Here is a 144,179-nt window from a genome sequence, read left to right on the forward strand (position 1 = left end):
ATTCTTAAGGACCGTCTTAGAACAGTAGGCAGTGACAATTTTATAATTCGGAGAATAAATAACATTTTTTACGTCACACATTCTAAGGTAAGAACCATCTTAGAATGTAACTTGGTGGCAATCTCATAATTATCATAAATGAGACAACGACGGGTATAGGCTAAGCTCGTCTTCGTATACACTATACTAATTTGCGTCCCCAGCCCTGGCCCACGTAGCTACGTCAACTTTCAAAACACTCTAGTTGCAGTTCCACTGTGTTGTGCCCTAGGTTACGCCGTTAGCTATCTTCTCCCTCAAACTCTGCTCTCGTCGTGAAGCACTATAGTCCCGAGGCCTCTGTCCCTGAAACCCCTCTCTCTCATTGAAACTCGTTAGCACTGTCTCCGTCAAAGTGAGGTCGTGTCGTGAGCCACTGGGCCCATTTATGTGGTTCTCAATCACTGCCCTAGGTGTGCTTCTCTTTCTCCCCTCTTAGCTAATTAGATTTTGGATTCATTTAAAAGGAAAAAAAATGGTCATGGCCATTCCGTTGTGGAATTTGGAATGGCTTAATGAGGTTGTTTACCAGTATTTGGTACATGAGTTGTCAGATTTCTTATATTGAGATTTTGTTTTGATTTTGTATTTAGTTTCTTTAGTTTTTCCACTGATTTCTCACGATATAGTTAGACCCTAAATAATCTCAAATGTCAAGTATAATGTGCAATGCATAATGTAACATGTTATAGTTATGTGAAATGTAAATGTGATTGCCTACATGATAACTTGGTTGTATAGTGTGCAACAAGTATGATTGCGTACATTGCCAAGTGAATTGTGAAGCCACAAAACTTAGCTATATATTTTGTAATTAAAATTAACTTTTTACTTCACTAATTTACTCCAATTATTAATATTAAACTTTTATTTTTTGAATCATCCTTAAAGTTATAATATATTGACCAAAATATATAGCTATGAGAAGTTTTATCATTTTTAATTCATTTAGTCCTAGTTTTAGTGGTTTATACGTGATTTAATTTATAATATTTGTTTAAACTCTCAACTAGCAGATATATTAAAATATATAGCTATGATTTAATTTATAATAAATTGTACATTAAGTCTCGTGAGAACTAAGAAGATTAATGCAGACAGACAGCCAAAGACCTTGTTACCCTTGGATAATGGTGTATGTTTTTAAAAATAATTTACATAACTAAATATGAAGAGCAGTACGTATTATATGTCGACATTGACATATTTGCCAATTCCAGTTATAAAGAAAGCATTTGCGCATCCTCCTTTCCATGCTGTTGCACTCAGAAAAATATTTAGTTATCTGAAATCAGAATTATACACACCTCTAATTTCAAGCTAAACTTCTATTAATATTTTTTTTTATTTTCAATGTTTTTATCTATTTTTCTAGTAGAGATCACATAGAAACACAATCTTAATTATTTGAGTATGATAAGATTGTTATGAACTATCAAAACTCTATTCCTAAATATTTAACATATGCTACTCTCCTTAACACTCTATTTGTCATTTACTAATTTATTGAATCTCATATCTAAGTAGATTTCATTAATTAATGATTTTCAATAAATTTAAATCAATAACAAAAAATATATTAAAGAAAATATGTTAACATTTCTCTATTTAACATACTATATACTAATATCATACTCGAACTCGATACCCACGTCAATTATGTTAATTAGTTCTTTCTCTACTTACCCACGATAACCATCGTCCTCATCTATAGTAGTCACCTTTGCAGGAGATGACGGTGACTTTGTTTTGAGTTGTGACTCATGTCACCAACTAATAACCATGTGTTTTTACACTTTGATTCACGTATAGGAAATTTCTTACAAAAATTTTTAAAACAATTTATTATTATTTTTTAATAAAAAAAGCTAATATTATTCTACATTTATTTATAAAATGGAGAGAATCTGAAAATTGCTATGAGATAATCTTACAAAGGCCATAAATACAAAGAAAGAATTAATGTTGACAAAATACTATTTGACATATATTGTATAAAGTAACGTTATATCTTTCTATTAATTCTTCTAATACTTTATAAATATAGTATTAAATAAAAAAATATTTGGATTTAATATTTTAAAAGTACAAAAAAATATTTGTTTCTCATCTCATAAATAAGGAGATTATTTTTTTATAAGACATTATATAAGAATGCTTATTTTTTTCAATATATATATATATATATATATATATATATTATTTACGTGAATGAATTTTGTGTAAAACTTATTAAACTAGACAAGTTTTATTTCTTATAAAAAATTTACCAAATTGAATATTAATAAAAATATATTAAAAAAATGAAGCTTTAGACAACAGTTACACCCAATTTATGTGATGTGGGTTCCTTTCTTAGGAAATGTTGTTCTTTTCTCACACTGAAAGTATTTACACATTCACATGGCACTAACCATTAAATTAAATAGGTAAAATTATAAATTTGATTCCTTAGTTATCTTCAATTTTGATTTTGATTCCTCTTTAAAATTATTTATGCATTTAGTTCTCCTTTTATATTCAATCATGTAATTTTAGTTTCCCAGTTCATATTTAGACGTTGACCGTTACAAACAAATGTTGATTGTCATGTGTCACGTTCTAATTTGTTCGTTAATGGGTGCACCATTTTAACTAAGCGTGGCAATTTTTTTTACCCTAACCCTGAAAAGAGAAACAAATAAACAAAAGTCCATCAATGGTGAAACTCTTGCAAGAGATGAGAACCAAGACTTAGATGTTCTTAAACGATTTGGCGATGAGTTTTAAGCATTCGTTGGAGATAACCATCCTCTTGAGCTTGATCTCCTAAATCCAGGGGTAGGCAACAACCATGGCCTTGATCTAAGGGCCCACATAAATGCCCCAACCCTCAGGGACCAAATTGAAGTCAGCGAAGTGCAGCTTCCCCTTGATGGTGATGGATCTAACCTTGGGGAAGCGGTTGACAATGGTGGCCGAAGAGATTATGTAACAGTTTTCAACAAAGACTCTCCGGCGACACCAACGCTCGATCTCGTACCAGGACTTGCAGACGAGGGAGATCAAACTTCGATCCTTGTCACAATCGATAAAGGAGAACATGTGCTCCAGCACCTCCTCAGGGAACAAGTAATTTACTCTCGACCGCATGTCCAATGGAATACAACAACCCTACCCAAAACGTTATTGTTTTCTGAATGAAGCAGTAGTGAAACTTGGCAGTATAGTAGTAACGCTTAGATAATTTGATATGAGAAGACGACATTAGAAGAGCGACGAGGTTGTGTTTGTGTTGTGAAGTAGTTGTTGTTGTAAAAAAAAAAAAATACCACACTCGGTTAAAATGGCACGCCCATTAATGGACGAATCAAAACGTAATATGTGACCGTCAACGTTCATTTGTAATAGTCAACGTCTAAATCTGAACTGGGGGATCCAAATTGTGGGATTGGATATAAAAGGAGAACTAAATGCGCGAATAATTTTAAAGAGAAATCAAAATCAAAATTAAAAAAAATTAAGAAGACCAAATTTATAATTTTATCAATTAAATATATCTTGTGAGGTTCACTAGAGACGAATCATGCTAAAAAAAAAAGCCGTAAGCCTTTTTGAATTATTCACAGCAAAATCTGATGTTGACATCAACCAAAGTATAACATATATATATATATATATATATATATATATATATATATATATATATATATATATATAATTAACATACATATACAACTTCGCCTTAAAATTCAATTCCACGGACCACATTCAACAAAAATTATTAGCCATCTCTGTTCTCTACCCTGTAGGCCTGTACGAAGTGAGGCTGCGGAGAGAAAAATCTAGAAAGTATACAGCATTCAACTAAATTTTGTCAACCAGGGCGAGCCAATAAATACGATTAATGACAGCTACAAGAGATGCATATTTTCTTCTTCACAAACTATATAAAATGGAAACAAATAAAAAAAAAGCAAGATACCAAACCGCAGATAGAGGAAAGATTCAAGAGAATTATAAAGTAGAAACTGGCTAAACTAAACACAGCTCTGCATTAAAATAAAAATAAAAAGTAAACACGGCTCAATTATTAGACGAATTTTATAATATACCGCATGAATGAATTGATTCGAAATTATTCTAGATTAATCAGTGGTTCTAATCTCAAGTTAGAATGGATACTCAATTGCGACAGAAAATTTTGTGACTCGGATCTTATTCAATTTGAGCAAATTTATTTCTGGTAAAAAAAATACTTATGCTCTAAAACAAAAACAAAAACAAATTTTATATGAGACTCTATAAGCCCTAGTTGATCTTATCTATGTTGTGGGAGAAATTTGGGTCTAAATTCTCCGGGCATCTCTAACACTAACCTCCACCATAACTGCCAGTGCCAACTATATATGATTCGCAATTGTTTATAATAAGATAGTGAGAACAGTTTTAACTTGAAACAATTTTCTGTGCCCATCTCCACCGACAATCTAACTTGCTTCTTCTCCCTTGTATAGTTTGCAGAAAAGATAAAACGCTTACTTAACATGAAAGAACTTCACTCCATGCAAACGTGCCATTTTCATTATAATTGGCCCAACAAACAAATAAAAGTGCCGCAAACTTGAATAGAGACCATGTGAGCGGTTGGAGAATTTGATGTCTACATTTATTAGTTCAGTATGATAGTCCTTAGAGTTATTATCATAATGACACCTCCCTCTATATATTTTACCCATTGACTATGCTTAATAATTAAATTTAATACAGCAAAGGAATGCCAGATAACGAGACCAATAAATTTATCATTTTAGATTCATCCATCATCTCTATATATACGCATATACAAGTTTGGCTCAAGGCAGCTTCAATTTCCATCATCTCTATATTCACACACAGAATTGTAATTTAGAAGAATGGAGTTAAAGGGTGCTTCATTGAGGAGAGGGTATGAGTTGTTGAAAGGTCAGAAGCAAAAGAAGAATAGATTAGCAAAGGAAAGCAATATTGTTCCAAAGGGAAAGGGAAATGGAGTAGTTTCATGCACAGAGGAAGTTGGAGGGGTTGTGAGGATGAAGATTGTGGTGAGAAAGAGCGAGTTAAAGCAGCTGGTGGAAGTGATGAATGGTGGTGTCAAGTCAACTATGCATGTGTCTTCAGTGGAACAACGATTGAATCTGTTGTGGAAGAAAAAATATTTGTCCAGAGCCAAAGGAAACCCCCAAAAGTGCTGGAGTCCTGTCCTACAAAGCATCCCTGAAGAGAAATTAGTGTAACTGTGTGTGTGTGGATTTTTCATTATTATTCATTCTAGTTTTGATTTGATTGGCTAATGTATAAACTCCAGTCCTTTTCGCAACTCCAAGCAAAATAAGCAAGTTTAGGTTATGCATTTTTTTTTCTTTTTTGGTGGTCATGCAATGTTACCAAAAGAGTTTGATTTTGATAGTAAAGGTCTTCATAGTGTGATTAAGTTATATGTGTATCTATAGTCGGATTTTTTTTTTTTTTATCAGCATTGATCTACAATTGAATGATAGTTCTATCATTTTTTTTAATGAGATAGTACTATCATTTGGAACATAGACTGTAATTATTATAAAAATAATAATTATATGTGTATCTATAATCGAATGATACTATCAATTATATTATAAGTACTTTTTAATTAAATTTTTAAGGGGAAAAATTGCCTAACTTTAACATAATGTACATATGCGAGGAAGTGGATCGACATTGAACATTTGCACTTAATTCTTAGTGTAGACAGTCGAGACCCGTATGTATTTGATTACATTTACAGGGGAACTTGATTTTTATCCCCCGAGTTTTTACATATTTACTTACAAGAAGTACAAAAAGGCGTCACAACAAGTACAAAAAGGGTTATGGGATTAAGACGAACAAGGAACAACATAATGATGATTGTAACCAAAGAATCATTTTCTAACGACTCTATATGAACTTGTGCAGCTCATTTGAAGGAAAATTAATTATAAAAAGCCAGGTCATATATAAAGTCACAAATAATGAATTTAGTTGAGTTGTATTATACCAATAATATACTTTTATAGCTATTTTTTAAGGCGATGGGTTTGGTTGATTCGATTACCTAATTAATTTGAATCAAATTAAAGAGAGAAATTTGAATTAGTGTGGAATCTCGTTTGTACATGCAGAGACTCACTTTATATGTGCAGAAATTCACTTTCCTTTTTACAAGTTAATTTGTATATTGTTAGATGATAAATAAAAAAAAAAAAGGCTTAGAGGGTGTCTATAGTGTGTAACATATAACAACAGAAAAGTAAGTGTGTGTTTGAATTACAGTTTAAAAAGTAATTTTTTTTAGAGTTAAAAAGTGGAGTTTAATTGAACTTAAATTTAGTTAAAAGTATGTTTAATGTAACTCTCTACGTTTTGAATTTTCTATGTTCTTCAATAGAAAAATAAGAGAATAGATTTGGACTCAATCTCAGTTTAGATGTAAATCACATTTAACTCAATCAGAAAAAATATTTGTCAAACATACAGGTAGAACTTTTAATGAATGTCAAACCTTAGTTTCAATGTCCAAATATCAAACCAAACACACCCAATGGTTAGTTTAGTTGAGTTGGGAGAGAACCTGTATTCAAGTAATCAAACAAGTTTTCCTTTTGTGTGTTGTGTACTACTACTTGATCAATAAAAGAGGTTTTCTGCCTATCAGGAAAAAAAAAAAAAAGTTGCTGTAGTTTTCTTTTGTTTTCTGTTTTTTTTTTCTTGCGGTAAATATTATACTAATACATTAATGTGTTTGATAAAAGATGGAAGAAAAACTCAAATTCAGTTCAATAGGGGCCAAATTATTTTTAGGATTTGAATTTGAACTATAAGGAACAGTTGAATAGAAGTAATAAGTAAAATTATTTGCAATTTGTACAATAATCTTATAGGTCTGACAGTCTCAACATAGTTATGTTTGAAAACTCATCCCCATATCTCTAAAAATACCTTCAATCTAAAAGTTACAAAAGAGTTGCTTCGATAAATATTGGTTGAACATCCCATGAATGGAGACCCAAACATATGAAGCATAAATGTCATTGATGCCTTTTGTCTCGTAATACCCTTTTACAAACAAAAAATCTACTTAAATTTAATTTTAAAATTATGGCCAGGTTTTATTTTTCTCAGATTAATCATTGTTGAAGATAAATTATATACTAGCTCACTCTCAGATTACTTAATCGACTGATCAGCAGAATCGTACAGAGTTGATATTGAAAAACAAAACCAAAAAACCTTTAAAGTCTTTGAATATTTATCTTCTAAATAAATTAATCTTCATGTTACAGATGATGAGGACTAATTTCACTAAACTTAGTCATAAAGTAAAGAACCATCATAAATTCAAAGATTGATGATATGAGCTAATTAACTTGCATATATGCTTCTGAATTAATTTGACTGTTTATGTAAAAAGAATGTATTTACAATTTACAACAGATTGAATAAAGTAAAAACTGAACTCATGATCTGGTATATACTGGTCAGACCAAGCAAAAGTGTGTTTTCTTGTTGTCAGTCAAACTAATCTTCTTCTTGTTTCTGTTGCTGATGAGTGGATTTTGTTAGAGAAAAGAAGGCAAGAAAAGCGTGGAAAAGGGTGGCAGCGTTGAGGCAGAAGCAGTTTTGTTGATGTTTGAGAAGGGGATTCTTGATGTTCCACATCTCATTATCACTGTTAGCTTCCAATCCCATGATGTCCCTCAGACTCGTGTACGACACCCTCACACTTCCCATCTCCAATTCTTTTAATTTGGATTTCTATTCTATTTAATTCACCACCTAATCTCTAATATTCAGTTGATGTGGATAGTTATGCTCGTGTCTTATCTCACACTCTCTAATCCAATCTTTCTTGGTAGGTAGATAAAAATCAATCCAAATAACTAACTTTATAAGATTCAGAATCAGAATCAAGAGGGTACAAAGATTCTGGTGGCTAACGATTCTCGGTTGAAGTAGAAATTTTAGAGGGGGGCATGTGAGTGTTTGGTGGTATTTTGAGAGGTGTGTGGATTGCCTGCAGCAGTGATTTTGACCATTGGATTTGAATCTAATGATTATTAAAAATAAGAGTATAAAAATATATTTATATGTTTAATTGTGAAAGGTTAATATGCTGCTGTAGGACCTGCAGGAGGTTGTTGTGCTGTAGAGAATCTAAGTCCATTTTGAAGTAACCATATTTTTATTGTTTTTTCTACTGATCTTTTTCAATAGCAGAAGAATAACTTTAGTTAATTATCGAGAATGATGGCTTAACTTATATCAAGTTTAAGCCAAGTTAATTTTACTAATTAAAATTAAGTTAAGTTTTTTTTCCCTTTAAAGGATACCATTCTACGAAAAGTTGTCTATGACTTATAAGTCATTTTATTGTAAATAGAAAAGGATAATTAGTGAATTAAAAAAAATTACTAGAAGATAATTTCTAAAATTATTAGGAAACTTTCATTTTTATTAATCTAAATTTTTTAAAAATATTTTTAATATATTTATCACAATTAAAATTATTAATAAATAAGTAATTTTAACTTATAAATCATATTTTCGACTTAAGATAAATAATTTATTTTTTGTTATTGTTAATTTCTTGAAAAAAAATATTAAAATTCAATTAAAAAAATAAAGAAATAATTAAAGACGTCTTACTTTCATTCTTTTATTTATTTATTTTTTCTTAAATTTAAATGGCTTGAGATATGGGCATTCCACAAGTGGTGGTAGTAGAAGTTGGTAACAAGCAAAAGAGAAGAATTGATGAGAAAATGAACAAAAGTGAAAGAGCGTGTACAAGTACAACCTCAACGCCACGCTAATCAAACGCGACAAAAGTTGGTAATAAGATATAATTAATTTAAATTTATTTATATTTGAGAGAAAAAATACGACATTTTGTTGTTTATATTCACAACTGAAGGAAGTATTGTTATATTTTCTCTAATCAATTCAAAGTATGACTTTATCATGTTATAAGGTTCGATCTAAATGTTTCATGCTTTAATTATTTTTACAAAAATATATTTAATTAAAAGTCAGTTTTAGAATGATATTGCAATGAGACTCATTAATTAATTATTTTGCTAGAGTATCAAGATCCATTTGATTCCACATTATATGAGACACTTTTTGTGTTTATGTCTTGCGGGAAGTTAATGAAGTAGCCAATAGAATCATTAATTATGATTTGTCGTTAGATGGTCAGCTTAGAGTTTTTTTTTTTTTTTTTATGTTATTCCATCTTGTATTTCCTATGTTATTATTTTGACATGTTTATTCAACGTGTTTTCTGGCAGGTCTCAAAAAAAAAAAAACTATTGAGACACTTCTTATTAATGAAATGATATAAATATTTTTTCTAAAAAAAAATAGTTTTGTTTACCGGAATAATTTTAAAGTAACATTAATCAATTTTCTTAATGTTAATGAATTAATTAATTAAACCTTTAAGAAATAGAGGAAGTCATAATTTTTTTTTACCAAACTCCACGATTTTATAATATAATTTTAATCTAAACTTGCTCTTACAAACTTCAATCAATCCAAGTATTATAATTAAGATAGAACTCACTTTGGTGGATTGAGGAAAAAGACAGAAAAGTTGTTCTGATCTTCAAAGCAAAGCAGAAACGTGTTTGGCTTACTCAGACACACTCTAGTGCACATTTTGACACGTAATTAGTTAGTTTAGTCATTAGTCACTACACTAACCTCTATACAATCGCTTCTTATTCTCCCTTTCTTCTTTCACTCTTTCTGATACACATTGTTGCTACTAATTCCTCAGACAGGTAAAATGCATTCACTCTTATTTTCTTTTTTATTTCATACAATGTTCTTCGTTACACGCTTTCAAGTTTCAACATTTTATGTTCTGGCTTTGGCTCTCCTTAGATGCTCATATTGTTCTGTTTCATTCAATTGTATCACATGAAGCTATTAAAGGTTTTCTTTTCTTTTTTTTCAAATGAAATTTGCGTGAGGAATTTAAAGTGGTGAATAAGCTTGTTTAAAGATTGAAGGAGCTGAGCTAGCTTGAATTCAATGGGCATTGAGGTGGCAATGATTTTTGGGTTGATTGATGCCGTGGTGCTCTGTCCTGAGAATGGACGAACGATTAGGACATAGGAAAGGAAGGAAGAAAATTCAATTTATTGGAAAATGAAAATGTGAGGAAGACTTTTATTTTAAAAAATAAAGAGGATATGCTTGGTCATAATTTCAACATTAATTAAGTATAAACTGAATACATTTTCGCTGAAAGCCTTTTTTCTAAAAAAAATTAAAGTCTTATTTGTTCGTTGTTTTAAAAACAGTTTTTGTTATATTTCTGATTTTTAAAAAGTTGTTCTCCGAACGCTTGAACATACTGTGACACTAATAAAAATTCAAAACTTAATAGATTGTGGAAAATGAATTAATTGATGAGTTGTGTAAAATTACTTTCAGAAAAAGTGAGAAAAAATCTAACTGCTATAATTTGTTTTTCATTATTACGATTTGTGGTGATGTGACTTCACTTATACAGATAGCACCCATACGCAAACGTATGAATTCTAAACCAAATTTGAATCAACATCGTGGTTAAGAGATGTTTTGTTTAAAAACACTACTCCTTTTTTTAGAATTGGGTTTGGTAAATAGCACAAAAATATACACTTTAAAGTCTAAAGCAGTAGACAAAATACACAGACATAAAGATAAACTGATAAACACCTAAAAGAATCATAAAATATAAAAATATCAACAGGCTTTTTAGTTGTTTGAGGGCGGTGCGGTTAAATTTGGATTTGTTGCACTTTTGTCTTCTTCAGTTTATTTTCTTCATACTTGTGTTAGTTGATATGTTTGTTACTTGTTTCATTTAATCTTTTGAATATTTTAATTAATTAACTTCAATTTTATATAATAAAAAAAGTGACTTAACTTGCACGGGATAAGAACGTGAATTTAAGTGATCAATAATTTGCATGATTAAAAGTAACCAATTTAAAAATAGATGTATCAGGGTGCAGTAGGTTAAGTTTATATCATTCTATATTCATAATTGGAATCTCAAACCAGTTTTTTAAAAGTTTTCTAATTTTAAAAAATTAATAGCAATTCCATGATAATGGTCTTTTGGCAAATTTCTCTGTGAAGTTGTAAGCTGACAAATCTCCATACTTGATGAATTGAAGTTGAAATGCAGAGTCACTGAGAATTATATAGCAAATGCCAAGTGAAATGGAGTCCAATAATGCTGAATATGTGACACTGGGAGGAGAAGGTTCAACTCCAAAGTTAGAGAAGATGAGCAAGGTTTCAATTATGCCTCTGATGTTCTTGATCTTTTATGAGGTCTCGGGAGGACCTTTTGGTGTGGAAGACACTGTGAGAGCAGCTGGTCCATTGTTGGCTCTCCTTGGTTTCTTGCTTTTCCCATTCATTTGGAGTGTTCCAGAGGCACTCCTAACTGCAGAAATGGGTACTATGTTCCCTGAGAATGGTGGCTATGTGGTTTGGGTTTCATCTGCACTGGGTCCTAACTGGGGTTTCCAACTAGGTTGGATGAAATGGCTCAGTGGAGTCATTGACAATGCTTTATATCCAGTTCTATTTTTGGATTACCTTAAGTCAGCTATTCCAGCTTTAGGAGGTGGTTTTCCAAGGATAATAGCAGTGATAGTTTTAGTTTTAGCTCTCACTTACATGAACTATAGGGGGCTAACCATAGTGGGGTGGGCTGCAATATTGTTGGGAATCTTTTCATTACTTCCTTTCATGGTTATGGGAGTTATAGCAATACCTAGAATAAAACCAACTAGGTGGATCATGGTTGATTTGAAGAAAGTGAACTGGGGTTTATACTTGAACACTCTCTTCTGGAATTTGAACTACTGGGACTCAATTAGTACCCTTGCTGGAGAAGTGGATAATCCTGGTAAAACCCTCCCAAAAGCTCTTTTATATGCTGTTATGTTGGTTGTTTTGGGGTACTTTTTGCCTCTTCTGATAGGAACTGGAGCTATGCCGGTTAACCGTGAGCTATGGTATGATGGTTACTTCTCAGAAGTTGCTAGAGTGATTGGAGGGGTTTGGTTAAGGAGTTGGGTTCAAGCAGCATCTGCTTTGTCAAATATGGGGATGTTTATGGCTGAGATGAGCAGTGACTCCTTCCAACTTTTGGGGATGGCAGAAAGAGGCATGGTTCCTGAGTTCTTTGCGAAAAGGTCACGTTATGGGACCCCTCTTGTTGGCATTTTGTTCTCTGCATCTGGGGTGGTCTTGCTTTCATGGTTGAGCTTTCAAGAGATAGTTGCTGCTGAGAACTTCTTGTACTGTTTTGGGATGCTTATGGAGTTCGTGGCATTTGTCAAGTTAAGGAGGAAACTCCCATATGCCGAGAGGCCTTATAAAGTGCCTGTTGGGAAAACGGGAGCTATATTGATGTGTGTGCTTCCAACACTGCTGATATTTGTGGTCTTAGCTCTTGCTTCTTTCAAGGTCTTCATTGTAAGCTTCTCAGCTGTGATCATAGGGCTTGTATTAAGGCCTTGTTTGAAATATATGGAGCAGAGAAGATGGCTTAGATTCTCTGTTAATCCTGATCTTCCAGATATTCGTGCTACTTAGAACTTGTAGTTGTATTTATCATAAAGCTTTTGTAAGAACTGAATGCAAGCTAACCTTTCTCTTTACCTCCCCCTCATGCATCTTTCCTGTTTTTCTGTTCAATTGTATCTCTGATGCTGCTATGTCTATGCCCCTAATACGAGTAGTTTAATTTCTAGACACCGTGTAAGAAATTTTATATTGTCAAAATTCCTAATTTTTTTTTTGTTATCACTTTTAATCCTTGATGTCAAGTATCAATGTTAGTTGATGACTTAACAAGGACATTAACAATTTAAGGACTTGTCGAATTTGACAAAATAACTAGGTGTAATTTTTTTTGTAATTTTTTTTTTTAATTTTTTATCAACTAATCTAACATCATTTACTACTCATAGAGTTAATTTTGATTAGCAACTTTTTACATTATTAAAGAATTTCGCAGGATATTCAAATGTAATTTTTTTATAAACTTTTTTAATTATTCATGAATTAGTGATAACAACTCTTAATAGTTAGTTTTGATTAATACGTGAATCCTGATAAATATTTATGCTACCTAGAACTAGTGGTTTTGTATTTATCATAAAGCTTATCATTATTTTTTCTTTATAAAATTAGCAAGAAAGACAAACAAGTACGATTTGTGGGCATAACTCTGGAAATGGAAAGGATCATGGTTCCAATACAAGATTTGTTTTTTGTCCTTTGCCATCCAAACACAACATTATCATGTGTTCAAGGAAAAAAATTTTACTCAAATCAAATCTCTTTATTCTCAAACATAATCCATACTGGTGGCCGGTGAGGCACATGCAAGACACATAAAATAATAGAACTAAAAAAAAGTGTTCCTAACTACAAATGAATATGCCGAACATTGCAAGTGGCAAAATCCAAATGGAAATATCAGAAACAATGAGGATAGATACCTTCATAACACAAGAATGTGACAGTTCTAATGATTTTGACAACAGATCGGCATTCCAACGCTTCTTGTGCAAAGGCATCGCCGCTTTTGGCTTTTGTATGAACCAAAACAGACGTGTTACTTACTATAGAACAACATTTCCATATTTTCTCCATCACCATAGCTTTATGGTGGAAAAGATATAACCAGAACAACGTTGTGAAACAACCCTACGAGAGAAAGCAGCAGGTTTGGTTCGTCGGTAACAGCGAAATTTCTTGTAGTGAAAAAAAAAATGGTCAGCCAGAAAGTGTCACCAACACCATCAACAAGCAGCCCAAAGAAAAACCCAAAAACACTCCATGAAATGTTTTTGCAGGAGAGTCCTCATTTCACAATCCCATCTTCTCCTTCAGGAAATGAAGAACTTCTCTCCACCATTTCTTACTGCACCTTTGTTTTCACCTTCACTGACCCTTCAGAATCTCCTGCACAAAGAGACTCAAAGAGGCTTCAACTCACAAGATTAGTGTCTATATTGAAGTCCTCCAAGAAGCCAGTGCATGAAAAAGTTTTGGGGGCCTCTAGTGGCCATGATCTCAGCCAACCTCTTCAGGCCACTCCCTCCACCTTCCAACCCTTCTTCTTCCCTCACAGAATTGCCAGAAAAAGAAGACCCCATCTCTATATTCTCATCCCTATGGTCACATCTCCAAATAGTTTATGAGATACTTCTCAAGCTTGTTAACAGCACCACAGGAGACATAACAACTACAGACCAATAAGAAACCACACTAAGCCCACTTACCGGAATGACTATGCATTAGAGGGGACAGCATTTGTGCTCACCATTCTGTTAGGGGACAGCCATAGTGCTCCCTCAATTCTGTTACAACATAATTGTTATAGTTTGTTAAATACCAATAGCAATGTAAGCCTATAAATATCAAGCAATGAATGAGAAGAAGGCAGATAAGAATTATCAAATATATGTTAGTGTAGTTAGCATAGTATAATTAGTCCTCTGTTCTTAACAAAAGGATACTAAGAGAGGGAATTGATCATTCTTTCCTCTGCAACCTCCAAGCACTTTTCCAGCCTGAGGATCCAATGGAACGCGAGAGTTTGAAAAACGTGTACCACAAGATATACTCCGAGTTCATTTCTGATCGTTCCTTCATGAGGAAATCGATGACCAAGGTGCTCTTGAACTATGTGTTTGAGACAGAGAAGCATCTGGGGATTGTGGACTTGCTTGAGATATAGGGAACCATAATCAATGGCTTTACCGTGCCACTCAAGGAAGAGCACAAGCTGTTTCTCATGAGAGTGCTCATTCCTCTACACAAGACCAAAGGGATGCAAGTGTACAATAGGCAATTGGCTTATTGCGTGTCATAGTTTGTGCAGAAGGAGCCTATGCTTGGAGGGGTTGTTGTTAGAGGAATTTTGAGGTACTGGCCTGTCATAAACTGTCAAAAAGAAATCTTACTAATTGGGGAATTGGAAGATCTGGTCGAGAATTTAGACCCTGACCAGTATCATAAGTAGGCCTTGTCCTTATCTACCCAGATCACAAAATGCATAAACAGCTGGAATTCCCAGGTATAATAACTCTTAATAATGTCCATAATTTTACTCTACTGAAAATTATATATGTTCATCATGCTTTGTGCTCTTTATTCAACTGCTAGGTATTTGTATTTTACTAGTTAAGCTCACAATTTACTTGAATGTATATACCATCATGTCTTTATTATTCCATTGTCAGTTTTCTGAATTTTGGATTTGATAAACAGAGATTTCATTTTATGATACATAAATTTGGTTTAGGTAGCCGAGCGTGCACTCTATGTGTGGAACAATGAGCAGTTCGTGAAAATGGCATTAATAGGAACGGTAGAAGTATTTACTGTGATTGTAGAAGGCATGGAAAAGAACCTGAAGTCGCATTGGAGCAAGAGTGTGAGGCAACTAACAGAGAGTGTGAAAGTGATGCTGGAAGACATTGATCCAGATATGTATTCAAAGGGTCTCATGGACATGGAAGCTAAAGAATCAATGGCACATCAAGAAGATATCAAGAGAAAAAAGAGATGGGAAAGAATAGAATTGGAAGCTGCCAAGAATCAGTTTCTCAATCCACAACGTTATATACGTGTCTCCTACTAAACACTTATGTTAGCAAATTTGTGCTGGCAATACCAACTTTCCCACCTACGAACAATAATAACTGCAAGGTCAATTGTTTAAAACTTGCTTAGTTGTTAACAATGACAAACATCAATATATCAAACCAGAAAATGGAAGCTGGTGTTCCTGATATATTCAATAGAAGACCAAAATATAAAGAAACATAGAATCCTAATAAACCCATGTGAACAACTGCTGTGAATTAGCCTCTATTTTATGACTAGATTATATTAATACAAAAATATGATCATATTATACTAAATACTATCAATTAAAAGTGTATGTCGAATAATTTTGAATGAGTAAATTTGTAAAATCATTAGGGGATAAAAAGAATCCCCCTTGCTGCTCAACAGAAGTAAGGAACTAAACACCTTTCTAACCTTTAACTTGGTCAATTGGTGGACGTGCTCACGTATTTTATATATCAATTTTAGGTCTCAAAAATGACGTATTGCCAGCACAAATTTGCATACATAATTCACTATCATTATATCACTAAACAATTTGTGTCATGGTTTTTTTTAAATATGAACTACATGATAAAACAAAGTACTTATCTTATAGTAAAAACAACCATATCAATCGCATAACCGTAAAATTTTAGACCTACAGTAAATCAAAATTACACTGAAAACTATATATCACAGATTTTTATTTTATTCATTTTTCTAATGAAAGCCACTGTAGATATGAGCTATTGTTAAGGGGCACCGACAGCATAAAACATTTTTTACTCTGGGCCGAAAGTAAAAAAAAAAAAAAAAAGTCAATAAGCATACATAAGTTTAACTAATTATTGTCTCAATCAAAATTTAAATGATGCGCTGCCTGAGGCAACACAGTTGAAATTGATTTTCAAGTTACGGCTCACACAATTTAACAACTAAATACGCTGGAAAATACAAGTCAGATCATACCCCCCCCCCCCCCCCCCCTCCTCTCTCTCTCTCTCTCTCTGGTGGTACAAAACTGTGTAACCAAGACACAACCTATCAACTTAAAAAAGTAAAAATATTGGAAAACTGTGACGACGAACACAAGGGTCGAATAAAACTCCTAGCTTTTAATTAAGGCTTCAACTATTAAGACAAAAAAGAATCAAGCATTTCTAAAGGCTGAAAGTCATTCCCCTGTACATTTCTCATGGGAAACTCCATCAAGTGAGATCTTCAAGGCTTGTGGAACTTCCTGTAATCATCAAGCTCAAACGAATTGTTTAAGTACTGGTACCCTGTCTGAAAACTTGGACCGAGACTCAGCTCCCACTTAATATGAATCGTGACTCCAATATTGCTTGACAACACACAAAATGATTAACAAGATCAATGCAGATACAATGCTCACACAATTGAATTATACTTGATATTTCGAAAGCTTTTCTTTTACTGGAGGCTCCAAAGCAGACATACACTGGTCCCACGCTCCATTGCGCAGCATCTAAAGCAAAAACATGGGATTATAGTTTCATTTCCATGAGGAACGTATTACAGCTATAACATAAACATGTAATTCCCTAGGCAGATGCACACCCGAAAGTGAAGCAACACTAACCTGCTTATACCCATGTAAGACCTGGCAGACTTCATTGTGTAAATCTTCACTCCTTATTTCCTATAGACGTTAATAAAAGCAGTTATATTACAGAAACCTTAAAGCACTTCTAACTTTTAAGATGGACAATGATGATTGCAAAACATACATGCCAACTTGCAATGGCTTTGCACATGTAAACAAGCGAGCTTAGAGCTCCAGAAGGATTAGCCTTAACCTGAAAACAAATGTAAAATACAAATTACTTTACAAGTCTACATGTAAAAAAAATTACAGAGTGAATAGGAGCATACCATAGCACATAGACCTCTAAAAGCATCCTCTTTCTCAACATCATCTCGTATCCTGCAAAAAATCATCAAAGAGAAATTAATATACAAGATAACCAGCAATGAAACAGTGGACATCTAATATTATGATCAATTTGTAAAGTGAAGAGGTTGAGATATTGCTTTACTCTCCTTTATGTGTTACTATGCATGAATTCCAAATATTTAAATAAATACAGAATTACAGGCACTACTATTGACTATTCTAAGTTCTCAGAAGGCATTATCTAAGATTTTATTACAAGGCAGAGGACTCTCAGCTTCTTAAGAGAGTAAATGCCTTGAACACAAAACACATTTTTTGTGTGATTAATACCATTTAGACTCCCAAGGAGATCTCAACTGCTAACATCTAATGTAAAAATGTCAATATTAAGATATTAAATGGGGATCCTCAATGTACGAATTTCAAAGTAAAAAATTACCACAATACGTCTTGAATTGAGCCTAACCTTAAACTAAACCCAAAAAGCTATTGCCTAAAACTTTATAAGCTCTACTTTAGTCATATCTATAATGGATATGGGATTTCAACAGCAATTAATGGTTGCAGTATATTGCACTGTTTTATTGTAAAGTCTGTTCAACATGACCCAAAGTCAAGTTTCAGAGAAACAGAACACAAAACCAACCATATTTTCATTTCCTAAAAGCAAAGCAATGTCATTATGAATCTAAAATGCTTTTTAGGCCACTCAATCTAATATTCTCCATCTTTTTTTCGAAAGAAAAACATCCATCTCTTATCTCAGCCACCACCATTGAAACTGAACTGATTACACTCCCAAGGAAACAACACTAAAACCAATTTCTCATCTTATGTTGAAGACAAACTTCTATAATGATGAGTAATTTATTCACAAAATTTATCATGCACCAAAAATTGCAAAATCATCTATGAATTTCAAAACATTTTCTTATAGCAGCAAACTAAAGAGAACCAAATATATTTGTTATGTGCTCATTGTGGAAGTCATTACTATATAAAACACATAAGTGGTACAACTTACATTGACAAAGCAGTGCACCAAGATTGCATGAAATGCTCCATATGTGGTGATACAAGCTCCGGACAGACCCATGCAAGCCTCCCCAATGTTATTGCACTATTTTCTATAAGTGACTTGTTGAGTCCCTATAAACAGCAAGACAATCAGCAACTGAACATGACCAAAATTATAATTCAAGAATGTGACGTGATAATGACCTCTGCATGCTGAAGAATTGGGACCAGGCATGAAATTACAGTTAAAACAATGGGAGAAATTTCTTGACGAACCTGAAATTCAAAATTCATAATTCACAGTGACTGATTTTATATAAAAATGAATAAAATGTGACATGGAATAGTTAATGTCAGAAGATATTCACACTAATAACACATCCAATACTCAGTCAGAGGTGGAGAAAAAATGAATTGTGCTAGAACATCCAAAGCCTTAATTTAGATTTCTCCATTTCAACTCTGGTGTTGGTGAAATTAAGACTGAAAAACATGTATTCAAAATTTAATGTGGAAGCCATCAAACAAAAGCATCAATGAATCAATATATAAAGCTGTAATAATATATTATTAGCATATCCAAAAAATTATCTGTCAACAACCTATCCTAAGTATTTCAACTAGGAGTGTTTTTGGGACAGTTTTATCTGCCCCTACTGTAAAAGTTAAAACATTATTTTAGTATTTTACAACTTTTTAGCATTTTTTTTACATGATTGGAGGGAAAGTGACACAATGAAAATAGAAACCAAACAGAACCCGGCATGGCAAGCTAGAGTTACAGTGCTGAATCTTTAAGATGAAGGGCGTGGTTGTCAACAACAGTATACCATCCCAGGACCCAATATAAAGCATCTAGCTTAAAACAAAAGATCAATAAATGTCAAAAACCTGAACCATACAATACATCTGTCACTACACAAACAAAACAAGCACTTGTAGTGGTAAGCATGCTTGAAGGAAGACAAGAGTGCACTATAATGACCCATGATTTACAGTGTGTTTGGACACACGTCTATGATCCATGTCTTGCTCATTTTCACGTCAGTTTTAAAGAAATGTAGAAGCTCATGAGTGTTGCTTCTGCATCAGACGTGGTGAGAGAGAATTATACATGCATTATAAAATCTTTTCCAAACATGCACTTGAATTGATTGGACCAGCCAGATGCACTTGGGCCAAACATTGAGTATGGTAGTTAAAGATTTATAATCAAAAAGAGGATTTAATACTAATGATTATTATAATATTTTATAAAAAAATATTTAGGCATTTAATATTTTTAAAATAATAAACAAATTAATTTGAAGACTTTTTATATTTTTAAGTAGTTATACAGTTGAATTTGAGCAGTCACTTTTTGTTATTGTCATTGATATGAGCTGTATATTGGTCTATTTGAAGTTTATCTTTCAATTCAATAGCCATACAGAGCTATTCACAGAATTGTTAAATTCACAATTCAGAAAATATGCCTTTTGATTCACAATTCAAATCAGGATTTGATAACCAAGGTTGTTACATGTTAGTTATAGCCTGATTTCATTTGTGTCTCAGCTAGGCATAGTTAGTTGCGGTTAGTTTCCGTCACTAATAACAGAATCAAATCAGTCTAACTCTGTAACGGAGTTCAATTGGGACAGTTGTCTCGGCTTGAGTCTGTAAATAGTAAAATCTATTAACAGAGTTCTTTCAGTAATGAAAATATATAGATTAACAGATTCACTCTGATATCTTCCTACTCTCATTTTCTCTTCCAATCAAAGATTACAATATGGTATCTAGAGCTTGAATTTGACCTGAACTATTGCCTCACCATTCAGTCCTTTCCAAATTCCGGGTGATTCTCACCTTCCAACTTCATCTGTTCAAACATCAATCCCAGTTTCCAGAATGCCACTCAGTTTCCGTTTCTTTGGATGAAAAAGTTTCTCATCTGAAACAGCAAGTTGAAGCTGATACCGAGGGACGTTATCTTCATCACTTTGTGGTCAATCCAGAGATTCAAAACCAGTTTCTCACTAAAGATGACCGAGACAGCAGGCAAAATTAGTGATGACTACCTTCATTATGAGCAGAAAGACTAACTGATCTTTCCGTGGCTTCTCTACCACATATACATCATTTTTAGCATATGGATGGCTATCATTTAACCATCACAGTATTCATTACTGTCTAACACAGCTTTTGAAATTGAAAGTATCCTAATTATTAATTATGACAGTATCCATCAATGCATATTAGCTTCTAGCTTCCATACATTTCTATCATTTTATCAGAAAGCATCATTAAAAATTGCATACCTTAACTGCTAATTCTCCAATTGCCCAGCATGCATTATTTGCTACTGAAATAGCCTCCTTTACCTTAGAAATCTCCTGTACACCAGACACAGTATAAGAATAAAATGACCAAATAAATGCAACCCTTATGGATAAGTTTATATCAGGCACACACATACCAGTTGCTTGGCTGCAGCCTCAAGAAACTCAGACAAACGAGGGTGCAAATGAACCGGGCACACCTAGCCAAATTACCATTGTTAGAATCCCATCAACTAAGATACAGTCCACAGAACAATCCCTGCTCCTCTACAAAAGATGTAAAAATAACATGTTTGGGTAGACCCAAACTTATTTTCACCCAGTCCCCACCCTCGCCAACCCCAAATAAATAAATTTTTGCTTTCAAAAGGTGGATTTACTTTCAAAAGACACCAGGGGCAAGGAACAACTAATGGCTACATGGTCTTAGGTATAATGTATGCAGTATTACATGCAACTTACTCGCGCAAGGTCTCCAAGTAAGGCAAAGGCACTTTGTCTAACATCAGGAGCATCATCCACACAACAATGCAGAAGTAGGTCCCTCAAAGAACATTGTGCAACCTACCAAATAGTGTATATCAAGATCAATCACAAGAAATCATACAATTTCTGGTTTAATTAATCTCAAGCAGATATCAAGATCTCAAATAACAAAGGGAAGTTCAGAAGATGCAGAATTGCTGTCCATTTCAAGTTTTAAGTACACAAAAAAGAATTGAAGGTTTGGAGACAAGGTAAAAATAAAAGGGAAATATGCCTTTTAGGAATAGCATTAGATACAATAATTTTTTAAAACTAAAGAAATTAAAATAAAATCCAAATTAAGGACTTGTCTGCCATTAAAAAAATTTAGAACAGCTTTAGTCATGGTTGATTTTAGAAAGAATTCACTGACCTCTCTTACAAGGTTTGAAAAATTAGTTTATCAATGATTTCTCCACTAAAGAAGTAAATCTTGTAGAGAAAAAGGATAATATCATGTTGGAACCTAAGAAATAATCTAGGGTTGATGCCTCCAATCTTGCAGATGAAACCACCAACATGAATTCACAAATATGCTAATTACTGAAAGGCAAACATTATGGTCACATTTAATATTATAGATAATCCACAAAACCAACTTCTATCCCCAAAATATATTAACTCTTTAATTTTAGAAAACTGAGCATAATGTTGACAAATATGCATCATTATAAAAATAGATCTTTCTAATGTTGACAAGCATATGCCTGAATACAAGCCAACATATTTACGCAAAACAAGAAGGAAAAAGGTGGAATAACAGTCAACCACAAGACTATTTCAGTATTAAAATTTACAGAAACAGTTCAACAAATACTGCACTTATCTCTTGATGTAAATAAGAATATCAGACAGATTTGCACAATGATCTATGCTTAAAAAAACTCCCATTTTGTAAATGAACACATATTTCAGGGAAAATAACATCAGAGATGTCAAATAATTTGCTAACAGAGAAGCATGATCTCATATCTAAAAAATACAAATTTTGGATGAGTACCAAACTCTCTATTCCACTGCCAAGACCCTCTGCTAGTCCAGAAAGCAAATCAAGAGAGCATACAATAAACTCCTTGTCATACTGAACCCCTGTGGTGGCGGCAGGATCAGCCTGAAATAGAATGACACTCAACTTGTTGGAAGATAAAATAAAATCTCAAAAACAGCCCCTATTGGTAAGTGGAAAGCGGTAATACAGTAGTCTGTTAGACAAATCATAAATGATGCTAACATAGTGGTCATGGAAATGAACCTTTTAATTCCAAATAGGATGTGCGGACATTAATAATTCGATAGACAGATAGTAATAAAAACAAGCACATACAAAGCATAATAACACTTGATATTTTTTTAGGCTTTTACGTATTTCAGAGATCCACTTACAGATATAGCATGACTGTAGCACTTAGTGATCAATAAAAGATAAATATACAGAAGAGATGACAGTACATTCTAGCAGTATTCATTTGATTAGTTCACACTGTTAGAATATCATGTAATATTAATATCATATCCTAGAATAATTTAGAGTATCTTGGAAATTATTTTAGGACTAGTTTCTCCCTATTTTGTCAGTTTCCATGTTTCTTGATATCTAATGATTTGTTGCCTTATTTAGTTAGGATTATTAGTGTAATTAAGGTGTAACACTTTAGGCTTTATCATCGTACTGTACTACAACACCTCGTAACAAGTCTATCAATTCTCTAATATTCAGTCTCTATTCTCTCCATACTAAGTATGTATACTAATAGTCTAAGACTAATCAGAAAACACATAGTAGACAGTCGTTTGAATGTAAGATAAAAGGAGAAAACTTGTAGCACTAACAAGCTGAGTGATGCTACAAAGGTACATTCTAAACCCTTAATGATTCTTGTGTAATGTGTGGTCCATGGGATGGGGTTTTTTCTGCTCATGGTCTCTTAGAAAATTCTAAAATTATAGACCATGAAACCCCAAAATGAAATATTAGGCAATACCTAGGAAACAACCAAAAATTCGAGTTTTCTAAGAGGATATAGTGCAAACTAAATTTTGAAAGATCATTGAGTAAAAGTAACCAGAACCTTAGCAAATTGTTGGGTCTGGATTATATTTATGCACCTCCTAAATACAGGTTCAGCAAATTGAGCAAAACCAGTACCCAGAGCCTGTATCAAATGGAACACCATCAGGAGCAAGAAAATAGATATGATGTACAGTTACAGTCCATACAAAAATTTCAAATTATATAGATCATTGCCCCCAAATTCCATGCATATATTAACATATAGTCTGTTGGAAAAACAGATATCCGTACATGTGCTATAGATGTAAAGCATTCCAGGAGCGGAAAAAGATCTTTGTCTGAATTTGAAAGTTGCTGCCACTTCTCAATTAATGGTGGCATGAGAATGTCAAGATAAACAGGCTGCAAAACAAAGAGAGATACAGTAGGTGAAGAAAATAAAATTTTATTTCGAGGATATTGATAATAAATCATGAAAAATAACTTGGGAAAAAAATAAAAGTTTAGTTTGAGGAAGAAGGATGATTGTTCTACCATGCAATGGATTAGTAATAAAAATAGCATACCTGATTCAGCTCTCCTCCAACAGCTTCAGCTAGAGTTCCAATAGCATCATATACAATTCTGAGGTTTCGCCTCTGAAATTAAGAACAAAAGACTACAATTAAAGATGTCTGAGCATACAAGTAATGACAGGAAATGAAGCACAATATCATAACAATAGAGGTCATCCAAACATGATTCATTTTACAGGAAACAAAAAAACATATATTATGTATTAACTATTAAGGTCAGAAAATCACCTGATATTTCCCAAATGCAGTCATCAGGTGCTTCAGTATAATTTCCAAGCGTGGAGCCAACTCTTCAGCAGCCTCCTATAATAAAAGTTTAGTAAACCAAAATTGAGATTTATATAAATTTAAAATAAATCGAGTAATTGAATCAATTCACTAAGGGTAAATGAACAAAAATTGTAGTCAGAACCTCTTCCAGAGTTGCAAAGGCTGAACAAGCAGCCTCTTGGACCCGCTTATTATCATCCAAAATTCTTCGTAGAAGACCCATAAGAACATTATCAAATTGTTCATAGCCTTTAGGATGCCCAATACCCTAAGACACACAAATTCAAAGAAGACAGCCTTGAAATGACAATTATACAGCAAGTTCTCTTTATTTAACTATGAATTACTAAACTTAGATATCAGTCCATATAGGTGTTGTATATAATATTTGCTCCAGGTTGTCATTTTCCAATAATCTGGACAACATACAATATTCCAATAGATCAAGATCCTTTGAGACTGATGCAAGATTTGGCAACTATCTATGAACTCCTCATATAAAGTGATTTTGATCAATCAACTATTTAATTATAACTAATTATCAAGTGGATCATCCATGCCAAATTTTATAAGCACAGTATGCATTAGGGAGGCAAGGCAAGCCTACAACCCATTCATGATTTCAGTGAAATATTCACCCTGTGAAGCTTTTATTGGTAAAAGATTATTTTCTATTTTCACCTAGGTTAACAGATTGTCAGTCTGATGCATATGCATTCTTTAGTTATATTATAATTTATAACATCTATAAGCTCAAACTTGAGTGTTAAATACACTAATATAAAAGTGATGGAGAATATTAAAATAATTAGTTAAAATAATATCAATTATCAGGAATAGAGAATATAACGTATTTATATACATTAAGAATATATATTAAATATTAATAAGATATTATTAAATTTAATAATTTGGAATTTCAAAATAATTGAGATTTAATATTGCCATAACTTTGCAGGGATCAAAATCTTATAGAACTGTAAAACAATCGGTAGTGCCAAAATAAACACCCGTGCAATAGCAGATGAGGGGACAAAATACATTCATACCTGAACAATAAATTTGCTAAATCGTGATAGTGTCCAGCATGAAATACTTCGTATCAGAGGAAACTTATCATCAAGAAGAGGGATAAGAAATGCCACAATCTATAAATGCAAAACAATGAATTGTTTAATATTCTGAATTAGTAAGAAGCAAGGGCCACATAATGTAGATCACAAAACCAGACTCAGTAAAATAAGAATGACAGTGACTAAGGTTAACAAAATGTTGTCAAAGAAACATTTTCCTTTTTTTAATATGAACAATGTTGTCAAGATCAAGATCCTACTTGAGATTGGTAGGGGAGTCCAAGATCGTAAAACGTAGGATTGTAACAATGTTCATAAGATCCTACCAAAATGTAAAATTATACTAATATATACATGCAGTCAAGCACATAGAAAATAGGAGCAAAAACCTATAATTAACAATATTAAAGCAAACTCAAAACTGAAGTTTCATCACCATAACATCCAAAACAACTCATAATTAGCGCATAAATAACCACCAGCCCCTGCCTCACTATCACGTTGCCCAGCAGAAATCATTTTTCAGTGATTACAAAGCAAACTAAAACATTAAACCGAAACCAGAGATAGGGAAGATGTGTGAAGATGTACAGGGAATCAGCAAGGCAGCAAAAGAGAAGGTCAAGAGAGATGGGGAAGGAGGCTTCAAGACAGCAAAGGCAGATGTGCAAGAGAGATAGCATAGATGAACAGAGGTTCAGAAGAGATGCTGTCACCTGCAACAGGCTTGGGCACAGATGTGAAGGGCTTGATTGAGAGATGGAGTCTGTTATGGAGGGGGAAGTCACAATTTTGGGCACAAATATGGGTTTGTGTGAATCAGGTTGTGCAACCTTACCCAAAAATCTCTAATTTCAGGATTGACAAACTCAAACAATCTCACTATGATCCTACCTGCTTGCGATTTCAGGTGCAGTCCAGATCAGGACAGGGCAGAAGGATTGTAAGATCATGCAATCTTGCAATCTAGATCACAATTTTAACAACATATAGCATGAATTTCAAATTTCAACTCGTCCAGAAAGAATCATATGTAACAGTGATCGACTAACTGAACATAAGCAAGAATAGATCAGTACAAAAAGAGATGTGTGTGTGTGTGTGTTGTGTGGTGGGGGTGGGGGGTTGAGCAACATTTACAAAGTATAAATGGATGATTCTAGAAGTAATCATATATAAATGAAATTAACAAGAAATTGTGTAGCCAGAGAAGAAAGACACAAACATGCACAAATCTATAGGGGTTTAGGTATAAAGGGAGTGAATGCAGAGAAAATATACTTTGGATAACATTTATTTGTGTACTATGATGTATGCCAAACTTAGAACACTAACCCTAATTTTGGTCCTAACTATAATAAGGAAAAAATAATGAGATATAATGTGGAAAAAAATAGAGAAACTGGTCATAAGTGATAAATATTCTAGGATACAATTTAGATATATTGGATAATCTAATTATTTCTACAATACAATATCGATAATTACGAGATATAGCAACACTACGTTATAAAATCATTCAAGCGCACTTTAATCAAATTTTAAAACAAATTAAACTATTTTTCCCACAATTAGGCCATTTGCTTTTGGATTAAATTCACCAGAACCAAAGAACAGAAAATACCTCCAACAGATGCGGATAAAGACCATTGATGCAACCTTCGCCTATAGCACCAAGAGCCAAGACAGCAGCTTCCCTATCTTTCCAAGCATCATCCCCACCAGCAGATAACTTAGCCTGCAGAAATTTTAGAATGGCCTCATAAAAAGAAAGGCTTGCAGAGAAATTAGCGTCATAATATAGTTTTCATAGATGTCTTACATATATACACCTATGTTAGATCCACTATCATTATGCATGGTCTGCCTTTAATAAACAGAGTACCATTTCAGCATGTACTCATCCTTAGCCACTATGATAATTAAAACGGAACATCATCACAAAATGACCACAAGAATCTTAAGTTAAATCACCTCAACAATAGGCATAAGAGTTGGAAGGATCTCATCTCCAAACACATTTGAAAGAATATCAAGAGCAGCTGCACTGCATTTCCGTAAATTCCATGTGTTGACAACATCATCATCCTGTAAATATGAAAAATAAAATTTGACTTCAAATTAGCAAAGCATATTTTTATCATTTCATCTTTCAAAAGCTACACAAACCCTATTAAATAAGGGCAGGAAAATTAATCAAATAATTAGAATAAGCAATCAATAGAGTAAGTACAACATACATCGTCTTCTACTTCATCTGATCCATGAAACCTTGATACGTGAAATCGAGGTTTAAGATCCTGTGGTGCAAAACACACAAAATTAGAAATATGATGGTCTCAAATTAAAGAAAACCCATTAAGTCAACTTAAAAACAATCAGACCTGATCTCGATCAGGCTGAGAACCATCTTCCTGGGAAAAAAAACATTGCGCAAACAAATGAAATCATATAAACAAGAAGTAATTGAAATCCAACTATAACTACTAATCAATCCAAAAGACAACCTCAGCTTCAATAACTGATTCATCATCATCTGCATAAGCCATGTTTGACAGCAATACCTACATAGATGCAACAAATAAACCTCAAATTCCAAATCATAAATGGTAAAACAATTATAGAAGAAAAATCATATAATTTGATTTACTGGAATAAGACGGGGCAAGAATTCTCTTAAGTTTTCAGGTGGCAGTTGAGCATCACAATAAGCAGACCTGCAATAGAAATTATTAAAAAAGAGAAAGATGCTAAATAGCCAGGATATAAGAAAGACAAAGTTTAAGTACAGTATAAACTTTAAATACACTTAACAAGAAATATGTCATCACTGTGTAATAGAAATATCAAACTCCTATTTGCATCAGCATGATAATTGTAGAAATGGGAAATTGATTATGCTTATACCATCCTAGTAACTAACGACAAACAAAATGAACCCCATTATCAATCTCAGTCAGAAGTATAAAATTAATATACATAGCTGGACAATAGTATGGCTTGGAACTTGGGTGTTAGAATAATTCATCAGGCAGGCTATACCAGAGCAAATTTGGGGGCAAAGGTGATTTGAAACAAGTACCTGATCAAGTTCAAAACTAAATGAACTTGACACGATGGTCTAAAATTCTATACATCCTGGGGAGAGATATTTCTCGAATTAGAATATATTACAACAACCTAAAACCCCCCTCCTTAACAGAAAGTGACACAATAAAACAAAATACACATAACTAAGTTTATTATTTTCCTTGTGATTCAATAACAATATCTAGAAGCTAAATGATGCACTCCAGCTACTAGTTGTAACATTAAAAAAATAACATCCCAAACAAATAGTACCAAAATTCACAAGCTTCAAGGGCTACTTCATCATCTGTATCCTTGTTGACTTGTAACATGTATTCAATAACATTCCGTAAATGTGGCTGCAGCGTGTTAACAATTACAATAGATAAGAAAGAGAAGATAGAAATAACATGAATTTTTAAGAAAGCACGTCAGCAAGAGATTTAGTGCTTGCTGATATAAGTAGTTGGAAAATTAGAAATGCAGATAGATATAATAAAATGCAAGATATTCTGATTTTAATGTTTCCAAATGAATTTTACTTACTCAAATAAGTAAGCGCCTATAGTGTGATGGAAAGAATAAAATAGATCAACCACCTCAATGTGCAACATTCCAAAAACAATAAGCATATTCAATTAACTTAAAAAACTCCAAAGAACCAGAACAAGGCGCGCACCTCCAAGAAAGATGGGCGAACTTCAATTAGCTGAACAAATGCTGCACAAACCTGGTCATCAATAGCAACTAGGATGGTATCAATTGATTCCAACATTAATAAGAAATAGTAATAACTAATTTCAGTAAAAAGCAGTTAATAAAATTCCTTGTTGTGAAATATCAGAAATTAAAAGATAAAATACACAGCGAGCAGAGGGCAGGGTCAAAAGACCAAAGCCTTCAACTACTAGCAATTCAAACCAGCAAAAATAAGCTTGATTTGGAAAAGAAGCATTAAGTAATTCAGCAATAAAGCAATATTGGGAAACATTCCATTGGAGTTATACATCAAATACATGCACATAGTTCATTAAGAACTCACCAACTTCCGCACTTCAGCAGCAGCGTCATTAGCGAGAATAAACAGACCTTGAAGATATTGATCCATGGATACGTATAAGGCCTGTACAAAACCAATGAGACTATTACTATCAATTCCAAAACTTCAGTAATACTTTAATAACCAGACAACTGAGATGATAGAGTCCCATGATACACTTACAGAAGGCATTAACATAATGTATTGATTTACAGAACCCAGTGATAATTTTCTCAATGAAGCATGAGGAGATTGGAAAAACTGAAACAAAAATAAAAGAGGAAAAATAAACAGTTGAGGATACAGTTACAAGAAATGAAAGAAAACAATTATAAAAAGAAAATACTGATGTTACCCGAAATAATCTGGGAAGAAATATGTTAATAGGGCGTTCTGCTAACCCTGGTACATCAGAGTCAAGATATTGGGGAATATCCTCACAGATCTGCATGCACAGTCAAACATGAAGTGTTAAAAAGGTATTACTGGAAACAAATGTATGAAATATTAAGTATCAGTTGCTGAGACTAATGTTTCCAGCCAGTTAAAATAATAGTACATATATGACTTTAACTTTTCAATTGTATGTGTTATATATCAGACTTAACCAAATCAGAGACCAAAGTCATGAAATTATTTGCATGAAAAAATCAACAAAGGAGATTTAGCATCATGGGAAGAAGGAAGAGAGATGATCAGCAAAAGGAGATCGGGAATGAAATATATGTCACTTTTTTTAATTTTTTGGCTTAATTACACTTTTGATCTCATTAATTTTAGTAGAGTTCACTTTTGGTCCCCCCTTAGTTTCAATTGCAACAATGTCATTCTTATAGTTTCCAAAATACAATTTAAGTCCCCTATCCCTATCAGATTGATATTGATGTGGCACACTCTTCGGCCAAGGTGGCATTGGGTGGGCCACATCACTCTCAATTTAGCGAAATCATAAAGAAGAGGTGTCACATCTTCACATTTTATGTCTTGCAAGCATCAGATTGACAAGGAATTTCATTGAATCAATTCGAGAAGTATGAGGATAACATTGCTGCAAAAGAAACAAGGGATACCAAAATCAAATTTCAGTAAAAACTAAGACAACCAAAAGTATAATTAAGCCTTTTTATTTTTCGGCACCCCTGATGACAATGTTTTCTGGAATTCCATAAAAGATAGTATACATGCTAAATCCACTGTACCAAAGCTCCCATCAAACCCGAAAAAAAGAATGGATTTGGTACAGAAACACAGACAAAGGATTCCCACAAAAGCACCCAAAAAATTTCACTTTCAGTATCATATATTTTTCTTCCTCATAGATGTGTGCTCATTTTCTCATAACATGTAGACAAGAGATGTTTTGGGAAATGGGGAGATACACCAAAATGGATCAAACAGAAGCTGAAAAGAGGGAGGGGATGTTGAAAACGTCAACCGTTCTACTACCAAACAGTACATGAGAGTTGCAGCGTTAATGACCCAACCATTCGGTCACTCTTTGAGAAAAATCTAAATCACTGCATTTGGTATTTTGTGTGGGTCCATGTTGATGTGTAATTTGTGTTGATTTGAATAGTTCTGTTGCCATCATCTAATCCCCCTTAGTCCTTGCCTCTTTCTATTCTTTCATTTCTACTAAAAAAAATCTTCTTTATCAAATAATAATAAACTTCTCTTCTTTCTCTACAAGGGTTCTGAGTAGCACCAATCCATATAATGAAAGTACTTTCATTTTCTTTGAAGATTTGATTTTAGCCAGAACTACAATTTAAAAACATTATTGACTCTAAAATGGAGAACATACCTTAGATAACGCATCCATTGCACCTTCCATGTGATTTAGATCATTACTATCCAAGCAATTTACAAGGGCTTGCAACAATTCAGGCCACCCAACAACTCCTCCTATTTGAACAACAACACTAATAATAGTTCCTGCCGTAGACCTTATGTGCTTATCTGTTGCACCAAGACAAGGCAGCAACTCTGATTTCACATACTGTTGGTATGCAGGCTGCATAGATTTGAACGTGTTTCTGAGGTTATTCTTCAGATATAACCCTGCAGCCTGCCGAACCTCCACCGACTTTCCCTGTTCAATATAAATCACCACAGCAGCATTAGTATCAATGCAACATCAGTATCACTTGAACCATAACCGCCACAACTGATGCACTTTTGAAAATAAATAAACAAATAGAAGTCTCAAAATGTTATTCCAGGCAAAACCATCCAGGTTAAACTTATTTCCATGGACCACTAGAATAATTCAAGACATCTGAGAGACACTAAACTTTTTAGATGTTATTCCAAACACTAAATATTATGTTTGGTTTCGCATTGAAAACACAACTCGCGAAAAACACGTTGATAAGTGAAAGCTACATGAAGTTGCTTAGCTATGAACGTGATGCGATTTTCCTAAAACTTGACACGAAACCAAACACACTATATAACCTATCTCAAAACAAGTTAGAGGAAACTAAAAACAAATCAAAACAATAGAGTTGACTAGTGCCATATTATCATTAACCTGTTGGTGCAAATTGATGAAGTAACAGTAACAGACAAAATACCAGAATCAAAAACAGAGAATAATAAAACATAGTCGCTTTCTCGCTTGAGCAGCATTACCTTCATCAAGTTGATTAGATTTCATTCAGAACAACAAATCAAGCACAAATACACTACGACAAGTGTTCCGCATCATACAGACTTAAATCAAACCAAAAAAACGCAAGGCGATCGTCACTATTCTAGATAGAAGTAGCAGTAGCAGAAGAAAGTGGGAATTGGCGAATGAATACCTCGGCGCGGGAGAAGATGAAGGCGAGGTAATTGTTGAAGTCAGGGAGATGCGAGTAGCGCTGAAGGTGTTGCCAAATCTGAGCCTTATCGGCGGAAGAAGAATGCGAAATCTGCTGCTCAAGTAGGCCGCAGATCTCCTTGAACCCTTGCTCCTGAGGCTGCCACGATGGAGTAGTCGCCGCTGCCGCCGCCATCGTCACCGGATTCCAGCCACGCGAACTGGGTTTGTGCGGTGCTTGCGAGAGGGAGGGGGTTTTGGAATATTTGTGGGCGCAACACAGAAGAGAGAGAGAGAGAGAGAGAGAGAAACGACACCGCTTTTAAATGAAACGCGACGCAACGCAACGCAACAGGTTCAATCAAGGTTCCGCTCTCGAATACACTCGCAAGCAAAACAATACAAATAACTTTTTGTTCTGCCAGCAATGAAATGAAACAACCCTCGCCTCACTCACTCACTCTTCACAAACATCAATTATCTATCAAAACACTGTTCGCCGCTTGCGTTGCGTTTAGGTTAGGCCTTTGCTTCGTTGGGCTATAAAAGGAAACTAAAATAAAATAAGTTCAGAAATAATAATTCAAAAATCATATTCACCTTCTCATCATCGTTTTTTCACTTTAGTCCACCACTTATGGGACCGTCCAATTATAATTTTACGCCATGTTTTGAAAATATATATATATTATCATTAATGTTAATGCGCATTAGTGAAGCTTCGTAATACAAAAATAAGCCAATCCCTTGGGGCAGTGATTGACTCCACGATCTGGCTGTAATTGTAGATAGATAGTATGGTCATTACGTGAATAAGAAAAAGGCGTGTTTTGCAAAATATACTTTGGACCCATACAGATTGGGTCCTTGCTAGTTGCTGTGTTGGGGGAAGCAATAAATCAAATCTAATATGCCCTAATTGATGTTTTATGTATTTTTTTATCATAATATTACAAGACTTAAATATTAAATTTTACTTAAAAATTAAATTCTAGATCACCCATATTAACATTAACGAGGTTTGGTTGAAGTTTTATGTCCTTAAGCAAAGAGTCATGGAGGGCGGTAACTTTCATCCGTCAAAAACATACCGCTTAGGTTTCTTATGTTTGGGGAAATAAATAAAAAATTAATTTGCTGGTCCCCGTAAAATTTTCCTGTAAAATTAATGTATCGCCATCTTACCTTTTGGTTGGCAATACAAGATAATTAATTGTTAAGTCATACTTTTAAATTAATTATTGCATAATGGAAAACTGATTTTTTTTTTAATGTAGACTACATAAATATGGCAGGTTGAAAAAATCAATATGGCAGGATTACTCTTTTTTGACCAAAGTCTTTCGTATTTACCTTTTTTTTAAGAAGAATGGAATAATATATATAACCTGAACTAATCACCCGTGAATTGTGATTAGAAAAAATCGCATTTTTAATTAATAAATGGGGCATAAAGGCCGAAAAAAATAACAAATCGCCATATTCCATAGGAAAACATTAAATGCCATAGAATCCTCCCTCCCTCTGAAAGAGCTTCAATAGGTTTAGCATATACACCATATTATTGAGAAGATCCACGCATCTATTAGCCCTCTAAAATATGATTAACATTAATGAACATCCTATTTTGTAACATAACGCATGGTGAGAAGAATCACAATCTGAATTTGTAAGATGAATTTTAATATTTGAATCCAATTCAATAATCTACCTATGAAGCTTCATGTCCCTTAACTTATAAGACGCAAGCTGGCAAGAGAGCCCACAATTCTGCTTTTACAGATGAGCAATTTCCCAAATTACCTATAAAACATGCTATAAGAACATCTTAAGACTCATGGACAAGACCACCCACCACATGCATGCAGTAACATCACTAGGCTTGTAAGCAGGCCTAACTACAATAAGTTTAAGGTAGTTATCCCGTTTGAGACTTCAAGGCAATGAAAGCTTCATTCCAAGACGATTCTTTAGATGAGGACATAAAGTTATAGGTGATCATATTCCCGTAACGCAAAATGTGATGGGTAACAGTCTCTGGCATCTCTAATTTAGATTTATATTGCAAAATAAAGGAATTTCTATCTTTCAATAACATTCAGACAGTAACACAAAAAAAAAAAATTCTCCAATAAACAGAAGCTTGATCCACATTTTCAAAAACCATATTAGAAAAAAATTCTAAGTTCCACGTTAACCAGAAAAAATGCCAAAATATATCAAAATCTTAGTAAATATTTGACATTTAATTTCATCAATTTTTTTTATCAAGAAATATTAGTTGTTAATATTGTTAATTTTTATCAACCAAAAAATTTAAATCCATGATCTCTCCTCAGTTTTCTTCTCCCTTCACCACTAGATTAACTTTAAATTTCCTACTCATCAAGTTTTTTAGCCTCTACATTTTTACCATTGTTATGACATGAATTTCTCTTTTGAACGCACAATGACCAAACTCACGCTTTGTCTCTAGCTTCTACCTCAACTTGGATTAAATATTTGTAAACATTTAACCAGGCAATATTCTTATCAATGTGAGTAGCATAAGAATATTGCTTGTTTACTTTTTTTTTGTTGAAAAAAAAGATCGCATGCTTACTTTGGAGACATGAATTAGATAAGGACCAATATTATAAGTTACCTAAAAACCCAATGCATTACTTAGAAAGCTATGTCTGTCCTGATCCACATTTTCAAGAAAAAGAAATAAAGTTTGGATTTATTATTATTAACTTTTTGTCCAGATATAGAAGGAATGAAGCATATCCTTAAATTAATCACACCCACATGATGCTCAAAGCCTCTGCCACCAATATTTTAGCATCAACAAAAAAATAAAAGAGATCTTTGGTCCATTTCTACCCATAGATATCGGAATCCAATTACCTGTATTCCCCTTAGCCAACATGCAATGTGCAAATCTTTCAATACAAAGGTGAGAGAATCATATCGGCTAATATAGAGGGAAGGGGAAAATTGATTAACTCCCCGTTCCAGTTTATAAACCCAAAAGGCGAAGAAATGTAGTGACAAACATTTTCAATGCATTGTGATATCTGTCTATCCAATAAACTCAGTATTCCAAAAACTTTAGATAATAGTTTTCAACCAAAAATGTTTTCATCGTTTATCACTTTTAAGTCTTACAAAGCACTTGTTTAGTACACTTTTATCAAGTCCTGTAAGACTGCAAACCACTCTTTTAAAAATCAGATTGATCGTTGAATAATAGGTGAAATACTAATTTCCCTTACATTGGTTTAATTGCAATTCAACTCACAAAAATTAAACATTTTAAATATTAATTATATAATAGACTGGCATAAAAAAAAGATATAGGTGAAATCTTCAAATAATGATATTAAATTAATATTATTAATATACTATAATGTCATGTAAGTAACAAAAATAATCTAAATAACAAAAATTCATATGTGAGTATTTATAAATTATAAATTAGCATTAAGCATTATGTGATCTAAAAAAAATATTTCTAGGTTAAACATATAATTTAATCCCAATACATGCCGCAGATTTTCAATTTGGCCTCTGTACATAAAAATTGAAAATTTATGACACGTAAGAGAAATTATATTTTTAATCATATTTTATTAAATTAAAATTTATTGAAAAACCATGTCCAATTAATTATCTACTTGGACTAAAAAAGAACTAGTTTTCTCCAAATGAATTTATACATGTCTTACAAATTGAAATGAACTAATTACCTGATTTGTTCACCCGTTCGTTCACCAAATGCTTCAAACAAACATCGATACTTATCACTGGTTACTGGTCAATATCAACGCCTAAAGATCTAGACACGTACGTTTTTAGTAATTGATTGACTGAAGTGTAATTCCCTCCGTTATGTCCATTTTTGCTTTAGTTTCTTGGTTCCAATTCCAAAGGTTATTGATTTGGTATTGCACCTTTCAGGTTTGTCTTTCACTCGTCAATCCATGGATTATTTGATATGTAAACCAGAAAAAAAAATAATGATGATGATACAGAGTCATAATCACCAGTATAAATGGCACTTTTAGAAAGCCTCGCAGCCGACACAGATGATCGAACAAGAATGAGTAGTGACGATAATTCTACAACCATGATACTTGACACACGTTCTAAAGCTATATATACAACTATTTATTGTTCTTGCAAAATGCCAAATATTCCTGTGTCCAATTAATAGTTACTATCGTAATTGCACTATATAGCGCATCGTCCAGCACATTGAGTGAGCTTAGCCAAATGCGTGTTCTTAGAATTTGGGCTTAATCCGAGTTCCATTCCCATTTAAGTGCTGCATGCTGATAGCAGAACGAATTCCAAACTAATAAGCAAGCACACAGGACTTGACTGAGACTAAAATTTAAGCAATCGTGGGAATCAATGGTCTCTGACTTTCCATCTGCTTGCACAGTAGTATTGGTTTTCTCTGTTAATAACCCAACAGCATTTGGCATAGACCCCGGATGACATTAAAACCAAACAACTGATTCAATTTTCAGTTTATGGTTTTCATCAAAAGGAAATTTCCTTCAATTATATCACCAGAGGTTGTAGACTCCTGAGAATAAATCAAGTAGAACAAATCAGCTAAAGATCAGTTAGTACTAACATATATAATCCTTGTCAAACCTGTGACACCCTCACTAATACAGCGGATTATTAAATGACCATTTTATTGATTCCAAGGCATGCGTTTTTTAAGCAGTAGCATTCGTACATAGATTGTAATTAAATGGAGTTAATCTTTTGGTCATTAACTGTAATAACAATCATTATTTCCTAAAAGAGAATTGGTTAAAGTTTATTGGAAATTACAGAATTGTGGGTCACAGATCTTATTTAATGAATTACTTGCAATTTGTTAATTGTTAAATACAATGTGTTACTAGCACTCCTCAATCTAACCTATTCCTACAATTCAACTCTACCTCTCTCTCCTGCCTATTTGGAATTGAAAATGTTTTACAAGGCTTTTATACTTTTATTAGTCAGATTTGATTTATAGACCCCACCATTTGATTTCACATAGCAAGAGTTATAAACAGTCTCCTAAGCAGTCAAACCTGAGAATCATACCAATAAACACTACTAATCAATTGTCCTACTCCTAAGGTAACAGTACCACAATTGAAACCAGTGTTATGACTTAAAACATTACAAATGTTCATTCTTAACATCATGCAGAAACTTAATAAAAAATTTCTCATTCTTACAAGTTATGACTAGAGAAGGATTAAAATAATTCTAATAAATAGAAAGCTGAAATCCCGAATCCACAGGACTCAGTCTTCTAACCATTCTACATCATAGTTAAATCAAATTTCTATAAGCCCTACTTCTATTAGCATTCAATATAGCAGGAAACTCATATTTATGCTGCAATTTCATTCATATCCACATTGAGAAATTGGAACGAGAACTTTCCAAGACTTAGTTAAAATGGAGGACTAATCCAACTGTAATAACCTCAATTTTCAGCCAACTTAACTTTTTCATTGATCTTTAACAAGAACTTTCCCAAGACTTAGTTAAAATGATGGACTAATCTAACTATAATAACTCAATTTTCAGCCACCTTTTTCATTGATCTTTAACAGTCTAGCTAGAGAATTAAAAAAAGATACATTATAAACACCAATTCGTGCATATGAAACAAGACCACTCAAGAACATGTCAACCCTTTTCAACCAAGTTCACAACTTTATTACTATCATGATTTATGGCCAAACCAAGTTCCTTAGCTTAAAAAAAAAAACAATAACATTCATAAATATAGATTCTGCAGTACAAAAAATAATACTTTCTGTCAAACAACAAATTATTTCACCTACTGAGTAATGAATTTTGAAGCTCCAGCTATTCTATAGAGACACTTTAATATCTTTCTATTCATTCTCACACAGCATCATCAGATCTTCAATTAATTTTTTTCACCTTGAAAAACCATGCTTGCAGTGTAGCAAAAAAACATTTAATGCAGATCTTACTAAATTTCAAGTTTTCAACCAATTAACACAACAAAAAATACAGATAAGATCATATCAAACTTCAGCCTTAGGCCAGAGAATGTACAGTACTTGAAATTTTGGATTGTTTAGTAAACTTCTGCACCCATGAACCATTTACAGTTCTGCAAGAGAATCATAAAGTTTGTACCATAAAATATTATTTCATTGAGCAAGGTGGCCAAGAACAACTAAAAGATGACTTAAAAAATCCACAGTAAACATACATTCTCTAGTATACTACTCCTCAATTAGTATATCTGGATACAAAGACTCCGGTTGACAGATCACTAATGATGAATCATTAATGACAATGGTAATTTCAGTACCTAATAAATAGAACTGGGGATGACCATGCCAAACAATTGAATCTTATGATTATCATTCTGACAGCATCATCTTTGCTTTTCCGCAGCCTGCACAGAGAAATAAGTCAAGAAAACAGGTACGATATCAGTGACAGGTGTCAAAAAATGTTGGGAGGCATAGGAACACAGATTATACAGAGAACAGTTTATTCATCAAAACTAAAGGAAAAACATTCAGAACTGATCTCTGCCAAGTTCTTAAGCTTAGAGAATAACTCATTTTAAGTTGTTACTCTCCTTTGCACTTATCAGGGTCCAATTATGCCTTTCTTAGGTTCAATTGAACTTCATTACAAAAGAATGGCAACAACTAATAAAACTAAATTAGAAAAGTAGAGATATAGGATTTTATCCGTGAGTAGTTCCATCATCCAAACATCATAAGTACTAGTGTTTCAGATTTGGACTGATATAGGCTTCAGGTAATAAAATTGAAGACATGGCGTCCATTTCTGCAGTGGTCACAGATCCGAGGAATTTCGCAATGCAATAGCACTGTAGCGGCTATTTGACAGTATTGAATGAGTCAACAAGATAATTACCTAAAAGAGTTTAAATTTGATGCATTGTTAGTGTGAAAGAGTTTCAAAAATAAATTTAACTAAATGATGTGGCAACATTAAATGACAGCGTAAAACTGTCTTGCACTGACGGTGCATTAAATTGAACTTAAAAAAACTATTAGAAAATCACAACACAAGATACTTGGATAACCATTTCACTATACAAGTAACAGAAAAGACAAAAAAGTTATATAACAGGAAGCTGAAATCCAACTGCAGTAAAAAGATACCAAACCATACTTTTTCACATCATAAAACTATGTTGAAGCAATTAACTCAATAAAAGAAACAACGGAGCAACATCTTAAAACAATTAAAACCGTGAAAATGGAACAAGCAAACGACAAACCTTTTGCAGTTTCTTCAGAACAGAATCCTCAAAAGCTTGATACCCAGCACCAACCAGATTACTCATCCTGGTGGTTTCAGCAGATTTTGGAACGCTCGAAGAATCAGCCACAGATGCTGGTTTAAGAGGTACAACCAGCAACGGATTGGCAAGATGACCAATCACACTCCCAGTAGCAGCAACCTGGATAAGGACACAATTACAAATTAGTATGCCACAGATAATTGAATGAATCAACACAATTGGAATAAGCTCTGTTTTCAATTATTTCTCCTAAAAATTCCATCTCTAAAAAACAACGTTTAGATTGCGGTCGCGATTTAGCCACGATTTTTTACAATGTGGGAAACTACAGTACAGACAAATACAGCCCCAATTGTGGATGCAAACACCCTAGAAAACTTGATATTGCTATCCAAATTGTGGCCACGGACGGTTTTCTAAAACCTTATGAAATAAAGATTGAAAGATAGAAACTTACAGCTCCTTCTTTAATGGCCATAACAACGAGAGCAGAACCCTTCTTCTTACTCCCCTTGATGACAACATCTTCCACTTCACCAAACTTGGAGAACAATTCCCTCAACTTATCAGCCGAATAATCCTCACCCACCTTCTCCCACGAAACCTTCAGAACCTTCTCTTGATCCACTCCACTACTACCGCCACTATCCTTCTCCTTCGCCGGCGCCGCCGCCGGTGCCTCCTCCTTCTTCCCGTGCATAGCACGAATCCTCGCGATCTCCTCCTTGAGTTGCCTCGCAATCCTGGCCTCCTCTTCGCGCTCCTTCGCGGCGGGGTCGGGGGCGTTGGCGTCGCGCTCCCGGCGCTCGAGATCGGAGACCATCTTGCGGCGCTTTCCGTCGCGCTGCAAATTGCGGAGCTCGCGCTCTCGCTTGACGCGCAAGAGGTCGTCGAACAACTTGCGGGCCTTGTCGTCCCTGAGGATGTCGTACGAGGTGCGGAGCTGTTGGAAGTTGGCGGCGGCGTTGGGGTCGTCGGGCCTCTTGTCGGGGTGCAATTCGAGAGCTTTCCATCGGTAGGCCTTGTTGATTTCTTTCTCCGTTAGTTTCGCGCCTTCTTCGCCGGACGGTAACCCTAGCACCGCGTAGTGATCCATCTCTGCCTCCATTTTGACCACAATCGATGCGTCAAAACCCTAACCCTAACCCTAACCCTATGTTGCTGGTGCTACGACGCCCCTTTTTAAATTAAACACCAGCGTGGCAATCGTAGCCGGAATGGGATTTTGGGTTTTGGAACACAGAGAGAGGGAGAGACACGACACCGTTTTCTAAATCAAATGAGTCATATCATCTCTTCTTGGGATCGGGAAAACAATTTTTAAAAACAATTTCAGGAATGCATAGATTTTTATATGTGTTGTTTTTTTGTTAGTTCAAGTTCAGACCGAGTTTGATTTGGATAAATTTGTGCTATATAGTATTTGAGGTTTGATGTTTTGTTATTGGGTTTGAATTGAGAAGCACACGAGTTTGATTTCTGTTGTGTTTCAATTCTTTGCTGCTTTTAACTCTCATAAAATGATTTTTATAGGGTGTGATTCACGTTTTTATTAGACAAAAATTAAATTGATTTTGAAAGAAATTAACTTTTTACTTTCTCCATCATCTATTATTATATTTGTCAATCTTCGTTCCCAATATCCTAAAGGAAGCCTTAGTTTTGTTTTTATCTTGTTATACCGTAACTCTGAGTTTTTATATATTGAATAATATTTTCAAAATCGGATTAATTATTGAACCGAATACGACACGGGTTCTAAGTTTAATGATTCAAGTGATATCGATATTAATTAAATAGTAATTTATTAATTTTATATAATATATTAAATAAGATTTATAAAAAGAATAATATTTATATAAAAAACAAGAGATCATTTTAAATTATCGCCTCATTCAATTTATATGTAACATTTTCAAATGAAATGCCAATATAATTGATAATTTATTTCTCAAAAAGCATTAAGTGCATGTTTGGATTAGTGGTCATAAAATTAAATTGATTTTGAATGAAATTAATTACATAATTGATTGATTATATGGTAATGTGATTTTTGTTTAGGTAACAAATATTATAAAATTGATTTTTTTTTAAATGTTGTTTGGATACTTTGAATCAAAATTGATTTTAAGTATGTAATTATTAAAATGGATTTTAGTTATTTGTACATGCTTGGTATATTCTTATTTATTATTTATTGTTATATTGACATGTTGCTTATTAATTTAAAATAAATAGGTAGGTTTATAATAAGTTTTTATAATAAAATTAATAATTAAAATATTAGCTTGTGAAATAAAATGCATCTCCTAAATAAAAACTTACAATCTAAATTAACATAACAATAAAAAAATATAAAAAATATCAATAATTCTTATTATAATATAATTTTGTTTGACCACAATAATACTAATTTTGATTTAAGATTGTATAATTTTATCTCGTATTGAATCTCAAACACAACCATCTGAGCTGAAGAAATGGTGTTTACAACTTGGGTTTGGTCCAAGTTAATTGCACTCTAGTAATTATCACCTTAGTCAAGACTTATGCCTTCATCTTCATAACTGTAAAATCAATATTACTCTCAACATTCCTTCTAATAAATTTATGTATAGTCATCGTTGCACAAACTATTTGCACTTTTGTTTCAAATTTGTACTTAAGCATGCATTACAAGATTGCAAATATGTTCTTCCATGCTCAAAAAGTTCTTTCAATTGTGCACCTTAAATTGGAGTGATAATAATTGAAAAATTCATTATTATTTACAAACCTAGATCTACGTCTAAAATCAGGAAGGTGGTAGCATTCACATCCGTAAGGACCAACAGATCCCATTGGTGTTGGATAGCCAACATCTACCAAATAATATTTACATGTTGAGAAAGATAAAAATATGTATAAAAAAATTTAAATGAGAATAAAATTCAATTACAGTGATACAAAAAATAATACCTTGAGGAGGATGTAGAATATTCATGTTAAAAGTCGTGAGAGCATGATCAAAGAATCAAGCATCGTGGGCAGTACCTTCCCATCCAGCTAATACAAAAGTAAAACACATGTTTCAATCACATACAACCATTATATTTTGTGTTGGAATACCATTTTTTCCAATAAATCTAGCTTGACATTCATAAAAAATAGTCAATATCATGTATCATTTTCTATTTTGGCATGACTGTCACGAAACAAAGGATATAGTGGCCTAATATATTCCATAAACAACTTAAGGAAAGCAGGTAATACCTTATGGAGATGTCTGCTTACAGTTTCTCCAGAGTATCGAAACCTATCTTGAAGGTTCCTATTTCCTTCCGCATGGCCAACCATGTGTTAAAAACATTGCATGTAATTAGTTGGCTTTAAACCATGATCAACCAATTTTGAGGAAAGCTTGTAAAAAAGATGTTTTTCCATATGAAACATCTCATAACAACAAATATGATGACTTTGTAATACTTCTTTCCCCCATGCTTGGCATGTTTGTTTACTGGTTCTACATGGCTATTTACATAGATGTTTTATTGCATATTCACCAATAAACATAGCCACATAAGATGCTTGCTCCATAAGTTTATCATCTTCATTGGTATTTGATTCAAATTGTTCAAGCAAGTCAATCATTTTTTACTTGTATAGAAACAATATTACAAAATATATAATATATCAAGATACACATGATAAAACATAAGTTCATTACCAAACATTATGTGGTTTGTTACAAGCCAACTAAGAAACATAACCAAATTTGATAGAAAAACATAACATGAGTTCAATAGAACATGACTCATACCACCACAAGCAAACATCCAAGCACTAGTACATAATAGTAAGGGGGTTTTAATTGCATCCCTAATACACACATCTAGTTAGTAATCTTGAACGGTAAATGATTTTTAACTGCAATCCTAAGTCAATGCATCCTTTGCCCATCTAAACCTCGCATGACAATAAACATTTTTCTTGATGACTTTAACATCATCAGGTTGCAACATTGTGTATGAAGTAGTAAATCCTTTTGTAATTCAGGTAGTGTCTTAAGCTCATTCATCACTTCCCGAATAGATGCATTTGCCCCAACTTCATTGCGTGACTTACATGGTTCGACAATCACACTAACTGCATTTGGTATTCTTAAAGAGGTAATTTCCTTCTTCTTGTTTAACTTTGCAGTGTGATTAATTATCTTTCTTTTTGCCCTACTCATTTGGCTACCAATTCCTTGGCTAACAGTTCTTTGTGAATCATTCAAATGAATTCCCCCAAAAGCATATGTTGCACCAACACATGCATTTTCACTATCACATGAGTCTTTCTCTAAATCTAGGCCAATGCCCTTAAGACTTGATGATACCCATCATCCATATCAACCTTAACACTAGCAGGCAATATCCCAAATGAGAGAGCCCATTGGAACTTTCCATTAGCAACTACATCCTTAAAAAGTTTAGTCAACTTGTGAGCAAATGGAAGTCCTTTGATATTAAATTTTCCATATAAAGGATTTTCCTACACATTCAGAATTTATCATAGGATAAATACACTAAACAAAAAACTTAGACTTACAACAATACACATTTATGTAACACATACCAATTGTTTTTTCTCCCTTTATTCATCACTTTCATCAACAATATTTTTGGCATTATCCCCTCCAAGACTAGTTTCTTTACCAAATAGTTTATATCATCCGCATGATTCTCTTCTAAGGTTATCAAACATGTTCCTAAACTTTGGTTTGCATAATTTTTTCCAGTCAACTCCTTAAACCTGGATGCAATTCCATTCCACCCATTCTTGGTAAAACTTGTACCGAGTGGTTCTCCTTTGGACACTTATTCCTAGCATGCTATGATAAAGCCTTCAAGTGTTTTAAGGTCCCAAGAAGATTTTTATTTCTCAGAACTTATAATTCTACATTAAAGAATTTTCTTGATGCATGTTTAACAAAACTTTAACATGCAGAATTAATAAGAGATAAATGTCAATGCAACAATACTATTTGGTATATTCTTAGTATGATCACCCCTCCAAAACCATAAAGATTGTTAATAACAAGCCAATCATCACACTAACCAAATGAAGCTACTCCATTATTAATTGTTAATAATATGGGTATATTCTTTATTAGTGGAACAAGTATGAAATCCATTCATCAATAAAAAAGGCAGAATTGATAATATCATTTTCGTGACTTTAAGGTTGCTAGTGAAGCATTCACCGACCACCATAATGCCTGAACTGAATGAAATGCAATGCATCATTTTTCATCTGTTTAGGATTTGAAACTATAATTTGCTAAAAGTATCAATATACAAACCTAGCTTGTTTATTATGAAAAGCGTTAGCGATGTTGGTATTTAATTGTGTTTGTGTCTTTAGTGATTAATTTATTTAAAAAAAAATGAAAATGATTACTATTAATTTATTTGAGGTTAACATGTATGGCCTTCGAGACAATACAATCTCAGAACACTGGAATGCTATTAATTTATATAGTCCACTAAACTTTAGCCAAAATGATTGCATTGTTTCAAATGCATGAGTGCTAGTATACTAATAAAAAAGTCATATCCAATTCTATATTATCTCTTTCTCCTATAGCACTATACAAAATACCAAATGATATTCTTTATACACTAATAAAAAACCACATCTTTAAAATTCACATCTACATTAAAGAATATATAACAAAAGCCATATCTTTAAATGTCACCGCTTCATGTTTAAAAGCCATTGAATCTTCTTGGAGGCTAAATGCACGGTAGCACTTTTGGTTCATAATAAAAAAAAAAACCATTTCTATAAAAGTGATGTCTTTTTATACATAAAATCATCACCAATTTTTTTGGTTAAAAACAAAAACGGTCAGCCACACTATCAATGACAACAATAATTCAACATCATAGTATAACAACACAAACTAGTCAACTAAAACAAAAACCAAAGTTGCTAGTGTCATATATATAGTATCGATGATACTATCAGAGATATGGGTCAATGCTTGTGACAACACAAAATAGAAACCATGTATATATTTATCAAAATAAACTTACATTGTAATAGTTTTTAACTTACTTTTTTTTCTCAACCTCAACAACCTCTACACCAAGTTGAACCTAGGTAACAAGTTGAAACCAATGCAATAAAATGACACTCACAGAACCATAAAAATTTAGGAAACACTAGAAAATAACAAAAAATATCAAAGCAAAGAACTACCAAAGAGTCAAAAGAAAATGAGAGTCTTTTGTAGAGACAAATGAACATAAGCAAAGTTAAATAGACTCTAAGACAAATGGTAGTTGGTTACCTATAAATTGCAACATGAACAATCTGTTTTGATTCAAATCATTCGAACAAAAATATTTAACCATTTTTTCTCTCCCAAATGTAACAAAACACGTTGCAACAACTAAGATAGGTTGCAATCCATGCTACAAAAGGAATTATCAACATTAATTGAAACAAATTTTCTTAACACTGTCCAATACGAAAGGAACTAAACTAAAATTTAATGTCCATTAGATGCGCAAGTTTGCAATGGTGGCAAAACACAGACACACAACATCAAATGCCCATCAACATTAATCGGTGGGTGAAAAGTTTAATTTGAATGAATGATAGAGATTCGTTTAGACAAAGGTTAGGTGAAGAGCAAATAAGAGAAATTAGAGACCCAAATATAGAAATCGATTTTACCTTTATGTAGAAGCAACCATGACCCTACTTCGCTTCAAAATCGACGAGGTGAATCACGTACAACGGAGAAGCCAAACATCCCGATCAACTTACCTTCCCATGTTTGACCATAAAATACGTGCATCCAAGGGCCTTCAATGCATATCCAAACATGCTCTAAGATGGATACATCATAAAGGTTACATAAATTTTAAAAGAAAATCAATTTTTCAATTATAAAACATATCTTCCAACTTCCAAGGTGTGCTTGGTTGAATGCACATCCAAGAAAAAGGCAAAAGCAATGAAGTATAACATATTTCAAGGTGATGCATGACATGACATTTCAATCAATTCTCAAGCAATAAAGTATCCCATTTCAATTTATAATAATGAAAACCAATAAAAGTAACAAACTAACAGGGATTGAGACTCTTAATCTTTGAAGAGAAGCAATAGGTATCTTTGCAAATGACTAGAGAATTCTCAAGTAGTTGGTTGGCAAACACTTAAGTATCTGGACAACGACTTTGTGGTGGAGGCAAGACAAACCAATGAATAAAAGGAAAGATTTTGAGGGCAAAGATAATAATAATGAATAAAAGAAAGAGAGCATCATATTTGTCACATTTTTTTACGTGTTTGAGAGAATTTTTTCCCAATAATACAAAAAAATAAATCAAATAATACAAACTAAAAAATGTTTACACAAATGATATATTTTATTGTATTAGGAAATTGGTTTAATTTCATACCCAAGAACCGATTTCTTAATTCATTTTTTTAAATTCATAATTTTTTGTTTTGATTTTTTTTAATTATTTTTTATTTCCTTTATTAGTTATTCTTTGTATTTTTTTTCTTAACTCTTTTTTTTAAATTGATAATTGTTTTTGTTATTGTTTTGTAATTATTTTTTTATTTCATTTATTAGTTATTCCTTTGTATTTTTTGTCTTTCTAAAAAAGAAAAACTAATTTATTGTTAATAAAATTTGTATTTAATCCACAAATTTAGTAGAACTACAAAAGGATTTAAGTTAACATGAATTAGAATAGAATTACAAGCAATACAATAATTTGTTTTTAATTGATTTTGTTTTTTGTTTTGTAATTTTTTTTATGTCTTTTATTAGTTATTCCTTTGTATTTTTTGTGCCTTTATAAAAAAATTAATTTGTTGTTAATAAAATTTGTACTTACCCCAAAAATTTACTTGAACTAAAAAAGGATTTAAGTTAACATGAATTAGAATAGAATTACAAACAATACAATAATTTGTTTTTAACGTTGTTGGCTTGAGCTTCCAAACGATGAGGACATTTATTTTTTTAGTGACCTAGGTTGCGACACATAAAACATCTTTTTGCCTAACTAAGTTCTTTGATATCCATTTTGGTGTGTATATGAGAGGATACTGGACAACCTTTAGAATTTTTTAACATTGTTTGGTCGGGCTAGATTAGTGGTTTGTGACATTGTGGCCAATACGTTTCATTGCACAATTCGTCAAACAATGCTCTGTACACATTTGAGACACTTTCCAATGTGTACACAGGATCTATGTAAGTCATATGCTCATGGTGAGTATGCTTACAAGCAGCAACGACATGCGAGCAAAGTATGTGTATATTTTGGAATTTACTACAATCACAACACTTTTGATCTAGCCTAACCGTAAAATTTCTAGTTGGTTGCACCTTTCTTGTGTTAATTGCCTCTTACACTAAGAACCGTGTATGACATCGATCGAACTCAAGAACATGATGAGAGTTTGTCTTTCTTTGTGCATCTTCCCTAGCCATGTTTAGTATTGCAGTATAAACATGGTCAGATCTAATCATTGCTTCGACTTCTCTCCCACTTTGGTTGAATAGGTTATTACACCTTAGATAAGTCAATTGACCAATGCACTTATTGGAAGATTTCTTGTTTTCTTGAGTGCTGAGTTGATTGACTCAGCTAGATTGGTGGTCATGTGTCCCTATCCTCACCCTCCATCCCATGCAAGAGTCTATTTTTCTTGCAAAATCTAGGTAAGCCCATTAATGACTAATTCACTATTTACTTCTTCCTTCAAATTGTTATACTAGTAGTTGAAAGTAGGCTATGTCCTTGCATATGCTAAGTAGTTAAAAACATATAATTTTAATATTGTGAATAATACATAATTAAGTGATATTTACTATGAAGAGAAAAAGTTTGACATTCACCCATATTGATAATCAGTTTTTTATGTCACTATTTTTGTACTTTCTTATGTAATTTTATGCAATGTTATGCAGAATACATGCATAGAATTCTCCGATGTCCACCCACTAGCTCATCTTGAGTAAGCCTTTTTTATTGATTCATGTTTGTCTGAAATCAAACAAATACCATTTTGTGGTGTGACATGCCTCTTCAAATTGCTAAAGAAGAATAAGAACCAAGTTTCAATTGTTTCACCCTCGACAACGACGAATGCTATTGGTAGGATTTTGTTGTTTCCATCTTGTCCAATTGCCACAAGAAGAGTCCCTTTGTACTTTTTGTACAACTAAGTTCCATTAACTTGAACAAAGGACTTGTAATATTGAAACCTAACGAAACATGGTCTAAAAATCCAAAAAAGATGATGGAATTTGACAACACCCTCTACTATTTGACCTTGTTCAGAGGGCATTGACATTGTTTCCTTCTCTACGACTATACCAGGAAGATATGTCTACATAGCTTACAACAATCTTAGTAAATCGTGGTACGATTATTCCAAGTTGCCATAAATGTTTTCAATGGCCTTTTGCTTTGCCACTGATGCTTTCCTGTAAGTCATAGTGTATCCATCAGTACTTTTGATATGTGCTATCAAGACTAACATTGAAGTTGAGGAATCATTGTCGATCAATGTGTGAATATTTTTACTGATGAGCACGTAAGATAACTTTTTATGATCTTGTGATATGACAGGATTTGAACATGTATGAGGTTCATGGAGCTTTCTAATTTCTTATTTCTTACTTGTAGGGATGTATGTTGCTCTGCACCTTTAAACACATCCATTATCATTACATTTGAAAATTAGCTTTGTCAAATTTCAAAGTTTGGTATTGTAATTAGCTCCTTGATTCACATGATATTCTTACAAAGCATGTTAAACTTCTTCTTTGGTTTCAAAACACATCCTTTCAAAGACGGTTCCCATCGAATGTTAGACTTCTTTACAATCCAACATATGACCGTATTCAGAATATTGAAAATTAAATTCAAGGTCAACATTATGCATGTGTGCTGGCATGTGGCATGGTTATTGATGGAGGTATAGGATCTGCCTCTTCATCACGTTTTTTCATGGGTTGGTTGCATAAAATTTCATCTTTATCGTCGCTAAAGTGGCCAAATTCTTGTTAGGTAACCCAAAGTCTACAAATTTACTTGAGTTGATGGGATAGGCTCTGCTTTAAGGGTACTCAAATATGCATGAGGTTGATCCTCAGTAAGACCAAATGATTGTGAGGCTAACGAAATGGTGAAAATGGTGTGGAAAAAAGTTGTGTAAAAGATGTGGTTGGTTGCCATTCATATACTTGTGGTTAGGTTAAATCTAATGGCGGCTGGTAGAAATCATCATGAGTATATCATGGGGTTGCATCTGATACATGAGCAAAATTGGATTGAGGATATGAATAATAATGGAGTTCATGAGGTATTGTTAACTCGCTGGTAAGTGTACCAAATTTGTGAGAAGTAGTAAAGTACTCGGAAGTCCGAGTGTCGAATCCACATGGACTTTGTTTGTACTTAGATTAATGCAAACCCAAATTAAAAACAATAGATAAAGAATTTAAAATAAATATAAAGAAATATAGTAGATAAGATAAATATTTAAAGATAAAAATAGAAGATAAAAAATAAGATAAGAAGAGTAAAAGATTAAGATAAAAAGATAAATTCAAGATGTGATAATGTTGGGACCTAGCCTGCCTTGTTTACCTAGGATGTATGATTTTATGATTTTTCTTTATCAATTCAGGTGAATTTATCCTACCCACATCTATTAGAATAATTGCCCCTGATATCTCACGATAACAAGCCTATTTTACCTATCTATCTCCCAAATGTCTATGCAAAGAGTCAATAGATAAAATGCATGAAGTTCTAATTCTAAATGTTTGCTTTGATGCATGGGTATAATGCAATCACTCTATGTTTAACAATGATTTTATTAAGATACCCCTTCCTTTTAGTTATATTAGAAATTACCCTCTCTCGAGCGACTAATTCCTAAAACAGATGCATGCAAAACCTTCCTTATTTTTCTATTAACGATTACCCTCTCTCGAGCACCTAACCCTTAAAGATGATGCAAGGATGAATAATGCATGAAATTAAAAGGAAGAAAGGATAATAGGAAAGAAAACACTTGTTTGCATTGATAAATATAAAGTGTACAATACATCTTTTGGCTTTTTAGGCCAGTCAGACCCAAACTAAGGATTTAGCCTCTTATAGTCATAAGAGTCTTTTACACTTTAGGGGGTTGAGGTGGATGGAAGAAGGTGATAACAAGGAAAAAGGGTTTCCCCTAAGGAATAGACCCAGTGTGTGGGTTGTGAGACTCCCCTTTTCTGTTTGGCTTGACTCTCTTCTTATAATTGTTGGAGTGGACTTGGGCCTGATGCTGAAAATCTTCTTATTCATATTTTTGATATCTTCTTGATTTTTTTTCTCTTTTAATCCATCCTTTTCATATATACAAGTCAAAAATAATAAAAATATCAATTCTTATCATTTAAGCCAAAAATAACTGCTAAATAAATATTTTAAAGATATTTTCAATATATTTTTATTATAAAAAATAACTCATATTTACTAGTTATCAGGTATTGGCTGAGAAATCAGGGTAGGGAGCGTATTTAGTTCAGTATTTATATACAATTCAATAGATGAAAGAACCTTATGTTAGAAAATAACATCAACCATACCTTTAACGTCGTTGTCATCAACAATTTTGATTGTCATAAACTTGAGCATTTTGCGTCCAACTAGTTAGGGGTATCAAAAAGAGATATCACCGACTCAGTCATGTGGTTGAAGTTCAATCTTTTTGGTGGATTCTACTTCTTAAGGCTTTAAGTGTGATGTCTCGTTTTGACGTAAACACTATTGGATTGGGGCATTCAAATGTATCCCATTCATCTAATTTCATTATTTGACCATTTTAGTGCATTAACCAATGGGTAGATGAGGAAGACATGTTGTGTATTGTGTTTGCAAAGTTGAAAGTAATTAATTGAGAAAGAAAGTGTTGTGTCAATATGTAAATGAAAGTGAATGCACGTTATATATTTAGGAAAAATCTTAGACTTGATGTTAACCATTTATTTTTAAGATACAATCTGCATCGTTTGTTAGATTTTGAATTAAAGCAAAGGATTCCCTAACACTCTGATGCAAAGCATAGAATTTCCTGACACCTTGATGTAAAGCATTAGATTCCCTAACACCCTGACACAAAGAAAAGGATTCCTTGATGCACTCTCACAAAACATTTTTTAAATATCACAACTATTTTTATTACAAAACTAAGAAATTAACAACAACGAAATAACAAACTTGACATAACTCTCTGCAAACACATAGTAATACAAAATGAACAACACACATGAAGACTACAAATCATGAAATAATAAACATAACAATCAACTTATTTAGGAGGTTTTTTCTTCAAAAATCGATTCAAGGTTCATTGCTTCATCAAGGTATTCATCTGAACCCTCCAAATTCCAAAAGCTTGCAAAAATTAGTGGTGGTTGTGCATATGTCTGTATGGGTGTATCCTCAATGGTAACATATAACTCAATGCATGTAAGGTCATGGAGTTCCCAAATAAAGAAAACATAGTGATTATATCATCATTATCTTGCAACTTGCATGCCCTATAATAAAAACAATCACTAACAAATGATATTGGGTATCGATAATGGATGTGCTTGACCACTTTACCATATGGTAGACTAATCTTGTTTTGAATAACTTGTTTCAAGGAATCAAGTGTCATGTTTTTGTTAAGTGGAACTATCTTTGGTTCATTGCTTACTAATGTTGACCCATGTTGAGTTGTTGTGATAACACTATTGTAGTACACAATCGCAATGACTGGTAATGAAGTCATGGTTTGGATAACAGTAAGGTTGAGATCAATTATTTTTTATTGAGGTGATGTTTCAAGTTGTGTCAGGGCAGACTATACTTATAATGAGTAATAACTTGTCTCATACACTTTACAAAACTACAGTCAAGATCTCATCGACAAAATGAACACTTATGATAACATCGATTGGATCACACTAATAAAGAACGATTGAGATCAAACTAACAAAATTAAACGGTTACGATCATTTTGACATAAATTGTGTTACTATTCATGAATGATTTTTTATATAAATACAACACATGTAACGACCCGGACCCCATATGCATGCACACACTCAGTTAAATTTTTGTCATATATCCCTCTTTAACATCTTCTTTACGTTAGTAACAAACCCTAAACCATGAAACCTGCAAATGCACATTTTCTTTTGGAAACAACACCTTAATAGATTTGGACAAATATGTAATACGTTAAGTCTTATTTAATGTTAATTATGTTGCCACTTTAAAATATTCATACCATAATGTTAGTGTATATGTTGTTGTTATTTTCATTTCTGCAGGCAACAAATGATGTTATCCAGTCATATGCTCAAAGTATGTCTGCTTCAAATACTAGTATTCAATCTTTGTTGGTTCAAGTTGGGTTTTTTGATGTTGCAAAACTTGGACATTTTAAAATCAATGACGCTTTGGTAACTACTTTGATAGAAGGTAGAAACCTGAGTCACACAAGTTTCATCTTCCAATTGGTGAATGTACAATAACTTTGGAAGATGTTGTTCTTCAACTAGGTTTACGAGTTAATGGAAAAGCAATTACTGGCTTAACTTATTTTGATTAGGAACAAATATACGTAGAATATCTCGGCGTCATTCCCTCAAAGGCTGCATTAGTGGGATCAACGCTGAAACTTGAGGGGTTAAAAGAAAATGTTTCATCTCCCAGAAGAACCCAAACAAAAATAATCAGCATCCCATTGTAGAACATACATTTTAGGGTTGATCAAGGGGTCTTGATGCCGGACAAGTTAGAAAATAGAGTTCACTTAATGCATTTACTTTTATTAGTAGATCTGAAATAAGTTGAACGGTACAATTGGGGTTTTGCATGCTTAGCACATTTGTAGATAAAAATGTGTAAAGCAATATTTCCATAATCCAAACAATGGACAGATGTACATTGTTGTTGTAGTCTTAGGCATGGTATCGTATGTCATTCATTCAACCAAAGGTTGAGCGTCAACCATTATTACCACTTGTAAATAGGTAAATAAAGATTCCTCACTCGAAATAACTCATTATTGGTAAAGTATTTGACACTAATGTATTACATATTTTACTAGATGGAGTGGTAAAGGGCTATGATTTTCTAGAATCCCACATGGTGATGCTATAGGCTATAGGTTAAGATTGGAAAACATGCATAACGAGGATGTTAAAAATTATATTTTTATGTGATCTATTGAAACACCAATTATAGTGTTTTATAAATTAATAACCCATATTGTTTTTCCAGTTCTATTGGATGCCTTACAAAGAGTATGAGTTAATTTTGCCAAAACATTCAACGATTCCAAAATATGGAGTGCTTGTGTTGTTTTAATTTGTTTCCCAGTGGTAATATGACATCAAACGACAGGGTTAAACTTCAATTTGGATTTTGGCAAAACATGCCAAATCCACCACATAATCTTGACAAATTCCATCAAACTGACATGAGAGGACATTTGCCTAACAGAGCTTGCATGTAATCCACACGTTGTCAACACATCTCGATCAACTCTAGAGATGGCAACTGAACAACGTCCTTTTATCCATCTCAATACACATCTCCCACAAAACCCACCAGTTGTTGCCAATGTGAAAGATGAATGACTAGAACCACCTCTTTAATCATTTGAATTCACTCCACAGCAACCTCAACAACATTATGAGTACAATCCACACTTATCCGATGCTAGCAGAGAAGACTTTATAAGAAACCTCGTAGGTACAAATCTTTGAACACCAGAATCAGCTTATGCTTACATACAAAGTATGCTCATTCACTCATTTTCATCCTTTAACCTAGCTGTAGTCGGAAGTTCTTTAACATACGTTGTAAACGATCTTAATTCTCAATTAACAAATCAAACAAATTTTTATCCAAATTATAATGAGTTCGTCCAGGAAGAGAAACCTGTTGCTGGTGATGAACAACTTCAACCACATGAGCATGGACGAGTCGAAATCCGACAAGAAATAAGCCAACTCCTAGATGTGGAACTGGTGGACTAGACGACATTAAATAAGAAGCCTAGACTTTGTGACACTGGCTTTGGTGATTAATTGTGTATTAAGAAATTATTGTCAGTATTTTGTGTTTATGTAATTTACTTATATCGATATGTTAATTTGTTGTCATTAACAATTTATTATCGAACTTTTGCTACCTATATGGTTATGTGTATCGATTATTTTAGTTCAAATAATCATTCATTCCAATAGTTTTCATGTCGGGTAAGCCAATGATACAATTTTCATGATTCCAATCGGTCTAAAAATACATAAAAAATGCCCAAAAACAAGAAAAAAATCATTTTTACTTCAAAATCTGACGTAAATGGGGTTACTATTCACTCGTCAAGAATCTTATAGAGATTTATCTTTTGTGGCGGAAAAGCAGTGGTCGATAAAGCATCGACAAAAATAATGACCTAGAATGCATTGACGTAAACAAGGTTACTGTTCACCCGTCAGGAATCCTACAAAACTTCGTCTTTTGTGGCAGAAAAGCAGTGACCGAGATAAATCAACGACAATCAACAGTCCATAATGCATTCACGTAAATGAGGTTACTGTTCACCCGCCATGAATCTTGCAAAGCTTCATCGTTTGCGGCAAAAAAACAGTGGTCGAGATAGCACCGACGACAATCAACGACTCATAATGCATTGACGTAAACGAGGCTACTGTTCACCTGTTTGGAATTCTGAAGAGCTTCGTCTTTTGTGGTAGAAAAGTAGTGACCAAAATAACACTGATGACAATCAATGACCCATATTGTATTAACATAAACGAGGTTACTGTTCACCCATCAGGAATCTGCAAAGCTTCATTTTTTGTGCCAGAAAAGGAACGACCAAGATGACAATGAATGAAAAGACTCGACAACATATTTGTATAAATATGTGTAATGTATGGATGCTAACTTCAATATCTCATCATCTTCAAACCATTTATTTTTCTCACATACTCTCATTCATCATGGACAATACATCGTGAGAATTTTTTGACATTAACGACTTAGGGGCAAGTAGAAGAAGAGGGTTTGAGTTTTAATAATAATAATAAAATAAATAAAAATTAAAAAAATGGCTAAACTTGCATAATTGGTAAAGGAGTTTAAAAACTTGTGACGTGGACTAATAAGATGAGATGTGTTTAAAAGAGTATTGGAGGGTGTCACACTATCATCTCTCTTTCAACAAGTTTATTTGTATATATTTATCAAATTAAATCAAAATTGAATCTTATCCGGTGTAATCGAATCATATCAAATAAAGAATACTTTACAACACAAATCAAATCTTCCATTCCTGTCTTTGTTTGATCCGAATTAAATACCAACAATTAAAGGTGACCAAAAAATTCCCTCTTTATTTTTCTTTTTAACAAGTTGTTAGGATTTAATTGGAAGTTCAATTAAACAGGATTAAAACTAGGGAAGAAATTGGATCCCCGATTCTTGTTCTTGTGTGTGGACAGCAACAGCATCATTGAGTCAGCCAAAAGCAGGGAATAAAGCTGACCACGTGGATCATTCCAAATAGCCAGCCAGCCAGCCAGAAAAGTAGTATCATATCATCAATGACGAACAACTGGATTTACCAAGCACGATGGACATATATGGCTGATACCCAAAATAATTGTTTTGAGTTTGGGCCTACAACGATAGCGACTAGTGCAAATATTGCCAGACTATAAATGCTTGTTTGAATTATTCATAAACTCATGCAGATAAATACATCAAGGATGTGTCCAAAAGACAACTATCCTGATTATGAATATCCTAAAGTAAACAATCAAATTACAAGATAAATAAAAAAAATAAAATTATGAAACAAGCAACATACATTGGGAAGGCAGTGTCCACAAATTCAAACAGCAGGGAATATGAACATCCCACAATGCAATCGACGCCATCCCAAACTAACACAACTCATTTTCCCCCACCAAAAGAAAAAATGGCTCAGGAATCATATAGCATCTATGGGGTCTACTTTCCGACTACCGACCGACTCAAAATATGAGGCCCTCAAACAGACTCAATCCTTTTATTATATTTATGCTGCATAGAAGAAATGTGGATTTGGGTGGTGGGGGGGAGAAAGCAAAGAAACAAATAAATTGCTGATGACAGTAGGCATTGGTTGAGCAGGAGACCAAGGTATATGAACTTGCTTGCTTAATCATCAATTACCAGCATCTCTGCTGTAAAACTGGTCAAGAGTCTTGGCTGGTATACGATGAAGAAGTTCACGAGGGAAAATCCGGAGTAAAGTCCATGCAAGATCAAGTGACTGGAATATATTGCGGGTGTCATAGGCTCCCTGGGCAACAAACTTCCTCTCAAACTTCTCCAAAAATTCCAGATACAGCTGTTAATAAAAGGGGAGGGGGAGTTCCATTAGTACCACTTCAAGGGAAATTTCACTTGAAGAAACAAAATATAGTACTTATCAAGATAGAAAGTTATTAGAGACCAGGTCCTCAGATGAAAGTGCTTCTTCTCCAACCACTGCTTTCATTGCCTGGACATCCTTTCCAATAGCATAATTTGCATAGAGCTGAAAAAAATAAAAATAACATGAATGAGATAGTCTGTGTGATAAACAGAAAAATAACTGTGATGAACAAAACATGATCAGAGACCTGGTTGGACACATCAGAATGATCCCTTCTAGTCATTCCCTCACCAATAGCACTCTGCAGAAGTGACCAATGATGCACCATTAGAGCGTGAACCACTTTGCATTAATTAAGAATCAGAAAATATTTATCACTTTAAAGCACCTAGATATCAAACAAGCAAGATTATCCTTACCTTCATCAACCGAGATAGTGATGGGAGGACGTTGATTGGTGGGTATATCTGCCCAGTTAAAAATAATTAGAATGTTTAGTTTTGGCCTCAATATTAAATCTACATAGTTAATCAACAGTAAATGCAACTATTCAAGCAATTAACCACCAGGTCATTTTGACAGCTTTATAAACAAAAAACTCCAACAATCTAACTGGTAAAATATTTTTCACAGCATTCCACCTTGATTTGTAAAAGGAAAAATAAAACCTAAACAATTCAAACTTATATTCAAAGGCATGAAATGACAGAAAAATTAAAAGTTGGGAGAAACCGACAAACTTCTCACAGGGAGACAAATTTTCATTGAATAAGAAGCCAGTAATTGACTGTTCTTATAGTAATATGACATTAAATGTTAGGATGCGTTCTGTGCCAAATTCTCTCTTCTAATTAATCGAACTTGGTGTAAAATGTTCATTACAGCTGAAAGCTTCAACATAACCCACCTGTCTATTATACAGCTGCCTGTCGATGTATATCTGCCCCTCAGTGATATATCCTGTTAGATCAGGAGTTGGGTGCGTAATATCTGTACAGAAGTTCAAAATATAATCATTCAGTGTTAAAACCATTATGCAAGATAGCTGATTAACTTCTATATTTCATTACCATCATTGGGCATGGTTAGAATTGGAATTTGTGTAATAGAGCCTTTACGCCCCTCAATTCTCCCAGCTCGTTCATAAATTGTTGCAAGATCTGTATACATATATCCAGGATAACCACGTCTACCCGGCACTTCTTCTCGGGCAGCAGATACCTATGGGATCAAGTGTCATGCAAATTGTTTGAGAAATATGTTCAGTTATTTCTCATACTCCAAAAATAAGTCATATTGGAAAAAACCCAAGTCCCACATTGGTTAGGGATAAGACCAAGATATAATATATAAGTGAAGGACAACCCTCACCTTATGAGTTAATTTTTGGGATTGAGTTTAGTCTAAACCCATATTCTAAGATGATATTAGAGCCCATCCTAGATCCACTAAAAGGGTCACCCACCATGCTATCCACACACCAAGCACAAAAGTGTCTGGGTGTGAGGGGCAACCCTCACCCTGTAAGCTAACTTTTGGGGTTAAGCCTATCCTAAATCCACTTAAAGGATTATCCACCATGTTATCCACACACTAAGCCCAAAAGTGCCTGGGTGTGAGAGGGTGGATTGAGAAAAACCTAGGTCCCACATTGGCTAAAGATAAGATCAAGATAGAGTATATAAGTGAGGAGCAACCCTCATCCTATGATCTAGCTTTTGGAGTTAAGTTAGACTCAAACCCACAATCTAAGAAGCCAAAGGCATAAAAGAAAGTCAATTTCTAATTATCATTAAATCCATAAAATGTTTCAAGTCTCCTATCTTTTTGTTGCTTCTTTTCCAAACTAACAATAGTTAAAGGTAAATTACCTCACGAAGAGCATCAGCATAAGAACTCATGTCTGTGAGTATCACAAGAACGTGCTTGCCACATTCATAAGCCAAATATTCAGCAGTAGTAAGAGCAATACGAGGAGTGATAATACGCTCAATTGTAGGATCATTTGCCTGCAGTAAATCACATATTCACATTAGCAAGAGAACATTTTAGGGATTAGCTCCTTCATGCAAGTCAGGAAATCAAAAAGCCTCATTTAAATTTTGCTTTTAATGGGGGGGGGGGGGGGGTGGGGGAGGTCATTCTCAATGCATCACACTATCACCTTAAGTTCCACATATAGAATATGATGGTCGATTTTAAATATTTTAAGGTCATATATTCTTTTATAAGAAAAAAACCACCTTACAAAGCCATCATTTAAATATTCACCAGCTTGTACATCCTAGAAATTTTTACTTCTTTTCTTTTTCACTTAAAGTTTTAAAGGGTTTTACTATCTTTTTGGTCCCTAAACTTTTTCAGATCTCTGCTTTTAGTCCCTAATCTAAATTTTGACCGGTCAAAGTCCTAAACATTTTCTTCGTCACCGCTTTTAGTCTCTGCATTCAAATAACATTAATTGATGACGTAACGACGACGTTAACAGATTTTAATTTTTAAAGAATTACCAAATTAAGGAAAAGAGTCACTCTCTCCATTGATCCATTCTCCTCAAAGTCACGCTTGAAAAACTGTGCAGTCTCCATGTTAACTCCCATAGCTGCAAACACAATAGCAAAATTGTCCTCTTCTCCACCCTACATAGTATTTGTGAAAAATTACTTTCATCTTACAAGAAGTACAGAAGTAGAGAGTTTAAGTAAACGATTAAGCAAAAATAAATCTGAAGGAAATAAGAAGCAATAGATTTGTAAGAAATAAAACAAGTGAGATCATTTCAAATTAAACATGTCAGCTTGTTCAAAACAGTGAAAGAGATTAATAAGTCATTGGGAATTATTGGAGTTAAAGAATCACTGGAAAAGTTTTAGTCATAGGGAATAGTTTAATTTTATTATTGCACTGGTAAATGTTTTAATGTATATTCTTTCTATGATTATAAAATATCAAGGATGTTGAGTGCTCCCACTCAAGCAATTCACAGATCTTCTGTCTAATTTCTACAAATCTATTATAAAGTTTCCAAAATTTTGAGAAATCAAAAGCTATCCTTCCCATCTAATATTGAAATTTAATTTTCAAGGATACATAGATAATGGTAATGTTTTAACTTTTAATGGTATAAATTTCAAAGACCTGTACTCTAAACAACCAGAGATTAAACTGTTTTACAAGTCATATATTTCACAGTCAACTAGTAATACATATTTGACAAAAGGCACCATAAGCAATCCGCTATACCTCAAGAAGATTATCAGATTTCTCTAGTCGCTTGACTAAGCCAGCCTGACGACAGATCTGTGCAGCAATTTCATTATGGGGGAGACCAGCTGCTGAGAATAGAGGGATCTTTTGACCTCTAGCAATAGAATTCATGACATCAATTGTAGATATTCCTGTCTGTATCATCTCCTCAGGATAGGTTCTCTCACTAGGATTGATGGAACTTCCTGAAATATTGGGAAGATATTAGGGGGAAAAAACTCACACATCAACATACAATTGTAGAACACTGCAAAGGAATTTAAATACCAGAAATATCCAGGTAAGCCTCAGGTAAAATTGGTGGACCATTATCAATTGGTTTTCCAGAACCATTAAATATGCGTCCAAGCATGTCCAGTGAGACAGGAGTTTTTAACACCTGTGGACAAACAAAAAGAGAGGAAAAGAGGAAGTCAAAAGGTGGAATAAACTGATTCCAATACAATAAAAGTAACATGTAAAAGAAATTCAAAGAAAAAATTTAAAGGAAAAATTTTAGTTTCAATTCAATAATCAATACTCATGGCTAAATTGTAAGCAAACTTAGGACAGACTAAATCATGTGAAATTAATCACTTGAGGAATCATCCCTCAGCAGCCAAACCTTTTGCATACTACAGCTTCAATGTTTCACAGTTCTTCCTTTATTTTCTTATTAGAAGTTGGTTTATAACAAGTACATTTGACTGTATTATATCATAAAATTGAAGTCTCCACTTTCTGCTACAAATGTCAAGTAAACAGGTGAAAAACAAAAGCATAATGTAAAATAAGAAATTAATCAAGTCAATTGATACGTAGTGTAAATAATATTGATACTGGTGAAACTCAATTGTCCTTTTTTGAAGGAAGGAAAAGTTGCAGCTTCAACAAGCTCTTGGGATAGTTATAATTGGATTTGTCTTATGTATCCACTGGGATAATTTAGAAGAAAGCGCATTAAAAAAAAAGCCAATGATCAGCTCAATTATGTATTTTCTACTAGAAAAATAGGTCCTACAGAATTGAAATTTCAATGCTACTGAGACAAGTCACAGGCAGCAGATAATGATGGGAAAAAGCAATAAAATGTGAATGCATCATTATACATGAACTTTTCCATATAGAGAACAGTAATAACTGAATTTGTACCTCTCCAGTAAATTGCACAGTTGTAAACTTATTGTCGATCCCAGATGTGCCTTCAAATACCTGGTCAAAAGTTAAAAAAAAGGTGAATAAACTTTAAACCATTGATAATGGTACTAGCAGAATAGCTAAATTAAACAGTGACAAAGTTATTTGCTATTGAAGTTAATACAGCTACATCCCCACTCGGTGGGAGATTCCTGCACTGGGCAATCCTTTTAAAGTCACTGCAACTACATTAGTAAAGTAGACAACAGTGAAAGCATTTCTAACAAAGAAAACTGTTCACAAAGTAAACAACAGGGGAATTTATAATGTGTTGGTTATGCCTAAAAAATAAGCACATAAATCTCAAGTCATCAACTCAAAGACAAGAGGCAAGTACAAAAGAAGATTATGCATGCAATAGGCTATAACCTGAACAACAGCCTTTTCGCCATCAACCTCTAGAACTTGTCCACGCCGAGTAGTTCCATCTCCTAAACGAATATTAACAATCTCTTGAAATTTGGGTCCCTGATGCAGTTTATCAGTATAAAATATAAACTTTAGTCACAGCAGAACATTGAGAAAATAAAAAACCCAGAAAATTCAATAACAATATCAGCAAGCGGCACACCATCATTACCTTAACTTTGTCAAGAATGACCAATGGTCCAGCAACTCCAGATACAGTTCTGTATTCTGCAACATTAGTATGCAAACAAATAATTTAGGGAGAAACTGAATAATAATGGAATAAATACCACAAGTTATCAACGTTGATTGATCAAGTATTAACCAAGTAGTCAATTAGTCTTGCTTGCAAACTCTCTTTCATGCATAATGGCAAGCATTAAATATTATCAATGACTGGTGTATACACACTCACAGGGAATCCAATCACAGTAGAAAATTCTTAATTAAGAAAGGCAAACCAATACTAGTAAGATACATACCCATTCCAATCTCCAAGGTACCCTCCTCCATATCGGGAATGTTCTCAGCCACACCCATCTTGGAACTTCAAACAAGCACACAAAAGAAGAGTTGAACAAAAGTCAATTTATGCCAACACAAACGAGAAGCGATACTAAAAAGGCACTGCTCTGATCAAATAATCAATAATTAAAGACAAAGCAAACTCCGAAAATACAATCCAAAACAAAATCAATACAGACACCATAACAGTAAAAAAATTTGAAAGTAAATAAAAACTACTGTATTAAACTATTCCTTGAAAGCTTAGTGAGTTACCACCAAAACAGTCGAAAGATTTTAACCACTAAATCAGTGCTTCAAATATACTTAGTTCCTCGAATATATAATTAAAAACAAACCTAATTTTTTGAAAATCAATTTAGCGGTTCACTCTAACAAAAACTTCAGCGACAATAACAAGACTCCGATCCAAATTGCACTTCATTTGTATGTTTAAAAAATGGATTGATCCGAACCAATCGCTACTGAATTAAACGACAGAGCTAAATATGATGAACAAATAAAAAAACAAACAAACATATGTGCACAAACATAAAAAAACAACGGTAATATTCAAAATTAAAGTCACTGTAGTTTTTATTCGAGTAGATAAGTGATCGAACTGTGAGCTAGTTTGTTCATACTTTAATTATTCAAAAACCTTAGGAGCAGACAAATGAAGAAGTGATAGTAAGATTTGGGCGAAACAATGAGATCGAGAAACGCAGAATTGAATGGAGATTGAAAGATCGAAGCGAAAGGAGTGAGGAAATGGATCGGAAGAGAGAAAAACGCACCAGCGAGACGTTTACGATCTGAAGCGGGAGAGAGACGTGGGTGAAGAACACGGATCTATTGGACCAAAAATTTTAACAAAATATCAAATTATTAAATTCCAATTATTTCGAAAAATAAATGAGTAAAATCTCTTGGAATTTCAACCTTGGTTTGAAGACGGAGTGTGCGAACGTTAAAGAATGAAAGAGTAACTGTATTTTTCTCGGGTCAGGTGGAAAAGAAAAATGAAAGATGACCCCCAACACCACTCCAGTGTCAGGTGGCAAGGATGGCACACGTTGCAGTTAGTTTTGTCATTTTCCGCATTTAATTGATGGGAAAATTAACAATTATTGCAAAGACAATGCCTAATGCACAAAATTATTACAGGCATAAAGACCATTGTGGTCTCCATTAATTTTTACATAAAATATGATTTTTAGTTATAATGTTATTGATACAAATTATTTATGTAATAATAAGTAATCTTTACCAGAAAATTTAATTATTCATATTTAATGAAATCTTTGTTCCTAATTATTATATCATTATTTTCATTTACATGATTTAAATTGGATATTTTACTTAAAAGAGACTTAATCCTATATAATTCAAATCAATAACTAATTGATAGATAAATATAGTTTCCTTAATTCTTTTTCAAAAATTAAATTTTTTGGTTGTGTCACGTCAAAATTGATTATACCATGACATGTAATAATTTATCTTCTGATACATTTTTATTATTACATTTTATTTGGCTAAAATTTATTTATTTTGTCTGATTATTGACTAAACTTTATTAAAAATTACATAATGTTGTAAACCTCGTCTTTGTTTATCATTTCATGCACCACATTCAAAATTTTGTAGTGTTTAATAACTTTTAACACATAAAAAAAATGTGATGATGAAGTGTTTACTACTTGTCTATATTGCAATCATTCATTCATTTCATGATTTTTTAAAAATGAATAAACATAAAAAAAAAATAACTAGAAAAATAATAGTATTGATTTTGGGTCGATCCTCAAGGCCTTGGAACTATACACAAATCCAGTAATTTAAAGTCTAACAATCCAACTCCTCAAAGGAATCAACTAAACAATAGAACAAGAAGATGCAAATAATAATAATAATAATAATGTGAGAATTATCTTTAATGGAATATGAAAATCTCATGATACAAGTGCAAATTCAAACTACAAACACACACAAGGATTACGCAACCTAGGGAAAAAATATTAAAGATGAAAAGGTCAAAACGGAAGAAAAGAAAGCACACATTCATATACTATGCACCTATGTTGATTGTCAAAATCCATACTTTCTTTTATTCTTTAAAAGTTTTAATGAGGAAAACATAAGAACAAGATTATAATTTATTCCAGTTCATTGATTTATTTAATCAGTTTTATGCACTGACCATTTAAAATAATGCATATTTTTTTTTCTTATTTGATAACAGAATCCAAATTTTATTCGATTTCATTATAAATATTTAAATAAGGAAATAATATTTTTTATTTCATTTTGTATCAATCTATTTCTTTTCATTTACCATCAAGTGTGCAATGCATACTAATATTTGTCTCTCTTTTAAATTCCATTTAATTTCAAATAATTGCATTATAAATTACATTCTAATTTTACCGGTTCTACTCTAATTAATATCTATATTTTTTAGTTGAAATTTTCTATCACACACTAAAGTAAGTGTATATGTTTAGATGAATATTGATAAAATTGATTTTAGTTAAAATTAATTTTAAGAAAGATATTAAAAATTACTTTTGCTCATTTATAATCAATTCTAAAATTTTCTCACTAAATATATAAAAATACATTCAAAATCAATTCTAATCTCTTAATTAATTGAATTTTTCAGCTTGAAACCAAACTTACACTGCATTCGTCAAGTTAATGGTTGAGTTCTTTATGCAAAACAAAATGAAACAAGAAATGTATTAAATAATCTTAATCGATCAAATTATAACAATCAATTCATCCACGAGCACATAATAACAATAATTAAAAACATGGTTGTTAAACTCTTGGTTTAAATCGTAAAATCTTACGATTTTACGATTCTACTAAGGATTGGCGAGTTAAATCGGAAGTAGAATCGAAATCAGAGTAGACTCGTCCGATTTTGTGTAGACTCGAACGAGTTTGGGTAGATTCACGAGTCTACTTCGAGTCCACGAGTTTATGAAAATCTGAAACGGCGTCGCACAACAACCCCCAAAAATGACTTTCACGACTCTCTCTACTCACTCACTCTACCTTGTTCAAGCTACTAACCCCCCAAAATGACTCTCGCTGAGCTACTCGCGTGGTGGTGGTTGTCGTCATCGTTGTCGTGCTACCGTGCTGGACTGCTGAGCTAATCACGTTGTGGTGGTCCTCGTCATTGTTTGAAACTTGAAAGCCCTCACTTGTCGAAAGCCCTCATTTCCTTACCTAGCTCCAAGCTTTGCTCCACGACGCAAAGTTGTTTTCTTTCTCAAAGCTTCTTTGTTAATTCATCTCTGTTAATTGAAAGTTTGAAACGATGCTTATTATTATTATTAAAGGAGTATCTGTTAATTGAAATTTTGGCAAGGCTATTGTTAGCTTCATTGTAGTGTTGAGTTTTGAGTTCTGTTGCTAAATTAAGGGAGTATCTGTTAATTGAAATCTCTGTTAATTGAAAGTTTGAAACAATGCTTAGTATTGAATTCTAACAACGCTAATGTGGTCTCCCCGAACATGGACAAATTATCTGTTAATTGAAATTCTGACTTCATCAAAGGTGGATAATGGATTTTGTTGCTGCCTTTTGGGTAGTGGGTTTTGTTGCTGCCTTTTGAGTAAACTCTTACGAGTTTACGATTCGATTCTACGAGTCGAGTTTACGGAACCTTCACGATTCTACGTAGAATCGCGAGTTTAACAACCATGATTAAAAACAAGAGCCAAAAAAGCATTGTTATGCTGCAAACAAGTGTTACCAGGGTATGGATGGGAGATTTAGAAATTTCTAGGAAATTTAAATGTATAACATTTTAATTGTCTTGATTTGAATTCCTCTCATTTTGTAAATATTTTATTTGGACGAGGCAATTTAATTACTTGTATTTTAATTCCCTTGTTTGGATAAAGTAATTCAATTTCAATTAAATCCAAATTTTTATTTTTAAATATTTATTTAAAAATTAAAATTTTAATATTGAATGAAAATAAATATAAGTTATTTTTTAAATAGTTAAATATTCAAAATAAAAATATTGAAATTCATTGAACTAAGTCATGAAAATGCAAAAACTCTAAAAGCAGGATAAAACAAGTTGAGTAAAAATCAACCTCAAACGAAATCTCAAGCACGAATTCACGATCCCTAATAATTAAAGATTGCGACAGTAAGAAACCATAGGAATCCCCAAAACACAGGAATCTCAACCGAACGACAGAAACAAAAAGCATGATGATAAATTACGTGAATGTGTTAAACGATGCACACCATGAGAGAGGAACTTTAAGTATGAAACAGAGCAAAGTGAGAGAGAGAGAGCTCGTGGTGTGCTAAGAAAGGGGGTTTTAAAGACGGATGAATTTTAATTTCCTTTCTTTTAGTGAGAATTTGAAATTATGTGATTTTAGTAGATTAAAATGCTTTATAAGAATAATATCATTTTAATTACTTTTAAAATATCTTATTCAAACAGGTTATAATATAAAAAACATTTTAATATCTTTATTAAAATAGTTTACCTTATTTAATTTCTCTATCCAAACACATAATCAGTGTTCATCCGTCAAATACTAGTATTTCAATAATGTGAATGAATGTTAATGTGGCGTAGAAGAAAGATAAACATAAGATGATGATGATTTTTCAAGTTTTGCATCAAATCGACGGTGGTGAGACAAGGAGAGTGGAACAAGACAAAAATGTGGCTGTTGCTGTTGCCGTTGAAAGTAAGTATTTGAAACACTTCATTCCAAGCCTCATATTCTTTTATTTTTTCTTTCTCTAACTCTAAAAAAAAATAATTAGTAATAACATCATCATGGCAGCAGCCACTCTCTCCGTCCGGCCCGACCGTCTCTCGCCCGGTTCGGTGTTTCCCAGACCACCGGTTCAGCCTCCGCTGCGAAAACCAATCGCGGCGCCCGAGCCGTGGCGCGCCGCGGCGCCGCGGATACGCATCAGGACGGTGGCGCCGGTCCAGGCGAGCTCGCGCGCCGATGACTCCGCGCCGTTCGAGATGTCGGTGGAGAACGCGCTGAAGCTGCTGGGCGTGTCGGAGGGCGCTTCCTTCGACGACATACTCCGCGCCAAAAACGCAATCGTCGCCAATTGCAAAGATGACCAAGATGCCATTGCTCAGGTTTAGTTTTCTTCAATTTCTGTTCCAATTTCCAACGACAAACAAGTATCTATGAGAATCAAATTCAGCTTGCACATGCTTGTTAGAATTGAAGTTTCACTTTAGGAATCTATGCTCAAAGTTAATGTAAACATTCATTACACGAATTCACAAGGTGAAATTCCAATTTTAATTTTAATAAGAAAACAGCACCAAATATACTTAAAGAACTATATCTAGGTCATTCCTCTAGGTGGTGATTGGTCAGTAGTGAAGCTAGGTTATGTTTGGATAAACTTCTCAATAGATATTATAGACTGTGTTGGTTATAAGGTATCAAAAAGGATTTGCAGGAAAGTGAATATCACATTTCTTGGTTTGGTTCAAGTTTTGACTTTTGAATAAATACTATTCTCATAGTTGTTGATTCTGAGGAATATAAAATGTTCATATTTCTCTTGTTTCTTATTCCCATGGTGAAAGGTGGATATTGGATATCTTGTATTTCTATGGAATGTAAGATATTTTCTACTATAACTATCTGTTCCCATTTCATTCTTTTACTTTTCCTTTTCAACTTTTTAATTAGTAACTAAAGACTAATTCAACATGATCATAGGAGCAATATTTGTGGGCATAATATTCATGGAAATGTGATTTCTAGGCATACATATTATACCTTGAAACAAACATCCCGTAATGAAAACAAAAATTAAGGCAAGTGAAATGAATTAAGTTCTTTTCACAACTTAAAATTTGCTTATGGATAAATTAAAATCAGCTTTTAGAGAAGCTAAATGAAAGAAATTCTATAAATTAGCTTATAAATAAACTAATTTTCTCCTGTAAGTGCTTATTAAGAAGTTTATGCTTTTCAGTTTTCAGTTACCGGTTAACTCTTTCTGGAATTCTGGATAAAGTGGACTCTTGTATTGATACAATTAGTGGGTGCTTTTTAGGTTGAGGCTGCATACGACATGTTGCTTATGCAGAGCCTAACTCAGCGTCGGGCAGGGAAAGTAGTGAACAGTAGTGTTCGTTATGCTGATGTCAAACGTGTGAAGTCCCCTGCTGGGGGATCAATGCCTCAATGGTTGAAGAATTCACCTGTATCTATTGAGTCACCTTCCACTAGTGATTTGGGTTTACAAGCTGGAGTGTATGGTGCATTGATGGGTTTAACTTATCTTAATGGGGCTTCTGCACCCGCCGCAGGTTATGCTGGGGCTGATGTTCCTGGACTCCTCTTGGCTGGTAGCTTTGGAGCTTCCCTGTACTTCATGACCAAAAAGAATGTTAAGTTAGGTAAGGAGTGTTATCGTGCATATTGTGCACTCTACAATTAGTTCATTGCAATGGAAAAGGATTTTTGTTTCATGGCTGGTGATATGCATATTGGCTTGTATGTTGGAAAGAAAGTGAGAATTGGAAAGGCCACTGTGAATGGGAGAACTAAAAAAAAAAGGAAAACTGAATATGATGATATTAACCTTCTTGTTTTCCTTTGTTGAAACTTAATATCTTGATGACATATATGGGATGAAAACTGATATGTATTAACCTCAACTTTTGGATTCTCTAAAAAGAACTGTGTTGTTTGATTCATGTGACTAATCCCAACTAGTGGGATGAGACTTGGTTCTTTTTGTGGTTGTCTATGACTATAAAAACCTATAGATTGTTTTATGAGATAATGCAAGATTTAGGTGCGTAATGAGACTTTGCAGCATAGTCTTTCACAATAGCATTTTGCGTGCTGGACTTTCCACTTGCATTGTAATTAGACAAGGAGTGCACAATTAGTGGCTGCTTTGTTAACTAGTTCACCAGACTATGTCAGAACATTGAGGCCAACCTATTGACTCCATTTCTTATGTTCTCCCAGACCCAGACTCCCAATATTAAAAGTTTTTGGTTATGGGTTTATAGAAAAGACTTGTAATTCTAATGCTGCTGATTTGGATACTACTGCTCGTGTCTCTGGGATGAGGGCTTAACTTATCTAACATGAAGATGATGTCTATGTAAATGGCTGTCTGGAAGGAATAAGAAGTATCAAATAAAGTATGGCACTGCACTGCAGTTGAAAAAGTTGACCTACTTAACAAATGGAACTTCTAGCTATTGGTGGTTGAGATCTTTTTCACTTGTCAGACCTTTTGCCTTTCTTAAACTCTGCTTTATTCTTTTGGATTAGTATAAAACAAGTTTCATTCCTTTCTCATTTTCCTATCCTGCTTATTTTTTGCAGGGAAGGCCACTGTCATAACCATAGGAGGGCTCGTAGCTGGTGCCGTTGTAGGGTCAGCTGTAGAGAACTGGTTGCAGGTAGATATAGTCCCATTCCTGGGCATACACTCCCCTGCTGCTGTTGTTAGTGAAATCATTATTATATCTCAATTCTTGGTTTCTCTGTACCTAAGGTAAACAGGAAAACATGGGGATCTTACATTAAATTGTGAAACTTGTAATTATTCATTTGCATGCAGCATGACCTAAGGTAGTCAGGGAAGGCTGCTGTTATAACTTATAACCATAGGACTCGTAGCTGGCCCCCTGTGGTTGTGTCAGCTGGAGAGAACTGTTATACCATTTCTGGGCATACACTCTCCTGCTTCTGTTGTTAGTTTAAATCATAATTCTCTCTCATTTGTTGGTTTTCTCTGTACCTAAGGTAGGCAGGAAAATATGGTGATCTTATATGAAAATGTGAAACTTGTAACTATTCATGTGCATGAAGCATGATCATACCCAAGCTTTTTTTTAGGATGTGAAATCATTGCATATTGTACAAAACTTTGAATAGAATGTAGTTGTTCAATGGGCAAATTAAAAGTGTGAAACTTACATTGGAAAGGTGTAGATTCATGTTCACAGTTGGTGAGCAATTGAGCATATTGCAATCTCAATAGTAAAAGAACACTGGGGGAGTTTTGTTTCCTTTCTTTAACCCTTAGCTTTCTTATTTGGTTTCAAAATTTGAAACACACTGCCTCACGTGGAAGCGATTTTCCTAGTCCAAAGGGCAAATTAGATTTGTGTTCATCTTTACGTGTCATGGGTCCTCTCTCATGATCGATGCTGTGGATGTGCCTGTATGTTTATGATGGATATCAAACCATGTCACTTTGGACCTGCTACATTTTGGCGTTTTGTTCCAAAGCTTTTATCATGTGTTTTACCGGTGGGTCATAAGCACTTACCTTTTGTACTAGTACATCTCTCACGCAAAGACTCACCTCACCCTTTTTAGCATGCGACACACAACTTGTGTTTAGATTAAAAAAATAGAATAAAGAAATCAAAAGGGCATGAATTTCACTTATTTCATCAAATGCTAGGGTTATACGCACACGGGTGCACACACAAACTAGAAGTATTTTTATAAAAGTTTGCGTGGTTAAGTGTTTGTTTGTATTTTGTAATGTCCAAAATTGAGTCTGGGAAATAATTTGTAAAGAAATGCAACCTCGCTGATCCAGGCAAGTTAGACCACTAGTTTCAAAGAAAGAAAGCACAAATATATTTATGAACGATCATATATCAGTAGTGTGATGAATTAGAGTATGTTAAGATATTACTTCCAATCAACTAAATTTACATTCTAATACCACATTATTGCTCCTTCGTTTATTCATTGGAAAGTAATTTTCGATCGATGCCCATTTAAACAGATTTTCAAACACATACTTAGCGTGTGTTTGAAAGTGGTCAAATACCATGGAAGAGAAGTGATGCGGAGAAAAGTTATGTTTTTCAATCAATTTCAACGGTTTGGCAAGCATGAAGTACGGAGAAGTTAAAAAAAAAAATGAGTGGATCCCTAAAATCTTCCACACAAAACAGAAGAGAAATGTGAGTTTTTTTTATTTACGTGTTCTGTCCCTGCAGCACAGTCCTAAGTCCCCAATTGCTCTCTTTACTCCGTTTCTTTTTTGAATATTTTACAAGCATTCTTGTTTTGTTTCAATATTTTATTCAATAATAAGTTTTTTTTCCTTTTTTTTTTATTTAATCAACTTTAATTTAAATATTTATTTATTTATTTTCCTTTATTTTTTTCAATCAAACAACTTCTTTTTTTCACTTTATTTCTCACCTATTTCTCTTTTTTTATTTTCTCACCTACATGCTTATTCTCCCTCTACCGAACCCACTCTTAGTGACTTAGTCCTATGTCTAATTTCAGCTGCAATAAATTGAGATTTCAATCTGTAATAAATATGGTAAGTACATAACTGGCAACTTCATCCAAATTAATGTAAGATGAGACATTGAAGTAAATATGTCATAAAATGAATACGGTTAATGCTATTGTTAGTTTATTAGTAACTGATTTAATTTTAACCGAGGTATAATATTATTACGGATTTAAGGTGGTTTAACTAAATACATTGAATTTGGATTTTTAAGAGTATGTTTGATTTGATAAAATATTTTTAATAATGTAAATAATTATAAATTATGTTATTTTCATTTACCCTCTGTTTCTATAAGTTAATTTTTTTTCTTCAACTAAATAAAAGAAAATGTATCATTATCTATGTTTTGAAATTACCATTTTTCAGAGTAATCAAATTATATTTCCTTTTGAATTCTTGAAATTACCATTCTTACTCTCAAAGTAAAATTGAAAATATCTACACATTTAAGCATTCTAATAGGAGGCATTAATAATAATTGTTTCAAAGTAAAAATTATAAGAATCCACACAATTAGCTAATAGGTTTTTTTTTTTTTTGCTAGAAGTGAACACATTTAGGTAATAAATTAAACGTCTTTTGAGCATAAAAAAAAGTCTAACGTCTTTTTGTAGAGTTTTTTTTTTTTTACTGAAAGTCTTTAGGTAGAGTTCAACAATAGCAATGCTTACAAATTAAAGTGCTTCTTAGTACAATATAAAAATTACACGTGACTTCAATTTTTCTGATAGTTTTAAGTTTTTCTTCCTTCTTTTATGTTTTTTTTTTTTTTGACAAAACCTTCATTCTTCTTTGTTAATTACCTCTTAACACGTACCATGTAAGGTCAGTAAAAACACTTTTGTCATGTCTATCTTCCATTACTCGTGTTAACATTTGTTTAATATCGTTACAACTTACAACAGACTCAAACAATAATGACAAATGTAAAATTAAATTCCTAAAAAGACCAAAAGTTAAGGATAATTTTATAAGGATTGATTGATTGTCATAAAATAAAATGGATTAAATTATTAATTTAATCCCACACACAAAACAAAAGAGTCAACAGTCAAAGAAGATATTAAATCCGGCAACATGCGAGCACCAAGAGAATGCAGAATCTTATACGAGATCCCTCACTAACAGCCTTACCAAATCCTTATTACATTAAGGATATGATTAACCAGGGTCCTTAGAAAACATTAAAAAAAAAAAATCATAAACAAGTATTTCATAAAAATCTTTTTCCTTTTGGTTTATTAACCAATACCCAAGAACACTAATTATTATTTGTCTTAAATTAATTAAACGGATATCACAAGTTTAATTCCCAAGTGTTACCCACTAGATCATATTCCCAGATTTATCTTACTTTTTACCTGCTAAACACAGAAAGCTTTAGAAAATATTCAGAATTGACAATCAACATAGTGGACAGTCAGCAACAGTAGGTATACTAATACATTAGTGCACTCCGTCACCTAACATCTTAAAAATTGATGCATGTCACACAACACAACACAATACATAATAATAACATAATTACTTACATAAATCACCCCCAAACCCTCTCTCACTAACACTATTGTCCGTTTTGGCTGTTGCAATTTTCAACATTGCAGCCACCCTCTATATACGTAATGTTCCCAACCTTGTCACTATTTTCACTATAAGTTACAAGGCCATTGTACATTTTCTGTGATGCTTTGGAGAACTCTGTCAATGATTCAAACACTAGAGAAAACCCAGACTGCAATCCATGTAAGGTGATCCTCTGTGTTTCTTGCATGCTACTGTGGTGCTTCTCCTTCTCCACCTCCAGTTTTCTTCTCAGTGTCTCCAAATGATCACTCTTCTCCATCATGCACTCCTCCTCCTCTTGATCATTTCCCACCTCTAATTCGTGGTCCACGACGTGAAACTCGAGCATCTTAGTCTCCACCACTTTATGTGACGTTGAAGAATACCTTCTCTCCAGATCTCTTGTTAGCCTATCTACCCTCCTTTTCTGCTGTTGCTCTTTGTTTTGCTGAAGCCACAAAGCTCTAACATCCTTCACAACACTTTTCAATGCAACTGTTACCATTTTATCGGGTAGCTTTTGCAGTGAAGCCAACCAGTCGTTGCATATCACAAGCAGCGGTGGCCCATTGAATTGGTATGGCATTGTGACATTTTTGCTTCTTGAGTAAAATTCAACTTCAGGGACTATGAACTTACTGAGCCATCCATGGAGAGCTTCAACATATGCTTTTTGCGATGCAGTGTACTCTTTAAAGCAGTCGCGCCAATTATGAAGCTGAGCTTCAAGCTGAAGAGTTGCAAATCCATGAGATTGGTTGCAGAATTTACCATATGTGGCGCATGTGAAGTACTTGACTTCAGATAGAATCTTCTTCTGGGTTTCATGGGACTCCAACATGATTTTCCATGACTGAGTCAGGCTGCATTAAGAAAATGGAGCATGAGAAATCAATGAAACTTAATATTATTTAGTTTGTTTAGTTTCCAGTGGTAGAGTTATCCCACCCTTTTAACAGTTCAACAATTTGAGGTTGTAATTCTTCATCTCTCATTTTCTCAATTCTCTTTGAGATTGACTCTGCACGTCGAATTGCAACCAAGATCCCAGCATACAGATCTTTCACTTCAGCTTTAGTTTTGTCTGTGCTTAGTACATCATCTCCTCTAACATTCTTATTTCTCAACTGCGTGCATTTTTTTTCGTAATTTTTCCGTGTGTTATCTCCAGCCTAAGGTAAGGAAAATTTTCAAATGATAAAAGCAGGATGAGAGAAGGAGTGAAACATGCACGCTTGAAAATTACAAAAACTGATAATAATGAAATTAAAAAAGAAAGGAGTCTAAATATTCTAAAGGAAGTTAATTTCATTCATCTTCTCAGTTTTCATCTTTATCAAGGACTGGATGTTCTGAAGTTTGGCAGTTTGCTTATTGACACATGGAAATTCATTCAATATAGGGCATATATAGAGACATTGAAAGAAATTACTGAAAAGACATCCACATTGTGTTCTACCTGCCACATGCAGTTGAAAGATTCTCCTGCATAAGTCTAAAACCATTCTATTGTACAAAACAATCATACATCTTAGAAAAATGAAAAGCCATGACTGTCTTTAATTAAAATTGAAGGTCAAGGTGATTGACAATCCCCTAGTAAAACTTTTGGTATTTCCAGAAATAAAACTAAGTTATATTTCACAAGACATGACATGCAATGTGATTGCAACTCTCCAAATAGACATTTGTCAAATAGAAGTTGGTGTAAAATCCTCAAATGAATACCACTCGGTGACTCAACATTTCATGCATCAGTGACTAGGAAGAAAGATTACATAAGTAGGTAGAAAAATGTACCAAGTATTTCAAAATTTCATTTACAAATTATTTTGAATATGTTCCATGTTCAAATCATTCTGGATATGTTTTCATCACCAATCTGAGTTTGTCTACAACGAAGCCTTTAATAAATAATAGATTTTAAAGATATGACAAACAGGATAAGATAACTTATGGGTGATGCCAAACAATACTACAAGTTAAATAAATGCCCCTAGAATTTATATGTAGATAGATGCAAGGTGTGAAAAAGTAAGCAATGGTATATGGCTCAGTTATTTTGATCCATTTCAAAATAAATGTTGAACAAGTACCATTACATGAATTAAAATAAAACGAAATTAAATAAAAATAACCTACCTTAACCTCCTCAAACAGTTTCTTTTCCCATGCATATAACCTTCCTAAGGTTAATAAATGACTTCCCGAATCCATTCCTCCATAATCATCAAACAGATCATTCTTATATTCCACCCAAGTTGAAGAATTTTTCACATTTGGAACCGTAAGACTCTTGCATGATGGTTGCCTAGATGAAATGGACTTCCATGTTATTGCATGAATGAGTTTAGTTGAACTTTCTGCATTGAGATCAGATGGTTCAAATTCTCAAGGGTTGAAACTTGAAACAGAAGCATATGAACCCATGCAGAGATAATCAAATGCATATAAATTATATACAGTACATTGGCATATAAAGTATAGATACATGAAATAGATATCACAAGATGGGGCATGCATAATATCGATTTTCAAAGCATGCAAAAATAACACAATCGCATGGCTTTGATTAAATTTTCAGAGCGAAATCATTACTATTTATTTTATCTTCTTGAGCTCTCTCATTATGCTTTTAATCATAATAAGCTATTTTGAACCTAAAATAAACCAATTCAATGTTCAAACACACACCAAGTACTCAAACATAATAGCACTTCCTTTGAGGTGTTCAAATAAACCTAGCAATTATACTAGGGCCATCCATAAGTAATTAACAAATTTAAAGTTGTGTGGGCTATGTAAGAAATGCAGCAATCAGTAAAAAAAATGCCTTTACAAGTGTCAACCGTTGATTTGAGAACCTATAGTAGACTATACCCACATCACATTATCTACTTAGAAACTCAAGTGCCTATTGTCACATGGATCAACACGTAGAGTGTCAGAAGATGACCTTTGCAAAGATATTAGGAAATTTAAATAACATTTAAAAGATGAACTAAGATGTCCAACAGACTAAGATAGAAGTATATACGAAAATATCCAAAGTAGGACTGAGAAAAGGACAGTCCATAATGGAAACAGAAACAAGTTAACGGAGACATGATAATCATACGTTGCACATGCCGAATGTTGAGGCTAATAATATGAGGCAGAACCAACACAACACAACAATGTACAAGATTTCATGAACCAATTACATCACATAGGAATTATTATTTCCACCAGTTAATAATTCAAGAAACTCAACTACAAACATGAATTTGATATTTGCAAAATAATAATTAGCTCAAAAACTTTCCAAGATTACAACTTGAAGAAAATAGGGACCCACCTTTTATTTCATCCAAACTAGAATGAAGGGGGATTCTATTGGCTTCCAGCATTCTGGTTACCTCCTTACCAGAATCATAAGCCCTGAGAAAATGGTCCTCAATGTCTTTCAAAGCTTCAAGCAACTCTCTCCCCTCTGCTGGTGTATCAAGAACTGCAAGCCCCCTTTGCTCCCCTTGGTTTTCAGTGGCCACATCTACCACCTTCACTGTTTCAACACCACTCAGCACATGCTCAACAGCACCTTCATTATTACTATTATTATTATTATTCTCTTCAACACTCACCACTTTGTGCTGAATCTCTTCTCTCTCCACTTCTTCCTCTAACTCAGGAATCCCCTCCTCCTCTCTCACTGCCCTCAAATCATCATCCGAGTTCCTGTGGTAGCCACTCATAACCTCACTCCTCATACTGTCAAAAGGGTAGAAAAAGTCCCATCCAAAATCTCTCTGAGGGGATGGCATTGAAGGTGGAATAGGCATAGACATGGACATAGGCATAGGCATAGACATAGACATGGACATAGGCATAGTCATAGGCATGCAATAGTACCCACAGGGTTGTTGATGTTGATGTTGCTCTTCCTCTCCGTTACCTTCTTCACCCTCTCCTTCCCTTTTTTCTTCACTCTCTTCCTCAGAAGACTCTGAGGTTGTTGAAGAGATGCATGAGTCACAAGCAATGGCTTCATGCTTGGTTTCTGAGGGTGTCTGCTGGAGGAACATGGGGTTGGTTATGACATTCTCAGTGGGATGAGAAGGAGAAGGAGAAGGAGAAGAAGGGCAAGGAGGAGGGAAAGTTATGAGGAAAGGTGATGAAGGTGAAGAGTGGCGTGCAACAAAGAGCTTAATGGCCGCTGCTACTGCATTGAGAGAGTGGAAATACTTACAATGAGCCTCAGCAAGTGCATATCTTTTCTCCACAGCTTGCTTTAACAGCCGCTTTCTCTCTCTACAAATAGCCACCACTTCCTCTTCTTCCTCTAGTTTGGAGGCAACACATCCCATCTCTCTCTCTCACACACACACACACACGCACAAACACTAATGTATAATGTAGTGTAGTGAGTGCTCCTTTATCTTAACAAGGGTTGGATGCTTTTTGAAGATGGAGTAAGAAAGGCTCTTGCTCTTTTCTCTGACAAAAAAGGAGGGAGCTTTCCCAGGTAGAGAGAACCAAACTTTCAACTGGGTTTAAAAAGAAACAAACAAGTTTTCAAAAAATAGCCTTTTTCCTAAGTTCTGGAGTAAAAACCATTCCTCTTTTTGAGACCTAAAAAAAAATGCAGCAGATAATGCTGAAGAAGAAGAAGCTTTCTTTAGAAATAAAACAACCCCACAAAGATTTCCATTCCCTCAGTCTCACTACCTAAGTAGCCAGCTACAACAAGTTAGAGATATTAACTTAATGTTAATGCCTTAATGGAAATACTAATAGATATATAGGGTTACTAAATAAGTAAGTATAGTTTAAAAAATATTACTACAGGACTACAACACACAAGTAGAGAGAGAGATAGTAAAGAAGGTAGGGGCTCGAGAAAGAAAGAGAAGACAGGGTTCTTTCTAGTGTTTTGCAATTTGCACTTGATGGTTGTGAGTACGGTAATGGTGAAGCATTCCTTGCTTGTTAAAGAGTAGTAGTAGAACCTAGAGAGATTAAAAATAATGCAAAAAACAAAAAGAAAAAGCATATCAGAGAAGAGTGAGAGAGTGGTGACATGTGAGGAAAAAGAGGAGTTCAACAGAGAGAGAGAGACAATAAAAACCGTTCCACTCCACCAGAGGATGGTTTTGTCAATAAAAAGCATTCCTTTCTTGGTTGTTTTTCAAACTCTAGTCTGTCTTATACTAATCCCTCCTATAATGAGAGAATAATTGTGTTTATACCATCAAAATTTAAAACTACTAACCAAATGTCAATTAGTACTTAGTTACAAAAATAAAATAGAATACTACTACTACTTTATTAAAAAAGTATTATTAGTTCAGTTCACTGTAATTTTCAATTTATTTTTTACATGGTTTTTAATAAAAAAAATATTTGATTATTATTATTAATTGTTTGTTGGATATAACTGATAAGAAGATGGTCAACAAGACCAGCCAAGCTACTAAATACTACTAATTGGGATTGAGTGTGGGGTTTAACAGAGCAGATAGGTGTCAGAAGTGTGATAGTGGTATTTACTTTAATGACGAATTTATCCCGTGGATTAGATGCCCTGCCCCACTCTAATGTACCGAATGTATTGCCACTAGATTTTGGCAGTGTTTTTTCAGGTAGTGACCCAACACATTTCTGTGCTGCTACCTCGGTCCCTCCTAAGTAGTGCAATGCAACCCTGATTGACAACCTCAAGTTTATGTCACACGAACAATTCTTCTTAGGTTGCCTTTTTTATTAAAAGAATAATTGTAATTTTGTTTTTTTTTTTTTTCATTGTGATACAAATGCTTTTGGGACTCTAAATTTTCCAATGTTATAAGTGGATAATTTAAAATTTAACCTTCAAATTTAATTTTTTTTTATTTAGATAAGTAGATGATGTATACTAGTGCATGTTTACATTTACATTGATTGTCTAAAATTATTCACGATGGACCAACTTTCACATAAGGTTCATCATAATATAATAATAATAATGATAATTTGAAACATTTTTATATTATTAATTAAATTAGTAATTATGATTGATATGATTTTTAAGATGATTATTATAAAAATTAATTTTTTTATTGTTTGTGATTAATAATAATATAAAATTATTTTATATTAACCTATTTTTTCATTAAATAATCCTATGTGACATTGTCATTTTTCTAGTTTTTATTAAAGTTCGTCATATGGGTTTGAGGTCTATGAATTACCTATTATCGCTTGTAAATTATAAGATTTCATTTAAGATGAAAGTCTTTTCATTTTGGTTCTCTAGATGAAAGTCTTTCCATTTTTGTTTGTTTAGCTCGTGGTCTAAACAAAATAATTTTTTGTGATTTGTGAGCTTGTTTGTGGACTTTTATTTTATATTTTTAAAAATAATCCTGAGTGATTTTTTATCCACTCCCCCTCCTCTTTGTATTTTTTTTTTTGTTTTAGGTATTTTTCACTCGAAACAATTTTGTTGGAGGCAAAAAGAATCATCATGAACGATAAAGTTTTTTTATTTTTTATTTTGCAAAATCTTTTCTCTTTGCACTCAATTATATTAGAATTTTATTTGTAAATCTTATTATGACCATCCTCATTGGTTGTCCTCGGATTATTTTATTTATATTAAAATTTTATTTATTTTGACCATCTTCAATTCCATTATCAAGAAATGTATTCATAACTTCTTTAATCAATTTCTCCTAACACCTTAATTACTAATTCTTCTAAAGTATATCTACTTGTTGTGAATAGAACGATAAGAGTATTATTCTAATAGATAACTCTTCTATATAGTTTACCTCTATAAATTTGAGTAATAAATCTTAATTCCGAAGGAAAAACTAGTAAGAGATATAAAATCATTCATTATGTGATGAATTTTTAAATAGAGCAATAACAAATTTTCAATGACAAGTTATTTAACATAATTATATATGCAAGACTCGAATTCAAAATGTCTAGTTTGTAAAAAAATATATAATTTATATATGGAATCAATATGGCTTCGAGAAAAAGGAAAGTTTCCAAGCACACAATTGATCCCCCACTGCGTTGTTACTGCACCCTTTTGTAGTATTACTACATTTTTTCTCGTTATAGTACAACTACAATTTTTTCCGATAACAAAGTTTGTTTGTTATGCACATAATTTTTCACCTCTCTAAACCCATTCCAATAGTTGGGGTGGGGAGATGCCTAGGCCCCCACCCTAGCCACTACCATAATTCAGGTCAATGAACTTTAAGAGTAACCAACAAACAGATTGTTGAATTCATAATGCACTTGAGGTATCAAAATAAATAATGAGGTTCGTTATAATATCCCATAATCGAGCATCAATTTGCCTCCAAGATGGTTGATCAATGATGGGAATATCTATCACAAGAGTTTGTTAAATAGTCCTTTAAGCCTTGATTCTCAGACTACGATTCAACAGAAGCATACCAAGATATATAAATAATTAGGCCCCGTCAATTTTTCATCACTCATCTATAGCAACATGAAGCAACACAAAATCACGTCCCTTGCGTTGTGTCATAACCAGAACCATCATGTATCTCTATCTCTATTGCAAACCCAAACACAACCCCACAACTCAATAATTACAACACTCCTATTTTCAGAAATCATACAACCATGCATGGCTCTCCCATCAACAAACCATTCCACCTCAACCAAACCAATTACTAATGTTTGCATTTACTTAGTATGAGGATAAATAGTTTAAAGTTAAGACTAGGAGAACTAAAAAATTAGTGTAATTAAGACAAATAAAGGCATGCATGGTGCACCCAAAACTAGATCTAACACCTTAATTCTATGCCATGCATCTACGACTTGTTCCAGTTCACATATCTTGCCCTCATCAGCTAGGGCAGTATCTGTTCACTAAACTAAGGTGATGTAAAGATGTTCATCATAGACCACTTTTGTCTAGATTTGTGTTAAATGTTATATATTCTTTTATTATAATTATTAGTTTTTTGAAAAGTTAACGTACGAGAATTTTTATAAATTAGCTTATGGATTATGAAAAAATATATATTTTATTTTATCTTTTTATTTTCTTTTTTCTATTAATAATTTTAGAAAAAATCATTCAAACTATCGAACGCGCGCACCAATTAACTGACATATGGACTATTCAATATAACCAACGGCTCAATGAAAAGGATACTTGCAATCAATTTTTAACATGATGTACACTAATGTGGTGCATAGAAATTAAACAAAATAATAACAACGGTTTTAAAATTTAAAAGAAATTAAAAATAAACATATTTTATCTCAATTTTAAAAACAAAATACTTTACAGAAATTTCATGTAATTTATTGTATCGACTTTTCCAAGAAAAGTTCATATGGTCGGAATTTCACGCGTGGGAATCCCTGAACCGAAAAGAGGATTTGCTGAAGTTTAGAAATGATCATACACGTAAATTCTGTGCACATACTTTCCTGAATATCATCATTATTTTATATTGAGGAATTTTTCGGAGGGAAATGAGAGAAGATGAAGGAAATTGATGTTAAATGTTTTGGCCTATATGAAATTAGTTTTAACACCTGTCTCCGCTTGGCTTTCAAAAGAAAATACGGTGACCATGAACTGTTTCATTTCATTATTTCAATTTGCAACCAAATCCATAAGGTATGATCGCAAGTGCAACTCATGTCTTGCATGGAACCTAATAGGCCCCAGTCGCCCCGCCTTGATTGCAACTCTTTCTTCCACCCAAAAGGGAAAGTAAAAAAACTAATTCTTTTTCTTGCTCCTATCTTTTTGCATGCCTTACTATTTTTTTTTGAAGAAAAGAAAGAAACAAACAGAAAAAACTAATTCTTAATGGAGGGGTTTTTTTCTTCTTCTTAATCCTCCTGCTGAGGAAAGAGATTCTGATTAATTCAGAGTTTAGTTAAAAAATAGATAAAATTTAATCAAAAATTATTTTCGTCAAAAATCAAATTCACCAAGAATTATTTATATTCAGTCATTTGATTATCGTGTTTGGTTTAATTTTGTTTAATTTAAAAAATTACTTATAAAAATTATCTATTTGATTTTTTTATTATATTATTAATACATAATATTTATTAATTTTATCAATGATTAATTTTAATTTAAAATCTGAGGAACGACTAATTTTTATTGAAATTTTGACTAGTCAATGACTAATTTTTATAAAAAAAATTGATTAACTTTTCATGTGTCTATATTATTCACATACCATAAACCACAATTCCCGCAAATAAAATTTACATATTGAGTCAAGTTATTTGGCACATAATTTTATCCTTAAAAATTATTTCTTTAGAAAAACTAATTTTATATGGATCATAGTTTCTAAAAACATTTATGTCCACACTTCAAAGGTGATTTAAGTTTGTCATTCAAACAGGACTATTTTTTTTCTATATGGTAAAATTTTTCTCTTCCATCTCTTTCCAGTTCATTTTTTTTATCTCCCTTTCTTTTTATTACATGATTCATCACATCTAATACTTTCTCTTTTATTTTTTACTCGCTCTCTTTCACTTTCATCCACTCTATTTTGTGTATACAGTTATCATATCTCTCAAAAGATATTTCCAAACACAAATGTTTTGTTCTCTACTCTTTCAAAATAATTTCTTTGAACATTAATTATTTAAAAAAAATAATTTCACCAAATCTAAAAGATTCGAACAAGTTACAATTATTTCATATTGGAGAGAGAAGACGTGGGCGTCTATGTGAGATTGATGGGTTATGTTCAATAACATGACAATGAATACACCTTTAACATTACATCATGCATAATCTACATCGTGCATTTACATGGTGATTTTCCTCTCCACTCTCCAACACCTAAATGCATTGATTGCATTATCTATGGACTATGGCTAAGAATAACATCCTCAGCAATACAGCAACACTCCGCACATCACAATTTGTAAGACCAAAGTTACCAACATAAACAGGGAAATAAAAAAAAAATATATAAAATGGTGCCGAGGCAACTCTTATAATGGTCATCAGAAGATCTCTTCTGTTCTTTTGGTTTTGAGGGGAAGGGAAAAAAAAAACCTAAACATGAGTATTAGTATCCTAGTAAGTTACAGTTCACATTCAAAGAATTGAAGTGCTGCTCCTCTCATTGCTATTTGAAGACAACTGGTATTCACACAAGAAAATGATACAACAAAGAAAAAGATAAAAGATACAACTTAGATCAGTTACCACCAATCTCTGTTGGTGTGGTACAAGGTGCCAGTGTGTTATGAGGCAGGTTAATACCACCCCCTCTAACAGAAATGCCAGGGAACTTCACAGTGCTTTCCCTACTCACGAGATTTGAGTCAAGATACACAACAATCACCGTGGTATCATCATGGAAATGACGACGAACTCCGCGATCAATTTTCTTTAAATCTGAATATCTCATTTCTCTCTTCTTTGCAGCTTCTTGAAGCGCAGCTTTTACCAGCCTCCTAGCGCTTCCCTGAAAGAAGGATAGAAGATGAAACATGAATCCACTGACAGAGTTCTCCAAAAACAGATTATTTGTTTTGCAAGAGTTATCCAACTCAAGGGAAGGCTTTATATTCCAGAACAAATTTCTCCATGCAAAATTCTATCAGACAACTTTTTGGTTAGAATTTTAAGAATGTTTCCACTTAATTAGACTGTAGGCACGAATCCACTACTTTAGATTAATTCCATTTGCAATTGCAGTAGAAAAAACTAAGATTGGTTAGCTGTATCTGCTGATCTGCTCACATAAATGTAACATGCTCAAATAATATAGGTGTACATAATAAGCTCGTGGTCAAATAAAAGGCCACTAACTTTCACTTAAAGACTGGCAACTTCTTATGACAAAGATGATCATCTCACTGGACATTATACATAACAAAATTCAATCTCATGTCTATGGATAATGGAACGTAATGCAATATTACTGGTGCATACCAAAATTTCTCCATCAAATTCTGTACACAAGCATCATTCAAGCACAACAGACACTTGAAATAAATTGTGACAAAAAGAATAATTAGGAAGTGTGAGAAATAACAGCATGCCAATTTCAATTACATATTAAGTACTAAGCAGTAATAATAGGAATACCACAAAACCACAATAATTTCTGAAAGTTTTGAGTCTAATCCATAAATGTATCCACTTTAATCTTTCTGTTAATGACATAACACAATCTAGCAAAGTAGAAAAATATGTATCTTACACTGCGGGGACTGTTTTGAACTATATCAACTGCTTCTTGATTGCTAAGGTGCTCCCAGAGTCCATCAGATGCGAATATAATAAATTGATCATGTGGCTGCAAATGATGCACTGATATTGATGGTTCTGAGCTTAGTATTGGCATCTTGTATGGTTCACGAAGTCGAAACTTAGCATATAGTGGTTCTCGATTGAACTCGGCCTTTTTCAAATATACATCACCAATAGATCTAGAAACCTGCAACAGAAAAACAGATTTTAAAATATATGATGCATCTCAATTGAGAAAGCAAGAGAAGGTTCTACGTTTGTTAAGATAATAATAATAAGCATTGAATTAATTAAGTCGAGGCATCTCTAGTACAGTCAGTCATGACAAATGACAGAGCTCAAGGATTATCTCGACGTACCAAGATAAAAATTAGATATGACAAGCCCAAGGCCAACTTTCAACTTTCATGGAACAAAATAAAGATACAACAGCACTAGTAACATTACCATTCACTCAATATTATAAACAAAATAAAGGTAATAATAATATTTGACTCTTTCTACTCTCGTAAATTGTTGTGATGAAAATGATCCCATTTGCCCAGCAGCATCTATATTACTGCATCCTATGTTGTTGCACTACGACAACTTCAACCACTATTCATTGGAAATGATAGTTTTCTGGTTATATAAAATCATAAATGTATATTGTGGTATTAATGCTATTCAATAACATAAACTCTGGTGAAGTTGAGAAAAATAAGCCTTTTCCACAAATAGATTTGATATTGACTTTCTCTCTCTCTCTCTCTCTCCACCCCCACCCAGATCTGTTTTACTATTGCTCAGCATAGCTCTGTATTTCTGAAGTAATTCTTCACATCCAGAAAACACACTGTATATCCTGAAAATTTAACTTCCAACATGGGAAGATTACAAATTTAAAATGATATTAAGAGGTGTGAAGTGTTTATAGAAAAGATAAATAACCATCTCTAGCAACTAGAAAAGCAATATTATGAGCTACAAGTGACTTACTTGAATAAGGCCCTTCACACGCCATACATTATGCTTTAAAACCACAATATTTGGGTCATCAGGATGTGAAGCATGCAGCTCCTGTCTTACAGTCTCTATCGATGCATTGTGCTCTGCTGATAATTGCATGGCTAAAACCTCGCCAGTTGCCTTGACTGCTCTTCCCAAAACTGCCCGGGAATCCCCAAGGTTTGCTATGTAAAGGGTTCCATTACAAATAACACCAACAAGACAGCATGACCCGACAGCCGCAATTTGTGGTGACAGAGAAAACTGTCTGGCAACCACCGAAATAAACCCCTCTTCTGTTGCTTGGAGTGCCTTGCGAATTACATCCACCGACATTGATTGTTGCTCTGAAGTGAATCCTGAAATTTAAAATAGAGAAAGAATATGTTTAATCAACATTCATTATGCAGTAAATCATGTGCAGAAAAATGGTTCAAAACACGAGTACATCCATGAATGACACACATGCAACAAAACAGGAACTGAAAACCACAATTTTCTTAGTCTCAATTCTGTATAATCTGAGAGTTTTTATAGCCTTAATTCATTGTATAGCTGATAGAATGACAGACAGAAAATAGTGGGAAGGAAACCATCTACTATCACCACTTCTGGCAGACTGGCACCAAAAGAATGAAACCTCACCAGCTATGCTCTAACAACTTATCTGGTAAATAAGAAAAATAAAAGAAGAAAGACCGAGTCTCTTACGGGCATATACTTATTTCACAAAGTGGAAAACCTTGTCTCTTGAATATTAAAGCAAGCAACAGAATCCAAACTATTATACTCCCTGATCTTTCTAGCTAAACAAGGACAAGGTAAAAATGAACTAGATAACTGTTTTTCTTCCCCTCGATCTATCTAAGACAATTCCCTGTATTTTATTTTATTTTTGTCCAGATAAAAGGCAAAATTGACAACAAGAGGCTTGGAACTGGAAGGCAGAGAAAAATACAGCAAGGCAAAAAGTAAAAACCATTCCAATGCAGAAAAAACTTGAAGAATTCAGTCATTTTGTTGCCAACTTACTCTTGAGATGGTGAAATAGGTGATCATTGATAAACCGTGATGTCTCGGGCCCTCCATGGCCATCATAGACACCGATGAAGGTACCATAAGGGCCGGATTCATTGGAGCTCAAACAGCCTGATTCAATCTGGCTCTGATCTTCCAGCAAGTTATTGGCTTGGATTACAGCCATTGAAAAATCCCCATTCAAGTGCTGCCCCGAGTCCTTGTACCACAATAGTCCATCCTGTCTACCACCGGCATCCGAACCTGCACGTGTAAATCCATCCGAACCCGGCCGAAAGCAGGCCCTCAATAAGTTCATCAACCCCGATAACATCCCTCATTTCACCAAACAACCGTCAAGGATTTCAACATCTATCAACTACCCCAAAAACGACTTCACCCCCCAGAATTTTCATACACTATATAGATAGGTATAGTCCTGCACTCCTCACTAGTCACCACAACGACGAAGATGATCCACCACAAACTACAACAACATCAATAAACAAGTACAGTTAAAATCAATTGTGGTTCAACACCAACAAACAAACACAACCTGAACCTTGTATGAACTAGAAAAGCGCAAAACAAACTGCTTTTCACAGGTTTCTGAGGAATGAATGAAAAAATCCAACTTTTTGGTTTCCTTATAACACAACAAAAACTATGACCATGCACAGCAGCAGCCGCTAAAGATGAAAATTTCAACAAAGAAAAAAATCTTTTTTTATTTACCCCAAAGGTCAAAACTCGCTTTTTTTTTTTCTGAGACAAACTTTTTGGTCAGCTGATTGGAAATCCCTTGTTCACATTTACATTGAAAATCAAAGGTCCAAGTTACACCAATCTCCATAAAATCAAATAGCGGCAACAAGCTAGCTTTTTTCATCAGGCACAATCATATATTGTACGGTTTCAAGTCAAAGTAAGATAAAAATTCTGGTAAGAGATCTCACCCAACAAAATTTGACTATCGATTAGAAGAAGCTATTGGGGTGCCCCAGATGAAGAAGACAATGATCCGTAGTGAAGAAAGTGTGTGAAACCATTAGATCTGCGGATCCATCAAATCAACAGAAAGAAACAGAATTCTTGTGTGTGTAGTTTTTGGAGCTAAGCGGTATGCAGATGATGAAGGTGTCTGAAGAAAAAGAAGAGTGGTGCATGAAAAAGAGAATTGAAAATTGAAGAGTTCAGTGTGAAAGATTGGACAAAGTGTGAAACCCTTTTTTTTCTCTTGTTTTGTTCTGAACTCAGCGGAGAAGCCCCATAAAAAGACTATCAATGAAGAGCTTGGAGCCAGCAAAGCACAGGTCCAGCTATGGGCTCCACACCACTACGAAGAACTAGTTAGAGAGAGAAAGATATAGAGAGAGAGTCAATGAAATGAAGCATGTCATATTTTTGACAACGATAACTTTAACCGCTTATATTATGAGCATTTTCCGAGGGATAATAAGTTTACAGCAAAGAATTTCTCAAATTCACAAAATTCCTTGGTGCTAATTTATGGACCATGCTCTATTTGATTTAAACCTTAAAGGACTTGGTATTAAGAACAATATATGTTTTTTTTAATAATAGTACGAGAAGGTAATTCTATTATTACTAGTGAGGCGTCATTAACATGTTAAGATTATTAGTAAAGATTCATTTTAGAACTTGTGGTCTCATTCAACTTGCAGTTACACAATTTGTATTATAAGAAAATCATACATAATTTTATTTAAATGTTAAGAAATTTTAACAAATTTCAAAAAGTTCATATATTTATATTTTTCGGATTTTTATCCTTTCAAATAATTTACTTTTTTATTTTATTTTTCTTCTATTTATATTTTTTTATACATACTCTTCTATTTATATCTTTTCTATACTTTTAATATTTTGATATTTCTTTCTATTATTTTTTTCTGCTCTATTTTATTCTTGGTCAAACAATTTAATAATTAATATGTCTATTCACAAGTGTTCGTTTCCTTATTTGCATTTCAAATAATTTTATTAAAAGTTAAATTAACTTTAAATATATAAAAATTAAATTATTCTTATTTTTAATATTTTTATTAGTTTATATGTGTATTCACAAACATTATTTTATTTCTATTGAAATCTAGATATGCACTCTTAAATTATTAGCTATTAATTGAAAATAATGTGTAAAACTATCATCTCACAAAACCAACATAAAATAATGATGGGAGGGAGTTATCTTTATTCTTATCTGACTGAAAATTTATTCATAAAAAAAAATCTGACCGAAAAATTTACTAAAATCAATTTTTTGAATTTGCATTTAAATTTAATCAGATCGCGACTCTACGAGATAAAATGAAATAATCTAATTTATTATTGTAATACATAAATTTTAATATTATATAGTTAAGCCATATAACTATAAAAAAAACTGCAACTTTTACTATTAACATCACTAAAAAAAGAATAGAATATAATTTTTTAACCGTAAAAATAAAAAATATGTGAGATAGTTACACTCATAATCAATCAATTGAATTAGATTTGTTAGACAAAAATATGATAGATGAAAATAAGTAAGATAGAAATGAAGAAGAGAAAAATAAATATGAAACATGGTAGAATTTTATATTATTTGATTTGAAAGAAACATGAGTGAATTTGAAAATAAATAATATTGTGATTTAAGACGGAAGGAAATGAGAAAAATGAGATAAGAAATAGAAATACTATTTTACCCCTGTATAACAAACAACGTGTCCTGTATAAACAACTCAAGCTGAAGAAAGAAAAAAAAATTGTTTTCATTAGTAAACAATGAATTATGTATCCATACAGTGGCTAAAAAAAATTGAATAACGGATTATGAGGCAAGGAACATCGATTTTCAAGTGAAGAAATTCCTGATAACTGATTGTATTGCGAAACAATGGATCATTTAAAATTAGATTACATTAATGGCTTCCGTTGCTCTCAAATATGGCTACGAAATTGGCATCTTGAATATGAGCCATTGATGGCTCTGGAATATCACACAAACCACATTCCTCAGAGAAATCAATACCAGCAGCTTTGAATGAAGTGTCTTGGCGTTCTACACAAGGCAAGAAATTGTCTTCAAAATCCAAGCATTCGTCTTATTTTGGATGTGTCACACTATCTTTCAGTCAAGGGAAATAAAAATTAAATAAAAAACTAAAAATTTGACGATCAATTTCAAAAATCGAGAGAGCGACCAAGAAAGAAAATTGAGGGTTGTATATTTTGTAGTTCAAATTTCAGGAAGCATTTCTATATTATTATGTGGTTATTCCTCCCCCATATGAGAGTGAAACTTTTTTGTTTTAACTCATTACTTTTTTTATTTCAACCGAACAACTTTTTTTTTTAACATTAATTCTATTTCCATTTTCTCCTTTCGTTTTTTTTTTCATTTATTTTACTCCTACCAAATAAAGTGTAAAATAATAAATTAAAGTAACCATGTAATTAATATAAAAGAAAATTCAATAAAATAAGTAAAAAAAATATTCTCAATCATATAAATATATGGTTTTATCTCTTCTTCTTCTTTTTTACATAATATATGTTTATCATAAATTAAAAAATTAAAAAGAGTTGCTGTAAATGGAAAATAAGAGAAAGGATGTGTCTTATATTATTTTAGGTTTAGGACTAATTCAACTCTAAACCTTAACCACACACACACACACACACACACACACACACACACACACACACACACACACACACACACACACACACACACACACACACACACACACACACACACACACACACACACACACACACACACACACACACACACACACACACACACACACACACACACACACACACACACACACACACACACACACACACACACATTATATATCTTAAATTAGTAATTAAATTTGGCTTTTAGAAAGCAATTTTAACCTTTAAAATCAATTTTAATTAAACTTGACACAATTGTTAGGGCATAAAATCGATTGTAAAAATATACTAAATATAAAGAATCTTTTTTTTTATATATTTCTAAAGCCGGCTATATATCCATAACTGATTATATAACCGGTTTTGCATATGAACAACTATTTTTTCATAATCAGATATGTTTTGTTTATACTAACCACGTGGTATGGGTTATTATACAGTAATGTTCTGGTTATTTAAGTAAATAGGTGACACAATAAGATTTGATCGATATCATCTTATATTTTAGATTTAGATTTAACTAAACACTACAAACTAACTCAGAGTGAAAGTTGTCCTCCAATTTGTATTTTGGCACTTTCTTGGATAGTGAGAGGCATGGATTTTTCTCAATAATATGCATACAATGAATTTTTGTTAAAAATAAAATTTGCAACACGTAATAAATAAGAAATGATCTATTTTGCATATTTAACTATATAAAAAACAGTCTTGTAATATCTCACGCGGCATATGAGTAGGCATATTCCTACAGGTTTGTCTTAACAATAATAATTATCATAATCACAATTATATTTTATTTATTCCCTAATACACTTGATTCCTTGATTTTTCTACGGTAATACCCAGAGATGAGCCCAAAGCAGAATGTTAAGTGTCTCTGGACTCCATGAATGCCAGTTTCTCCCATATATAGAAGTAGAACGTAAAGTGACATTTTTTCACCTTTCTGTGGTTATTCATGTTCTCTGTGATCTTTATTCATAATCTTCGTCGTCGGGGTTCAGATCCTGTGCGTGGTTTTTACTTAAGTTCTTTTCATTATTTCTACGTTGTTGTACGTGAGTTTAATTTGTACAATATATTTAACCCTATATCATCGCATGGGAAATATTAAGATTAAAATATCATAAATTTAAATTTAAATTTTATTTAACTATAAAATCTTTATAAGATTTGTAAAATAAAAAATCAAATGTTTTAAGTAAATTAAACTTTTAAGATATTTGATTTTCTTTTTGGTAAATCTTATAAAGATTTTATAGTTAAATTGAAATTTTAATTTTAATTTAAAATATTTTAATATTCTCATTCCATTTTAATCTAAAAGTTAAAATTAGTCATTTTTTTTATTTATTTTCAGATGAGATGTTCTCGTATAGAGATGATAATATTAGACTTATAAAATGATTTTAAATTCATGTTATAAACAAAATTCAATTCAACCGACTTTTACTTCAATTAAAGATAAAAAATTATCATACAAATACATAAAATAAAATAAAAAATATTGAACAAAAATGATTAGATTTTATTTAAATATCATGCAAATATCATATATATATATATATATATATATATATATATATATATATATATATATATATATATATATATATATATATATATATATATATAAGATTACAGGTTTAAAAATTGATTTTTTATTTCTTGTAAAAAAATATTTTAAAAAATAAAAGAGAGAGAATGTGAAAGAAGAGTTGCGAAAAAATCAAAGCCTAACAAAATATGTACGGTACTGATTAACAAGAAGCCAAAAATAAAATATATTTCTAATTTATACTTTGCGAGTTTCTTTGATTATTCAACCATGTATTAGAATGACTGTCCTTTCTTTTGTTTTTTTATTTATTAATATAACGAGAATAATGGATTTCTTACCGTGGCAGATTTAGGATCTTAGGTCAGTAGAGACAATTTGTCTTTTCGTATTTTTTTTTGGTAAATCTTATTTATTCAATAAATACATATAATTAAATCTGACTCATAAAGATTAAAAAAAAGAGTAAAATATATTAAAAAAAATAGTTCAAGTAAAGAGATATATTTGCCTACCCTCACATCAATTATATGTAGGGACCTATGATTTATTACATGACTAATTCAGGATATAGTCTCTCTCATGTTTTTAGGTGAATGAAGAAACCAAACAGGCAACATTTTCTAATAAAGTCAAAGACTTAAATTCCAAATGAGGAAGAAGAACGTAACAAAGTCAGCATAAGATATTATTAGGTGTAAAAAAAATTGTGAATAGTAATTGTTTCGAAATCAAACATTTGACTTTATTTTTCAAAAGCATTGACAACAATAGCTTCATGTACGGATAAGTATAAACACTATCAAGCACAACAATGCTACCAGTCCTACACAGTGTCAGTTTTTCTTATATATGTTTGAAAACAATATTTTGAAAGGTCTTTATCTTTTTAAATGTTTAAGTAGTTTATTTACATCATCCAAATCTTTTCTGTATAAAAGCAATAACCCATTTTAAATTAATTCTCTCAATTTATATCCGTTATTATTTTAAAATTTTAATATATAATAACTTACACAAACACTTGAATTTTTTATTTTTTACAACAGTCACACTAATTAAAGTTAAAAACATGTGATCTCATGCTTATTATTCAAACGCCGATCATAGTGGTACTTGAAATATTTATATAAAAAAATCTAAAAATATGCAGAAAAGGAAAAATCTATCCAAATCAATTTTGAAAAGATAATTAACTTGTAAATTGTGTCTTTGACCATACATGAACTTTGTATTTTCCCGGCATGTACAGGAGGGTTTATGAAATTGAATGAAGTTCATTAATAGTCATGTTAGTTTATAAACTTAGTCATATACATATATGGAGTCTCCAGTTGCATGAAGTAGCTGCTATTTAATTATTTTTTTTTCGATACTAGCTGCTATGTAATTTAAACTTTGATCATGATAGGGAATATAATGAGTATTAGGTATACAGATGGCGTGCACTGTAATCAATCTAGCCACGAGATGCGGGCATAATCCATCAGCACCACCCGTGCTTATTGAAGTGAACAAAAAAATCCTTTCATGTCCATATTTAGTGGAACTTATAGGTCCTTCATCAACGAGGATCACATGAGATATCTTACTTATGCAAAGCTGACAATAAGCATTAGAAAAATCTTAAATGCTTTCGATTTTCATGCTGAGAAATTTTTTTAGGCTAGTTCTATTTTAGGGATTTATCAAGATCAACACAAGTCTCGAGATTCAGTAAGCGTTTAGAGATGTATTTATAAGTTATTTATCAACAAGATCCTTACCCAAGCAGCGAAAATCAAACTCACTTTATTGTGAAATATGAATTTCTTTCTTACTAATTAAATTAACTTTTATTAATTGCTTTCGATTTTTTTGGTGTGGTACCACCCAGATCAAACAATATATTAAAGGTTTTATATTATATTTTACTTATCACATATATGAAAAAAGTTTAAAAGGGGTAAACAATCACATTTATATATTAACATATTCATTATAATTTTTATTTTTTGTTTGTCTACAAAAATTTACAAAGTTATTTTTTTATAAAATAAAATAATCAAAATATGTATCATATTTAATTTACTTGAATCAATTGTTTAGTATGTCAATATATGATAGTCTTACTTATATTATTAGTCCAATATGTTTTTTTATATACCGATAAAAAGTTAGTTTAAGAAGCAACAAAATAAGATAGAATTTATCTTCTTTCCCTCGTCACTAGAAAATTGAAACATAGCGACCGAACATATCAGTTGCTAACAGCGACGAATTCAGCGACAGAAAAGGAATTTGGTCAATAAATGAAAGTGCCGGCAAAAAAGCGATGGAGGTCTGTATGAAAATTAGCGACTGAATTTTCAACTTAAAATAGCGATGCATCATATTATTTTATATATATATTTATAGTATTTTGACACAATATTTTTTCTGTTTTACACTTTAATTAAATTTTGTATGTTGACTATTAAAATATTATATTTATTATAAATAAAATATATTTAACATATTATTTTATATATATTTATAATATTTTGACATAGTATTTTTTATGTTTTACACTTTAATTAAATTTTTTAGGGTAACTTAATGTGTATATTAGATCCAAGGTTCAATCAAACCAGAATCAAATAAAACATATGTAAACTTGAAAATAAGAGTAAAATTACAGATTTTTTTAAAAAAATAAAAAGACCCAAATCTTAAAAAAAATGAAAAACTAAAACCACGGATAAAAATTAAAAATGAAGTAAAATTACAATTAAGCTTTTTTTTAAACCAGTAAATGGAGAACAAAATATTTCTACAATTCATTCTTTAAATATAAGGAAGTATTATTTTTTATAATTATATTGCTCTTATAAGAATTATAAATGTTTATGAAATTTAATTTAATTAAATATTTTTGGTAATGTATTTTTATATCTATTATCAATATATTATTTAGAGCTTTAACACTAAAATCAATAATTCAGTTAAATGACAAATAAAAAAGAGAATAATTTTTTTTTAGATATGATCAACAAAAAGAAACACTGAAATTAATGATGAAAGAGGAACTTCAGTCCTTCTATTGTTCAATTGTTTGGGTGAACTGATTAGGTAAGAAAGGGTTTTCAAAAAGTATTAATCAAATAAATGAATCTTTGTTGATCTATGTATCCCACAACATGCTTAAACTTAACCCTTAAATAGTTACCAAAATTATTATAAGAACGCCAAATAACTAATCAGGCTATGAAGAATTTGACGTATGAGAAAGATACTATCATTTAAGCCATGTTTTAAAAAGATTTGTAAGCGGAATTTCCCGCGAGATTCTTAATCATTAATCTACATTACAGGGAATGGTACATAAAATTATTATTGGAAAAATATACAAAATAACAAACAGTCATTAGGCTTTATTTTCAAAAAAAGTCAGCAAAAAAAGAAAAGATCATACATGATGATTCCTCATCATTTTATATAACTTGCGCAATGAGCATGAATCAAACAAACCGAATGTAATTTTATATAATATAGAGAGAGATATTCTACTGTAGAAAAATATCTCCAATTCTCTTTCAAAGTTTATAGAGACACACTTAAATGCACATACAAGTTAGGGTTTTTTTATAACTATTTATTTATTTTTTTAGAATATAGGAGTGGAAATTTTATCTCACGTTTATTTTGAGGTAATAAAAAAATTATTATCGGAAATGTTTTTCTCATGAAATTTTTAATTCTAGCTTCATCCAATATTTATTCCAAAAAAGGTAGATAAAATTTACTCCCATGTTACTACCCACTACTTGATACCTTCACACGTTCCCCAGAATAAAATAATTAAACCAAACATATATTTTAATTATTCTTAAAAATATATAAAAAATATTTCCAACAAATTTTAATAATTAATCAAACAATTTGTTTTTAAATATCCAGAAACTAACCCTCACATATTATATTCCATAAATAAATAAAAAATAGTATGTGAAACCAACTGCCTAAGTTATTATGTAATAAAAATTATGTCACAGTCACTATTTATGTTATAAAAATTTATGTCACAAGCTATTGCTTTAACTTTATTGAAAATTCTCTAATTTTTTTTTTTACTAAAAAATAGAATTTTAGTTTTTGTGTCCTGTATAGAATTTTAACTAAAGTCAATGAGAGTATAACACAGTTGACAATAGAGTTAAGTTTATAGGAAGGACTTATTCGATTTTTCACATAATTTATTATTGGAGAGGGAAGTGAAGCTTTGATTGTAACTAAGTTTTGGATTAAGATTAATCTCATAATCGAATCAAAAGATTAAAACTTGAAAAACCTTGAGAATTTACCGAGAAATAAAAGATCTTAATTACAATTGTTACATACAATGTTTATTATTATAATTGCTTTAGAAAGATTATTTTTATAATTTAAATCCATATCAAATAAATATTCTAAAATATATAAATTATATTATAATTAAAATTTATATTGAATAAATAAATTATTTCTTAGGTATAAATAAATAATTTAAATTATAATAAATAAATTACTAACTATAGATATTTTTTTGAAAAATATTTAAATATAATGAAAAAAGATAAAAGATTATATATTAAAAGAGATAAAATATTGAATATACATATAAAAAAAGAGTAACTTCGATGATGGAAAGAAATTGTTTTTGCTATCTGTGTAGTTCAAATAAAGATTGATCTAATAATAGTATTGATCGTTTAGAGTTTATTTAGATGATCATAATTTAGTGAATAGAATAAAATATAATAATTGCTTTTGCTATCCGTGTATTGATTTTTTTAAAATAATATTGAAATATAATTTAAAAATAAAGATAAAAGATGATGAATTAAAAGAGATAAAATATTAAACAAAAATAAAAGAAGAAATCTTAGATGATTGAAAGAAACTGTTTTGCCATCCGTGCGGTGTGTAGTTCAAACAGATTGAACTATTATAATATTAATCATTTAGAGTCTATTCAGATTATCATATTTTAGTGAATATAATAATTTTTTTAGAATATTGAATAACACGTTTAATATGTTAAATATTTTTGAGAAGGTCTAGTTCGATTTCTTTAGTAGAACGTGTGTGAGTATTTTAAATCCCATGATACTATGTTTGATTCTTACATAAAAATAATATGTTAAATACTTATTTGATATTAATTGTTTATTTGGAAAATTTATAATATCAAATAAATTATATACTTACTACTATTATTATATTAATGAACTTTATATATAACTATTAATTTTTTATTTGTTTGTAATAATATATAATGGTAGTAAAAAGAATAATTAATGCAAAAATAATTAAAAAAATTCTTATAAAAAAAGATAAATAAATTTTAAAAAAATCTTATATTTAGAGGCAGAGGTAATAATAATCTTAAAAATTTAATAATCATTGATAGTATAATTGAAAAATATATAAATTGTTACTACATGATAGAGTAAAAATTTATGTGATAAAAGTCATAACTTATATGATTAAATTGATAGATAAATTTTTTATATATAAGTATTGATAAATTCAAACAAATAGATATGTGCATCTGTTGAAGAAATTGAGGACTTATACAATAATGGTATTACAGTAATAACATTTTTACTCTTATGGTGTGTTTGTTGATGTGGAAATGGAAGAAGGAGGAGTAGTAAAGAAGAGAACAATAATCTCTCTTGTTCAACAACTGTCAAGAAATTAACTACAAACTATAAATTAATAAATAGGAAGAGGAGAAAAAAAATTATGTATTTCACGTCTTTTTATTTATTTTCCTACTCATTATATAAATAGATTTTTAATAATACTAATGTTTTTCACTCAAAATAATCATGCATTTTTACATAATTGTTTGTTAGTGTATACAAAGAAGGAATGAAATATTACAAACAACCGATTATTTTGTATTTACTTTTTTTTTTCTATTTCTCTCAAACTGAAAACCATTAAAATTTACCCTAATTTTCACTAACCATTTTCTTCCTTATCCTCATAGGATTTGTCAAACTAATCCAAGTAAAATTGGGGTTAAACAACCCCATCCTATGTGGTTCAATAAAATTAAAACAACTGCATTAAAAGTTAAACCCCCTTAATTAGATTTTTTTATACACAAAATTCTGAATAATTATATATTCCTTACACTAATTTTTACTAATTTTAAATTCTGTCCACTTTTAGCTTTAGGGTTTTTAGTAAAACTACATATTAAATTGAATTGCTCTTATTGATCCATGGTAATGCAATTGCAAAAGTAAATTGATCATAGGTATCCTAATGCCGAAACTACTGCTGCCAATATTCGAGTACTTATATGTGGGTGTGGGATACTTTTGTATCCTAATACCACGTGACACAGTAGATTTTTTGGGGGGGTTTGCACACACTTCGGTGGATGGACAATTCACTTGTAATATTTTTTAGCATTTCTTGTGCAGTTAATGAAATTTCAATTGCAGATAAAAGAAAATAAAACGAAACTACCGCTGCACTACTATACGTTTGATCGACAATATAGATATTTTGCAACAATGACAATTAGCTGCATTCATGTATAACTTAGCATCTATTGGATTATATTTTTTTCATTCTTTTGCAGAAGAAGGAGAAAGGTTATTTAACCTTATAATCATGCCAAAACAAACATCACACAGAAGCTAAAAGTTATATCTATTGGGGAGATATGTAATTTGTAAAAAATAATAGGAAGAGCATAAAATTAGTCAAAATTTTGTGTATAAAAAAAACTTAAAAAGTAGGTCCATCTTATAATATAATTATTCTAATTTATTGGGTCACATGAGATGAGATTATTTAATCCTATTTCTACTTGGAGTTCTTTAGACTACCCCTATTTTCATACATCTTATTTCTCTTCCTCTTGCACCAAATAGAACGGTAAAGATTAATATATTCTGACCACGGTACTGATTCAAAATTACTCATTCACACGAATTTACGTATAGTCCAACAACTCTATGTTTGTTATTACATGTATTACCTACCGTGATGTGCACAATTATTTTAACATTAATGTCACTCTAAACTGCACGTCCCTTCCAACAAGCTTCCTTTTTTTTCGCTTTCAATTAATTAGACAAAATAAGCTCACAGGAATTAAGTAGCTAGTAGAAACCTAGTCACAATTCAAAAGATGCAGCAAAATAAACCTTCCCCAGAAAATGTATGTTCAAATACATATAATATACATAGATATACTCCTCTATCTTCTTCTTCTTTTTTTCTCACTAATTAATATTATTATGCTATTATAATTTGTCAGCATTGTGATGGCATGGCGCATGGGTGGATAGCAGAAGTGACAGTGAAAGGAAGAGAAAAAATGGCAGAACCAGCAGCAGATATGCCCCTTTACCTAACGTATAGAATTAAATGTGTCACAGTGACAACCCAATCTCATAACTCATTGATTGGATATACTTGTCATTTTGTTTCATATATCATAAGAAAGAGAAGAGAGAACCCAGGCTTGCAAGTAGAAAAAAAAACTTGTGCTGAAAAAAAATAAATTGTGGTGGTGGGGTAATGCTACTGATTAAAAGTACTGCACAAATCCAGCATTATTGGCACTGGATTGAGTTGAGTGTTGAGCCCCCCTAAAGTGCGCCACGTGAACAGAATAAGACATCCCTTTTATTTGATTTGTTCCCTTCCCTTCTCCTATGCTGGCTCTTCACTCTTTGGGGTATTGGATAGTCCCAAATCAAACACTTGCTCATAAAAACAAGAAATGAAAAGGAAAATTGTAAGTAGATGGATGTTTTTTCTTTGTCCTAAAACAAGAATTATGGGTGTTTTTTAACCAAACTCACTAAATCAGAAATTAATTTTATCTATGATGTGTGATTGTCGTTGATTTAATTAAATTTTATATAAATTTTTTTATTATTAAATCATTTTTTACATGTAAACGCAATAGAATTTTGGTCTAACATTATGTAATTGGAATATGCATATATGTATATATAATAATAATAAGAATAAGAATAAGAATTTTTAGTTCAAGTGGATTCGTTTTATTGGACTATTATATTCATGAGTACGTTCGTCCTCACGTGAGAAGAGTCTAGCTTGGTGTTACAACTACCATTTATTATATCAGATATGATTAAGCAAGTTGGAACTTTGATTTCTCTTCTTCTTATGATTTATGAAATGAGTGGGTTTGCAAAGGTACGTGGGCCATTTTTCTTTTCTCTTCCGACTAATAATTTGGCAGCTAATGTACAAAACAATCAATTAATTTTTTCTTTTCTTTTTTTCTCCCTAGGGTTTGTGTGTGTATACAATCTGGAAAGTGATAAACTTGTACTTCAATTTTATAAGCAAGTAGCAAAAGATGCATGATGAGCTGAATATATCGAGATGAACACGAAACATGGAAAGTTCGTCGAGGCCTCGTTACACCGACAGAAGAAGAATGGGAATGGACAAATTAATGTGTATCATGTTCTTTCAACTCAAATAGAAATAGTCATGTCTCGACTGAGGAACCAATGTACCTAGTCTAGGTTAAGCTTGCTGCATTCATGAAAATGGTCCACAACATACAAGGACTACGTCGGTTTTTGTTTTAGAATACTAAACAAGAATAAATTAAATTAGTCTTTTTCTTATCAGAGATATGAGTATGATACGTAAATTATAATAAAGTTTATACTAAGATTTAGAGTATCAATAAACTATACAGTACAGATTTTAAAATATCCTTCTAAAAATGTAATTGATAACCATACACTCTTAGGTTGGGAAATAAGATTCCACGCTCTCTATAGAGTATAAATAAATAATTATTTACCATATTATTTCTTTTTTTTTTCAAACTTATTATCCCTTCCGTCCAATAATAATTATCATGTAAAAAGAAAAAATTTATTCCAAAATAATTGTTATTTTAGTTTTTTAATATAATATTAATTTATTTTTTTCATTTATATTTCTTATAATATTAATTATATGAGTTTAAAAAATTAAATTAATAATAATAAAATTAATTTTATAAAATTACTATTTTTTCTTTTATTTATTGATCTAGGATGATAATTATAATGAGAATAAGAAGAAAGTATATTATTTCAATTTCAAAGTTATCAAAATACACTTCTTTTAAATTTAGTACCATTTTGATTCTCCTCCTTGTTTCTGCAAATGCCTCTTTCTACCGAGGAAGGTACTGAAGGCATCGCTGTCCCCCTCTATTGTGGGTACAGCTCCAGTCCAGGGATGGTCATGATATATTGTACCATAACTTTTAAGTGGGTGAGCAAGTCAATGAGCCAGCAAAGGGATATTCCAATTAGGGTTTGTTCGTCAGAGAAAAAAAATATATAAAAAAGTGAAATTCTTATTTTTGTACTTTATTTTAATTCAAAATCTTCATGTTAATTTATTTTTATTTTTTCCACCCTATTGAATGAACCCTTAGACAATATTTGATAGAATATAATAAAATGAAGTAAAAATAAATTAAAATCAAAGTTTCAAATTAACAAAATATAAAAATATGAATCCCACATTATTTTACTGTTTGTTTAACTCTTTTTTAAGTCCTTTTCACCACAAACAAACAAGAGTTAGTAAGCAATGAACTTATATCTGACAAAGAGGTATGTAAATTCAATTTTAGTTGCTAAATAATTTATAAATATGTAAATAAACACTTATTCGACTCAACTAAACTTTTAATCATTAAAAAAAATACTTGTAAGAATCTAGGACGTACACATTAATACTTGTGGTATGCAGTGTGATCAATATTTCGAGACGTGTTTAAGAATTTCAAAGTCCACGAAATGTTATAACTTGCAAAATTGTTAATTGTGGAATAAGTTTCCAAGTATCAATCTGGACCGTCGAGATATATTTGGTAAAGACTTTTTTTTTAAGAAAATTGACGCATTCAGCAGCGACTTTAGGATTAAAAGAGGCACTGGAAACCGGAAAGTATAGAACAATTGTTATTCTAAACTTAATATAATTCTAATACGGATCAGCGGACACCGGAAAAAGGAAAAAAAAAAACTATATTTGGTCAGAAGAATGTTGTGCCAAGTTAATAATCACAAGGCTACTAAAGTGTTATTACTTATACTATCATATATCAAAATATAAAGTCTAACTTTTATCTTTTTATGAAAGAATTGAAGGGAAAAAAATAAAGAATTCAAGCTGTCTATAGGATAAAATAAGAAGAAAAATGCATCTCTATGGTTAATTAATTGGCAGACTTGAAGAATATCGCGGTCGTATCCCTGGACAAAATGTTACCCAAGTGCAATGTAAGTTGTTCTTTAGCTATTCTGGCAATACCAACATATTTAAATAATTGTTGTTTTGTAAGACCATAATGAAAATATAATTTCTACTTTTCTTTTAACTGAATACGATGCTGAGATTTGTTTCATGGGAGTCTAATTGGTTAATTTCTAAGTTTGCTATTGACTTGTGTTGGCCTTTTACTTGTTTTTTATGCTTGGAAAAACAAAGAACATACAAAAAAACTAATTACAACGAGAGAACTCAATGCCTAAGGCATCAAAGCCACCTCTTGAGGAGGATTAGTGAAAGTCACAAAAGGAAAAGACTGCACTCTGAGAGACCACATCCAGGAATCTTGTGAAACTGGGTTTCCATGGGTGAGGGTGGTTCGGGTAAGTCACCTATAGGCTGTTTTGTCTGAATAATTAAACACCATCCAACATGCCATCATGGAGAAAAACACTACTAATAATACTCTTCACCTTCCAAGATAAAGGGCTAGCCATCTTAAAGGGTTCAAATTATTCCTCAAATTCTTAAAATGATCAATCAATTTAGTCTTCAAGTTTTTAAAAGATTTAATTTAATTTTCTATTTCTTAAAAATAAATCAATTTGTTTTCTAAATTTTTAAGTATTTAAGAACCAAATTGAATTACTTAAAGTAATTAGTGAATCAGATTGATTTATTTTTTGAAAATTGAGGATCAAAATTAAACTTTTAAAAAATTTAAGAACCAAATTAATTTTTTTATAAATCTAAGAACAAAATTAAACCATTTAAATTAATTTAAAAACTACATTAATAATTAAGCCTGTATATATATATATATATAGATCACCACTAGTTAAAGCGTGTCTCATAAAGATCAAAACAACGATATTCCCTGGCATAAAACCCACTATCGAGGTTCACATGTTCCTTTAATAGAGGTCAATTTAGCTTCGCCTTGTTTCTTCATAGATAGTTACAACTGAATTTTAAAACTCTAAGTCTAGCTCTCAAAATCTAAACAGAGTGAACAGCCGGCAGTGTTGATATTCACATGCAATATTCTACCACTATCATGAAATTTTTTATTATTATTAATTGTCAAATTAAATATTTTATAAGGGTACAAAGTCTTCTTAAATAAATTATACTAGTTTGAATCCGTAAAAGAACTGCTATAATGTGATGTTGTATTATTCAATAAATAATGTAAGAAAATGGCTGGTGAAGGATTTGCTTTAGTACATCACTGATCACGAAAGCTATATTTTGGAGCCATTCCATGATTCTGAAGGAAATCAGCGGGTATACTATATATTTTAGCATATTATTAGGTGATTAGTCATGGATATATACTGCAAAAGTTGAAGGTCTAAATATGACCATAAACTTGTCTTAGAATTGTCAAATTTCATGACGTAGATAATGACATGACATGAAAACGATGATCGTAGATGCTATATGAAGAATGTAATTATAATATTGGTCCAATTTGAAATCAGTGGATTTTTTAGAATCTCCAAAGGGTACTTTTGATTGATCAAATTTTGAATATGCATGTTTCTATATATGGATTCGGCAATATTCTTTCTATATTTATGGTAAGTCTTGGGGTCAGGTGTTACCTGTGCGGGAGATTAAAACTGATAACAATCATTATTAACTCAAGTTCATGACAATTCATATTTGGTGTAGTATATTAAAGAAAACAAAAACGATTAATTAAAATGAAGAAGTGCTCGAACGGTATTTAATAATTTATACTCTAATGGGGATTCTTCGTCTAACCTTGCTATTAGACTCGTAGTAATAACCACCATTTTCCATTGCTAGCTATAAGAGATTATTAAAAAAAAAAGGAATCATATGCGAGTATGAATTATGCATATGCTACCTCATAATATCACAATCATTACTATTTTATCCTAAAAGATTTTTTTTAATTATTATTCTGATAATTGGAATTGTAACATTATTTGAAATGAATTAAATTAAAAATTTAAATTAAAGAGTTAATGCTTACTATAATAATTTAAATCAATCAATTAATATATACAAAACATATTTTTATATAATAAAAATATGTCACATTCAATCAGTTTTAGTATTATAATAAAGAGTAAATAATTTATATATTATCATAAAAAAATTAAATAGTTTATACATTAGCATGGTAATTTTTTTTACATTGTCTTCTAATCATAAACTATCATAATAAATTAATTAAATTTTATAATAATTATTTTAAAAGTTTGTTAATGATAATTTTTTATTGGTTGATAATGTAATCTTTTTACATTGACCATTGAAATCTATTATAAATTAATTACAACAAAATTTGAATTAAATAATTAATATATTTATTTAATTAGTATCTTAACTTATGCAATGCACAAGATACATATTTTTCTAATAACTAAAATTAATAATAAGTGAATATTTTTAAATATATAACTATATTATAACTAAAAACAATAATAAATAGATATTTTGAACTTATGAATTATATTTTATAGTTATGATACTTAATTTAATTATGATACAGAATTATTTTTAACTATTGATAATTTTAAAAAAATGAAATTCAATCTAAAAATACAGACGAAAAAATTATATTGATAGAAACAAGTATTTAAGAAAATAAGTATATAATTAAAGATAAAGGGAAAGTGGTTTGAAATAATTAGAAAATGCCATGTTTGATTTCATGTTGTAGATGTGATTTTAGAAGCTAATAGTTATATGTTTTTACATTTCAAACATGATTTAAAAGAAATTCTTTAAAAATAGTTGTTGAATCAAATTAAATTTCGTCTCAACCCAAATTATTCCAACAACTCAATTGAACAAAATATCCTGACAGTTTGGTATGAGTGAAAGGAGGATGGATGAAAGCGAAAATGAGATGTGTTTGATAAGGATGAAAGTGAAAATAAAAAGGCGAACCCACAACACTAAAATTTCATCTTGCATCTCAAAATGAGGTAAAAATGTGCTAAAAATGAACAATAACCATGATAAAGGTCTAAAGGATATTAAAAAATTACAATGGCCACTGCATCCATGCCATCCACGTGATGCACGCTTTGTTTGCATGAGATGAAGTAACCGATTATGCAAATGCATAATCGATTATATAGACCTTTTTTTTTTTTTTTTTTTACATATATAAACCCCCTCTTCCTTTTTCTTATATAGATCCCCTTCAAGACCCCTCCCCTCTCTCCTTATTCCTATTATAATAATAATAATACACAATTGTCATAATAAAATAATATTAATACTAAAAAAAATCTAATATTAATATTAATATTTTTAAGGCTATATTTGTTTAATTAAAATATAATTAATCTTTTTTTTAGTTTTTATATCACCAATATTGTCATACATTGTCACTAATCATTATTATCCAATAATGATAAAGGCGCATGGCCAAAACATGAGCCCAATCCACTTGAACTCACGTGAAATTCCTTGAACACATCTAATTTGTAATTCAGTTAAATGAAAGTCTACTTTACCATTTTTTTTGTAACATTAGTGCTATTTTTATTAGAAATACGAATCGATCGATTATGATTAAATTCGGACCCTAAAATTGTAAAACAGGACACATTAAATACATTTATTTTAGACTTATTTTTTTAACAATTGAGGTTTCAGTTTAAGTGAACAAGATTTTAAATTCTAAAGAAAATGAATAAGAAAAAATAAAAATCACTAAGCTAAGACAAAAACTTAATAAAGGACTAAAAACTAGAAGTTAAGACTAGAACTTAAGAATTAAAATTTTAGAAGGACTAAAAACTAAATTTAAAACTTAATTAACGACTAAAAACTAGAAGTTAAGACTAAAATTTAAAAAATAAAATTTTACAAGGACTAAAAATTAAATTAAATATTTTTTGTAAAGACTAAAAATAATAGCAAAACATTATGACATTATGCTAGAGGACACTACGTGAAAGGGGCCCACAGGGGCCACATCCACAAGAATGATCGATGCAACTTTCTTAAAGTGCCAAGTGGTGCCTTCATGTGGTGTTATGTAGTTGTCATGTTTATAAACAAATTTTTAATTTGAAAAATTAGAAATTAAATTTAAATCTTGATCACAAGCCCAATGATAATTGTTGAGGCCCATGTTAATTCTCAAAAGTAAAAAAGTTTGGGTTCATAGAACACGCATGCGAGGACATTAAAATTAATGGCTCATGCAGTAATCAAATTTGTAATTTTTTATTAGAAAGACGCTCTAATCAACTAAGCTAATAGATCAATTATATTATAAAATGCTTAATGTCGCTATATATAATAATAAAATTTTTAATGTATATTTAATACACGTGTAAATGTAGATAATAAATTTTGTGACAATTAATTTTGATCTGATAATTAATTTGTTTACATATATAAGTTATAAATAAAAATCATAGGTTTCATAAAAATTTATATGTGTAAACAAATTAATTATCAGATCAAAATTAATTGTCACAAAATTTATCATCTAAATTTACATGTGCATTAAATATATATTAGAAATTATTGTTATATATAGTGACATTAATTATTTTATAACATAATTGGTCTATTAGCTCAATTGGTTAGAGCGTCGTGTTAATAACGCGAAAGTCACATGTTTGCATGAGTCAATCCATATGAAACTTACGGATTGGTCATTTCGTATCTTCTTTATAGAAGGGTAAAAATGAAAGTTTACTATTTTACTGGATGTACCAGCAATTGTGCTGGTGCACAGAGCAATGCCCCGCACGCGACTATGGCATAAACAAACACAGGCCCAATTTAAAAGGTTTCTTTGAGGTTGTCTTGTTTCTCCTTTTCTGTGCTAAACAAACACCGACCTCAGTTACAGTTAATCTAACCGTTTGATTCGGTGAGGTCATGGCGTTTTGGCACCGAATCCGAAACCCCAACCTCAAAACCCTGTGCATCCAATTCCAACGATGTTACATTCACCTTCCGCATGCTTCCACCCCCAAACCCTTCCCTGTGGACATTCCACATCAGAATTCGGTGTTTCATGGCAGACCCACAAGTGTTTTCAATACCGTGAGGTTCTTCGCTGCACCTCTTCAGGTAATTTTTGAAACTTTTATTGGCTGAGACTATCAAAGTTGTTGCCTTTGCTCTGTATTTTGGAATGGGTTGCTTAGTAATGGATCATATGTTGTGGGGTTGGCCTTGGTGGTTAAAGTGGTACTCTTTTGAATTTGATGGTACTTTGTGGGATTTTTTCAGTATCAGGTAAAGCACAAGAATGAGGAGGATTCGGGTGATCTACGGTTGAATGAGAAAATCAAAGCTCCATATGTCAGGCTTGTGGTGGATGATGGTAAACCTATTACACATTTGAATTGAGGCTGGTTTGGTTGTTTACTTTTCTAATGTTTTAAGAGTAAATTAGTACATGCACCAATAGTATAAAGGATTTTTATAGGGCCATTCAATCACCACCTGTCATGCATGGTACGGTTGTTGATTTTTATAATAACTACCTTAATAGGCATATCAACGATGATTTTTGATTGGTTGACAATGTAAACCTTTTAAACTGATGGTGCATACTTCATAGTATTAAACTTATGTTTTAATCCTGATTGGTGGCATTGCATAGGTCTATTTAGTATTAACTCATTATTCTCTTAAGTGTTTAAACTGTGGAATGTTATTGTGGATAACCGCTAGAACTTAAAGCTATCAAGCTATTTTTGTGATAACCTTATTACACTTGCACATGATTGTCAGATAATTGTTTTCTCCTGCTTAAACCAATGTAACTAAGATAAACTGCAATTTAGTCTGGGGCGCTTAGGCGTAAGCAACTTGAAGCCACTCAAAGAAACACATGTAAATTTGAACCATATTAATATTAATTAATACATTGTCTTGGAAGATCAGCTTTGTGTGTTATTTACCGTATAGATGCACAGGAAGTTTTTCTTGAGCTTTGAATTTCCCATTAAATGTACGAGTTCATGCAGGGCATCATTCAATAGTGCCAAGGTTTGAAGCATTGGAGCGTGCCAAGACGCTTAAACTTGATTTAGTTGAGGTAAATGAAATTTCTTAAGTCTATTCCCATGTTAAATTAAATGAGACATTTTTTGAAGACTTCCTTATATTAAATTTCTGAAGATTTTTTTAAGAGATATCTGCAAAATAGAGATGCTGAGTTAAAGTAGATAACATAATTTCAAGTAAATTCATCATTTACTGAAGTATTTATTTATTTTTGCATTCTTTGAATATTTCAAGTCATTCTGTTATGATGGGTCTGGATTTGGTAGGTAGGAAAGAAATAGGGTGAATGAAAATAGAGAAAATGAATGGAAATAGGTGAGAAATAAAGTGGAGATAAAAAGTGTTTGGTTGAAGAGAAATAAGAAAGAAATAAGGAAAGAGATAGAGGTGAATTGAATTTGGGGAGAAATAGAGTGGAAATAACTAATGGGCCCCACCCTATTTCCACTCTATTTCTAAGATACCAAACAAACAACATTTTCATCACCCCTATTTCCACCCTCTCCCTTCTATTTCCATCCAACCAAACACACCCTAACTTTTAACCATAACTTGGGATAAAAACAAATGAGTGTGTGTCTAACGTTTTGTAGTGATCATTTCCATCATCGCGAACATCATAACTTGGGATGTTGGGTTAAGCACATTAGGGTGCTTCCCATCTCTTGTGACATTTATTATATGAGGATTTGGTTGTGTTACAGGTTGATAAAAATGCTAAGCCACCTGTCTGTAAAATTATGGACTTCCACAAGCAAATGTATAAGCGGCAAGAAAGGGAAAAGGAGCGTGCTAAAAGCAAGGTACAGTATGCTATGGAAGTTGCTTGTGAAATTTCTTTAATTGCTTTTGGTTGAAATTAATGATAAATTTTTTATCATACTCATTTTAATTTGATAGTGACATGTTCAAATGTTCAAACACATGAATCTTTATTAGCAAAGCACTGGGATTGCACTTTTGCCTGTTAGAATACATGGCCCATATTATATGCTATATATGTTGACAACATAATTAGATATGAGTACATAAAAGTAAGAATGTAAGATGGAATTTAAATGGGGATTATGGCTATCAAAAGCTCCTAAATGACCACATGCTGTACAAATTACAAGTGCATACTTATTTTTCATCTTTTTAAGTCAAGATCAACTTGCTAAGAATGGCTTTAACTTAACCATCAGCAAGTTGTATGTTTCTGTTGGAGTAAGCTATCATGTGCCTGCTAACTTTGAAAGAATTTGATTCTGATTGGTCTAGGCCTGTATAATATGCATGGTTAAAAGAATCAGATTGCTTGCAGCATATTCACCAGATCTCATAGCATCTAACTGAAATTTTGATCCTTGAGAGACTTTCTAGAAAATCGAAGACCAGAAAAAATTGTCTGGCACATAACTAAAAGATAGGCCGGTGAAATTCGTGCTTTCCTCTCATTATTGCAAATAATAATTATGATGCAGCAAGCTTTCTCATAGCAATGATGGTTTAAAAGTGAAACTATTTATAGTTTTAGTATACTTCGTCAAATAGCTAGGAATTAGAAGTGAAGCTTTGCATTTTCAGTACTGAAACTACAATAAAACTGAATAGCGTGTGTACTTTGAAAAGTTAAAACATATTCCATTTATTAACGAGAGCTTTACATTTAATTACTTATAGTCATGGGTTGGTGCCAGTGCAACGGTAATTAGTGCTTGCTGACTTAAGCCCAATATAAATAACTGCTTAACATTTAATGAGAGCAAGCCTTAGGGCAATACTAAGGTTGTCGCCTTTTGATCCAGAAGTCACACAGGTTCAAGTCCTGGAAACAGTCTCTTCGATTGCTTGGATAAGACTCTGACTGTCTACATTTATCCTCCCTAAACCTAGCTGGGTGGGAGTCTTGTGTGCCAAGTTGCCCTTTTATAGTCATTATGCTATTATGGCATGCGTAGTTAACTATCAAAGACAAATCTTTAATCCTTAGATCATTAGATGTAATGTAGTTCTTAATCAGTTTTCTGACAAATGCAGGCTGAGATGACACTGCGAAAGGATGTTAAGGAAGTGCGATTTTCTGAAAAAACTGTAAGTTTTCTTTCTCTGTTTCCTTTCTTTTATTTTTCCATATCCTTTAAATATTTTAACAAACTTCTGTTTATAATTCTAGTAGCACGTAGTTTTTAATAGGTTTCCAATTGTGAACTGGAAGCCCTTGTTTGTTTTGGCATTGGAACATTAATTTTCACATTTTCCAATTAAAAACACACGTCCCGATATAAATCTATGACACAGATTAATTTGAATACACATCTCAATTATGTTTAATGGTTCAAGAATCAGAATTAATTCTATCAGAATCAATTTTACCCAAATTTTAAAACAAACCTTAGCCAGACCAATATATGTTTTGGGCCAACCTTTTGGTATTGATGTTTCACATGCAATTTGATGCAATCCTACCCCGCAAGGGCATTGGATAGAAAACTCCAAGTAGATTAGGCCAGAGATGCAAGAGAAGGCCCTAGGGTTCTTATGAGCCTTAGGGTAGATTTTGGGCCCATGGGCTAAGTACGAGCCCACTTATCTTTATAAATATTAGATTAAGGTTTCATTATTTTTGGGCCTTGTATTTAGGGCTCCATAATGTAGGTAGGGTACCCTAGAAATATAGGATTTTTCAGCCCTTGTATTTTAGGGGACCTAGACTAGTTTTTGTATTAGGGGTAGTTTTGTAATTTCACATGCACTAAGTGGATATTTGATGTTTGTGGTTGGAAATAAATTTAATTGAATTGGTAGAAGCCCAATCCAATTAAATTTTAGAGGGGGAGGTGAGCATTTGCTTATTACACCCCATTGCCACATCATATAGTCACACTTTGTGCATGTCCTTCATGCTTTTTCTACCAATTCAATTAAATTTATTTCCAACCACAAACATCAAATATCCACTTAGTGCATGTGAAATTACAAAACTACCCCTAATACAAAAACTAGTCTAGGTGCCCTAAAATACAAGGGCTGAAAAATCCTATATTTCTAGGGTACCCTACCTACATTATGGAGCCTTAAATACAAGGCCCAAAAATAATAAAACCTTAATCTAATATTTACAAAGATAAGTGGGCTCGTACTTAGCCCATGGGCCCGAAATCTACCCTAAGGCTCATAAGAACCCTAGGACCTTCTCTTGCATCTCTGGCCCAATCTACTTGGAGTTTTCTATCCAATGCCCTTGCGGGGTAGGATTGCATCACAATTGAACTAGGATGCAGGTTTTATCACCTTAGTCTGCTGAAGCAGATCTTCATGGTTTATAGGCTGTAGCTGAATATTGTTCACTTTCAGCTCCACTGTGCTTGCTTTCTATGAGCTAGCCTATAGCTTTTAGTGCCTGACTCAAACAAGTGACCTGGTGAAGGCAATTAACCATTCTAGATTCAATTTGTAGGGAGAAATGTTGCAAGATATTATGTCTTTATATGTATATATTGGGTTAAATATGGTGTCTGTATTCTGAGTGTCATGTTTTACTTCCTAATCCCAGAAAAGGAAAAATTGATGCATTGAAATTTCTGCTGTTGATGTTTTCAGGAAGCAAAAGATCTGAAGAACAAAGCAGATATGATCAAGAAGTTAATGGAGAAGGGTTACCGAGTGAAGGTAATCTGTTTCTGTTGTTTGGTTTTGAACTAGATGTTTTCATCTATATTGTCTCTACAGAATCTCGGGAGCAATCTTGTTAGTAATTGTGTTTCCACTATGTTCTATCCCGAGTAAATACTGTGTTAATTACATTTCCTGGGATATTGGTTAATGGTTTCCTTTCCTTCCTTTTCCTTTTTCATTTAAGGTAAGGTAAGTAGAGGTTTCGACGAAAAAGGAAAAATAGTAGGAGGGATTTTGTTTATCAATTTTACTCTCTTTCACACAAAAAGACAGGGCTTGAACCCGCAGCTTCTGCCTTGACAGGGCGGTGCCCTGACCAATTGAACTACTACAATACCAAGGAAAGGGGTGTACACTGTACAGTATACATTTTTTTATGGTTTCTTTCAAACCTTTTCTTTTTCTATTTTGGATTCAAACCATTTTGCTATAAATAAAAGAAGTGGAATTTTGTATGTATTGATATCTATATCGATATGCACTTTAGTGAGATTGACACAGATTACTTGTAATTAGTTTGTTTTGACAAATCATTTTGAAAATTTAATCAATGAAAAAAAATATTTTTAAAAAATATTTCCCCTAGATTTTCTATTTTTTAGTGAGAGGAATATTTAAGTTTGCAGCTTCCAACAGCATCTATGGGCTACTGTGTGTCATCTATATAGTTGGTGAATCATATCAGAAATATGATTGTTTTGTGTATTTAAAACAGTGCAAGGTATCAGGCAAGGAAGATCAGGACTTGACAGTATTATTTTCTCCTATTCTTGCTCTGGTACGATATTCTTACTTTATTCTGGGATTTTTCCATCCGAACTATATCTTAAGATTTTTTATTTTACCTTTTCTCCTATTTCTCTACAAATCCTTCTTCATTATAAATTAAAAAAATTATTTGCAGATGGAAGATGTCTGTATTGTGGAAAGTGGACCACATATGGGAAAAAAAGATGCATTTATGATTGTCAGACACATTAAGTATGGGTTATCTAAGAAAGGTGGGAAAAAATTGCAAAATGCAACAAACGATAATTCTCAGGAGGGTGATATGGAGAAATCAACTGCCAATTCTAGTGATTCCATTGAATATGAGAGTCATGCTGAATCTGGGTTTGAAACGGAGGAGGAGGTGCTTTCTGATGGTGACAAGCTTTCTAAAAGTTCTTTGTCTGTATTTAGCAACAATGTGAACATGACTGGCTCTCATAATAATCAAACAAATGCTGCTCCAGAAGCATCTCCTGTCTCCGAAAATAGGTATAGGAGAACTAATCATCATGGTGAGAATAACGTCCAATCTAATGCACACGTGCCTCCTGCTGTGACTGAGAACAGGTACAAAAGAGTAGAGCCAAGAGGCAGATTCCAACAAACATCAAATAATGCAGGTATGAACTATCAAGGTCCCGGAACAAGAGATGCATTCAGGTCACCACTGCCGAATTGGAATCAGACAAGGCATGCGCCGGTAAATGCTAACGTTAATCCAAGAATAGAAAACAACAGGCAAGCTTTTACACTTCCTGGATCAAGACACTCAATGCCTTCCCATGAGAATATCCGGAGTCCTCCTCCTAATGCTCCTAATACTCCTAGACCTGGTTATGGCAATTTTAGTAGCCCAAATGAGAGTATCCCTACGCATCCTGGTGCTACCAATACCCCAAGATCTTCTAGTTATGGCAATTTTAGTGCTCCAAATGAGGGTATCCCCAGGCATCCTAGTGCTCCCAATAGCCCAAGACCTTCTAATTATGGCACTTTTAGTACTCCAAATGGCCCTGAGACACAAGGTTTAAAAGCAGGGATGCATAGGAACAGAGAAGGGAATAAGTAAATTTGAGACATAACAGTCAGCAAATAAGGGATATTTGCAACTCAAATGGAGGAGGGTTGTATCAAAGTCGACCTACTTAGGAGGGCTAATATATTTCAAGGACAAATGTGGTGCAGTGACACATTATATACTCTTTAGAAACATGTTGCAGCTGTATTTATTTACCTTGGATGACCCGTGGAAACAGGTCTATTTGTTTAGTGAGAGTTTTGGTAGGGATTTTCCTTCAAATCTGTTGTTGGTAGTTTTAGCATGGAAGCATACAATTTTTGTTGTTTATTTTATTTTATTTACCTGTGGAGACGGGGAATTTTTAAACTTCCCAATGACCACTGAAAATTTTGATCTACGATGTAATATGTTTTGCCCCTCCTTCCTAAGCACGACCTGGTTCTATCATTGTTTAATAATCATATGATAAGATTGTTTGACAGCTAATAGTTATTTTAAAAGTTATGTGTATGGTGATTTTTATTTGATTAATAACATAAAAATCTTTACACTATGATTTTTCAACAATATTTTATTTTCAATTTTAATTTGGGCCAATTTACATAATTATTACTTTTGATAAATTAATAAGAAAATAAAATGTTAACAAGTTTTTTTATATATATATAACACTCTGTCTAGGCATCTTTGGGAATGAGCGTGTTTGGAGGGAGTTTTACCGTATTGGGTATTTTTTATTTTTGGTTTTTTTCATATGGGAGTTGTTTTTAAATTATTTTTAAAAATGAGATAATTCTAAATTATAAGTCATAACATCTAATATAACTTTTTGTAAAACATAAATGGGCAGTTGAATTTTATTTGATGCACAATGGATTATAATATTATAAGTGTTAAGTATTTTAATAAATTATAAGTGTTAAGTTAATATTAATTTAGGGTTTTAGAAATTTAAATAAGTGATTAGATAATAATATTTTAGAATTTAGTCTTTTAATAAGTTATAAGTTTTCAGTTTTTATTATTTTAGGGTTTAGTCTTTTGATAAATTTAAAGTTAATATTATTTTAGGATTTAGTCTTTTAATAAATTATAAGTTTTAAATTAATATTATTTTAGGGTTTTAGAAATTTAAATAAGTTATTTGATAATAATATTTTAGAGTCTAGTCTTTTAATAAGTTATAAGTTGTTAAAAGTTTTAAGTTATTATTATTTTAGGGTTTATTCTTTTGATTAGTTTTAAGTTAATATTATTTTAGGATTTAGATGACTAATATAATTTTTATTTTTTATATTTCTCTTTAATTTGTATTATTCATTTTATATTAATATATTATATTGTTTTTAACAACTATTTTTATTATTAAATTATTAGATGTTGTTAATAGTAAATTCATTTATACAAAATAAATAATATTATTTAATAAATTATAAGTTACTATTAGTAACAAAATATTTTAATATTTGGTTTAAAATTTAGGTATTTAAAATAAAACAAATATTCAAAAAAATATTAAATATCATTAATTTACTTTTTTATTTAATTTACAAAACAAATTAAATTCAATAAAATTATTAAAATATTATCTAAATTTTAAATATATTAAATAAAAAATATTAAATAAATATATAAAATATTTTAAATATAACAATATTAAAAAATATATAAAATATTTTAAATATAACAATATTAAAAAATATATAACATATTAAATAAAACCATAAAAATACACAAGATATTAAATAAAACAAGTAAAATTAAAAATATTTATTTAATAATTAAATTAATAAAATTATTTACAATTTTTAAAAATTGAAAACGAAAGAAAATAAAATACAAGTAATTAATAAAACCTAAAACACGTAAAAAAACATTACGACTTGAAAATTATAAAATATAACAAAAACTTAGGACTTCAAAAGTTGTAAATAAAAAAATTTAAACTAAAGTTCTACATAATTTTAGGATTTTAGTTAAAAAAAATAAAAAATAAGTCATAACAGAGATTACGTCTAACTCAAAAGTCATAGTACTTTTTATAATTTAGTCCATTTTTAACTAATTTAAAAATGACCCATATGAAAAAATCCAAAAAAAAATAGTCCCATTTGATAAAATTTCGATGTTTGGAACTAACATGTTTGATTTAGCACATACTTAAACTTAAAAGCAAGGCAGGTATTGGATTGGCGTAGAACATAATTTTGTTGCACCTAACCGATATCCAAACACCATAAAGGTACATCTTCAGCAAAGCTAGAGCATGTAACTTCAAAAGAAGTCCATAAAAGGTTTGGTCATGCTAGTAATATGTTTTCTGGCACATTCGTTTGAATGCGTTATTTATCACAATTTTTTTAGGTTTTATTTATTATTTAATGAATAATTTTAAATAAATTTTAACAATGTGTTAGAAAAGGGTAGTGTGAATAATTCCCTGTTGGGCTTTAAAATGTAGGAGCTGAACTGGACTGAGTTTTCAAAAGTCCATTCTTTAACGGCTCAAAATTTGTTTTTTTTTTTATGACAATAATTAGTTAATTAGTAAAAATATCATATTTCCTCCCTCTGGAAATAAATATTGTATTAAAAAAATTATTTAAAAAAAGTGTTATGTTAATCTTTTAATAGAATATGAATTATTTTTTCACTAATATTTTCAACAAGTGTTATTTTAATTTTTAATGTAATATTAATATTATGACTAGTTTTGTAATTTTTTTTGTCAATGCATTATTTTATTAGATTTTGTTTTTGTAAAGCAAGTATGAGTTAAGAGCCGTAAAAAAAAAAGTATAAGAGTAAGAGTGAAGAAGAATCCACGCGATTTTCAAAATGTCTCCTCGTTAAATTTTGATTTTGATTTGAAGAGAGAAAATTTTGAGTTTGATAATGGCAAATGGTAACACGCAGCAGCCTGGTAGCTATTGAAAAGTGTTTGTCTGCTGTTCGATTTCGACCACTCAAACCCTAACGTTTCCAACTTGCAAGGGCTTCGCTCCAGAAGGTAATTTATTATTATTTTGCGATAATTCACTTTTCTTCCAATTAGGTTCCTATTGAGTTTATGTATCGTAGCATCACCCACCCCCAATGATTACACATCGTTAATTGATTAATTAGTTCTGCATATATTGACCAAACACATTGTTGGAGCTTATTAGGGTTACGATGGATTTTGACGAGTATGAGTATTTAGAGAAAGCAGTTGAAAACCCTGAAGTTAATCACAGGGCTAATGGTGGGGACAAAAATGTGAAATCCGAAGAGAGAGGGCGTAATGGGAGTTCAAAGCATAAGGATGATGATGATGATGATGTTGTTGATCTCCATCCCAGGCATTCAAAATCTGGAGACAATTCTCGTGATCGCGAGAGGCAGAGAGAAAGAGGCTCAACTCTTCATGGTTCAAAGTCCAGAGATGGAGACAAGGACAGAAACTCCGGGGGCAGCAGGGATAGGAGGAGGGATAGGGACAGAGACCATGAGAACAAGGATAGGAAGAGAGACAAGGAGAGAGACCATGGGGACAAGGATATGAAGAGAGATAGGGAGAGAGACAGAGATCGCAATCGTGACCAAGAAAGGGACAGAAGGGACCGTGGGAGTGAGGCTGAGCAGGAACAGCGAAGCAGAAGTAGATCTGATAGGCTTCGAACTGATCTGGATGACAAAGACAGAGAGGCAAGTCGTGACAGGGAGTATAGAGATAGAGAAAGAAGTCGGGATAAGGATTACAAAGACAGAGAAAGGGTGAGGGAATCAAGGGAACATGATAGAGAAAACAGGTATTCTTTTATATTCAAGTTTTATTCATTTTAGCTGCTGGGCCAAATTATACAAAAATAATAATTTTGGTGGTGAAGTTTTTTAACTACCCTAGATTTATGTTTCTTATTGACTTTCTGCATCCATTGTGAACAAGGATTATCTATATAATGATTTATTTTCTGCTGTATCTCATCTAAAGAATCCACCTTCTACCTCTATATTCTCATATTCCTGCAGTGTGATATATACATATATAGTATTGCCCTTTAGTAGAGCATTGGATATGAAACAGCTACAGAAAGGCTATTTACTTGAAAGACACTTATTAAATGACTAGAATTCCTTTGGCTTTCAGCATAAAGTCCTCTATTATAGATAGCTCTGCTCCTGTGAAACTCCTTTTAGATTCTTCATCTTTGTCATATTTATTGTCAAAATGTGATTCCTAAATTTCTCATCTGTAATTGTGAATTAAAAATGAAGTCTTAGTCAAAATGGGATGTGGACAATTCGACTATGCTTGCTATCAGTCTGGGAGAAGTTATTCTGTTATTCTGCACTTTTCAATGTCTTGCAAAGTAGTAGATATTGAAACAAGAACTTTTTCTGCTACCTGTTCTCATCTGATAGCAATTGATTATCTTCTTTATGATATAATTTATCTACTGTCTTCTGTTTTTAATCTATCAAATTCCCATATACTCTTTGAGATATAACATGATCAGGTACTGCTTTCTAGGACATATGACACTCTAGTGTAATAAGCTTAAGTTTTTAGGTAAATTGTTAATTTGATATAGGATTATAATCTACTTGACATCTGGAATTTGATCCTTATGGTCATTGATTCATAGTCTTAGTGCAGTTGCATTACTAGGTTGTTGTGGCCTTGAAATTTATCCATGTTTCTAATTTGAGTGATTTTCATGTTTGGGAATGCTACTGGTATACAATATACAAGTTTTTTCTGGGCCTTAAATTATTCATAATCTTTCTAGACCTACTTGCTTGTTGACAAATCCTTTGTCATTTATTTCCTTTCCTCTTTTCTGCTAAGCGCTAAACCTAGTTTCTTTTACCATATTCACCATCCTTATTGTCAATGATATAGTAATGCTTACAGTAATAGCTTATTTGAGTCATCAATTAGATTTAGTTTGGTACAGTGGATTTAACAGGTTGTGGGGCAATTGCCGAGACTTGAGACATTGGCATTCAGGTGGCATCTGATTTAATTTTGAAATTGTGCAGAACTCATTTTATGCACTTTAAGTTATGCAAATGCAGATATATTCACATGTGTAAGTGTTATTCTGTTAAGCTTAGATGACCCGATATGTGTGTTCCTCTTAGCTAGAAGAGTTTAATCACCCGCGTCTCATTTTTTATAAACTGCACTGATTCTTTTCTTTTCTTGCCTTACATGACATCATCACTATTTGCATTGATGCTCATGAGTTTATGTCTTTGTTTGCGAACAACGTTCTCTTGTATCTCATCTCTATTTTGTGGACCGTTGTATGTTTGTTTTACTGTTTGTATTGATTGTATATTTGTATTATCTAAACTGAATTTGAGAATAGTGGTTCTTGAGTTTCATATAGTTAGTTGTGTTGTTTAACAGCGTTATAGCTTCTGAATATTGAATGTTAGATTCTGGGAACTCGCAGTATGGTAGAATGATCATCAAATGATCTTTCTGGCAATTGGGCCAGGCACTGGAACCTCAGGTCATGGGTTTCAAAAGTTTCTCCCTCCTGGAATGTATTTGAAAGCATGCATTGCAACCATTCATTGTTTGAATGGCTGTTGTAGCAGTGGTGATGCCATGCTATTTATAATCCTTCCCTCTTCAACTTAGTTGCTTAATTGCATTTATTCTGTTGCAGAAATGCTGGTGGTGGAGTAATGGGCTTATGCTTAAGAGAAGCAATTCATCTTCTGATGCCTGTGGCCAAAAACAATGTTCATTTGGGGATGTTGGTCACAGTTTCTGTTACTGCGTGTAATAGATTGGTGTCAGTTGTGATTAATTTATCAGATTTTAGAAAGTTCTCCAATTCATGGCTTTTCCTTTCTTTTATCAATTAGTTCATGGGTTCTTTGAGTGAATGAAGTCCAGTAAAAAAATTGGTCTAGTCTAAACAACAGATGAAGCCCCTAAAACCGATTTAAAATCCACTATCAGATGAAGTCCATCATTGTCTTTTGTTTATGTCCAGACCTGGGTGCTCCATTGCAACATTAATTTTTTGTTCACATCATTGGTACCTTGCTTTGATCAATGTGATTAAAGCCTTTTAATTTTAGTATTATTGGATTTTAGTGATTTACCAATTGCATGGATAGGACGTTTTTTTTTGTGTGTGTGTGTACTGACTACTGTGCCATCCCGTTTCTGTTGATTCTTCCTTCAAATTAATCACATCACCAGTGATGTCTTATACTACCTCTGTTCCTATTTATAAGACCTAATTACGTAATTCGTTAGGGATTAAGAAAAGTAGTTAATTTAGTTTATAACAATAAATTTATCTGAAATTAATATATTTATCCAAAACTACCATTGCAATTAATGCTCTTTTCTCTCATCCAAATGCCGTCCAATACAACCTCTCCTCTGTCTTCTTTTAATTAGGGGTATTTTAGTCAAAATAATTAATGCATGAGACATTATGGATTGGGTCTTATAAAAAGGAACAAACACCACGTTAAATTTGAGTCTTATAAATTGGAACGAAGATAGTATAAAACTAGTTTTATGTATTAAAAAGGTTTCATTCTTTTTATGCTTATGGTTCTCTTACTCAGTATATATAAGCTTTTAACAGGTTTCCACTTAATGCAATTAGGTCCCTCACTCTCTCGTACTGCCATCAATCCAAGTTGGTGATGCTGTTTCAATATAAGATTTTGTTTAATTTATAGAAGGTACAAAATCTTGTGTTAATAGCAATTGGATGACATTCATTCCCTTTAATTACCATATCCGTCAATCCATGGGTTTGATTCTTTTTAAGTTCAAGAAGCAAAGTCATGAATTCAAACCTTGTTACCTGGTGATTTCATGTTAACTCAATTCAGTTCCCTGCAGGCCTATGTCACGTGGATTTGGGCTTTATACATGTAAAGACAATTTGCTGCCATGTTGCGAACTTAAGGAACATGAAAATTTTGTGTTGGGAAAATATGGTTTATGCAATAGTTTGTTACATAGATGTTACTGTCATTTTCAAATCTGAACTGCTATAAAGAGGTTGCATGTATTCCAACAACTTGGGCTATAATTTTGTGTTTTTGTTATGTTGTAGACGGCATAAAGAGAAAAAGGAAGAAACAACAGAACCTGCTGATCCTGAAAGAGATCAAAGAGCTGTGTTTGCTTATCAGGTATTCCAAATACATCTGGAATGCAATCACATGATCTGTTTGCTAATATTCATTAACTGCTGGATCTAATCTTTAAAACATGTTTACAGATTTCTCTGAAAGCAGATGAAAGAGATGTATTTGAGTTCTTCTCAAGGGCTGGCAAGGTCATAATATTCCATTGACTTTCTTTTCTTACATAAAAAAATTCAAAATTGCTTTCCTCTGTTACTGTAGCTGGCTTTTCCTTTTGACTTTTTGGATGTAATAGATCCCTGTCTCTCTTAAAGAGTAAGAGAATAAGAGATTTCTAGATGAAATATAAATCTGAGAGGCATGTAATGCATTTTCTCTGATTTATCAGTAATCAGACAAAGCATTAGAAGGAAATCCATTCTTGTTAGTAAAATGAATTAATTTTAATTCCTTGATAGTGTAATGAATATTACGCATCAGTAAATCTGATGGTATTTCATGTTCAGAAAACTTGAACTGTAACACTGCATGTGGAATATTATAGTTATACTCAACTCAAATGATGTTGCATTGCAGCTTCTTGCTTACTGATAGTGTATATAGTTTTACATTGTTAGCTGGACCAAATTTAAAATCATTTGCTGTTTTTTCCCTTTTTATTTTGCTTCCAAAAAAGCAGTTCTTCAACCTATGTTTTCTTGACATCTCTAGTTTACTAATTTTAGGTGCGAGATGTTCGCTTGATTATGGATCGCAATTCAAGACGTTCCAAGGGTGTTGGGTAAGCATCACATAACTGTGATCAGAACTAATTTGACTTTGTTTCTCCTCTTAATTATGTATGAAAAAAGTAACATGAAAAAGGCTGTTGGGAGAAGAGTTAGCTGTTATATAAATAAATATAAGATTATATGCTGAGACTTAGTACTTAATGTTTGATTCGTATGAGTTTGTACAACTTGAGTTCCCTCTAACTTAATTGATATTAATTCTGTGAACTAACTTGAGGTTGAACGAATATAAGAACTATAAAGATATTTTAAGTTAGATGGTGTAAACCTCATTTTTATTGGCTTTGTATGACTATGCACTGCTTTCTTTTTTGCAGGTATATTGAGTTTTATGATGTCATGTCTGTCCCCATGGCAATAGCACTTTCAGGCCAACCTCTTCTTGGTCAACCAGTGATGGTGAAGCCATCAGAAGCCGAAAAGAATTTGGTTCAGTCCACAACATCTGTTGCTAATGGACTCACTGGACTTATAGGCCCTTATTCTGGGGGAGCAAGAAAGCTGTATGTTGGTAATCTGCATATCAGTATTACTGAAGCTGATATTCGTAGGGTGAGCACTTCTTGTTTCTTTTTGTCTTTGGATAATTTATTGATACATTTTGTGATCGATTCTCTAAAACTGGTTGACTGAAAGGGATCCTCACTCCTCATCATATGATGCAATGCAAGACTAGAATGAGATTGGTCCCTAGACTGAGAACTTATCTGCTCCTTTTCTTTTGTCTTTGCTTCTTTTCCTCGTGTTTACATTTCTTTCTGATTACATGAAAATCAATATTTTTTTCCTTTGTAGTTTGATAATAGTAATTTGTATTTCCAGCATTGTATCCAATTGATTGTATTATTCTTTTTTACTCCTTTGTGAAATTGTTTAGGTGTTTGAAGCATTTGGTCAGGTTGAGCTAGTCCAGCTGCCTCTTGATGAAAGTGGGCACTGCAAAGGTTTTGGCTTTGTGCAGGTGAATTTTATAACTTGTAGTTACTTATTTGCGAGTTAATTGTATCAAGTTGTTGCACTCTTTTTTTTTTTCAGAGATACTTATAGGCTATTATAGCTGTATATTGAGCAATTGCTCATTCTATGTGGAAACTTTGAATGAATTTAAACCGAGGGAGAACTTCTATTTGGATACAATGGAGTAATGAATGAAGTTGCTACTGGGTTCTGATGCTATTCTACTACATGACCTTATCATATGCTTTTTGCAAGTTGCAGTTGTTTCCAGATATGTACTTAAGTAAATTGTTTACTGTAGTTTGCACGCCTTGAAGATGCAAGAAATGCTCAGAGCTTGAATGGTCAATTAGAGATTGGTGGTAGGACAATCAAGGTACTGTTGATTTGTTCATAGATCTGAGTTTGGTTGACCTTCTTTTACTAAAATTTGGCCTTATATTTGCTGAAGTTTGAGGTTCTGTTAATTTTATAAAATGTGAATTGTTGAAATGCCATAATCATCAGTCAGCTTATGGATTATTTTAATTTGTATCTTGATCTTGTGATATATCTAACTGGATGCATATATTGTGCGTAGTAAACTAGTCAACTAGTCATGCATTCCGAGTCTTGCTGTTAGGGTGCTGGACTGGTGGACTCTATCAAGTATCAAATGGAGCTTGAATGAATCCTTGTACCTTTTTATATACTCACCAGACCAGCTTGTTGGAAAGAATTTTTTTCACCAGTTAGTGAATCTTGTAGATGATTTTATTTAATTTTTTGGGGAGGGGTATCTTTTCATTTCTACAGTTCTTCCCATCTATGTTACCTTAGAGAAATGTATGAAACTCTGGAAAATCTAATAAAAAGGAAAGATAACATGAGCATTTGAGAGGAGTAGACTCCTTTTCTATTTGCATCTTTCTTTATCACTCTTCCTATCCTTCCCTTTTTATCCCCTTCCTAACTGTACATTCACACATGGATAAGTGGTTATTCCTCTTTCCAGAGTGTTAGCATGACTCATGTGGATTGCTGATTCTCTATAACCCCCCTTCTTCCAAAACACAGATTTTCGGATAACTACTATGATGATCTTTGGGGTTGTATATCTTCGTGTGCTTTTCATTTGAGCTTGACTTTATTTCTCTGTATGTAAACTTTAAGTTGCAATTTATGAGGATTAGTTACCAAGTGGATATTCTGGTAATGATCTTATGCTTAGATGATCTAAATTGGTTGACCTCATTGCCTCTAGTTTTTGTATTATGAATCATTAGGTATCAGCTGTTACTGATCAATCTGGAATGCAAGAATTTGGAGGAAATACTGGTGATTTTGATGATGATGAAGGAGGTGGCATGGTAAGTAATCTATTTCTGACGAAAACTGGTTATGGCCTCTTAAAATTTTACTAAATTACACATATCTCCCTGATGTTTAGAAAGCCTACATGGAACTCCACTGATGCATTGTAAGTTGTAATAGCCACAATTCATAGCAAGATAATCATATCCCATTTGTGTGGTTATATATACTGTAATTGAACTTGGGCACTCTATTCTATTGTTGGAGTAATATATTTTTTATTTCATATATATATTAGCAGCTGAATGAGTATTGCTGAGGATTATTACTCATTTATGTGATCAACTAATATCTAGGGTACTAAAGCTAGTTAAATACTTTACATGTTTTGGACAACCTGGGAGATTTGCTGTTTAAGTTCTGAATATTAGAAAATTGGATTATTTTTGTATTAGCATTTTTTAATCTCACTAAGTTAACAAAATTAAATTATCAAAGGTTTGCTATTAGTCATTACTAGGTTTGAATTTAGACCCTGCTTGCTTCAGCAGATTATATTGGTATTGTGCTTGAATTGAAATATATAGGAAAATATTTTATACATAGTCTACTCTCCCCATTTCTTTCTACAAATACAAAATTACAATGATCTTAATAGTTGATATTCAATAAACCATGATCAATGTGATTTATTAGCTTCACCGAGTATTCATTTCTGTTTTAAAATTGGTATTCACTAGTACTTTTTTTTTTAAATACAATTTAACTTGTGCTAGTTTTAATACAAGCCACTGTTTTAGCTGACCTTTCTGAAATTTTCAGTCCTTGAATGCATGTTCTCGAGCAATGCTCATGCAGAAGTTGGATCGTAGTGGTACTGCATCAAGGTTAGTCCCCTGCCATTTTTTGGCTTTGCACATGTCAAGATCAATAATCATAATCTCACTTCTCGTGCATTTGTTGACAGCATGGTTGGTTCCCTCGGTAATTCTGTTGTCAACAACACAGGTCTTAATCTACCAGCGACAGGAAACATACTCGCAGCTGCGCCTGTTGGTGAATTGGCAGGTGGAGGTCTCCAAATACCCACGGCTACAATTCCTTCTATTGATACAATCGGTGTTGCAAGTGAATGCTTAATGTTAAAGAATATGTTTGATCCCAAAGATGAGGTGACTAAATAGCATGTTTACTTGGGTTTTTTTTCTTTGTACTTTTCTTTTGTCTAATGATATTGCTGGGATGATGTGCTGCAGATTGAACCAGATTTTGATTTGGATATTAAAGAAGATGTTGAAGCAGAATGCTCTAAGCTTGGAACGTTAAAACACATATATGTTGACAAGTGAGTAAACTACTAATCCTTACTTGTTCCTCTTTGACTTCTGAGACTATAAGTTTGTGGCGTTTTAATTTATTTATTATCTATATGATAATCAGGAAGAGTGCTGGTTTTGTCTACTTACGATTTGAAGATACCCAATCTGCAATAAGTGCACAGCAGGCCTTGCACGGAAGATGGTTTGCTGGGAAGATGATCACTGCAAGCTTCATGGTACATTTATTATTAGCTTTATTTCCCTTTATTTTTATTGTTTTAATATCCACAAAATTGATGAACATCTTCCCCTAACCATAAATCTATTAAATCCTGTATATGCTGGCAGGTGCCTCAATCATATGAGGATAAATTCCCAGACAGCAGATAAATTCACGGTTTATGCGAGATGAGGAATCTCGTGGCAGAAATAGTCATCCTTAGAATTATATAACGGCTTCTTTTGAGATAGATGTAGCTATGCACATTTGTCTTGGGAAGTTAAAAGGTGCTTATTTGTAAAAGCTGCAGTTACTACTTTCATAAAATTTTCGGGGGTGTTGGTTTGATTTAAGCGTCCTATTATGGTATTACTGTTGTGGTTTGGCAGTGTTATTGATTGGAACAAGGGTTTTGTGATGCCTAGAAACATCGATGTAATTCAAACTTTGGCTGATGGCAATCACAAAGTTTTGATGTATGATCAATGATGGGACCATCTTTCTTTGTGAGTCGATTAATAAGCCTGAAAGGGAATCAGTAGAGGTGGTTAACGAGTTTCGGTTGAAATAGTAGTATTATTAAAATATATTTTACCAACAAAAAATGAGTGAATGTATCTAAAAACAAAAGCATACCACACTATATGTCCACTTGCCAAACTAAGTGTGATATGAGTGGCAAAATTAAAATCTGCATACAGTACGGTTATTTTGAATTTAAGAAAATTTTTAATGTATAGATTACAAAGAACTTATTTAAAGTTATAATTAGTTTTTAAAAATATTTTAAATTAAAATTTAAATACATGCATCATTTTTCAATTATAGATCAATCTGTTCTCAGTGTATTTTAGTTAATTTAGCAATGAGTAGTTGAGGTTTTATGAATAAAAAATTATTTTTAACTCAGGAAATTAAAGGTAATTAATTTGAAAATGTTAATAGTTTTAAGCAGCATGAAGTCGCATCACCTTTTTTTAAAAATATATAATAAAAGTTATAGACACATTAAGGTTTCACATCATGCAATATATAAATTTTGATGATGGTGAAAGTTATAACTTGCGTTATTGATTATATTTTCAGGCGGGGTACTACGTAGAAGACACCAGTTGTTACTTCGAGTCACGTGTTGATTTCTCAATCTATTACAAATTCAATTATCTAAAAGCTGATAAAAATGTTTTAGAAAATAGTAGTCGGTAACTTTGTTAAAAGCTGAAAATTGAACATCCTCTGAACATGGTCACATAATAAGGTGTTTCGTCGTCAAAATAAACTGAATTATGGCACCCTTTTAATTGTGATCAGCATTTGCATGTGAAGATATATACTAAGTACCTAATCTGGTTGCTCAGTATTAATATTTAATATTCCTCCAATTTAAAAAGAAAAGAATACTATAAGGATTGCCTTTATTCACACATCAAGGTAAGGTAGTGCCTGGAGTGGAGATCACATAACGCATTGATGTCATTGCTACAGCTTATATGGTGGGCTCTATTCAGCATGCTGAGTCCAAAGTTACCTTTTTGAGGAACAACATTTTGGCTGCATTCTTAGCTAGCCAATTGTTCAAGAAATCAGGTTATGATTGTGGAAAAATAAACAATAGTAACTCTTAGTGACAGTTTTCTTGTAAGATGCTCAGTCCATCAGTGTTGTGTTGCCTTTCATTTTGCCATGTGAATGAACTTCTAGTCCTTTGTTATACTTTTAATGTCAATTTTTTCCCTCATTGTTATTTGAAGTTGATTGGTAAAGGTGCATATATAAGAATATAATCAAGATCCCATCATATCTAAACAATGGTGCTAAGGCTAATTAGCAAACTGTGAAAGAATAAATCAGAAAAATGACAAGGCCTTTATCAACATATATAGTAACCTTTGAGGAGATTGGTGAAAATGAAAATCTGTGATACTTACAAATAATTTATGAAGTAAAGAATATCATTAGAACAAAAGAAAAAGGGCCATATAATTCCTTTCATATTTCTCACAAGGAAATAGACATGGAGATCCCCAAAGTCAAGCCAAAAAAATAACCGTCGTAGAGGATGCTGGTCCATGATACAAAAATATTAAACCACACATACTTTATGAATAGAGAAAAATGTGTTTTTAGTACTAATACCTTCAGTAAAACATGGTCATGGTCCTTATATTTTTAGTATATCAACAACATTACGACTCAGATGCAACATTAAGAGAAAACACCAAAGAAAATACAACTGCATTGCACAAGATCTCATCCAAAAAAAAAATTCATAACATGCACTCAAGAATTTGGTATAGGCATACGACCCTTTCTTGGTGGCATAATCTATGCAGCAAGGTCCAACAATACAATATAAGAAGAAACACAATAATGGTCACAAGATACGCACATTATTCCAATATTCTAGGATCTCCAGGACGTGCATGGCTAGGAAAGCATTGTAATTGGTAAGGAATCCATCTAACATTTTCTTCACACATGAATTTTCCCTCCCTTGGATTAGTGCATAACAATGTTAAACGACAATAAATCATGTTTTGTATATGTGTGCATTCAACTTATAGATTAAGTGTGTGTTTGGGTGAGTGTTTGTAAAATTAATGTAAAATTTAGTGCAGACTTTTTAACTTAACACAAAATTTACTTTCTATCACTTCTAGTCAAATTACTTAATAACTAAACATTTTTTTATACTAAAATCATATTTGATAGAAGGCAAAATTATTTATGATACTCCTATTGTTAAACTAAAGAGAATCGACTTTGTTACCTTGAATCTAATACCAATTGATGGATAAAATGCTTACCATTAGACCAAAAGGTATAATTGATAGTCAAAACACAACTCTTTCATCTTAAAGAGCATAACATCAGCTCAAGTGTCACTATGCCAAACAAACAATAGTCCACCAAGAAAAACATAACTTATTTGGTTAAATCAATTTTTTGTTATTAAAATAATATCTAAAACTATGAAAAATTTAAATGAAATTTGAAATTTATAACTATTTCTTTTAATTCTCTAAATTTTATAATTTATTATTATTTTAATTTTTGAACATATATTAATATTATTACGTAAATCAGTTTTCACACATCATCATACTTTTAAGGCCTCTTTTTCAGTATAATGAGAACTTAAGTAACAAGACAAAAAGAAAATTGACTAAACATAAATCAAGTCCCTTCCTAGAGCAGCCAAGGCATACTTTAAGGTATCTAACTTAAAAAAAAATAGAGTATACATATATATGTATATATATTATTGGAGTAATTTTTTTTTATTTGGGATTTGGTTTGAAATGACATTCAAATATTTTTTATTTCTTTTCTATTTTTTTTATAAATTATTCCATTTCCTTTTATTGTCTTTCTTATAAATAGACTAAATGTCATTTTTGTTCATTTATCTTTTAGTATTTTTGTTCATCTTAATAGAATAATTCTGTTTTGATTTTTTTTCTGTTTTATGTTAACAACATTAATGTTTTAAATTTTAAAATAATTAATTTAAAGGAGTGATAATTTTTATCGTCATTATTTTTATTTTATTTTAAAAAATATAAACCGTTAAAAAAATGCCATCTTCGACCCATAAAGGTCTACCTTGCCTCCATAATGCTACAATTGTGGTGTTATGCCATAAACATTCTACATCATATCAAAGTTAAAATCTCCCTTCTTGATTACCAAATTAAGAACAATAACAAGACATAAAAAAAGGGTGCATGAATTGAGAGAGAAGAAGCACCGGAAGCGTAAAATTGGGTTGGCCTGTCAACCCTTGTTTTCTAAAAAAAATTGAAAACATTTAACCATTTTATTTTCCTTAAAGATTTTCCAAATTTTATAATGCAATATAATTAAAATAGAGAAAAAAAACATCATAAGAAAATCAAGAAAATACTTATGAGATAGTCATAAAAGTTTAAGTGTTACATTAATTTAAGAAAGAGAGAAAATGTTAGCTAATTGATCAGGTTAGGTTTGAGTTATCTGACTTGGTGGATATAAATGTGTAACCTAATATAACCTGTTTGAATGAGATTGTGTGGGTTGATCTGACAAGATTTTTACACCCCTAATATTTTGATAGACTATTAATGTTTTGAAAACAATAAAATTATAAAAAAATTGTATAAAATTTGTTGCATATACATTAAAATATTAATAATATGTTAATTTAATAAATATTTTGATAAATTATTAATGTAATTAATGTTTTGAAATATATATATATATAGAGAGAGAGAAAAGACAGGTGGAGAAAATATCTTATATAAGAATGAGATGGTTAAATTTGATCCGTATAATTAAATATGGATAATTAATATTTAATTTCATTTGAACACTTAAAAAGATATACAAGTTTTTTAAAAAGTCATATTAATTTTTGACATTAAATCTTAATCATTCATGCATAATTATATGATCTAAATCTAATCATTTCACTCTTATATAAGATATTTTTATATGCCATATATATATATATATATATATATATATATATATATATATATATATATATATAATTTGTGTGAAATTTGATGAATTTTAACTTTTATGCTTGACCCCTCCACTATTTTAGTTTGGCTCCATCCCTGCATGTTGTATGTTAAGGTTAAACTAATCTGATTAATAAGTTACAATTTAAAAAGGTTTTTTTTTATTAATTTTTTAATATTAGATATTAATGTTCGAACGTTATACAGCTAGATCACCTCTTACTCAAACTTTTTAAAAAATTTGTAGTGTTTATAAATACAATTATATGCACGCACTACGCATATTGTCGGTTATTTTGATCAGGACGAATCGTCGCATTACATGTGCTCTCATCAGTGATCTGGTGCTCGTCATCTTTCACTAATACATTCTCTATATAAACGGTTATCATCTCAGAAAGTACAAATTAAAGCACCTTATTTAGCTCTGGGAACAAGGATTTTAAAGTTACTAAATCAAAGGCTAGCTAGTACTAAAAAGATTGATCATCTTAATTTCCACGGAAAAAAAAAAGATCGAAAGTAATAATGGAATCACTACTTGTTGAAGACATTGTGATTGTGGGAGCTGGAATTGCTGGGCTCGCAACATCCTTGGCTCTTCATAGGTACGTATCTCTCTTTGACCGTTTCCAGCACTAATAGCTAGGAAAATAAACACTTGAGCGTTTATTAATTTAGTTTAAGCTAAGAATATATAATTTGGCAGGTTGGGTGTCCAAAGTTTGGTGTTAGAATATTCAGATACTTTGAGGGTCACTGGATTTGCTTTAACAACATGGACTAACGCTTGGAAAGCCTTGGATGCTCTTGGCGTCGGAGCCATTCTTCGTCACCAACATGTCCAGCTAAAAGAGTAAATACTACATTTTTCATTTTGTCGCAATACTATAGATCTGTTTCAACTTTATTTCAACTATATTACCCATGAATCACGTTAATATCTACCAGCGCGTCTTGTTTGAAGGAAAGAGAAGAGAGTGATGTTAAAGGAAAAAAAGAAAGGCCGGGGGAGAGATGGAGAAGAAGAAGATGGATAAAAAGTGGCTGGTTATGGTGAATAATATATTACGAGGAATGATCAACATAACTTTAAAGAAGTTATTGTTTATCATAATTATTTATTTTCTTAAAATATAATGATTAAGGTTAATTACTCATGATGTCAAGAAAATAAATGATAAAGATAAAAAGAATCTTAGAACAAGCTGATCCCTCTTCATATATTATTATACATTTATATATTTATAAAGAATACAAAAAAGGTGACGAGTAAAAATGAATTTGAGACAATTTAGTTATATTGTTTGAAAATTATAAACTGATACATTCCTTTCTAAATTTTCCAAAACTGAAAAAATAAACAATAAAAGAGCGAGATTTTAACTTTTTTTCCTTCAAAAATTAAAAACCAGACGAAATAATGAAAAAAAATTCTCCAGTCTCCGTTATTTCCGTACGACAAGATCCACAGAAAATCTTATTTGATAATCTTATTTATGTATGGCTTCCACTTTCCAGTCCTGAGAACATACCATGTACAATTTTTTCTTTAAGTGTTGTCACGTACGTGTTGTGATCAACGAACAATCTAACGTAATATTTTACTCTATCATTGTCCTATATTTGTTATAAGTTTGTAAAATACTTAAGAATTGAAAAAATAAAGACATAATTAAAAATTCAGTAATTAATGTGATCTTGTACTCATAAATGAGATAGATAAATAAAATGGTAAAAAAGAAACGTTAATAAAATAATTTTAATCTTAATTTAGTCCTAAACTCCTATATAGTATTAGCCTGAAACTAAAGTACAGGAAATTGGAGTGCAGGAATGTGACTACATCTTTGATTATGGGGCAACAAACATCAAGCTTGTCTTTCGAGGGCACAGGAAAACAGTAAGTACACGTATATGCCTTGCCAATAATTGCTATGCTTTTGATTCAACTTGCCAATAATTGCTATGCTTTTTATTAAATTAATGCGAGAAGGACACATCTTTGAAATTCAAACTGATTACCAAAAAGGGCAAAAAAGTTTCAGTGGCTGATTGAATCGGTTGTAGATATATATAAAACCAACCAAGTTCTAAATTAATTTTGATTTTAAAATTCTCCCATTAATGATAATAATGGGTGTGTTGCCATGCATGCATGCGATCTAGTGGAGACTGTGAAGTTCGTTGTGTTAGAAGACAGTTAATGTTGGAAGCAATTGCTAACGTGCTTCCAAGTGGAACCATCAGATTCTTGTCAAAGGTTGTTGCTATTGAGGAATCTGGTTTCTCTAAGATTAAGATAGTCCGTCTTGCTGATGGAACAAGCATCAAAACCAAGGTAATTAAAAATTAAACAACGTGACGTGACATGTGAAATTAGCAAATTAAGATTCTTTCTTCCCCTTAATGGAATGATCTAATTGAACTTTGTTTTTCTTTTTTTGGAATTGATCTAATTGAACTTAAGAAGTAAAGAACTTCAAGTACAAGCTAATCATTAATTGATACGTGGATGTTTGCAATTGAAAAGGTATTGATTGGGTGTGATGGAATAAACTCCGTGGTGGCAAAGTGGTTGGGCTTCAAAGAGGCCTCTTTTACCGGGAGATACGTAATCAGGGGTTACAAAAAGGTGATGGATAATCATGGGCTTGAGCCCAAATTCATGCACTACTTTGGGAAGGGCTTTCGATCTGGTGTAATGCCATGTGATGACAAAACTGTTTATTGGTTTCTAACTTGGACTCCCACCAGTGAAGGTGAATGAATTCTTTGTTTCAGTAATGTACTTGCTAAAATATATATATATTTTTTTAGTTTTTAAAAGAGAAGAAATTATAGTGTAAATTTTTTTACATAATATATGATTTTACAAACATTAAACTCTTTTTAAAATTATAGTTTAATACTTTAATATCATTTTAGTTTTTTAATTTTAATCTTTATAAAAATTTTAACATTTTTAAAAACCAATTTTTGTCAATCACTATATCACAATTATGTCACATCATAAATCACTTTAGTATATGGTTACAACTTTCACATTTACTTTGCTTATGTTGCAGAGAAGGAGCTAGCAAATAACCCATCCAAAATGAAGCAATTGGTGTTGAGAAAGGTTGAGAAGATGCCAAGTAATATTAAAACCTTTATAGAGAAAACAGACCCAAAAGACATTTTAACATCTCCATTGAGATATAGACATCAGTGGGAGCTCATGTTGGGGAACATTAGCAAAGGCAATGTTTGTGTTGTTGGAGATGCATTTCACCCCATGGCCCCTGACCTAGGGCAAGGTGGGTGTTGTGCCTTGGAGGATGGGATTATTTTAGCCAGGTATCTAGCTGAGGCCTTCTCCAGAAAAACTTGCAAACATGTTGTTAAAAAGATGGGTGAAGAGGGTAAGGCCAAGGAGCAATACAAAAAAATTGATGCTAGCTTGAGGAAATATGCAAAAGAGAGAAGATGGAGAAACATTGATATAAGTGTTACATCTTATGTTCTGGGGTTTGTTTTGCAGGGTGATTTGAAAATGGTTGCACATTTTAGGGACAAAGTTTTGCCTGATTTCCTAGCCGAACTGCTGTTGAAGAAGTCAGATTTTGATTGTGGAAAACTTAACGCCTCTAGTTAATCGAATAATATAATTAACCATGCATGCTCTCTTGTACTTAAAAAATGTGTAACTGTATGAATAGCGATTTCTAAGAATTATAATGCACTGCTGTGGAAAATTTTGTTGTCTATATTGTCTCTCGTGTGGTCTTTAAAACAACAAATGTACTACTGCAGAAAAGCCTGAGCCCTGAGGTCCCTGTTACACTTTCGTGCAAGAATAAAGATTTATTTTTTCACTTTAATGTTTTTTTATCATTAAATATTAGTTATTAATAATAAAGATTCGGACTTATAATCTTCTTTAACTATTTAACCAATTTTGTATCTTCTCACTATGATGTTGTTTATCAGAATGAAAATAAAGACAATTTTGTTTTCATGAATGTTTTGTATTCTTTCTTTGTCAATCTTTACACATCAATATTGTATTAATTTTTCATTATATTTCTATTAATTATTGAATTGAACTTGAGATGATTTGATGATGGATTTAATTATAATAATTAAGAAATTACAATTGAGTGAGTAAAATTGAAAAGACCAACCAATAAGTTATTGAATAGAGTAAAATTGGACCCGACTCTATAAAAAAACATCTTAAATTTAAATATTATGAATAAAAAAATGTGATTTAAAAAAATTCACTAAAAATAATCAATCGGATTTATTTATCATCCATGAATATTTTATACTAATGTGATGTTAAAAAAAAATTAAAAAACCAAAATTATACATTAAAAAAAATGAGAATTAGAAGTGCAATTGAACTTATTTAATTTATACAAATAAAGAACTACGTTAGTCGTATCTAAAATAAATTAAGGTGAAAGGACTAAATAATCTATAATATTATAATTGTTATACTTTAACAATTTATTAAGACAATTTTATTGTTTATAATAATCATTACTTATATTGTAGCAAAAAATAATCATAACTAGCTAATAATTTGAGGTTTAGGAAATTTATATATAGTTCCTTTATATGAGAAAAATGAAAACCTTACTGTTATAGTATGAGATGGCAGGAAAAAATAGAAAAAAGAAAATCAACCCAACAAACGAATCGCGCGTGATTTGACCTAAATTAATTTATACCTTACGTTAGCCAATAAAATTAGGCATTATCTTCGATTCAAAGACTACTCTGGAAAGAATTCTCGACAATCTGAAACTTGCACGACCTAAATTAGCATTTTCATGACTTTGCTTCGGAACCAAACATGTCATTTCGTTATTCCTTTTTCTTTTTCATAGAGAAATTATTCCTTTTTTTTATTATTTATTTGAAGTCGTTATTCGTTTTTGTTACTAGTATGTCTTTACTCAGAGAAAAGAAATAGACCAACATTAGTTTTGTTATTTTTTTCTACTCGGGTGTGTTTGGAATAGCTTCAAAAAATAAATTATTTCAAAATCAGTTTTTATATAGACAAGTTTGTTGAAAAATAATTTGAAGATAAATTCTCCTACTTTTGGGCCGAAATCAAAATCCCATATTTTCTTTATAGTGAATCCCATGTTAAAATAAATATTAAATACATTTGATTAATCTGAAAAAAAAACTATTAAACCAATTTTAAAAGAGAAAACCGTACTTCTGAAACAATAAAATAAGAGTCGTATTAATGTGTTCCAACGATACATGCTATTAAAGTTAACAAATTAATTTATCTAAAAAATAAGTTAACAAATTAATACAATGAAAATTTAATATATTCTTTACAAATATTTAAATTTATTCGTAAACAAATTAATGCAATGAAAAATTGATGTATTCTTTACAAATATTTAAATTTATTCGTTACTAATTATCACCTATTTATAAAAAAAATATTTAATTAAGAATAATTTTTTATTAACTATTTGAGTTAAATTACATAAATAAAATTATCAAGTTGTGTACATTTATTTTAATTATATAATGACATGTAAATGAAATGTTTGATATTTAAAATTATTTTTTTATTATATCTTATCATTTATTCAATATTTTTGTTAAGAGAATAAAAATAAAATTAAAATTAAAAATCGATCCAATTCAAATCGCTTTTGATTGAATCCAATTGAATTGAAAAGCTTTGAAAAAAAATGATTGGATGATAAATTAAAAAAACCTCTCTGATAAAAATGAATGAAAGTATATGAAATGATAAAACACTTGAAAAACTTTTTTTTTTATTGAATTTTATCAGATTTCAAATTTAATTTTCAAAATGAATCTAATCAAATCCAAAAGAAAATCTTATACTCGTGTATATTTTTATTCATAATTTAATAATATCACTTGTATTTACATTTTTATTTCTTATATATTTATAAAATTATAACATAATTTGTACCTATTTATAAAATATTTTTTTACTAACTATATTTAGTCAAGATGCATAAATAAAATTATCAAATTGTGTAAATTTATTTTTGATATAATATATATTTAAAAAGTTTACACTATTATCAGTTGTATAATAATATCTCTATCTCATTACGATTGTCATATTTTTAACTTTTCAACATAGTATTAATTATTATTTTTTATTTATAATAATTTCTTATAATACTAATGGTGAACATCAAAATTTATAAATAAATTAATAATGATATAAAATTAATTTTATAAAATTATTATTATTTTTATGTATTATTTTGGGATGGAAGAAGTAACGTATAAATGAAATGTTTAAATTTTTAAATTATTTTATCATTATATCTTATATTTTATTTAATACTTTCTCAAAAAAATAAAAGTAAGATTAAAGTCAAAATCTACCTAATTCAAATCGTTTGCAATTAGATGGGGTCGAATTACAAAACTGATTGAAAGATAAATGAATAAATCAAATAAATATTTTCTTCACAATGGATTTAATTCCATCCATGAACACCATGGTTAAAAAAGAAAGTATTATGAAATGAAATGTCAGAGTTTTGATCTAGTCTTCAAAACGAACGGTCCTGATGGGTTAGCAGATAGCTGGATATGGAAGCAGAAGCTACTTTAATGAAATAACGCATTTGCCCCTATTTTGCAACAAAAACTGGTTCCTCTGTGCGGAGTCTATCACATATTCTTCTTCCTCATCGTTCTCGTCTTTGTCTGATACCCAAACCTCTTCTTCTTTTTCCCAAGGTACGCTTCAAATCTCGCTCGCGTTTCATCAACTATGGATTTTCTTTTCCCTTTCAATTTTTCGCTAATATCGGTCTTTCTTTTGCCATGTTAATATTTTTGTTTTCTGAAATGATTAACCTCGCGCGGCGCCGATGCAACCTTAAAATCTAGCTCATTCGTTTGTTCCTTGTTACGTTTTCCTCTTCTTTTTTCGTTTTCGATCAATTTATCCGCGTGCCTTTTGTTGTTATTCGTATGAACGTTTGAGCTACTTTAGGGTATATTAATCTGCGTTTAGCCATTGATTTCGATTTCGATTTCGGATAATGTTAATTACGATGTTGTCTGATTCAGCTGAAATGGTTTTATTGATGATGCCGTGTGCGTGCGTGCGAATTTGAATTCGCAAACTGGATTGCGATTGGCAGCAGAACCGTGTTTTTGTTTGATTCCCCGGTGTGATTTCAGATCCAGAATGGGATTCCCTTTTGTTTGTTGACGTGTTGATGAAAGTAGGTGGTTTATTTTTCTCCTTTTGGTGGCGTCATGTACATTTTTGTTTCTTAGCACCAAAAGTTTTCTGTTAACCATTTTGTTCAAATGCGTTTTAAATATTTACATTTACTATATTTTTATTTAGTTAAAGGATAGATTTTGCCCCATGTCTGCTGAGTATATAAAAAAGTTATGGAAGAGGTGGAACTATTGTTTTTGGATAGAACTTGCCTTTGATAAGTTTGTTTATTGGTTCTTTTGCTGAATTCAGGTGAATAACAAGATTAGAATATCTATTGACATTGATATGTTATGATTTTAGATGGGAGTTCAACGGCATGAAGCGTTTTCTGAAGACAACGAGCCTGCTGAAAATGCTTGTGCTAGTAGTTCCTTGAACCAAGGTGCTCTTGCCAGTGAGTCTGCCAACAGCGATCCAAGTGTAAATACTGAAAGTCGTGAAGTTAATGAACCGGGTGACAATTCTTATAAGAAAAGTAGTACACCGCATATCTATAGACAAGATGTCGTGAAAAATAATATCAGTGGCATGATTGGGATTGTGACAGAAGTTGCTGGTGATTCTGATTCGGATTCAGATAGCAGCATCACTGATGACGAAAATGATAGTGAGGATGAGGATGGTGATGATGAGGAAGGTGATGACAGCAATAATGCTAGTAGAAATTCTGAAAGTAATGGTGCTGCTGGGCATGATAAAACTGATGTGCTTCTGGCTGACCAGCTGCGAGTACTGTGGATGGACGAATCTGAATCCACTCTAAATTTCAGCGATGTCGAAGTTGTTGATCGTGGATTTTTACATGGGGATTTTGTTGCTGCTGCTTCAGACCCTACTGGACAAGTGGGTGTAGTGGTTGATGTCAATATATGTGTGGATCTGTTGGCCCATGATGGATCTATAATAAAAGACGTCTCATCAAAAAACTTAAATCGTATTAGGGATTTCACTGTTGGTGATTATGTGGTGCTTGGGCATTGGCTTGGCAGAATTGATGATGTTTTGGATAATGTGACCATCTTATTTGATGATGGTTCAATTTGTAAAGTCTCGAAAGCAGATCCATTGAATCTTAAACCAATTTCAAAGAATATTCTTGAAGATGGGCATTTTCCTTATTACCCAGGGCAACGGGTAAGGGCTAGCTCCTCATCAGTTTTCAAGAATTCAAGATGGCTGTCTGGCTTGTGGAAAGCTAATAGGTTAGAAGGTACAGTCACTAAAGTTACAGTTGGATCGGTGTTTGTTTATTGGATAGCATCTGCAGGTTATGGGCCATATTCTTCTACTGCCCCAGCTGAGGAGCAGAGTCCAAAAAACTTAAAATTGTTGTCCTGTTTTGCTCATGCAAATTGGCAATTGGGTGACTGGTGTCTCTTACCCTCATCAGTACTGTCATCCTCAGCTTCCATGGACAAAGGCATATCAAAATTGGAACTTAGTGATTCTGCTAACAATGAATTAGATTCTAATCAGACAGGAAGTGGATGTGATTCGGAAGAAGCTACAGTTGAGGAAACAAATGGGAATAAGGATAGTATGGACCTTGATCCAGCTGATGTTTTGGAAGGGAATGATGGAAATGATAAAAGTAATCCTTCACGTGATTCTAGCTCATGCAGCAGTTCTATCTCTGTATCAAAGGAACCTGTCCATGAAGCTTGGCCTCTTCACCGCAAGAAAATTAGAAAAGTTGTCATCAGGAAAGATAAAAGGGCCCGCAAGAAAGAGGAAAGCTTTGAGAAAGCTCTTTTGATTGCCAACACAAGGACAAAAGTTGATGTTGCATGGCAGGATGGAACCATAGAGCGTGGACTAAATTCTACAAGTTTAATTCCTATAGATAATCCTGGTGATCATGAATTCGTTTCAGAACAATATGTAGTAGAGAAGACCTCCGATGATGGTGAGAGTATTTCTGAAGCTAGGCGAGTTGGGGTTGTGAGAAGTGTTAATGCCAAGGAGCGGACAGCTTGTGTGAGGTGGTTAAAAAAAGTTGCCAGAGCAGAAGATCCACGAGAGTTTGACAAGGAGGAAGTTGTAAGTGTGTATGAGCTAGAGGGCCATCCAGATTATGATTACTGCTATGGGGATGTGGTTGTTCGCCTGTCACCTGTGTCTGTCTGTTTAGAAACAGCTTCTGTTGGAGAGTCCACTGAGAAATCAACACAGAAAATTGAAGAGAGTGGGATTAAAATCAATGTAAACGTCCAAACTGGTGAAACTTGTGTGCAATTTTCTGACCTGTCTTGGGTTGGAAATATAACTGGCCTTAAGAATGGTGATATTGAAGTTACTTGGGCTGATGGGATGGTATCAATGGTATGCTCATTTTGTAGATTCATTTTCTCATTTTTATGTTATTTCTTCCTATTGTCTCTCTGTATTTATACACACAAGCACACACACATATACATATATATTGCATCTTATTTAAGTCATTGGAAACTGAAGAACTGTTTGAAGTATTTTAATGACTGGTGGAAATTTAAACATTCTAAATTTTTTAAATGTCTAGAATTGGACATGTGGATTGTAGACAAATGCGGGTGGCTCAATAGACATGCTCATTTTTGGGTGACATCTAGAGTATAGGAGGAATAGACATCTAGGGTGTAGAAAAATTTTGGGTGACCGATTAATGGATTTAGGATAGTCTCTAATATCATCTTAGAATTTTGGCTTAAGTCCTAATTCAACTCCCAAGGCTTATAAGGAATATGTTGGAAAGTCGCCTTAATTGCAATCACCCCAACCTTAATTGCAGCCTTTAGTCCCATTACATCGACTAGAGATATGCCTTAATTGCAGCCTTAAGGGTGGTGGTTTAGTCCCACATCAACTACATTGGCCATATCTCTAGTCAATGTTGGATCTCAACAATAGAAAAGCTAGAGACTATTAGAAATATGTAAAGACATGCTCTTTTTCCTATTGAGGTTTCTTACTCGAGAATCCAAATTATTCTATTTCCTGATGTTAGCAATGTATAGTGGTCAAATAGGAACATTTTCTTCTCAAGACATTTTTTTTCCCATCGTTTGGGAATTAGAATTAATTCCAGTTTATCTACTTTTATCTATGTGGGTGGAAAAAAACGTTTGTATTCAGCTACAAAGTTTATTTTGTACACTGCGGGAAGTTCTGTTTTTTTATTACTAGGAATTCTGGGTAAAAATCCTTTGAATGTGCATTGAACACTTCTAAAATAGTTTTAAGAATTTTGGGGTTTTGGATCTTTTCCATTAACAGCCTTAGATAATGTTTGAATTAGACACTTTTAAGATATTTCCTTTTGGTCTGAAGTCTCTTAAGATGCAAAATAAAAGATTGAGGTTGGTATACATATATATAGAGTTTATTTTTTAAGCATTTCATGTCTGATGATACAAATTTTCCATTTTAACTGTCAATAATTTACTTTATTTCCAGGTTGGACCCCAAGCTATCTATGTGGTTGGTCGAGATGATGATGATGAATCAATTGCTGCTGGGAGTGAAATAAGTGATGCTGCAAGCTGGGAAACTGTTAATGACGATGAAATGGAAGTCCTTGAGGATTCTAGAGAGGTTTGTTTCTTTTTCCACCTGTACTGTGATCGTTACCATGTTTCAACTTGTTTCAAATTGTATTTTCCCAATCTTGCAAAATTTGGCTGTTTTCATGGGCTTGCGAATTTTTCTCATTGCCTTTATGTACACATGTACTCAGGAGCAATGCATCTAATTTTAAGTGGCTGTTTAATATTTCAATTTAATTATGCAATATTATGACATGGCAGGATATTGAGAGGGAAAATTCAAGCAGTGTTACTTCTGAGGCAGAAGAAAGTGGAGAGAATGATTTTGGTAGGGCTGCAGCTCTCTCTGTTCCCCTAGCAGCATTTCGATTTGTCACTAGACTTGCCAGTGGAATATTCTCAAGGGGCTCAAGGAACTTGGATCCTATTCCCTTGGAGATAAAAGCTGAATGTGAACATCCATCACCTGTAGTTAATGATGAGTCTACTTCACAGAATAACTCAGGCAATAAGAATGAAAGGTATGAGGAGGTTGTTTCAGAAGCAACTGAAACTCTGGAAGCAAGTGCGGCACTCTGTAGCTTGGGAAATGAAGATGCTCCTGCTACTGCAAGTTGTGATAATGACACTTGCAGTTTGAAACATTTTGACATAACTAAAGATCCATCAGACCACTATTTTATTGGTGCAAATGGACAGGTACTGCTGCTTCCCTATTTCTAATAAGAGTAGGGAAAAGAAAGAATGAATAAGTACTTCATGTTTATTGTACATTGGGGGCTGCTAGTATACTCCTACTTGGTGTATTAGCTACTTACACCTTTTTATTTAAACCAAAATGTCAACCCTTTTTCAAAATAAACTAAATTCAAGGGTATTAATGTATTTTAAAATTTATCTATTAAAAAAATACTAATTTTCTCTCTCCTCTCTCCTCTCTCCTCTCTCCACCTCCTTCTCTTTCTCTCTCCTAACCTTTCCTTTCCTTCCCATTTACTGTATGTTCTCTTGGAGCAGAGAACAAAGCAATTCGGCCAACAAGAAACATAGAGAAAACCAAGCCTGATAGAAAAGAATTAGATTGAAAAGGGGAAAAAACCCCACCGCAATACATGATTGTCAAACTTGGCACATCTGTTCCAAATCAAAATTTAGGTCCCCATATGAAATGGACCTAGAGAGACTTCACTGTAGATGGAAACCATTTCATACTCTATGGTAATACTTTTTGTGGCTGCCAACTTCTTTTTCATACCAATTTCTAAATAATTGCAATCATCTTCATCACAAGATGTCTTCATGGCCTAATTCTGGGAGCATTAACAGACCAATAGAGGGGAGCAAAGGTTGGGAACTAAAGGGAAAGAAAAGTGCTTGGTGGAGGAGAGAGAAGTTGACAAAATTTGTTTTTAAATAAATACATTTTAAATTATATTAATGTCTTTAAACTTAAGATGTTAAAAGAAAAGGAGTTGGGTTTTGTCCAAACAAAAGGGTGTTGGTTGCTAATATAGTCTTTCTTAAAATCAAGTGGGTATATCTTTGATAAATATTTATTGACCATGTCACACATGTGCTTGCACTTGCCTGAATATTCACACAGTGATCATTATAGTTTAGAATTAATGTAGATTAGGTTCTTATATTTAGCTAACCAAAGATCAATAGTGCTCATCATATTGAAGCATCAAATGTATGAGTGTGCACACATATGTCTGCTTCTTTCTTTTGAATTTGATTTCCTTTATTATATTATACTGCAATAACTAGATAATTTTCAATCCCTTTCAGAGCAACAACCGGAAATGGTTTAAGAAAGTGCAACAAGATTGGAGCATATTGCAGAATAACCTTCCTGGTCAGTGATGCATTTGATGCCATCTAAGTTTGGTAGTAGTGACTAGTGAGTTATTCACCCATTTCAGTAAGTGTAAACGTTTGAAACATTTTGACAGAGGAAATCTATGTACGAGTTTATGAAGATAGAATGGATCTCTTGAGAGCAGTTATTGTAGGGCCATACGGAACCCCTTACCAAGATGGACTCTTTTTCTTTGATTTTCACCTTCCGCCAGAATACCCTGATGTTCCACCGGTAAGGAAATTTTATCTTGAAGTTGTTTTGTGGTCCAATTTATAATCGCCCCCACCAAAAAAAAGGGAAGATAGTTAAATGTTAATCACATATTCAATTTGTATAAATTTGGTCCAATTGGATAAATATCTCATGCCTTTTCTGTGTTCTTTTTCTGGGTCTCAAATGATGCAGTCAGCATACTATCATTCTGGTGGTTGGCGGATTAACCCTAATTTGTATGAAGAAGGGAAGGTTTGCCTTAGCCTTCTAAATACATGGACAGGCAGAGGAAATGAAGTATGGGATCCTAAATCTTCTAGCATCCTTCAAGTCCTAGTTTCACTGCAAGGCTTAGTACTCAACTCTAAGCCTTACTTCAATGAAGCTGGGTATGATAAGCAGGTTGGAACAGCCGAAGGAGAGAAAAATTCATTGTCATACAATGAGAATACCTTTTTACTTAACTGCAAGACTATGATGTATCTTATGAGGAAACCCCCCAAGGTGATTATAAATTCGGTTTATAAGATTTTATATCACTCCATCTATTCGATTAAACTCTTCATATTTTATCATGCTTAGTTAAAGCACTATTGCATTGTGCGCACTTTTCAGTAGACTGGGGGTGTGTATGGTTCATGTTATCATTATAGAAAATGTAAACTCTTACAAGGTTGATAACAGGATTAGCAAAGAAGCAGAAGGATACTTTGGATTACATGCATGTTTGAATTAGCTTATTTTGGGATTTTTTTTTTGAGTTTATGCCAAAAAAAAAACTATTATTTCAATGAATGTATGAATTCGTTTTAGTAATTGCAACATTTGCATATTTCTTTGGCATTTGTTCATGTGTACTTTAGGAATTGTTGAGGCTGCTGTTGTTTCTTTGAGTTGTGCATAGTATAGTATATTTGACTGTTATCTTACTGATGAATACTCTAGGATTTTGAAGTGCTCATCAAAGAACATTTTAGGAGGCGGGGTCATAACATCCTTAAGGCTTGTGATGCATATATGAAAGGTTACTTGATTGGCTCGCTGACTAGAGATGCCTCTGTAAGTGAAAAGAGCAGTCAGAATTCAACCTCTGTGGGTTTCAAGTTGATGTTAGCCAAGATAGTGCCAAAGCTTTTCTTGTCACTAAGTGAGGTTGGAGCTGATTGCGAGGAATTTAAGCATCTGAAAGATTTGTAGCGAAGTTATATGGTGATACATCACTTCATTTCTCAAATTAAAGCCAACTTTGGTCTGCTGTCTCTGCCCTAAGGTACCAACAAGTGTAAGGGTTCCCATATATTGTCAATGTTTTGATTTCTACTATTTGTACCCTTTCATTTCTCTTGTTTAAAAGATCAATTCACTTCTAGGAGCTTGAAGGAACAGAATTTGGTGGGATTTATTGACATTGAAAGAAGCAACCAC

The 144,179-nt window shown here is 32.2% G+C and overlaps 12 protein-coding genes across 21 annotated transcripts in view; 7 read left to right on the forward strand and 5 right to left on the reverse strand.

The window, feature by feature from the left end:
* Positions 1-9,676: 9,676 nt before the first annotated feature.
* On the forward strand, positions 9,677-12,841 carry LOC100806830 (probable polyamine transporter At1g31830). The gene is made up of 2 exons (XM_003555160.5): positions 9,677-9,860; positions 11,250-12,841. The coding sequence occupies exon 2, from the start codon at positions 11,284-11,286 to the stop codon at positions 12,682-12,684; it is 1,401 nt and encodes a 466-aa protein (XP_003555208.2). The 5' UTR covers positions 9,677-9,860; positions 11,250-11,283; the 3' UTR covers positions 12,685-12,841.
* A 1,027-nt stretch (positions 12,842-13,868) lies between these two features.
* On the forward strand, positions 13,869-14,839 carry LOC121174355 (serine/threonine protein phosphatase 2A 57 kDa regulatory subunit B' kappa isoform-like). The gene is made up of 2 exons (XM_041013556.1): positions 13,869-14,276; positions 14,672-14,839. Exons 1-2 carry the CDS (start codon positions 13,869-13,871, stop codon positions 14,837-14,839), a joined length of 576 nt encoding a protein of 191 aa, XP_040869490.1.
* Positions 14,840-16,553: 1,714 nt separating this feature from the next.
* Positions 16,554-32,867, reverse strand: LOC100792702 (transportin-1). Its single transcript, XM_003555808.5, has 29 exons — positions 32,346-32,867; positions 31,343-31,630; positions 29,894-29,983; positions 29,722-29,799; positions 29,542-29,622; positions 29,179-29,229; positions 28,773-28,858; positions 28,081-28,147; positions 27,938-27,994; positions 27,815-27,844; positions 27,671-27,730; positions 27,405-27,518; positions 27,055-27,168; positions 25,407-25,505; positions 24,500-24,625; positions 24,316-24,390; positions 24,079-24,150; positions 23,804-23,914; positions 23,571-23,654; positions 22,502-22,612; positions 21,439-21,540; positions 21,114-21,176; positions 20,956-21,030; positions 18,857-18,928; positions 18,660-18,784; positions 17,614-17,665; positions 17,469-17,537; positions 17,321-17,380; positions 16,554-17,206 (listed from the first exon to the last, which is right to left on the reverse strand). The coding sequence occupies exons 1-29, from the start codon at positions 32,538-32,540 to the stop codon at positions 17,123-17,125; spliced, it is 2,691 nt and encodes an 896-aa protein (XP_003555856.1). The 5' UTR covers positions 32,541-32,867; the 3' UTR covers positions 16,554-17,122.
* A 3,553-nt stretch (positions 32,868-36,420) lies between these two features.
* Positions 36,421-41,187, reverse strand: LOC100793225 (dnaJ homolog subfamily C member 17). 3 transcript variants are annotated; one of them, XM_041013216.1, is made up of 4 exons: positions 40,129-41,187; positions 39,648-39,830; positions 38,697-38,783; positions 36,421-36,920 (listed from the first exon to the last, which is right to left on the reverse strand). In XM_041013216.1, the coding sequence occupies exons 1-3, from the start codon at positions 40,777-40,779 to the stop codon at positions 38,763-38,765; spliced, it is 855 nt and encodes a 284-aa protein (XP_040869150.1). In that variant the 5' UTR covers positions 40,780-41,187; the 3' UTR covers positions 36,421-36,920; positions 38,697-38,762. The 3 variants fall into 3 exon arrangements, with proteins under 3 accessions (XP_040869150.1, XP_003555857.1, XP_040869149.1); XM_003555809.5 differs by having other exon boundaries at positions 38,440-38,783; positions 40,129-41,168; XM_041013215.1 differs by having other exon boundaries at positions 38,697-39,830; positions 40,129-41,166.
* A 15,259-nt stretch (positions 41,188-56,446) lies between these two features.
* LOC100793764 (V-type proton ATPase subunit B 2) lies at positions 56,447-63,606 on the reverse strand. Of its 2 annotated transcripts, XM_006605793.3 has the most exons (16): positions 63,459-63,606; positions 63,314-63,368; positions 62,495-62,559; positions 62,185-62,240; positions 61,974-62,072; positions 61,560-61,619; positions 60,696-60,807; positions 60,405-60,613; positions 59,672-59,800; positions 59,033-59,170; positions 58,232-58,382; positions 58,069-58,151; positions 57,581-57,628; positions 57,409-57,462; positions 57,240-57,323; positions 56,447-57,134 (listed from the first exon to the last, which is right to left on the reverse strand). In XM_006605793.3, the coding sequence occupies exons 3-16, from the start codon at positions 62,550-62,552 to the stop codon at positions 56,949-56,951; spliced, it is 1,467 nt and encodes a 488-aa protein (XP_006605856.1). In that variant the 5' UTR covers positions 62,553-62,559; positions 63,314-63,368; positions 63,459-63,606; the 3' UTR covers positions 56,447-56,948. The 2 variants fall into 2 exon arrangements, with proteins under 2 accessions (XP_006605856.1, XP_006605857.1); XM_006605794.4 differs by lacking the exon at positions 63,314-63,368 and having other exon boundaries at positions 63,459-63,582.
* Positions 63,607-67,287: 3,681 nt separating this feature from the next.
* Positions 67,288-70,370, forward strand: LOC100794285 (protein CHAPERONE-LIKE PROTEIN OF POR1, chloroplastic). 2 transcript variants are annotated; one of them, XM_041013218.1, is made up of 3 exons: positions 67,288-67,666; positions 68,605-68,950; positions 69,531-69,688. In XM_041013218.1, exons 1-3 carry the CDS (start codon positions 67,346-67,348, stop codon positions 69,548-69,550), a joined length of 687 nt encoding a protein of 228 aa, XP_040869152.1. In that variant the 5' UTR covers positions 67,288-67,345; the 3' UTR covers positions 69,551-69,688. The 2 variants fall into 2 exon arrangements, with proteins under 2 accessions (XP_040869152.1, XP_003555859.1); XM_003555811.5 differs by lacking the exon at positions 69,531-69,688 and adding an exon at positions 69,897-70,370 and having other exon boundaries at positions 67,290-67,666.
* Positions 70,371-73,226: 2,856 nt separating this feature from the next.
* On the reverse strand, positions 73,227-78,540 carry LOC100807897 (protein ALTERED PHOSPHATE STARVATION RESPONSE 1). The gene is made up of 4 exons (XM_003555162.5): positions 76,748-78,540; positions 75,553-75,773; positions 74,359-74,582; positions 73,227-74,273 (listed from the first exon to the last, which is right to left on the reverse strand). The coding sequence occupies exons 1-4, from the start codon at positions 77,754-77,756 to the stop codon at positions 73,412-73,414; spliced, it is 2,316 nt and encodes a 771-aa protein (XP_003555210.1). The 5' UTR covers positions 77,757-78,540; the 3' UTR covers positions 73,227-73,411.
* Positions 78,541-83,382: 4,842 nt separating this feature from the next.
* LOC100794801 (probable protein phosphatase 2C 64) lies at positions 83,383-88,079 on the reverse strand. The gene is made up of 5 exons (XM_041013217.1): positions 87,637-88,079; positions 86,696-87,167; positions 85,655-86,022; positions 84,627-84,863; positions 83,383-83,885 (listed from the first exon to the last, which is right to left on the reverse strand). The coding sequence occupies exons 2-5, from the start codon at positions 87,012-87,014 to the stop codon at positions 83,616-83,618; spliced, it is 1,194 nt and encodes a 397-aa protein (XP_040869151.1). The 5' UTR covers positions 87,015-87,167; positions 87,637-88,079; the 3' UTR covers positions 83,383-83,615.
* Positions 88,080-106,955: 18,876 nt separating this feature from the next.
* Positions 106,956-114,100, forward strand: LOC100808433 (translation initiation factor IF3-1, mitochondrial). Its single transcript, XM_003555163.5, has 8 exons — positions 106,956-107,309; positions 107,472-107,565; positions 108,215-108,285; positions 108,959-109,057; positions 110,274-110,327; positions 111,837-111,905; positions 112,627-112,689; positions 112,816-114,100. The coding sequence occupies exons 1-8, from the start codon at positions 107,115-107,117 to the stop codon at positions 113,749-113,751; spliced, it is 1,581 nt and encodes a 526-aa protein (XP_003555211.2). The 5' UTR covers positions 106,956-107,114; the 3' UTR covers positions 113,752-114,100.
* A 2,376-nt stretch (positions 114,101-116,476) lies between these two features.
* LOC100795336 (RNA-binding protein 39) lies at positions 116,477-125,888 on the forward strand. Its single transcript, XM_003555813.4, has 14 exons — positions 116,477-116,713; positions 116,871-117,494; positions 120,789-120,867; positions 120,957-121,013; positions 121,548-121,603; positions 121,931-122,165; positions 122,491-122,574; positions 122,872-122,946; positions 123,836-123,919; positions 124,686-124,750; positions 124,831-125,035; positions 125,120-125,208; positions 125,304-125,418; positions 125,531-125,888. Exons 2-14 carry the CDS (start codon positions 116,878-116,880, stop codon positions 125,570-125,572), a joined length of 1,803 nt encoding a protein of 600 aa, XP_003555861.1. The 5' UTR covers positions 116,477-116,713; positions 116,871-116,877; the 3' UTR covers positions 125,573-125,888.
* A 4,392-nt stretch (positions 125,889-130,280) lies between these two features.
* Positions 130,281-133,764, forward strand: LOC100808968 (monooxygenase 2). Its single transcript, XM_006605796.3, has 6 exons — positions 130,281-130,515; positions 130,617-130,763; positions 131,742-131,810; positions 132,077-132,248; positions 132,441-132,669; positions 132,976-133,764. The coding sequence occupies exons 1-6, from the start codon at positions 130,436-130,438 to the stop codon at positions 133,542-133,544; spliced, it is 1,266 nt and encodes a 421-aa protein (XP_006605859.1). The 5' UTR covers positions 130,281-130,435; the 3' UTR covers positions 133,545-133,764.
* Positions 133,765-136,449: 2,685 nt separating this feature from the next.
* The window catches only part of LOC100809513 (probable ubiquitin-conjugating enzyme E2 23), an 8,054-nt gene continuing 324 nt past the window's right edge, over positions 136,450-144,179 (forward strand). The window contains exons 1-10 of one of the 6 annotated variants that reach the window (XM_006605798.4): positions 136,558-136,657; positions 136,994-137,151; positions 137,457-139,478; positions 140,589-140,726; positions 140,939-141,376; positions 142,469-142,535; positions 142,633-142,772; positions 142,947-143,258; positions 143,700-144,036; positions 144,125-144,179. The exon at positions 144,125-144,179 is cut by the window's right edge and continues 324 nt beyond it. In XM_006605798.4, coding sequence (XP_006605861.1) covers positions 137,146-137,151; positions 137,457-139,478; positions 140,589-140,726; positions 140,939-141,376; positions 142,469-142,535; positions 142,633-142,772; positions 142,947-143,258; positions 143,700-143,951 — 3,375 coding nt within the window. In that variant the 5' untranslated portion in view covers positions 136,558-136,657; positions 136,994-137,145 and the 3' untranslated portion in view covers positions 143,952-144,036; positions 144,125-144,179. Of the gene's footprint in view, positions 136,658-136,993; positions 137,152-137,405; positions 139,479-140,588; positions 140,727-140,938; positions 141,377-142,468; positions 142,536-142,632; positions 142,773-142,946; positions 143,259-143,699 lie in introns of all 6 variants that reach the window. The other 5 variants (XM_006605797.4, XM_006605799.2, XM_041013219.1 and 2 more) reach the window with 5 other exon arrangements.

This window comes from Glycine max, chromosome 20, assembly GCF_000004515.6.
Source record: "Glycine max cultivar Williams 82 chromosome 20, Glycine_max_v4.0, whole genome shotgun sequence".
In the NCBI taxonomy this organism is placed as follows: domain Eukaryota; kingdom Viridiplantae; phylum Streptophyta; class Magnoliopsida; order Fabales; family Fabaceae; genus Glycine; species Glycine max.

Coding starts and splice junctions, on each gene's coding strand:
- LOC100792702 (XM_003555808.5), bottom strand. CDS start 32,540: ATGGCGGCGGCAGCGGCGACTACTCCATCGTGGCAGCCTCAGGAGCAA. Junction 27,995..28,080: donor TCTTGCCCCGTCTTATTCCA/GTAAATCAAATT, acceptor GCATCTATGTAG/GTATTGCTGTCAAACATGGC. Junction 23,655..23,803: donor GCTTTACATCTATAGCACAT/GTACGGATATCT, acceptor CATTTGATACAG/GCTCTGGGTACTGGTTTTGC.
- LOC100808433 (XM_003555163.5), top strand. CDS start 107,115: ATGGCGTTTTGGCACCGAATCCGAAACCCCAACCTCAAAACCCTGTGC. Junction 107,310..107,471: donor TCTTCGCTGCACCTCTTCAG/GTAATTTTTGAA, acceptor GGATTTTTTCAG/TATCAGGTAAAGCACAAGAA. Junction 110,328..111,836: donor TGCGATTTTCTGAAAAAACT/GTAAGTTTTCTT, acceptor TGATGTTTTCAG/GAAGCAAAAGATCTGAAGAA.
- LOC121174355 (XM_041013556.1), top strand. CDS start 13,869: ATGGTCAGCCAGAAAGTGTCACCAACACCATCAACAAGCAGCCCAAAG. Junction 14,277..14,671: donor TCTATATTCTCATCCCTATG/GTCACATCTCCA, acceptor GCACTTTTCCAG/CCTGAGGATCCAATGGAACG.
- LOC100795336 (XM_003555813.4), top strand. CDS start 116,878: ATGGATTTTGACGAGTATGAGTATTTAGAGAAAGCAGTTGAAAACCCT. Junction 123,920..124,685: donor ATGATGAAGGAGGTGGCATG/GTAAGTAATCTA, acceptor TGAAATTTTCAG/TCCTTGAATGCATGTTCTCG. Junction 125,036..125,119: donor TGTTTGATCCCAAAGATGAG/GTGACTAAATAG, acceptor GATGTGCTGCAG/ATTGAACCAGATTTTGATTT.
- LOC100794285 (XM_003555811.5), top strand. CDS start 67,346: ATGGCAGCAGCCACTCTCTCCGTCCGGCCCGACCGTCTCTCGCCCGGT. Junction 67,667..68,604: donor ACCAAGATGCCATTGCTCAG/GTTTAGTTTTCT, acceptor GGTGCTTTTTAG/GTTGAGGCTGCATACGACAT. Junction 68,951..69,896: donor CAAAAAGAATGTTAAGTTAG/GTAAGGAGTGTT, acceptor TATTTTTTGCAG/GGAAGGCCACTGTCATAACC.
- LOC100794801 (XM_041013217.1), bottom strand. CDS start 87,014: ATGTTATCGGGGTTGATGAACTTATTGAGGGCCTGCTTTCGGCCGGGT. Junction 84,864..85,654: donor GTGTGAAGGGCCTTATTCAA/GTAAGTCACTTG, acceptor TTTCTGTTGCAG/GTTTCTAGATCTATTGGTGA. Junction 83,886..84,626: donor TTCAAAACAGTCCCCGCAGT/GTAAGATACATA, acceptor TCCTTCTTTCAG/GGAAGCGCTAGGAGGCTGGT.
- LOC100807897 (XM_003555162.5), bottom strand. CDS start 77,756: ATGGGATGTGTTGCCTCCAAACTAGAGGAAGAAGAGGAAGTGGTGGCT. Junction 75,774..76,747: donor TAGTTTGGATGAAATAAAAG/GTGGGTCCCTAT, acceptor ATCTCAATGCAG/AAAGTTCAACTAAACTCATT. Junction 74,274..74,358: donor ATTGTTGAACTGTTAAAAGG/GTGGGATAACTC, acceptor TTCTTAATGCAG/CCTGACTCAGTCATGGAAAA.
- LOC100793225 (XM_041013215.1), bottom strand. CDS start 40,779: ATGGAGGCAGAGATGGATCACTACGCGGTGCTAGGGTTACCGTCCGGC. Junction 39,831..40,128: donor TGGCCATTAAAGAAGGAGCT/GTAAGTTTCTAT, acceptor GTCCTTATCCAG/GTTGCTGCTACTGGGAGTGT.
- LOC100806830 (XM_003555160.5), top strand. CDS start 11,284: ATGCCAAGTGAAATGGAGTCCAATAATGCTGAATATGTGACACTGGGA.
- LOC100808968 (XM_006605796.3), top strand. CDS start 130,436: ATGGAATCACTACTTGTTGAAGACATTGTGATTGTGGGAGCTGGAATT. Junction 130,516..130,616: donor ACATCCTTGGCTCTTCATAG/GTACGTATCTCT, acceptor ATAATTTGGCAG/GTTGGGTGTCCAAAGTTTGG. Junction 130,764..131,741: donor CAACATGTCCAGCTAAAAGA/GTAAATACTACA, acceptor ATTGGAGTGCAG/GAATGTGACTACATCTTTGA.
- LOC100793764 (XM_006605793.3), bottom strand. CDS start 62,552: ATGGGTGTGGCTGAGAACATTCCCGATATGGAGGAGGGTACCTTGGAG. Junction 61,620..61,973: donor GCGAAAAGGCTGTTGTTCAG/GTTATAGCCTAT, acceptor ACTTTTGACCAG/GTATTTGAAGGCACATCTGG. Junction 57,463..57,580: donor CACTATCTCGGTTGATGAAG/GTAAGGATAATC, acceptor TCACTTCTGCAG/AGTGCTATTGGTGAGGGAAT.